The following is a 142,605-nucleotide window of genomic DNA, read 5'->3' on the forward strand; positions in this document are numbered from 1 at the left end:
ATGGGTTTCTGCACGGTCTTCCCTCTTGAGAACTGTTAACTCAAACCCTTTTTTGGGAAAATCTCACCCAGCAGGAAAGCAGGAGAGCTGAAGAGGCTTTGTGTCTGAGGCCCTGCATATTAAACAGGGTTCAGGAAGAAATGAGCCTGGGAGAGGAGTGGAAATTCAAGCAGGTAGGAAAGGTGGCTGCATGCTGATCAGGAAGGAGCAGAGTCACAGACCCAGGCTGTCTTAAAAGAAGCCGGCCTTGGACGAAGGCTCAAAACAATGATTTTGCCGTGCGTGGAAAAAGTGGTTGTGGCTATATTTTCAAAGACGGATGCAACAATGTCTCCTATCCCTCTTTGTCCCCCTTGTGCTTCTAAAACCTTGCCCCACCCATCAAGAGTGGGGCTCTAGGGGCACCTGGGTGGCTCAGTGTTTGAGCGTCTGCCTTTGGCTCAGGTTGTGATCCCGGGGTCCTGGGATCAAGTCCTGCATCGGGCTCCCTGAAGGGAGTCTGCTTCTCCCTCCGCCTGTGTCTCTGCCTCTCTCTATGTAAAATAAATAAATAAATATCTTAAAAAAAAGAGCTGGGGTCTGATTCCCCTCCCCTTGAGCTTTTGTGACTGGTTCAACGAATAATGTTTCCTTGAAATGATGGTGCGTGAGACTTCCCAGGCTGGGCCCTACCTAAAAGGTGACCCATATTCCACCTGTAGCCCTCACTTGTATGTGTAGGGTTCTTTGAAGATTTTATTTATTTATTCATGAGAGAGAGATTGTTAGAGGGAGAGGGAGAGGGAGAAGCAGTCTTCCTCTTCTGTAGGTAGCTGATGCAGGACTTGATCCAAGAACTATGGGATCCTGACCTGAGCCAAAGTAGACACTTAACTGACTGAGCCACGCAGAGGCCCTATAGTCCTCGCTTCTGAAGCCTTCAACCAACTGGAAGCATCTTGACCACCCTGAGGCCACCATGCTGTAAGGAAACCTAAACTAGGCTGTAAGAAGAGGCCACACAGAGGCCCCAATACCACCTGAAAGGAGAGAGGTGCCTGGCCAGACACCTGCTTCTCCAGCCACTGTCTGACAACAACCAGGTAAGAGACTAGGAATCCGATGGGGGCACCCTCCTGGGGCTCCTAACATACTGTGATTTCTACCCCTCCCCTCCTCACTTCCTGCCCCAGCTCCCCCTCCTCCCGGTCAGGGGTCATTGCTAACAAGGCTGTTCAATGGAGCCTCCCCACGGCCACTGCCCAATTTCAGACACCAAGGTGCAAACCATGGGCATGCCATCAGTGGTTCCTGGGCAGAGGCCAGTCCTTCCCATAGCCAGCACCCCAACCTCATTGTACTCTCTGGCCCCGAGGCAGTTGTAATTGGATTCAAGTCCTCAGACTCTCTCCCTTGAGCAGCCTCAGTCTCGAATCCCTTTCTCTCTCCGAAGTCAAAGAACAGGTGCCATAGCATCCTTCCCGCAATCCTTGTGTCCCCTCCAGCCCGTCTCCAAATAAAACCCATTCTTCCCCCCTCCATACAGATCAGAGTTCCCATGTATCCAAGAGACACAAGATGGGAGCAGAATGTTGTTTGAGCATCCAGGCCCTGCACAGCCCACCAACCCTGCTCTCCTAATCAGAAATATCTCAACCAATGGCCTTGTCTCCACGGTGCACAGCAGACCCCGAGGAACCAGAAACCAGAAAAGCACTATCTAAATTGCATTTCAGTGAAACGAGGGTGAAGGAATGGAGATGTGCTGGCTCCCAGTTCCGGGAAGCTTTCCTGGTGGGTATCATGGGAGCCTTGTTGCAAGTTTCATTTGAGACTGTCGCGGACACCAGTGCCATGATGGGGAACCTAGAGGGACAGAGTTATCTGCAAATGACTCGATTTCTAAACGCATGCAAAAGATGGCCTGCAGACAGGGATGACTACAGTGGCGTGGACTGGCAGTCGGTTCTGAGCAGGTTAACCAGTCAAGGACTGGTTGGATCCATGGGTGGGAAGGTATTTCAATTCTTTCAGGGTGCCAGGGGCCCAAGAGGGCTCCTGTGACTGGACCAGACGTCTTTACACCCCTGCAGAATCTGAGCCGAAATCTGCAGCTGCTTCCCACTTGGAGTGTCTAGACCAGACACTAAAGATGATGAAAGTATTTCTTGAGACCTTCAGAAAATTAAAGACACACTAAAGGAATGAAAAGTGGAGAGAGCTTTAAAGAATCCGTGACAAGGAAGGATGCATCCGGTGTTAGAAGAAGTTGCTGGAACAGGAATTGGAATGGAAATGCCGAAGCAGAACCAGCTGTGATCAGACTGCAAACAAAATCTCATCAGTGAGTCTCCCCGGGTGAGAAGCAGCATAGTCACCGCAGCTTATGCTCACGGCCACTCACACTGCATTTCCCCAGCCTCTACCTGCCCTGAGGCTTTTGAAGAAATAACCAGAAGGTCCTAAGAGCAGGGAGAGCTGTCCGCCGCCCCCCCTTCCCTCTCCTTCCTGGGCTGAGCTCTGTGTACCCCGCCCCCACCATCTTCATCACCTGAAGACCAGTAAATTGAGTCTCACCGTGGCACATGTGGCTGCTGACCCAATCCCTCCTCCAAGAAAATCCACTTTTATCCTGGTGCCCACCTCCCTCTGTGGTAGCTACATGATCCATCAGTCTCCGGCCGGTGTCGGTGACGCCATTGGTTGGTTTGGGCAAGAACACATGATATAATTCCATCCAGGGAGAAATGAGCAAAAGTTTATGGGGGGCTTGGGGGTGCTATTTTGTCGCTGGTTAGAAGGGATTCATGGCAAGAGATGCCACTCGCTGTCATCACTGGACGCTGTTGTGTCCGCTCCTGCTGCTGCTGGAATTGAGGTGACCAGCCTGGGACGAAGCAAGGCTGAAGATGGAAAGAAGCTGGGTCTTCAGTAGTGTCATTGAGCTGCTGAATTATCACCCTTGGAGACAACCACACTTTGGTATTTTTATTGCTAAATCCACTTCCAGTTGGTATTTCTGTTGCTGGTATTTGGAAGTAGATTTACTGACAGAACCAATTCACTTGCCTTCCCTTCCATTCTTCCGGCTTATGCTCGGTTGCCTTGGGGGAAGGGGTACAGGTGCTCCATCTCTTCTTCATTTTTTTATTCCTTTTGTGAGCCTAAAGATGGCTCTATTCATTGCTGATAGGTCTAGGTGACACCTCAACCTTGTGCCTCTTTCATAGAAATGGAGGCTTTAAGTTTTAAATTGAAACAGGACATCCAACTTCAAAGCTTGAGCTCTCATTTCAAAGGTCACAGACATCTTTGAAAATCTGGTAAGAGCTAAGAAGGAGTACCTTAGAGAAATGTGTGTGTCCACACAGCATGGCCATAGGCTGAAGCTTTCAGAGAGACTCAGGAACCACTATTATTGAGAATCTCCATGGTTGCAAGATGGTCATGGTGCCGTGTGCCCAGCCTGTCCCAGATATTCTTATTCAGGAGACAGGATGGTGATGGTCACCTGGGTGGCTCAGTGGCTGAGCATCTGCCTTTGGCTCAGGTTGTGATCCTAGGGTCCTGGGATCAAGTCCCACATCAGGCTCCCCACAGGGAGCCTGTTTCTCCCTCTGCCTTTGTCTCTGCCTCTCTTTGTGTCCCTCATGAATAAACAAATAAAATCTAAAAAAAAAAAAAAAAAAAAAAAAAAGAAAGAAAGAAAGAAAGAAAGAAAGAAAAGAAAAGAAAAGACATGGGATGGGATGGCTAAAATTTTCTTCAGCAGAATTCAGGAGAAGGCTTTAAAACAGAGCAAGGGGGATCCCTGGGTGGCGCAGCGGTTTGGCGCCTGCCTTTGGCCCAGGGCACGATCCTGGAGACCTGGGATCGAATCCCACGTCAGGCTCCCGGTGCATGGAGCCTGCTTCTCCCTCTGCCTGTGTCTCTGCCTCTCTCTCTCTCTCTGTGTGACTATCATAAATAAATAAAAATTAAAAAAAAAAAAATAAAAAAAAAAATAAAACAGAGCAAGGGGTCAGAGGCGGGCAGGGGCATACTGTTCTCACGAGAGAAGTCATAGGGAGACGGAAGTGCATTCTCCAAGGGTCTGTGGAGTGGATGGGGTGTGGGAGGAGGAGAGAAGAACTCTGAAAGACAACCTAGTGGTAAGGGGGATACCTGGAGCCCCCCAGACAGCAGACGGCCACGCTGCAATGAACTTCTCTAGATAACCCCCCAAATCTTCAGGGACATCTCTAAACCTCCACACCCATGCAATGTGGGGAAAGGTGGGGTTTCCTACGGAAAGGAGGATGGGCTAAGGTTCACATCTGGGATTGATCCTTGTACCAATACACACACAATGGCGCCTGGGGACAGAGAGCAGCATAAAGGAAAAGCATTAAAAAATAAGGATTCGGAATTGGGATTTGCAGGAACTTTGAGAAAAACTCTGAATTATCTAACCCATCACACAAGGTGTTTAAGTCAAACGTGCCAAACCCCCAGGGGTTGGGCAGGGCAGCCCCCAGTGGCATTTGGATCACACACAGCCCTGAGTTAAACAATATGCCCAGAGCGACAACAGTTCGCAAGTGACGAGCTGGGGTCCCAACTCATTCTCAGATCTATCAAACCAGACAGAGATGTTCCCAGAGTTCCTTGTCTTCACTACTGGCATTGCCACAATATTACCTTCTGGTTTTAGCATCACAGTGCAGTAATTCGGCTACGTGTATCACTCTTGCCCCCTTATTAAGTAAGAGTCTATTCTTTGTGTAACAGATTCAAGGTTGGGTTTCGGTTTTCAGATCCTGACATTCCTCTCTTCTCCCTCTGGGATCTCACACCGAAACATCTGTTCACCAGGAAGGGGAACCAACTGGGAAACCAGATACTGCTGTGTGAGTCTGGGTGACTGGGTGCCCCGGTTTGCAAGGAACATGCCCAGTTTGTATCTTTTCCCCAGGGTCAGTATGAAACCCCTCTTTCTCTCTCAAAATGCCTGATTTGGGTGACGAGTTCTAGAGGGGCTCAGCTGAGACTCCCAGTGCAGAGTTCAGGTACCAGGTGCTCTGAGGGAGGCAGTTCGGATGAGCAAACCTACACGGACACTTGGTCCTCACCTCTCAACCCCCGGATCTCAGGCACCTGGATCTACAGCCTTCCTACTGGGAGAAAAGTGGACCGGAAAGAAAGGCCAGCCTTGTCGGGCGTGACTCCTGCGTGGAACAGAAAGTGAAAGAGGATGGGTGGGGGCCTACCCTGGGAGAAAACAAGTTTGCTCCATCCTACTCACCACATGGAAATGGGACAGGAAGGAGGAAAGTCACTGATGTGCCCTCACCTCTGATGGCAAAATGTCTCCCCAGCAGCAACAGTTATGAGTTGTGCCAATCAGATTTCCTAAGTCTTGAGTACCAACAGAAAAAGCCAGTGAATGGAAGAAGAGAGGGGAACAGGCCCACAGCGGGTGCCCAGAGGCCTAACTCCTCCTGTTGTGGCCTCAGACGTACTTGCGTGGATTCTGGCCTTGGCAGACCAATTTCATGGTTTCCATAGACTTGGATTTGGGCTTCCCTGACTTCCTGAGTGGGTGATTCCTTGCAGTAACTGCACTTTGTCCTACTTGAGAAGATTCGAGGCTGTTTATTTTTCTTGGAATCCAGGGTGCCCCCACCTCTGTCCCCACCCTGCAATGCAGTAGAGCCCAGCAGGATGAGCAGTGCCAGCATGGTTATGAGCTCCTGAGGAGACCCGGGCAAGTGCCTTCCTCTCTTTCTGCCTGGTGTCCTGAAGCTGGACAAAGGCTGACTGCCACACACACTACCTGGGGTGGGATGCAGGTAGAATGGGATGTGGTGGCTCATACAATGTCTCTGACCTATGAAAAATCTAGGGAGAGAGGATGATTAGAAGGCCAGTGGAATGGGGTGACTATGGCTGAATGTCACTCATGCTTTCCTTTTGTTTTTGTTTTGCTTTTTAAAGATTTTATTTATTTATTTATGAGATGCACAGAGGAAGAGGCAGAGACATAGGCAGAGGGAGAAGCAGACTTTCTGTGGAGAGCCTGATGCAGGACTCGATCCCAGGACCTTGGGATCAAGACCTGAGCCAAAGGCAGATGCTCAACCACTGAGCCACCCAGGTGTCCCACCACTCATGTTTGAAGAGAAAAAATAATAGGCTGAGGGCAAGTGATCATCAGTTCAAAACATGAAAGCCAGAGGGTCTCTCCCCACCCCAAACCTGTAAGCAAAGGGTAGATGGAGCTGGGGAGTAGACATAGGATCTTACTGTAGGAGCAACAGAACTTCAGCCTGGAGAAACTCAGGATCGGATTCTGGAGACAGATAGGTGCATTTCAAAGACTTGACCTCTGATTCTCCTGAACCCATTGTGCCTGCAAGAGTGCCTCACTTCCCCTCTTCTCCCCTCATGGCAGGGTACAGAAGTCTCCCAGGAGACAGAGGCCTTAGGAGGCAGTGGCTGCCCTCTTCAGGAATCTGTCCCAACTGCCCAGCCACCAGACCTACCAGGAGGGTCCTGATAGCTTGACAGGTACCAGCTTAGCTTGAATGTTAACATAGCTGCTTTGTTGGCCCCATGAAGTGAGAAGAGGGACTGTGTGCTGGGGAGCTACAGGACTGGGCCAAGACATCCACGCAGATCTGGGAGACGGTGCCTGGAAGGAGATCCTCAAGATGCTAGATCAAAGGGGTCAGAATTAAGTCCAAGAAGGAAGAGTTTGTCAATGTGAACATAGGCTTTAACACCCAGAGAAGGTCCCAGGGGCTTGAACTGATACTCTGTCAAGATGACTCTTGGAAGCCTGGAAAAAGCAATGCCCACATTAAGTGAAAACAATATGTCAAAACTGATATGGAAGATTCTAGAGAAATGGATCAAAGGCCTCAGGAAGTGAGCAGCTAGCATGGATCTAAGATATGAGGCCCTCCCCCAACCCCCTGCCCCCAGCTGATTATGTTCCTTGGGAAGGCCTGGAGGTCACTCCATTTACCAAAGCAGTAAGAAATGTTCTGGTAGGGGCACCTGTATTGAAGCTTAGTGCTGGCTGTCCACAGCAGGTAGGGGATAGATGTAAGAGGTCTTATTACAGACCTAGGTTCCCTAGTCACAGTGGGGGTGATCAGATCTGGGGGTAGTAGAGGTTAGGGGCTAGCGCTCAGCCATCCAAATCAAGTTGAGAGTGATTACCGACATGCATGGCAAAGTTAGAATGGCAACCAAGAGTGCCTGAGTGTGGATATCCATACAAAGATAATGCTCTTAGGCGTAGTGAAGATGGATGGGCAGCCTTATATAACCAATCAGAAGTGCCCAAGGTTGAGCAGAAGGCCAAAAGTCAGCCACTTCATATACAGTCATAATTCCTTGCACAGCTTCCAGACTTGAACCAGTTCTTAGACTCAGAACCCATCCCCCATCAGGCATAAACAGGACCAGAGGACACAAGTGAGCCTCATGTGCAGGTGGCACAGACGTCGAGTCACCCATCTCTGCTCTGCTCATGTCTCTCCCTCAGCTCACCCTTGCGGCCCTGTGACCAGCTGCCAGAAGAGGAAAGGCCCACGCCTGGTTCGTGTGCGGGCTTGCTCACAGTGTGGATCCTGTGGCACTGCAGCCCCTGTAGGGGTGAAAGACACCAGAGAAAGGAATTTTTCCTGATGGGCGGGGCTTGGGCAAAGTAAGCCAATCATCCACCAGTGTGGACAGGAGAATATACACAGACCCGTGAGCAGTGCCAACTGGCTTAGCTGGTTGATCGGTGTCCGGGAAGAGCAGGATTGGAAGACGGGGGACAAGGAGGTCCCAGGAGGAGGCATAAGATGGGCCTACTGGTATAGGCACGGTGGTGAGGATTTCTGTGCCACATGTTCATGCCCATCAGAGAACATCTGCTGCAGAAGAGGCGCTACTAATTTAGTGACCAGAATGGCTCAGCCAGTAGATGTCCTTTGGTGCCTGTCCCCAACCACCCAGGGTTTACACAAACAGCCATGTGGCAGAAATAGGTCTGTGCATGGGCCAATAGTATGGCCTTATTCTTCCCAAAGCTCATTCAGCTCCTCCTGCTGCTGCTGAGGTCTACCTGCCAGCAATAGGCACCAACTGAGACCCCAACGTGGTAGTAGCCCTGCAGGAGGGCAAGTAGCCACTTGAGGGGAAGTTGACTCCCTAGAGGGGTCAGTGACCCACCTTGTCCAGGATGGACACAGATTCCAGGTATGCACTTACCCTGCCTGCCTGAAGGGTCTCAGCAAGCACCACAGCTATTCATGGCCCTTGACAATGTCCATTATAGGAAGCCCAGAAAGGCTCTATCTAACTTAGTTCCAGAGATTCATTTCAGGGGTGAATAGGGGACAGGAGATAAAGAAGTAGAGAGTTGAGATCCCAGGAGATTTTTTTTTTAAGATTTTATTTGTTTATTCATGAGAGGGAGAGAGAGAGAAAGAAAGAGAGGCAGAGACACAGGCAGAGGGAGAAGCAGGCTCCATGCAGGGAGCTCAACGTGGGACTCGATCCCGGGTCTCCAGGATCACACCCTGGATCTAGGATCACACCCAAAGTTGGTGCTAAACCGCTGAGCCCCCCAGGCTGCCCGAGATCCCAGGAGATCTTAAAAGGACTCCACTTTCTCTTGAAAGATATAAACTCCAGGGGCCCTGGGTGGCTCGGCCAGTTAAGCGTCTGCCTTTGGCTCAGGTCATGATTTTGGGGTCTTGGGATCGAGTCCCACATCGGGCTTCCTGCTCAGTGGGGAGTCTGCTTCTCCCTCTCCCTCTGGTCCTCCACTCATGCTTTTTCTCTCAAATAAATAAACATAATCATCAAAAAAAAAAAAAAGGAAAGATATAAATTCTGGTAGAGGGTTTTGATGGTGTGCTCCACCCTTCCTGGGGCTTTCACCAAAACCACATCAACTAAGTTAAGTGCAAGCCCATGCTTATTGTCAGCTCTTGTGAGCCGAGGCAAAGGTTTGCCTGTTTCGTGGAGTATTTCAGGCCAAAACATTCTGTGGACATGAATTATCCCAATACCCATGTCAACGCTTCAGTTCTACTCACTGGAGAAGACTTGGTCTTTGTAAAGCAAGCAGTTAAGAAAGAAGAGAAAGGATCTCTATTTTTTATTTTCTAAAAGGTTTTATTTATTTATTTGAGAGAGAGAGAGAGAGTCCTAGAGAGATAGAGCAAGTACAAGTTGGGGGAGAGGGGGAGAGGGAGAAGCAGACTCCCCACTGAGCAGGGAGGCTGATGCAGGGCTGGATCCCAGGACCCCAAGATCATGACCTGAGTTGAAGGCGGACACTTAACATACTAAGCCACCCAGGTGACCTATAAAAAGGGACTTTTAAATATATTTCAATGAAATGTTAAAAAAAAAAAAGTGCTCAATGCCTACCCATGCATATGTGTATGTTTGGTGTTTGTAGTTACAGTGTGAAAACATGGCTGGAAAGGACTGGCACTAACTTTGGGGTAGGGGTCACCTCTGGGCAAGGAGGGACAGAAATGTATGGTTACTTCTTATTTCTGAAATACAATAACATCTGGAGCCAATGTGGCACTGTCTTAACTTTCGGGAAATCTGAACAGTTGGTATATAATTTTCTGTATATTTGAAGTATTTTGTGACTTAAATGTATTCTTGAAAGTGTATCAAAACTTGCAGATGGATAGTATTAAAATAAGGGAGGCTCTCTGGTGGATGGGTAGCGCAAGGCCCCTACTGACCGTTTCTTTCTCTGTATAACAGAGAAAACGTCACGGCTTGCTCACAGCATCTAGCGCGGTCTTTCTTTAATGCAAATCTGACCACGTTAATTCCCTGCTTAAAAACCTTCCGTGGCTCCCCGCTGTCCTCAGGATAAGCTGATATGCTTTGGGTGCAGCAAATGCACCCCTCGATGACGGCCTCCTGACCTCAGGAATGTCACCTTTCACCACGCTGCCCTGCCGAGCCACCTGCACTGCATGCTCCCCAGAGGCCGAGCTCCTTGAGTGCGCTCTGGCTTGTGGAGACTCTCTCACCTTCTTCTTCTTCTCCTTCTTCTCCTTCTTCTCCTTCTTCTTCTTCTTCTTCTTCTTCTTCTTCTTCTTCTTCTTCTTCTTCTTCTTCTTCTTCTTCTTCTTCTTTTTTAATTTTGGAAAGATTTTTATTTATTCATGAGAGATAGAGGCAGAGACACAGGCAGAGGGAGAAGCAGGCTCCCCATGGGGAACCCGATGTGGGACTCAATCCCTGGACCCCAGGTCACGCCATGAGCCCAGGATCATGCCCAGATGCTCAACCACTGAGCCACCCAGGTGTCCCCTCCCTCGTGCTTCTTCCACCAATCTGTCTCAACATCATTACTCAAATCTTTCTCTTCATTCTTCATCTTAGACATCTCCTCCTCCAGGAAGTCTTCCCAGATAGAGCCTCCTGGTTGCTTGTCTGACCACCCAGCACCCATTCACTCTGCCTCCGCAGCTCTGTTCTGGTGCATCTGGTGGGGCAAGGCTGCCACCAGCCCCGCTGGGACCATGCTTGGCCACCAGGACGGCCTCTGGTACTGAGCACAGTGGGACGCCAGGCAGCTTTGACTGAGTCAGAAACAGCCATCAGACCTGGAGCTGGGAGAGGGGGAGGCTCTCTCATCTGCCCCCTGGAGATCCCAGGAGGGAGCCCGTGGGAGCATCGGGCAAAGGTGAGGGGAGAGTAAAACCACAGAGCGGGTCCGGGACTGGGGGGCGGTGGGGGGGGGGGCATTCAAGCCGTGATGAAAGTGCCCCCGAAGGGGGTCTACCTCTGGATCCTCGTGTTATTTAGCCAGTTACTCCCTGCACATGTGCCCACATCCACCTTTTCTGTAAACCAGTTTACTTGAGATTTCTATCACTTGCCATTAAAAAGCTTGGCCCAGGGATCCCTGGGTGGCGCAGCGGTTTGGCGCCTGCCTTTGGCCCAGGGCGCGATCCTGGAGACCCGGGATCGAATCCCACATCGGGCTCCCGGTGCATGGAGCCTGCTTCTCCCTCTGCCTGTGTCTCTGCCTCTCTCTCTCACTGTGTGCCTATCATAAATAAATAAAAAAATAAAAAAATAAAAAGGCCCAGTATCCTCTCACTGCCTGCCTCCCTACAGACAGTGGTTCCCAGGCTGCTCCATGCCCATCCCCGGACCTGGTACCACATTTCTTTGTTTTCCTACAAACTAATGTGATGCTAAGCTCCTTTACCTGGACTATGTGTCCTATCACTCATCTCCGTGCCTCCTTGGGGCTCTATCAAAATTTCAAGGTGTGTGTAGTCCCAGGAAATGTAGTCCCAGTCTTGGTCCCTGGGAGCACCCACATGACTGTGACTACCGGAGGCTACTCTCAAGTGCTCTCCACCCCCCCCTCCCCCACCCATCCAGCCTGGCGCTGCTGCTCCGGTGACCAGGGATGCCTATCACAGCTGTGTCTCCTGGGAAACCCTGCCTGGGAGGCCTCACTATGCACCAGCCTCACTTAATGCCCAGCCTCCAGTCGCCCCACCAGCTACTCCCCTGGCCCAAGGGGGGAGCTCCCATAGGCCCAGGCCCTCCAGGCCACCGCCACATATGCTCCTTGGTGGGAAGAAAGGCCTTAGAGAGCCTCCTTACCCCTCAGAGGGGCCCTGAACCAGAGAAAGGCTGCTAATGGTGTGTGTGTGTGGATGGAGGCAGATGGTTGTTGGTTTTTTGGTTTTGAGGGTTTTTTTGAGATGAGATTTACATAATATAAAATTAACCATTTTTAAATGAACAGCTCAGTGGCATTTAGTACATTCACAACGTTGTACACCATCACCTCTATCTAGCTCCAGAACTTTTTCAAAACCTCAAAATAAAACCTGTTCCCATTACGTATTCATTCTCCATCCCCCTCTCCCCTAGCCCCCAGCAACCGCCAGCCTGGTTTTTGTCTCTGCAGATTTATTTGCCTGTCCTGGACATTTCATATAAATGGAATCATATAATATGTGGCCTTTTGCAACTGGCATCTCTCACTCAGTGCAATGTTCTTGAGGCTCACCCACTTTGTATTGTAGCACAAGTCAGGGCTACGATATTCCTTTCTGTGGCCAAGTAACATTCTATTGTCGGGATACACCACTTTGCTATCCATTCATCCACTGATGGACACAGATGGGGTGTTGGGGGTCAAAAATCATCTCTACAATTTCTTTAAATGAGCTCCCAGCATTTGCGTGTCCCACGATGCCATCTAGATGTCCAGCTATGTTTGGAAAATCAGACCTTGCAACCTGGGGCCCAACAGACCGCCAGGACGATCCTAGGGGTCGGAGCAGTTCTTCAGCGCCCCCCACCCCGCCCCGCCAGGCTTCCCCATCCTGGATTTCATTCTCAGTCCCTTGCCCAGCCCCACAAGCTCTCTACAACTCTGCCCGACCCTCAGAGCATAGACCCAGGCCTTTTCTTCTCTCTGTGCAAGGGCAAGACATAATTGCTCTCTCTATGGAAGGTGGCCCAGCCTCCAAGCCACCAAAGCAGCTGGGCTCACAGTGCAGGCATCAGCTTCTCTTCCCCAAGATAGGGGCTTTGGGCAGAGGGGTGGGGGGGTGGGGGCAGAGACTGCCCTGGCCAGGCCTAGCCAGGGGGTCAGCCAGGGCCACATCCATTCTGCCAACCGTGTCTTGTCCCCACGGGAGGTAGCACCCAGGTGTGGCCCTGCACAAACTTCCATGAGCCCCCAACCCCCTCCCAGCACATCATGATTTCTCGCTCTTGCTCAATTCAGAGGGACGAAGAAGGAAGATCAACTTCTGGGTTGGGGACTTGCACACCCCACCCCACCCCTTCCTTGAGGCCTGTCTCTTCATGCGCTCCTCCTCCCCCACTGCTTTTCTTATGAGCTTCCCTCCCTGTACCAGGTTTGGCATCACATTTTCCCAGCCAGCGGCTGGAAAAGTAAGAACATGACCATATTATTATTATTGTTTTAAAGATTTTATTTATTTGAGAGAGAGAGAGCAAGATAGGGAGTATAGGAGCTGGGGCACAGGGGGGGCGAGAGAGAGAGAGGGAGAAGAAGACTCCCCACTGAGCAGGGAGCCTAACACGAGGCTCAATCTTGGGACTCCAGGATCATGACCTGCACCAAAGGCTTAATCGACTGAACCACCCAAGCACCCCAAGAACATACCCATGTTATTAAGACAAAGGCTGTTGAGTGCACTCTTCTGAGAGGGAAGAAGCAGTGGAAAGACCTAGAAATCAGAGTCTGCACCTCAGGTCCTGAGTCCAGCAGCAAGCCCTCATTGTGAGGGAGCTCCTGAACTGAGGCCCCAGGAAAACCAGGCCAGGCCCTGGAAGGGCTGGGCTTCCCTGAGACCCTCTGCACCCGCCCCCCCCCCCACGCCTCTGACAAGCCTAGCCACCCTCTGGGCACGAGGCATTAGCTAATGAATGTGTTCACACTCAGCAGTAATTACAGGGCTGTCTCTACAGAGACCTACTCAGAGCAGCTCACTTTTTAAATAAGAGCAGGAAATTGCCCTCCAGGGGAGGAGCAGTGCCTGGAAAAACACCAACCTTGTAGAATTAGGGGGCCTTTCCTTCAACCAGTTGCTGAAAATGGTACCTTTTGAGGAGGACTTGTGTGTCTATGACTTAATTTCCCAAAATGCACCCAACAGGGCCCCACAGAGCTCTTTATCCCCCTTCAGAATGGAGTCCTTAAATCCTGATCTTCACTTTCCTAGAGGCAGAGGGGAGCTAATCCCAGTGAAAGCCCCAGGACCTGGTAGCTGGAATACTCACCCCTGTACCGCCTGAGACCTTGGTCTCCTCCGAAGACAGAATTTCCCCACTTCACTGGGCGGATTTGAGGCTCAAAGATGGTCAGCAACTTGCCCAGGGTCTTCCAGCTGCTACGAGTCAGAGTCGGCCTCGTCCCCCCACCTACAGAGCCGACTGGCCGGGCTTGCCTGCTCAGCAGTAGCCCCCAGCCTCCTTTGGTTTGGGCATAAGAACGCATCTGCAGTTCCATTAACTATGTATCTCGTCTAGAAGCCTATGGTCTGGGCTTGTGTCGTTTTCTTTCAGCAGGTGGATTCCCATATGGAAAGCCTCTCTGGGCAGATGGACCCAATGAACCTGCTCGGGACTGAGCCTCTACTTCCCCAACCCCAGCCTCTTCCTTAGATCTGGAGCTCCATTTAAAAGAAAAAGTGCATGTCATGTCCACAGGGCTAGTGAGAACAGTGGCTTAGGGACTTCGTAATGGAGGGCAGGGGTCCTGATGCGACACAGATGCTCCTGGCTCCTATGCAAGTGGGGTGACTCTGGCCCTAGCCCCACCTGGTCCGTTAACCTGTTCTGGCGGTGGCTCTGAGCCAGCAGCCCGGGGCTGGGTGCATGGAGAGATGGTCGGACAGGGCTTCCATCCCCGCCAGGCTGCCATCAGCTTGTCCCGCCAGCACACTGCTAGGGCAGGGGAAAATGATGCCAGCCCCCAGGAGGGAAGACACGGGGATACAGAGTCCCCTGCTCTTCACCACAACCCTATGCACCCATTCTCCAGATGGAACTCAAGTAACCTGCCCCATGTCACCCAGCTAAGGCCAAAGAGCAGGTGCCTGAAGCCCCAGGGAAAAAGGGAAGCAGGAGGCTAGATTCTCTCAACCTTAGGTAAATGTTCTCTAAGGCAGATCCCAGGGTAAGGACTGATGGCCTAAGTCTTAGGGGGGGCAGATTTCCTGATGGCCCCAAATCCAGTGCCTCGTGCAGGGCTCCACATCCCAGGTCCTCTGTATGTGGTTGGTGGCGGAATATCGGAAGAAAAGAGGCCTTGACCACTTGTGGCTGGAATGCCTGTTCCCACGGGCTCCATATGAAGCTCCATTGTCCATCTCTTTCTTTCCAGATTCCCCAGCTCCCGGGGGGCAGCTCTCCACCCTAAGAGAAACTGAGACATGGGTGAGTCAGGACATTCCTGCCCTGCCGACTCACCCAGCCTGCCTGGGATCAGAATCAGCCAACACCCATCCTGAACATACTGGTTTCACCGCCCAGCTGCCACCCTGATTCCCACTCAGCTCTGCTTTTAAAGGTGCCACCTGCCTTGCTATTCCTCAGGGGCCCACGTTCTCTCCGAGGCTTTACGGGTCCACTCCAACCCTCCCCCAGAAGCACAGATCCAAAGATCCTGGCTCCTGGGAAGCACCTCCAGTTCTCAGAAGTTGGGTAAGTGAGGACTGGTTTCTACTCCACATACTTCCGAAAGGACCAAGTCAGTTGTCTACAATAAGAAACAAAGAGGTGATCTACTGTTGAAGCCAAGAATGAAAAAAACAATAACAATATAAGGAAGTCCATTAGTGTTCACTTGGCAGGAGGCAAGAATCTCTTGTATCAGAAATCCTGATTTAGAGAGAGCACAGCAATTTTCAGAAAATCTTGCTCTGAGCCTCCTAGCAGGCAAGGTGAAAAGTGATTTGTGTTGCTCTCATTACAAAAAAAAAAAAAAAAAAAAAAAAAAAAAAAGCCATATCTTCTCAAGGACCCAAACTTCCAGCAAATTTTCTAACCCAGAAAGAGGCTTCAAAAAAGTAAGTGAGGAGAGGAAGAAAGGGAAGCAAACTTACTCCTAGCCTTGATGCCCGAGTACGAAAATATGACTACTACTAAATTAATTACCACTTAGAGAGAGTGTTAAGTAAACATAGGCAGCGGCATTTATGGGAAGTTTTACAAAATAAGCTGGGTTACTTTCCCTATGCAGTTTCAAAATCGAGTATGGAGCCTGGGAAAATGCAAATCGCTGACCCCAACCCTGGACCTCTAGAATCAGATCTGGAGGGAGGGACATTTTCCCTTGTAATTCCCCTGTGAAATTCTTGGACACCCTAACATTACAGAACTGATTTAGAACTTCCTTTCCCTTAGAAACTTCTTCTAAGTTGGACCTAGGGAGAGGAGCTCCCCTTCCACCTCCTCCCCCACTATTACGGTTTTGAGCCGCAAAAAGAGAGCCCCACTCCCAGGACCATGCCCACTGTGAGGACACTAGATGTTTGTCAAGCCTGCCCACACTGTGCTCTCCACCCCCAGCCCCGCCTGCTGTGTTAGTCCAGGCCCTCTGAGAAGCAGATGCCAAGAAAGGATTAATGTACAAAGATTTCATTAGGGGAATTGCATGTGTGGCAGGAAACAGAGAACAGAGGAGTCTGCAAAGTGAGTCGGATCCCAAGTAGGGTCACAGGATCTAGCAAATAGCACACACAGGGAAATAAGAATTTCAGGTTAACAGCAGATTTTTTTTTTATTTTAATAATCATGTCCCATGCAGTATTTGGGACATACTTATGCCAAGAATTGGCTGTGGTTTATCTGAGATTCACATTTAGCTGGGTGACCCGTGTTGTTTCTGGCTACCCTAACTCTGAGTGAAGGAGAAATGTTGGCAGAGCACCTTAGATTGCTGTGCTTTCAAACGGAGTTTCCAAAAAGCCATCAGGGAGTCGTGAGCCAAAGTTAGGGGACCTCCAAGGCATCCATGGGCCAGCCTTGGTATCCCTTCTGTACTCAGTATTGATGGGTACCTGGGAAGCCTCATGGCCACGGCACAGATGAGGGGGTGGATTCAAGAGCCAGCAGCTGGGGCCCTTGGTTGATTTACTCCCTGTGGTTGGAGGTCTTCCAGGGGCTTGCTCGCAGAAGGATCAGTCGCAGCTGCCTTGGGACATCTGTCTTCTCGCCTCAGCCTGACCTCCTTGAGGGCCCCCCTCACAAGGACTCTAGAAAGAGAAATGGGTGATACGGATGAGTACTTCTTCACCCTCGGGTCAGAGTAGGTGTGTGCTGACTGGATCGGCCTAGTCCAGAACCAAGTCTCTGGTGGGAACTGGGGCTTTGAGCAGGGACGCTGACTCAGCCCTTCGGAGACTTCCCCCTGCATCCTTGACAGATGTGACCACACCGTACCTCTTTCCTACAGACGTGGAACCCCAGGTCTTTGAGCTCTTGCATCTGTCTCTGGGAACTGAGATACCAAGGGAAGCAGAGAAGAGAGGTCCAGAGGTCAGAGCTGTCAGTGTTCCCAGGCCTGAGCAACGCACCCCCTCCCATAAAATAAATAAATACATCTTTTTCTTTTAAGATTTTATTTATTTATTTGAGAGAGACAGACAGCGAGTGAGAGCACGAGCAGGGAGGAGAGAGAGAAGCGGGATCCCCACTGAGCAAGAAGCACCAACTCAGGGCTCAATCCTAGGACCCTGGGATCGTGACCTGAGCTGAAGGCAGATGAGCCACAACTGAGCCCCCCAGGTGCTCCTAAATAAATCTTGAAGAAGAAGAAGAAGAAGAAGAAGAAGAAGAAGAAGAAGAAGAAGAAGAAGAAGAAGAAGAAGAAGAAGAAGAAGAAGAAGAAGAAGAAATACTGTGTGATCCCAAGATTGATAATAAAAGGCATTATGGCTTCCTCCTTGCGTTCTTTCTTGGACCGCTGCCCAGGGGGAAGCCAGCTGCCCTACCAAGGATGTACTCAAGCTGCCCTGTGGAAAGCCCAGTGGAAGGGACCTGAGCCTCCACTTGCCCCTGGCCTGAGTGAGCCTGGTTGGTATTGGCCCCTCCACCCCCAGTCAAGCCTTCAGATGACTGCAGCCCAGCGATCACTGTGAGAACAACATCAAGAGGGGAATCTGAGCCAGAACCACCCAGGGAAGCTGCTCCCAGAGTCTTGGCCCACAGAAACCATGACAGTCAATGTTTGTCGTTCTAAGCCACTGGGTTTTGCGATGATTTGTTATGCAGCATTAGATAACACATATCAGTACTACTGTCCCAAGTTCAAATCCCAGCTCTACTTAGCAGCTCTGTGCCCTGGGATGAGGTAGCTAACCTCCCGTTCCCTCTGGCTGTCCCCAAACAGCAGAGGAAAGCCACCACTTGATCTTCATGTCCCAAAGTATGCACCAAGCTGGAGTCAGAGCTGGCCAGCTGGGGTGCCCTGAGGGCAGGGGCCTCCCCAGACACCTCTCCTGGTTCCTTTAGGGAAAGAAGAGAGATCCCATCTCCTTCCAAGTATCTCCCATCTTACACCTAACAAGGTCTTTCATACTAGAAAGTTAAAACGTCATCAACTTTATTCTCTGACAAGGCAACGGGTCCTGGGCCCAGCAGTCTGGGCTTGGGGACGGCCCTTGGAATACAAGTGGGGAAATTCAAGATCATGCATCCAAATCTTTCATCAGCTCTGTGCATCCTTCCCCTAGGTTCTGCATGCTTTGTTCCGAGGGCCTGACCCTGCAACGCTCAGAAGATTGTCTCCTTGCACCAGAGCCATTCTGCTCTTATGCAGAACTAGAGGAGCCTGGGAGCCCATCATCTTCTTTCCTCCTGGCAGCCTGAGGCCAATAACTGACTTATGTGGAAGATAAAGCACCAGCTCCTTTGCCTCTGGGTGAAACAAGCCCAGAACTCCCCCAAAAGGATCAGGCCAAGGCAAACTCTTCCCTTTGGGGGAGCTTCCCCCCCTTCCCTTGCGTGCTGTTCCCAAGCTCTCCTGAGAACACTCCCTTAATAAACTGATGGCACATAAATCGTTAGCCCAGGTTCTGGAAGAATCTGGCCTGAGACTGTGGGGAATGCACTGCTTCAGCACCTCCCAGGCGTCATGCCAAGAGTTACCACTATTGGACACATCCATCTGAGCTGGGCTGTGCCCTCCACCTTTACAGCTGAATGTCAACAGCAGCACTTGGGGTTCCAAGTCACATCTGGAGAAACTGGGCATTCCAGGGTTTAAGAGAAAAGCCCAGGGCCCCATGGCAAAGCCAAGTGCCAGAACTCTGTCTCAGATCTGTTCCCCCAAAGCCACACTCCTGGCTGCACTTCACCGCCTCCCTCATCTAGGCTGGTTGGGCGGTATTTCTATGTGTTTGCTTTCTTAACCCAGAAGAAACACCAGCCCACTCATCCGGTTGCCACTAAAACCACATACATGCCAAGGAAGAGGCAGCCTTCAAAACCCAGCCCGTTCCCAGCGCTGCTGGGATCTCAGAGGGCTGGTTCCATCCCCGGCAGAGTGCCAGAGGCAATGCTGCCACCTGTTCCCTGCGGGATGGAGCCTGGTGTTAAATGTGGCTGCTGGTGATGGCGGACGCCCCAACACCATGCCCCAAAGGCCCTGGCAGGACAGAGAAGCACGCTTTCAAAGGAGGCAGCCAAGCCCAGCTCCAGACTCCCTAGGGAGAAGTTCTCAGCTGGAGGCAGCCCCCCACAGGCACTGGGAATGTCTCAGGGGAGAGGCTGAGCCTTCTCCTTCCCTGAGTCTCCCCAGGTAATCTTGGCACCCTCATGCTCATCTCCACGATCTCTCTCCCACTGTGTCCTCCAGTGACTCTGAGCACAGAGCACAGCGCTGCCTCCTCCTCTGGGTCCTTGGTTGGGCTGTTCCTCTAGCCTGCAGGACCCTCACCGTGCTTCACTCTGCAAACCCCTCCTGAGCTGTTTATTGTGCTGATGGTATTGTGATGTACCGGTTAAGGGCTTTCCAGAGATGAAAAAGATGCAAAGGCACATACCTTTCTAATGGCGCACTTTGAGGCACATGCGGGCCAGAAGAGAAGTTGCTTTTGGGAGTAGAGACCTCCCCAGTGAGTTGGAAAATCAAGACCTGGATGATTCAACTTGGATGGTCTCACATAAACCGGATTCTGGGCTCAGCCAAAGCTCCACCAGTCCATCAGCAAGGAACTCCATGCAACCTGGGCATTCAGGGTGAAGAATTCTTGATAAAATAAAGCTTCCATTCAGGAAAAGCTGTATGTGGAACTATGCCAGGCCCTTCTATGTTTTACAGTGGCCCAATTACACTCACAACTCTGCAAAGCAGATGCCATTATGCCCATTTTACAGATGAGGGAACTGAAGCACAGAGGCATGGCCACCTGCCCAAGGATATGCACTCCATTCTTGGTGGTGCCAGGACTCCAACCCAGAGTGGACGTTCCCAGGATGAAAAATAACAACTGTGACTTACTGCATGTTACAAATCTTTCTCTCTGTGTCGTCTGATTTGATCTTTTTTTAAAAGATTTTTTTTAAATATTTTATTTATTTATTCACAAGAGACAGAGAGAGAAAGGCAGAGACACAGATTCCATGCAAGGAGCCTGATGTGGGACTCGATCCCAGGACTCCAGGATCACGCCCTGAGCCAAAGGCAGACGCTCAACCACTGAGCCACCCAGGCGTCCCTTTTTTTTTAAGATTTTATTTATTTATTCATGAGAGACATAGAGACATAGGTAGAGGGAGAAGCAACCCAGGACCCCGGGATCATGACCTGAGTTGAAGGCTCAGGAGCTCCAGCCCTGGAGCCAACTGGTGGTCATTTCCCTAGCCCTCAAATGAATGACGTGAATGGATCTACTTGGGGGTAAGAGCCCTTCCTGGTGCCCTGGCCTGGGGGGTGGAAGCTAATGTGAAAGAAAAGACCAAATGGAAACCCCTGAAAGTGCTCCCCCCGAAAGTGCCCCCCACCCTCATCACATCCCTAGGGGCATGGCAGACTGGTGCTGCTCTTAACGTGGTAAAAGCTGTAAGGATGGTGGTGCCCTACAAAAGCCAGATAAACTCTGGAAGATGACAGTGAACTTCCCCAAACTCAACCAAGTAGTAGCGCCAACTGCTGTTGCCAAATGCTCTTGCTTGAGCAGATTAAGAAGAGCTTACATACATGATATGCAGCATTAGTCTGACAAACACATTCTCCCCGCCCCCCAGACTTAGCAGAAATGATTCAGGTGGTTGCCAGTTTCTACCTGCAACAAACTTCTTCCTACCTGGAACTTTTTCCAAAAGCAGAATGACTTCCTCAGGCCAGATTCCTGAAAGAGAAATGACTTGTCCGAGGTTGTGGGGATTCTTATGTCTCTGGATATTCAATCTTTGTCAAATGACCAGAGACTTTATTTTGTTTTTTGTTGTTGTTGTTGTTGTTTGTTTGTTTTTTCTTCTTTTTTAGAGACTTTATTTTGAATTGCAGTTGTTGTAGTTGCTGCCATTATCATTATGAAAATACAGAGCAAATAACAATCACCCATATTTTCCCCCATCTAAAGATAATCACTATCAGTAACATGTTGGTGTATTTTTTTTCCTGTATTTATTTTTCTTTGTGTAAGTTTCAGGGTTTATTTGTTGCAGTGCATGCGTGAATTAACATTTTTTTTAAATATTTTTTTTAATTTTTATTTATTTATGATAGTCACAGAGGGAGAGAGAGGCAGAGACACAGGCAGAGGGAGAAGCAGGCTCCATGCACCGGGAGCCCGACGTGGGAATCGATCCCGGGTCTCCAGGATCGCGCCCTGGGCCAAAGGCAGGCGCCAAACCGCTGCGCCACCCAGGGATCCCTGAATTAACATTTAATTATAGTGGTACTCTCTATAAATCGGAGATCACAATTTTCTTTGAACATTATGGCGAAGCATTTTCCATTTATTGCAAACTCTTCATCAATACCAAGCTTAAGAAATGCATAATTTCCACTTGGGGAGACAAATCCTCATTTACTTGCCAATTATCCTATTTGGGGCACTTAAACTGATACCCAATTTTTGCTTTTAAAAACATTTTCTATGAATAAATTTACAAGTTACGACTTAAAAAGCAATTTGTAAGTTGGGTAAATAGAAAAATTATGGAAACTCATAATAGAAGAGTTCACTAATTGGTCTTGATTGTGGAAAAGATTAATTTAAAAACTCTTTCCTTAGACTCACAAGTAGAATCTGAATAACCAAGGGTGGTTTTTTGTTTTGGGTTTTTGGTCTTATCTCATTTTCTGACAATTTAAGCAAACCACTGATGAGGAGTCAGGACACCTCTTTTCCCAATAGCTATACCTCCTGCAGTATGACCTTGGGCAAGTCACATGTCCCCCCCCCCACCCCCCACCACCACCCCTGACCTGATCAAATGAGCAAATGGATGATGCTGACCCTAAGCACGGCACTCCCCCTGGCTGGTTCCCTTTCCTATGACCACATCTTTGTAGACAGTGCCTTCGCTAAGCTCTCCTGGACTGCCACATTTGAGCTGCCATCTGCCTCTGGCCCCCTGTGACTCACACGGCAGCCTGGGGACACAGGGCCACAGTCTGCAGGCCTGGGGACAGATGGCAGCAGTGCCCCAGAGCAGAAAGCGCACTCGATGCACAAGTCATTAAAAATGATTCACGTTGCTTCCTCTGTACAGACACGGAAAGATAAGCAAGAATCTTGTTATGCTGGAAGAAAGGAAAAACCCGAGGGGCAGAACAGGTGATAACGCGCTATCATCTGTACACAAATAAAATAGAGCCAGAGACACACAACACATAGTCTTAAAAATGAGGAGCTCAGGACTGGGAAAGCAACAAAGGGTGACAGAGTCACCAGCGACAATTGCAGAAAATGTGGGTACTTGTTCCCCAGGTAATCATTTTATTTTACACATGGATGAGAGTGTGCTCACTGAAGGGGTCCCCTGGGAAATGACAGGCGTGGTTGGACAAAACAAAGGCAGTCTCCCCAAATGCTTCCTGGACCCCCAGGCTGACCTGTGGCTGAGACCCCCACCCCTACCCCACCACCCCCAACCCTTGCCCAGCCCTATCAGCAGGTCCAGATGCAGAGCCCTTAGAAACCATAATCAAGGGGTGCCTCGGTGGCTCAGTTGGCTAAGTGTCTGACTTTGGCTCAGGTCATGATCTCAGAGTCCTGGGATCGAGCCCCCTTATCAGGCTCCCTGCTCAGCAGAAAGTCTGCTTCTCCCTCTCCCTCTGCCCCTCCCCTTGCTCATTCTCTCTCTCTCTCTCTCTCTCTCTCTCAAGTAAATAAATAAAATCTTAAAAAAAAAAAAAAGACAACAACTATAAAGAGCTGGAAGGAGAGAGAAAGGGACAGGGCCGGGGAGAGAAAGAGTGGGCATGGGGGAGGAAAGAGAGTGAGAAGGAGAGATGTTGGCCATCTTTTGAACAACCAGAAAGATCTTGGTAAAGCTTTGATGATGTGTCATTTAGGATGAGCTTGTTAAAGCTATATTCTTTTTTTTTTTTTTTAAGACCTGTGTAGGGACACCTGGGTGGCTCAGCGGTTGAGCATCTGCCTTTGGCCCAGGGTGTGATCCTGGGATCCAGGATCGAGTCCCACATCATCAGGCTCTTTGCAGGGAGCCTGCTTCTCCCTTAGCCTATGTCTCTGCCTCTCTCTCTGTGTGTGTCTCTCACGAATAAGTAAATAAAAATCTTTAAAACATAAAAAAAAGACTTGTGTATTATTATTTTAGAGAGAGAGCACGTGCACAAGACAGGAGGGAAAGGAGCAGAGGCAAAGCCTTCTCAAGCAGGCTCTGCACTGAGCGTGGAGCCCGACTCAGAGCTGGATCTTGCAACCCTGAGATCATGACCTGAGCCCAAACCAAGAGCCAGACACTTAGCTGACTGAGGCACTCGGGTGCCCCTTAAAGTTATATTCTTTAAAGGCAGCCTGCCTCTGGGGATGCCTTTCTATCTCTTAGCAGCTCAGAAAGGCAGGGACTGCTCCTGGCTGGGATGGGACCAGAGGCCTCCAGGCCTAGCTCTTGCCTCTCCCGCACAGCAACAGGTGAGCAGGCCCTGCCAGCATCCAGCCTCGGGCAGAGCTCAGCACCAGACCCTTGTTAGCTCACCTGCCGAAACGAGCCACTCCAACAACCTCACAAAGCTCTGGAACAGAGCCGAATGTACTGAAGGCCCCCAGAGGGAGGATAAGAAGTAATAGAGTCAATATTCTCCAGATGTCTTTTTCTTATCTGTTGGGATTAATCTCTGATGACAGAGCAATTAAATTGGACAGAACACATGGGGCAATGAATAGAAAGCAGCCCTCCTGAATAACAAGGAGAGGAGGTGGGAACCCAGGCGACAGCGTGAGTGGACAGAGTCCTGCCCAAGGCAGGGTACACCCCAAAAGGGACCCCCAAAGAAAATTGTTCCCTTGGGGCCTGAAAGCCACTGCTTTTGACTCTTCTGGCGGCCGTTCTGACAGCCTCTTCCATTCAAGGGGCTGGGCCTGCCAGAAGAGAATCACTTTCTTGCTTTCTCCCTTCACTTCCCGGCTGGGGCCAACTCTGCTGGGCGGTCCAGCAGGCCCGAGGAGAACCCAGAGTGAGGAAACATCGCGCATGTCCCAGCTTGCTCAGGAGTTGGCAACTGGCCATCCTATCACTGAGTTTCTGCAGCTTGGAGTCAGAAGCGTCCAGTGCAGCCCCAGGTGACGGACACCCAGCATCTGTTGCTGACTTTTCATATCCTTGGGAGATGGCCCTCTCCACCACTCTTGATTACCTCTCTTGACAAGCAGCTCATCCTTGAACGAAGCTAAAAGCCTCCTTCTACAACATCCCAACTATGCCCAGAACTCTGCTGTGGAGAGGTACAAACATGAAGTCTAGTCTTGCCTCAAGAAAACAGCCCTTCAGACACTAAAACCAATCCTCACGTGTCCCAAATCTGCTGTGATCTGGGCTAATGACTTTCATTTTCTCAAGTGCTGCCTATGTTGCCTGTTCCAGCTTCTCATTACCCTTTCTGGGTTCCTCCATGGACGATCATTACTTCGCCAGGTACCAGAGTGACAGCCATGTGTCCACCAGGCCCTGAGTTCTGTCTCTACCCTATAACACTGAAAAACAGACATTGTGATGAACATATAAAGAAGCTGAAGATCAGAGCTGTACGGTAACTTGTCCAGAGCCACACAGCAGGGAGTCGGTGGAACTGGGATTCAGACCCAGGCCTGCCTGACTCCAGGACTCATCTCCCCAGATCTCCCCTGCTGGTCCTGCCCAGAGGCTTCCCGGACAGCAGACACTCTGATCATCCCAGAAGCAGCGGAACCTCCCTTGGCTTAGAGACTCTCCTAATCTAATCAAACATGAGATTGGCTTAATCATCTCTGTAATGGCCAACCCCCGAAACCCCAGAAGGCCCAACCAGATAAACACTCTCAAAAGAAATTAACTCTGCCACCGATCGCCTCATCTCCCCTACTCCACCTTGGGGGCTGTAAAGATTGTCTGACTTTTCCTGCCCCAAACTTCCCTCTTTTTGCCACTTATTTTTCCTGCACTTTCCTTGGAACTAGCCTCGGATCCTCCGAATATATTTTATTATTTGGAAAATGCAAACAACAGCCCTAGAAAGCAAAACTAAAGCAGCCCATGAAGTAATGAAAATGTTCTGGAATTAGATAGTGGTTTAATGCACAATTTTGTGAAAACTCACAAAAAAAAAAAAAAACACCCCAAAACAAAACAAACTAAAAAAGACACTGAGTTGTACATTTTAAAATATACATTAAAAAGTGGTGTACATTTTAGGACTCAGTACATTGGTGGCTCAGTCAGTTAAGTATCTGCCTTTGGCTCAGGTCTTGATCCAAGGGTCCAGGGTCCTGGGATCAAGTCCCGCATTGGGCTCCTTCCTCAGTGGGGAGTCTGCTTCTCCTTCTACGTCTCCCCCTTACTAGTGCTCTCTCTCTCAAATAAATAAATAAATAAAAATCTTTAAAAAAAAAGAATTGTGCATTTTAAATTACTTTTTTAAAGATTTTATTTATTTATTCATGAGAGGCACAGAGAGAGAGAGGGAGGCAGAGACATAAGCAGAGGGAGAAGCAGGCTTCCTGCAGAGAGCCTGATGTGGGACTCCATCCCTGAGCTCCAGGATCACACCCTGAGCTGAAAGCAGAGCTTAACCACTGAGCCATCCAGGCGTCCCAAATTACATTTATATGAGTTATACTCTATGATATATGAACAATATCTCAAGAGAACTATTAGTTTGGGGTTTTTTTAATAGCCCATATTTTAAGGGATTACAGTGAATTTGGAAAAGTCTGGAAAGAATGAATGAATATAAGCCTTGTGAAATCCTTAAATACTATTACACTGTGGACATGTTCTGTTTGTATAAGTTAATATTGCAAAGCTGGCCATCCCTAACATCCCCTCAATACATAAAGGAATATTCATTCTGGTCATTGTGTAAAGTAGAGAAGGCTGGGGCAGCATGCCCTGTGAATCTAGGTTGAAAAATAAACTGAAGAATACCTAAAACCAGGGAGGCATAATATCTAACCAGGGAGAAGTGGGGTCTGAGGACCAGGCAGGCTGAGTTTCTTTCTTTTTTTTTTTAAGATTTATTTTTTTTAATTTTATTTATTTATGAGAGACAGAGAGAGAGAGAGAGAGAAAGGCAGAGACACAGGCAGAGGGAGAAGCAGGCTCCATGCTGGGAGCCTGATGTGGGACTCAATCCTGGGACTTCAGGATCACGCCCTGGGCCGAATGCAAGTGCTAAACCACCGAGCCACCCAGGGATCCCCTACAGGCTGAGTTTCTTAATAGAGTTTCCACTTTCCACTGGTTCTGAAGAATATCCATAGTTGTGCCATGAATACTGCATTTCCAGGGCCCCTGGGTGACTCAGTCAGTTAAGCGTCCCACTCTTGATCTCAGATCAGGTCTTGACCTCAGGGTTATGAGTTCGAGCCCCACTTTAGGCTCCACGCTGGGTGTGGAGCCTACTTAAAAAAATACTGCATTTCCTCAAACCTCAAATACCATCAGATATATCTGACGCCATGACTGGAGGAACTTCTAAGAAAGAAAAGACATATTATTTTCTTACCTAATCAGCTGTAAGATGCACCCCAATTTTGGAAATGTTAACGTGTGAGGATGAACATGTGTGTCTCTGAATCAATGGAATATGATAAAAGGCCTCAAGGTGAAATACCTTTGGGAAACTTTTGAGTTGAACAGGCCTCCTTATTGCAGGACTTGTCAGAGCATTTAATATGTTTACATGCACTAGAAGTCCCTATGGATGGGTGAGGAATGAGCTAGTTTCCGCATACATTGCCCCATAGAACCCTTTCTAACTGAGTATCCCAGAGAAGGGGAATTCTGTAGGGCCAATTCAGAAAAATTTTTCTTTAAGGAAAAGAGAAGCATATAGGGACTGAGCCAAAAACCTGGGAATCTTTATATCTAAAGAGAAAAAATATCAAGCGTATGTTGAAAGAAAGACTTCGGAAACAAGACTTTTGGAGAGCAAGGGAAGGAAGAAAAGATGGAGAGAAACACCGGAGGCTGACCCTTAAAAAGAAATCCAAGCTCCACCCTAACTGAAAACGAGCATAACTCCCTATTGCCTAAGTGCAGGCTGAGAAAAGTGACTTCCTTCCCAAGAGTACTGCATGGGACGGTGGGGGCTGGGAGGGAAATCTGACACACACACCCTCAGCCAGGCAGTCAGGAGTCATATTAACAGTGCTACGTCAGGTTGATCATTTAGACCCTTGACAAGATGTGCTGCAAATGCCATTTTACCTCTGTGATCTTCCTCCCCCAAACTGGTCTAACATCCTCAGGGGAAAAAAATCAGACAAATCCCACTACAGGGGCATCTTACTGTACACCTGACCAATACTCCTCAAAACTGTCAAGGTCATCAAGAGCAAGGAAAGTAAAAGAAATTGCACAGCCAAGAGGAGTCTGAGGAGACATGAGAACTGTAAGGTGGTATCCCAAATAGGAACAGAACAGGGAAACTAAGGAACTCTGAATATGGATGTTAGTTAACAACGTACTTACTCCTATAACTGTGAGAAACATAGCAGAGTAATGAAACATATTAACAGGGGGATACAGCAGGGGGTGGGGTGTACGTGGGAATTTTCTGTACTATCTGCTCAATTTTTCCATATAAAACTGTTCTAACACATAAGATCTGTTAATAAAAAGAAAGAAGGCAGGAAGGAAGGAATCCAAGGAAATGATTATTTGCCCTGTGGGAAGGAAAAGGAAATGATAGAGCTCCTTAAACATAACTAGAAATCACCTACTCTGGTGTGGATCTTTCGAGGCTCAGGCAAATCTTCTGGTTGAGTCCTCAGAAGTCCATGGAGGAAAAGGGACCATGGCTACAGGGTTGTAATTACCGTGTAACTACTGTAACTACCGTGACTGTCTTCTGATTCAAAAATCCAGTCAGGTCCCCTGAAAATAAGGTTATCTTAGATCAGGACCCTTGTAGAAAATCTAAGGTGGACAGTTGAGCATATTTATTACTCAAGTGGAAAAGAAACCGGCCACGTGGCATAGCAGTGGGAGATTTCAGCTTAGCTACAAACATCTGCAGAGATGTGATGAGAATCAGGACAGCAAATTAACACGTTAAGAAAGGGAACTGATTTGGGTTTTCAAAAATTTATTCCCACTAGACCTTGTTCCCAGAAGATGCTCATTAAATATATATTGATTGACTGTTGGCTTTATTCCTCTGACAAATATTTTTGAAATAGTCATAAGCACTGAGCTAAGTTCTATGGGGAGGTCACCCAGACAAATCAAATGAGATTTGTGCCAGACACATAAGCAGAAATTCTGTGTTTCATCAATTCCAAGACACATGGTTTTAAAATTTCTAGTATCTCTAAAACTGGGCGGCATCCTCTTGCCCACCAATGGCAGCCCTGGCACGGCCTTGACTGTATACACACACACACACACACACACACACACACACACTTGGCCAGAACTGTTCATATCACGTCACCTTCGAACGAATGACAGGCATGGTTGGTTCTATGCTTATGGAGTTCAATCACCATTTTTTAAAAAGTCTTTATTTATTTATTCATGAGAGACACAGAGATAGAGAGGCAGAGACATTGGCAGAGGGAGAAGCAGGCTCCATGAAGAGATCGTGATGCAGGACTCGATCCTGAGACACCAGGATCACGCCCTGGGCCAGAGGCAGGCGCTCAACCACTGAGCCATCCAGGCCTCCCTTAATCACCATTTAAAATAACATCCAAGGGGCACCTGGGTGGCTTAGTTGGTTAAGCATCCGACTCTTGATGTCGGCTCAGGTCTGGATCTCAGGGTCATGAGTTCAAGCCTCACATTGGGCTCCACACTGCACATGGTGCCTACTTAAAAAATAAATAAAATAAAATAACATCCAAAAGATCACAACACGATTCAGTAGGGAAACAAAATGTTGATATAGGCACAGAAAGGCATGGAAACTGGGCAATGGGGCACAAATTAAATAGCAGAATAGCAAATATTTGTCATTATGGCAGTGATCGCAATTCCTTATTTTCTTACAAAGCTATAACCAAGTGCAGTGGGTCTTAAGAAACAGAAGAAACAGAATGAGATCAGGCTGTTTTGTCACCAAGAAGTGTGCAGAGAGCAGAGCACACACCAACAAGGCGAGGGTGGGCGGAGGAACTGCTGACTCCACTGGGATGATGAAGGCCCCCATCCGCTGCACCCCAGGAAGGTGGGAGTGATGGATGCCCCTTCAGCCCAGGCGGCCCCAAGTGCAGATGTCCAGCTGCCAGAGGTGGCCTGCTGACTTTGACTGGACTCCCAGCATGTGCAATTCATCTGAGGAAAGAGTAAACCTCTGAGTTAGTGAAAAAGGAAAATGCTAAACCAACCTTGGTATTCTTCTGCTTGCCTCAAAATCACACTGACGATGGAGAAGGTCCAAGTGGTAAGAAGCATGGTGCCATAGATTAATTCATATAATTTTTGTCTTAGCTGCATAAGATAATAGTGTTTCTGGCCAAAAGTGGTGACTTTGATTTACTGAGATCTACTGTGTGGTGGGGGTGGAAAACTATCTTCATTTAGGAAACACTATGATAAGGTAAGTCCTGAGACTCGAAAGGTGTTGGTACAGAGGTAACACAGTGAGCTCCAAAGGAGCTAACATCACAAAAAGGAGACAACTGGTGGCTCCTGACAGAAGTCCCCATCCCCACCCCGTCCTGTTGAGAAACCAGCTGTGAATCAGGCCAGGCACCTAGATCCAAATATCCGTTTACAGCAGCCATCAAAAGCAAAGACCCTGAGAAATATTACCAAAGACCTGATTTCTTCAAAAATAAATTTTGGAGGGGAAAAAAACAAGAAAGATGGGGGAATTTGTTGACTGAAATGGATTTAAAAGACGTATCACAGACTTAAGTGATTTGCTTTCAAGGAACGGAGCAGGGAAATGGGAAGATAGTAACTTTTGATGGAAGAGCCTAGAGAAGCCGCGTCGCCAAGCAATGAAGAACACTACCAGTGATGTGTGGTGTGTGATCCCCTCCCCCACACAGGAGAGATAAGGGGGCTCCCCCTCTGTGGTGTTCTTACCAAAAACCCACATCCCCAGTGTAATCATGAGGTAGTCGCCAGACAGACTCAGATCCGGGGACATCCTACAGGATGCCTGTCCTGCGCTCGAGACTGCCAAGGCATGAAGAATGAGCAAAGACTCAGAACCACTCACAGATCAGAGAAGACCAAGGAGATATGAGGACTAAATAAATGCAGTGTGGGATCCAAGATGGAATCTTGGGATAGAAAAAAGATTTTAGTGGAAAACCTGGTTGAAGCCCAAATAAAGTCAGAGTTTAGCTAATAGTAAAGTACTGGTGTTAATTTCTCAGTTTTGATGAAAGTGTCATGGTTTGCAAGACGTTCACATGAGAAGAATATGAAAGAAGAATACATGGCATTTCTCTGTGCGATCTTGGCAACTTTCCTGTAAATGTGAAACTATTCCAAAATAGATGGCTTATTAAAAACAACAACAACAACAACAACATACCGGGGAGCCCGGGTGGCTCAGTGGTTTAGTGCCGCCTTCAGCCCAGAGCCTGATCCTGGAGACCCGGGATCGAGTCCCACGTCAGGCTCCATACATGAAGCCTGCTTCTCCCTCTGCCTGTGTCTCTGCCTCTCTCTCTCTGTCTCTCATGAATAAATAAATAAAATCTTATAAATAAATAAATAAATAAATAAATAAATAATAAATAAATAAATAAATAAAATACCAACCAACTACAATACCAAAAAAAATCGATTGTTGGGTGAGGACTGGGCAGGAGTTGGAGACTTGAAGCTGGATGATGAGTGCATACAGGTTCATAGTCTTATTTTCCCTATTTTTTCATAATTTTAAAGTTCTACATAAGACAAAAAAAAAATCACAGTGACAAGGATAATGAAGCCAATCTCAGTTTCCCTGCTGGCAGATCAAAGAGGGACAGAGCCCATGTGTGCATGAGACGGAGCAGAAGAGTCTTCCCAGGGGGGTGTATATGGATTGTTTTCTTAGACCATTAAGTGGCTGTCGGATAGGAGGGCACTGCAGGCAAAAGTGGGGACCAATGGCTTCTGTGTTGTTTGGTTAACCCTGTCTTAGCCTGATCAGCCCAGTCTTAGCCCCTCGCACCTCCTGAACTAATCTTGGATGAGGCAGCAGGAATGTCAGAGCCTCAGCCCACAACCCTTCCTCACCCTTTCCTCCTTCTGAACCCATCTTCCTGTCCCCAGACATGGTGGCACCAAGGGGAGGGGCTTTGGCCATTCTGGGGAGGAAAGTGTCCTCTGCAGAGCAATGGGGGGTGGAAGCCAAGCTGCAAAGGGCTGAGAGGTCAGGGGCAGGTGGCAGCATGGTGAGTGCAAGCAGAGGGCAGAAGGATACTGGCCAGCCCGAAGTGCCAGCAGAATTGGACCAGGATTATTTAGGAATGAGAACTCATGGGCTCCTGGATGGACATCTGGATTCTGCTCCAAAGGTCACTTGCTGGGTGACTTGTGTCCTACACCCCCCTGAGACTCCATCCAGCAGGAGATGACAACTAGATGAGCTCCAAAGCCTCCAGCTCAATGATTACATGACTCAATCCCTTCTCCAAGGGGAAGAAAATCCCTGAAAGCATTTAGAAAGGCCTTTCCCCTCTGAAACTCCAAGTGGAAACGTAGAAAAGAAAGAAGCAAGGCAGGCAGGCGGCAGGCACAGGCTTGACGTGGGTATGGGTCATATCCGAGGGTGGTGCTCCACAAGGAAGGGCAGGATGCCTTTCTTTGCCCTGCAGGCAAGTGACTTACAGGGAACCGCTTGCATAAGCCTGAAGAAGGGAAGAGCGGAGAGCGCTGGCTCCGGGTCCACTTTCCCATCTTTCCACAGCTTGACGTTCACCTTGACCTCCTCAGTGGCATCACTGGGGAGGTGACAGGATTATGCATCCCTGGGCCCCTGGGGTAGGCACAAAAGTGCTCCCCTCACTACCTGCTTGGTGAGTGCCTGAGTCCGCAGCAGCGTGACTAGCTGCTCAAAATCCTCCATCTTACTCAGCCTAGGACTGAAATTGTTCCACGTGGTCACCCTCGGGCAAATGACTTGGCTGCCCAGGTCATCCCTCCCACCCCCACCCTCCCCGAAACACCCATCTCATCCCAAGACCACAGCAAACTCCTCTGTTTCAAGACTCACAAAGGGGCTTCTGCCCAAACTGTGCCTGGACGGTTTTCTCCCTAAAACAGTAGTCGGTGTTGCGATGACAGTAGGGGCTGTTTGTGCCCTGGAAGAATCTCCACTTTGTTAACTTGCTTAATTGCCTGGAAAGCAAAGTCTCAGAGAAACTGCCTGATTCAGACAGATGTTCCTCCCACCCTCTGTTCAAACCAGATGAAGTCCTGGCACACCAGACACTGGCCAATCCCACAAGGCCCGGGTTGCTGCCAGACACCTGGTGTGAGCCACAAAGGCCTCATTCTGGAAGCCAGGGGCCCCAGCCCTTTTCCAAATGAACGGTGCATTCATCCTTTCAGGGTCCCAGTTTCCAGGAGCTCCCCAGGCTCAGCTGGCTGGGTTGGCCGGGCAATCCACGCATTCATTGGCTTGACGAATCCATTCATTCCTCAAGTATTTGCTGAGCGCTGATTAGGTACCAAGCGCTGTTTTGGGCACCAGGGAACATCCAGATGAGTAAAGCAGAGACGGCTTCCTGCCTTAGGGAGCTGGCACTTGCATGCTTGAGTGAAACCGTGAAGGTGTTTGTCTCCAGACCTCTCGTTCCAGAACTCTCTCTTCCACCTCCATAGCTTCCACTCTCACCAAGCAGAAACTCACTTTCCTGCCAACCCCCAGGGCGAAGGCAATCTCAGCCAGCCTCACTGTGCATTTACCACATGCCAAGCACTGTGCTAGATGCATATTACATGCACTGTCTCACAAATCCTTACGACACCCCAGGAAGGACACCCTCTCGCAGTCCCGGTGTATGGATAAGGAAACAGAGGCACACAGGGAGTTGCACGTGCCCGTAAGTAGCAGAGCCTGTATTTGAACCCAGGACATCTGACTGCAGATGTAATCTCAGTGTCATTGAACTTCAGCCACTTAGGTCAGGGTCCTTTTTGTAGTGATTCACTTGGGTCGGCTCTCCCTTAAATGTGCCACGGCACCAGAAAAACCTGCTGTGTTTGCCTTAGGATGAGGTTCAGTTACAAGAGACTAGAAGCCCAAACTCAAAGAAGCTTTAAAGAGAGAAGTTTATTCCTCTTTTGTGTGAAAACCCTGGTCAGTATCCAGAGCTGGCGTGTCACTCCATGGTGCTGGCTCCTTGTCTCTTTTTGCCCAGCTGTATGTGGCTCGGGTGCCTCTGGAAAGCACAAGTATGCTGTGGGGTGAAGCCACACATCCTGGCCAAAGACCATTATTATTTGAGCATTGCATCCATAAAAATAATGCTCCAGTTGACTCCATTCTGTCCATCTGTTCACTTGGGAGGGGACCCCCCCACACTATCCCTGGTCACACATTTTACAACCTGACTCAGTCTGGACTCAACTCTAGGCTCTCTAAGCCCGGAGCACGTCACTCTGAGGATTTCTTGCCTCTCCTTCCCACCGGATCTTGTGCTTCCTGTGTGCAAAGGCAAATATACCATGAAGTTAAGAAAACTCAAAGGTCACTTTGCAGCCCCCTCCAAGGGCATGTGCTCACCTGGTCAGATGTTTCTTGTACAATTTGCAAAGGCACATATCTCAACTGCAAAGAAAGTTCTCCCCCACCTCCCCTTCATCACACTTCCCTTATGCAATGCAGTACTGACTAGTTGTGGGCATTTGGGGTCTGGCTAAGGAGAAGTGGAATTAAAAATACATTTAGGGATGCCTGGGTGGTTCAGGAGTTGAGCATCTGCCCTCAGCTCAGGGCATGATCACGAGGTCCAGGATCGAGTCCCTCATTGGGCTCCTTGTCGGGAGCCTACTTCTCCCTCTGCCTATGTCTCTGCCTCTCTCTGAGTCTCTCATGACTAAATAAATAAAATCTTTTTAGAAAAATAAAAATGCATTCAATTGGGATTTAGTAAGATATAATGTAACTGATTCACAGTCACTTCCCTGTACAGTTAAATCATTACTTATCCTTATGTAGCAGTGGCTTCCAGGAATACACCCACCCACTTGGCTGACTCAACAGGTGAGATGACCAAAAGGAATAAAGTCAGAGGTGGTATCCCATTATGAACCTGTCCTACAGTGCCCAACTGGAAATATGTAGGTAGTGGAGGAGGAGTCAAATTTGACCTGTGTAGAGCCAAAAGCCCATCTGCGGAAAATTCTTCCAACTATCAAAACCAAAATTTTAAGCAGAAAATTCTTCTGATTATCAAACTCCAAATTTTGAGACACCTGGGTGGCTCAGTGGTTGAGTGTCTGCCTTCTCAGTTCAGGGCATGATCCTGGGTCCCGGGATCAAGTCCCACATCAGGCTCCCCACAGGGAGCCTGCTTCTTCCTCTCTCTCTGCATCTCTCATGAATAAATAAATAAAATCTTAAAAAAAAAAAAACCACCAAAATTTTAAGCAGAATATTCAGTTCTCATTATGCCTTACGAAAAAATGGAAAGGTTTTTTTCTCTGTCAGAAATAAATGGATTCTGCAGCATATAAACTTATAAACGTGCCATACTAATTTGTTCTTTATATTTAATTAGAATCACATAAATATAATCTGCCAGAGTTCTGGTATTTGTAGGGCACAACAGTGTAGTGTTTCTATGAACAGTGAGTATTTCTGTATGAATTCAACACAATAAATCAAGATGGCATCTTAGCTTAGCTGATGCATCTTGTCGTGATAAAGTCTGGCAGTTCAAGAAGAAAAGAGCACACACGGAGGCAAAACGACTTGAAGAAATGAATGAATGAGCTGCACCTGTGAGTTCATAGCAGAGACACCAGGTTATTTTGCTGGATCTTGTGACATTGGTGGTATTTTTCCTTTTTTTTTTTCCCCCAAGTTTTTAATTTGTGGTGATTTCTTTCCTTGTTCTATATAGTCATTTTTTCATTTTGTTTGTAACTCTGTATTCTCTTTCTTAAGGTGATAAGTTCAGCCCCACAAACCTATATCCACTCATTTCTCTGTTTTATGCATTTCTTCTTTTAATGGAACACAGCCTGCAGTATTCTTCTGACAAAAGGTGTGTGGGAGGGGCTCCTGGCTAGCTCAGTCAGTAGAGCATGTGACTCTTGATCTTGGGGTTTTGAGTTCAAGCCCCACATTGGCTGTAGAACTTACTTAAAAATAACAGAATCTTTTATTTTTTTAAAAAAAGGTTTGTGGGAGTTTGATGTTTGGGGTTGTTTGTCTTAGATCCTGGATATCTAAAAGTGCCCTTTTTCTACCTTATAATTAATTGGTAGTGTAGCTGGGTATAGAATTCTTGGTTGGAAGTTATTAAACCTTCAGCATCTGGAAGCTATTGCTTCATTATCTTCTAGCTTCCAGGGCTGCTGTTGAGAAATCCAAATCCATTTTGATTTCTGTTCCTTTGCATGAGACCCATTTCTTGTCTCTGGAAGTTATAGAATCTTCTTTTTGATCATAGGTTTCCATGCCTTGATGTGAGCCTATTTTATCCATTATGCTGGACATTCCATGAATCTTTAAATTTGGAAACTCACATCAGGCAGGCTTGGGGGATTTCTTGAATTATATCACTAATGATGTCTTCTCTGTTTCATTTGCTCTCTCTTCTTAGCATTATCATTACTTGAGAGATTATTCAGATGCTGGCTTTCCTGAACTGGATCTCTAATTCCTTAATTTTTCTTTTCTATTTTTTCTTTTTGTCCTTCTACTTTGCTTTCTAGGAAATCTTCTAACCTCCTATTTATTTGTTAATATCAATTATCTTTTTTTTTAATTTCCAAGAACTCTTTTGTAGATATCTGAATCTTCATGTTTCATAACAAGCTGTTCCTTGCTTCATAGATGTAATGCTGCCAGCTATCTCTCTAAGGAAGTTAGTAACTGTTTTTGTTTTGCTTTGTTTTGTTTTCTTCTTCTTATATAGTCACTTTCCTCCAAGTTACTTTTTTGTGTTTGGCTAGTTGGTTGATTTTGACTACATGTTAGAAATTTTCCTCAGATGTCTGTAAATTCTAATTGGTCATATTTTTTTTAAGATTTTAATTAATTAATTTGAGAAAGAGAGAGAGAACGCAAGCAGGGGAACAACAGGCAGAGGAAGAGGGAGAAGCAGTCCCCTCACTGAGCAGGGAACTGATGTGAGATTCGAGCCCTGGACCCTGAGATCATGACCTAAGCCAAAGGCAGACATTTAACTGACTGAGCCACCCAGGCACCCCTGTCTGGTCATATTTAAAAGAGAGATTAAAAAACTGAGTTGGTGGGAGTTACCAACTGGGAGCCTCATAACTGTGCTCTGGTTACCCTGCTGATGGGGACAAATGTCCCTATCTTTAGCTGTCTCCTCTTGGGCTGGTCAGATTCTCCAGGAGAAGATTCCATCTCCAGGATGGATGATAAAGTCCTCTCTGTTGCATTCTGGGAGGCAAGTTGGGGCTAGGCACCTGGAGTGTTCAGCATTCAGAACGCATAGGCATACGCTCCTTTTATCTATCTGTTATTCAGAATGATTCCTAGGCCTTCAACTATGCCTGGCCCTTCTGATCCAGATCCCTTTGTTTTAACCTCTCCAGCAAACAACACTTCAGACTTCTGCTGCTGCAGAGGGCCAGTGGCCCAGCCAGGAAGAATAGAGGAAAGGTTCCAGGGATTGAACTATAGCACTTCTTAGATAGTTTTCTGCCAGTTTTCCTTGTTTTAGCTCTCTTTTATGGTCCTATTCCATACCTTATACTACTACTTCCTAAGTTGTTTTTTATTTTACAGGTTTTTGTGGGGGTTTTCTGGGTTTTTTGTTTGTTTGGGGGTTTGTGGGTTTTGTGGGGTTTTTTGCTTTGTTTTTTAGTTTTGATTTTTCCATGGTATAAATCATACTATTTCTCACTTCCCCACCACCACTACCACCACCAGCTTAGGGTTCTCCTGCCTCCAGGCTCCTATGGCAGTTACTGCTTATCATGCTTTCCAGCTTCTAAGAGGATCTTGCCATTATCTTCCCTCTGTTCTCTTGTCTTTGTAGGCTTAGGTTGTTGTTGTTGTTGTTGTTTTAAGCTCTGTTTTGTAGCATGTGTAGAGTTTCTGGAGGGTCCAAATTACATGGAATAGTTTGTTTTAAAATCCACCCTTCCATCTGTCATTTTTCTCTGGCAATAGACGTGGCTGCCTATATTTCTTTCCAGCTCAGAAATAACCTTTGAAAACTGACTCCTTCCATTCAGCCACGTTCATAAAACAAAACATTTCCATACCTTGACAATGCTTTGCTCACATTCCACTCCAAGAGCCAAGACTTTCCTCAAGATATCTTGACTTCAACTGTGTGGTTGGGTTGTCATGCAAAGGATGCAGGAATACCTCCCTGCTTTGCTCACCTCTTTCTCATTGCTGCCACTGCTGTTTGCGACCATCATCAATCCTTCATATCTGAGAATTATCAACACCATTGACGGAAAGTTGGTGTCACTATCCTGGGGAAGACATTTAAGCAAACTTCAGAGAAGTAAGACAGTAATGAAGTAATTTGTTCCTTAGGCTTAAATTTGTCAAGCAGTCATTATGATATTTTGAATTCAACATACCACCACTCTAATAATAATAATAATAATAATAACAATAATAATTATTATTATTATTATATGTGGGAAACAATGGTGCTATGGATGCTAGGAGATCGTGCTGGGGTATAGAATTAGGAAAACAGACAAAATCTGTTTTCACTCTCTGGGTCGGCATAAACATTTTGAAAGAGTATTGGAACACCTGGGTGGCTCAGTCAGTTGAGCATCTGCCTTTTGGTCAAGGCTCAGGTCATGATCTCACAGTCGTGGGACTGAGCCCCATGTGGGACTCTGTGCTCAATGCAAAGTCCCTTCAGATTATTTCTCTCTCTTCCTCCCCTCTACCCCTCACTGTCACACCCATGTGTGTGTGCTCTCTCTCTCTCTCAAATAAATAAATAAAATCTTAAAAAAAAAAACAAAAAAAAAAACAGGGTAGCCCAGGTAGCTCAGCAGTTTAGTGCTGCCTTCGGCCAGGGCATGATCCTGGAGTCCCAGGATCGAATCCCATGTCAGGCTCCCTGCATGGAGCCTACTTCTCCCTCTGTCTGTGTCTCTGCCTCTCTCTCTCTCTCTCTGTGTCTCTCATGAATAAATAAATAAAATCTTTTTTAAAAATCTAAAGGGTGTTTAGATTTTTCTGAGCTTGCCCTCAGCTCATGGGGAGAACCAAGATCTTCCCTACTCTTCTCATCTTCCTTCTCCTCTCTAGGCCTGTTTCCCGAACTATCTACCTGATGAGGGAAGTGGAGCAGAAGATGAGCTCAGAGGTCCATGCAAGCTCACAGTCCAGGCCTTTCTAGGAAGAGGAAAGGGTGGGGTCCATGCCCTCAGTCTGGACATCTCTGCCTCCCTAGTGGACTGTGGGCTCCAGAGGACAGAATTTGCTTTATTCTCATCAGGGAAGACACAAAGAAGAAAGGGCAAGAAGCTCCTAAGAGATGACTTCTTACCCCATGTACAAGGAGAGCAGGGGCTGCTGGGAGATGTTCAGTGCCCCCAGGTATTAGACAGAAGTTGGGGCTGAACAGTAGGATGATGGTCTTGCCTGGACTGGGATTCCCCTCCCAGCTCTCCTAGACTACTCTGGATGACCCTGGCCCAGCCTCCGGCTGCCCATTGGCACAGGTAGCTCGGGGTGGGGGGCATGGAGTCATTCTTGGAGACCCTTACTCTGCCAGCTGAGTCCCTGAACGTCTACTGCCTTTCCTTGCAGCCACCTGCCGCTAGGCTTGGTGTGTGGCCTACAGGGTGAAAGGAGAACCCACAAGACCACGGAAGCCAAACACAGGAAGCACACAGGCAGCTGGGAGGAGGCAAAGGACCCAGGGCAGTTGATTTTTACAGCCCCACGACTGGCTTGGAGGCTCTGTGCCCATACCGCACATACTACTCCACACGCAATTCAAGGAAGGTGCCCTGTGGACGTGTTTAGATTTCTTCTCTTGGACCTTTCCAGCCTCATGCATTCATTCATTCACTCATTCGTTCGTTCTTCAAACACCTACATTCTTCAAAGCAACTTCGTTTGTGGAAAACCCTTCCTGCTCTGTCAAACCCTGCCTCTGTATATTCCTAACTGGCCTTGGGCAGCGTGTCTCCTCGTAATGTGGCAGGGGTGCTGTGAGCCTTAGAGACGCGCCAGGTAAGGTGCCTGAGGCTGCAGACTCAGTTCCGCAGCCAAATCCGGTAGGAGGCCCACAAGAAATCAGGTCTTGGGTGATCCACAAGTATGATTCCCTTGCAAAATAGGGCTCACAAGGGCTTCCTTGTGGGCCGGACAGCGAAGGGGGAGAGCGGACGGCTTCCCCAAGGGCGACCTCCGCGCCTGTAGACTAAAAGACTTGAAGGCTCGGCCTTGAGAGGGAGGAATTACCCGGGACAGTGGCCACAGGTCCCCGCGCCCTGGAGGGAGGGGCGGGCGCTGCGGCGGGAAGGGGAGGAGGAGGCAGAGGAGGGGACAGGCCGGGCCAGCTCGGGCTCCGGGGCGCAGGGCGGAGCCCAGGCCGGCCCGCCCGCGCGCAGGTGAGCTAGCCGGGGCGGAGCGCAGCGCAGCCCGTGCCAGGCCCGCGCGCCCGCGGCCGCCGCTCCGAGCCGATCTCCCGCCGAGGCCGAGGCGCCGCCGAGCCATGGGCGGCCAGAGGTGCGGGGTCGCGCTCGCGCTGCTGGGGGTCCTGCTGCTGGGCGCCGGGCGCCTGCCGCGCCGAGCCGGTGAGTGCGCTGCGGCCCGGGGTGGCGCGCAGCGGGGACGGGCCCCCGAGGAGGGGAGGAGGGGTCCCGCGGAGCCCAGGGATGCCGGGTCCGGGTGACGGCGACGCGGCCGGGACGCCCTGACTGGACGGCCAGGGTCCCCGGCACCGCCGGCTCCGGGGCGCGCCGCGTCGGGGGGTGGCCGTGCGCTCCTGGTTCCGAGCGCCGCGGCACCTGGGAGTGTCCCCGAGGCGGGGGAGCCCGGCGGGGGGGGGGGGGGGTGAGCGCCGCGCGCGCAGACGGCGCAGGAGGAAATAGGGTGCGTGCGCCCCGCCGAGCCCCGGGGACCTGCCGCGCGCCCGGGGCTTTACCTGGGGGCGCGGGGGCGGGCGCGGGGGCAGGCGCGGGGAGCGAGCCGTCCTGTCGCCCGGGCCGGGGAGGAGGTGCAAGACACCTGTGACTCGGCGCCCCGTAGCCCGGCGGATCCCCGCTTCCCCGGCCCGCGCTCTCCGTCCTCAGCTCCCCCGAAGTTCGGGAACTTTGATTTGAAAATGAAAGCGCGGGGCTGGGGAAGGCCGCCGGGCGTTGGTGCCTCGGGGGCGCCGCAGGCCCGCCGCGCCCCGCCCCGCCTCGGCCTCGGCGTCGGAGTCGGAGTCGCGCCTGCACTTTGCCCGCCGAAGGGGGTCGGCGAGGGGGCGCTCCCGAGGAGAGTGTGCGTTTCCAGTTATCCCGGTTGCGGGGAGGTGCCCTGCGGGTCCTGCGGGCATCGGAGCCACAAAGAACCTGGGGTCTCCGTGTAAGGACTTGAGGCCTCACTAGCGCAGGTGTTGTGGTTTTTAAAGAGCTGTCCAGGAAGCGATTATGGCCTTTGATTATTCTTTGCTGCACCTAAGGGGGGAGGGGGTGTAGTTGGCAGGAGGGTAGGTTAGTGTGAAATAAATTAAGGAACAAAAAGAAGAAGAAGAAAAAAAAAAAAAAAAACAACCAAGCGGGTGCGCTGAGCTTTGGCGTTCTGGCACCTGCCACCATCATACACCCACGGGAAGGCTTCCTGGTTCCTTCCTCCGACAGCATCGGGGTGACATTGCTGCACATTCCATAGAACGTCTTAAGGCCTCATTTAAAACCTGGTGCACGGATGCATGTTTACTGTAATACACGTTCCCCGTCAGCCTTAACTTTCCAGATTTCCTTTGGAGACGAAAATCAGTTTAAGAATAAAGAGGTGATTTCGCTAGTGAAAACATGTGGCCTTGTGTGTGAGAGAAGGAAAAAATACATGTGTCCAATCGCACTTGGGAGCTGTGCTGAAACTCGGGATGGTTTGAGAGGTTTTGCATGGTCTGTGACAACCAGAACTCCTCCGGTAGGAATGTGGTGTAAATTAAGGCATTACTCATGACAAAGAGGACAGGCTGGCCCCGACTGGCCTCTGTGAATGCGCCTCCTCTGCTCCCCTGTGGCCTGGAGAGGCTGCCATCTTGGTCTCCAGAAGCTCCCGCAGAGTCCCTTCCTTCCAGGAAGTTCCTGACGTTCAGGGTGTAAACACCGGGAGGCCTAGGAACCACCCGCTCACTTTCTTAAATCCTTCCTGTGGTCCCCAGACCTGGCTCTGTGTGGCCAGGTCACTGGGCCGAACTGAGGGCTGCGTCTTGGAGGTTAGAGCTGTTGTGGGGTGCAGGGGCCTTGCCTGAGGTCCTGCAGCTGGCCTAAGGGGTTCCGGGCCTTTGAGGAGTCACTGGAGTCTGTCCAGAAAAGGTGGAGAAAGCCAGAGAGCCCCGCACAGTGGATTGGTTTTTTAAATCTCTGAACTTTCCACGCAAAGACTCAGCAGAGTGAAAGTGAACTTGGTGTCCCTGCAGAGCTGAACCGCAGAGGGGTGTCTGTGTCTCAGGGTGCTGTGTTTGGGTGGGTTTGGTGTAACCAGCTGCTCTCCCACTTCCACGAGTGAAGAACTGGTTGAGCTGGAGTCATAACCTTGTTAAAACCTCAACCGGGGTGGCTTTTTGAGCACTGCGGAGGTACCAGAGTCTGGGCCAGCGACCCCATTCTTGCCGCCATTGTTTTTTGTCAGAACTGTGAGTAGACGTCAAGGCATGTGTTCACTCACCCTGGATGAGTGTGTGTTCATCATTCTTCAGATTCAAATGAGGAGCTGGCAGCTGTTGTCTGGAATGTGTAACTGGTAGGACCGAGCAGTCTCCCTCACCCCCACGGATCTCCGTGACTTACGGTCACAGACGCGGCTCTGCTGACTGTGGGGATGTGCTCTGGTGCTGGCCCATCGGCCTCCGGGCTCCCCTCAGATGCTGCCATTTTGTCTCGAAGACCTGCCCTGCCCCCACGCGTGCTCCTCTGGGGGTTCTCCCAGGCTCTCAAGGTAGGGGAAGGAAGTTGAAAACAGCAATTACAATGTTTCAAGTAATATATACTTATTGTAGAAAAATTGGTAAAAAGTATAACCAAAGTAAAAAATAATAATCTGTGAGCAAAGCACCTTGGTCACTTTGGTGCAATCTTATCATCTGTGTGTGTGTGTGTGTGTGTGTGTAAAGCCAAAACTGGGGCCATCCATCGTGTGGCTTTAACTAGTCCCCCATCATTGGACATGTAGGTTGCTTTCCACTTTTCCTGCTAAAAAGACAGAACATGTCCGACGATAGGGGACTACTTGTATCAAGTTTGATAAGACATTAAAAATTACGTAGCACAGTTCATATACTGACATAAAATGGTGTCATCTTTGTGTTGTCGAAGTTATAAAATAGTATAAGCTGGATAATCCCATTTTGATATATCTGAGAACAGGTTCTTGTTTACTATATGATTCTGCACTTTCTCGATGATTCTGTCCCACTGAAACTCTAGAAATGGAATTCCCGGCGTGAAAAGTAGAGAAAATGTTAGGGAGGTTGGACGCCTCCTCCCCTTTGGCCCTGTGGTGAGCTCATCCTGTGGTCCTGGTGTACGTTCCAGCCCGCGTGTGCGAGTGTGTGGTTTCCACACTCGCAGGCTATCCTCACTGTTTCAGTGACATCTATGGAAGAAGCCTTTTCCTCCCTCTAGTTCAGCAAGCAGGGTCTGACAGTGTTGGCAGATGTTCAAGAATCTTAGGGGCACCCCAGCTAGATGGTACTAATAGTCCAGCAGTGGTTTTTGTTGTTGTTGTTGTTGTTGTTTTGCCAAAAACTAACCAAACAAACAAAAACCCAGGGGTGCCTGGGTGGCTCAGTCGGTTAAGTGTCTGCCTTTCATTTCAGGTGATGATCTCAGGGTCCTGGGATCAAGCCCTGTTCAACAGGGAGTCTGCCTCTCTCTCTCTCCCTCTGCCCTTCCCCCCACTTGTCTGCACTCTCTCTCTCTCTCTCTCTCTCTCTCTCAAATAAATAAATAAAATCTTAAAAAAAAAAACCCAGAACTGAATCCCCTGGCTTATAACACAAGTCTTACCTAGGACTCTGACTTGGGTTTAGGTCGGGGAGGGGATGGAGTTTGCTGGTCAGAAGGATTCCTGATTGAGCTCAAGGTAGGTGGGGCGGTAGGGGTGACAGGACCCCTGATGTGTGAGACCCATGGCTAAGGCTCTCCACCTGAGTGATTAAGAAAAGTTCATACCCTCTAATTATCATTCTAAATTATAAAAATTATCCCACAATCAAATTATTTCAAACCACTTCCGACAGCCTTGTAATTAGCCCTTCACCTTCTCCCAGGCAGCTGGCAACGTTCTAGACAAGCAGGCTAGGAGAGCCAAGTTTGCTACCTCATCTCCCTTTAGCCTTGGGTTTGTATTCAGTACATCATTTTTTAAAATCACTAACTACTACTTGTCATAGCTAACACATATTGAGCATCTGCTCTGTGCCAGCCACTCTTCTGAATATTTTATATGTCAGCATGGCTTGCTTACCATCAGTAAGTAATTCATTCTTTAAAACCAGGCATTCTGCATGAAAATACTAACTGATGCCCTATGTTTCATTATTTCATATGGGAAAAACAATAACAACCCAATGCACGACAACCTAACCCCACACACACACAGTGTCCAAAAGCATAATGAAACACAGAAAGACACCCATCTATAATTAACACCCAATTTTATTCAGTGTGAAATACATAAGACATCACTTCCGGATTGCCAAACCGTGTATATGGTTCTTTGCAGACAGCTGCTTTGTGTGTAGGAGCTTGCTGTACCCCCGCCCCACAGGCACTCGGGGCATCTCCACTAGATCCTGACACTCCACCTATTGTATTTGCATTGTAGATTGAGACCTTCTGAGTTCCATTTTGTTTAAAATGTTGTGTTTGAATCTGTAAATATTCATGTTTCCTCTATAGACACCCAGAAAGAACTATGATGGAGGAAACAAGGTTTGAGTAATAACAACTCCTCTGCTTTCTCCTGAGAAAATGTAAATTGAGGAGGTGCTCTTGAGTAAACCTGCTAGTGTTTTACCTCTCCATCCTCAAGCAAGTACCCCCATGAAGACCCCTGTATTGAGCACAGAGAGGTCAAGTAACTTGCCCAGGGTTACCCAGCTGGTAGGTAGTGGTGCTGAGATGGCAGCCCAGGTAGCCGGACTGCAGAGCCCAGCTCCTGTCACTGGTGTGCCGTAACCCCTTTGCACAGTGGGGCTCCTGAAGGCAGCATTCGCTAGTGCTCTCAGAGGACTACACATCTGCGCTCCAGACGTGTCTTTTCATTTAAAACAAAACAAGCAACGCTTATCAAGTGCTGTGTTCATATTTGTTCTGGGGATGTGTATGTGCTTTTAATATTCAAAGAATTTAAGGACTGTGCTTTGAAAACACCTGGACATGGTAACAAAAATTCAAAGAGTAGGAAAGGGCACATGGGAAGAAGTACGTCCCTGTCCACCACCGACCCCAGGCTTTCTCGCAGAGGCAGCCATGGTTTCCTGTGCATTGTTCTTGAGCTATTCTATGCGTGTACACACTTACAAATGTATGTGCCTCCCTTCTTTACACAGCAGGAGCATAACCATAGTATATGGGATAGGATATGTCTCACATGCTGCTTGATTTTGTTCATCTTTTGTGATTTTGTCCATCCCGTGCTCACTCCAGATTAGAACACATTCTTTTTGCCGGTTGCATAATATTCCTTGTCATGGGTGCACCATGATATATTTCACCAGCCCCTGACTGGTAGGTTGTTTCCAGTCTTTTGTTCTTATTTATTTAATTTTTTTTTAAGATTTTACTTATTTATTTGAGAGAGAGAGAGAGAGAGAGAGCGTGTGAGCAGAGGGAGGGAAAAGCAGACTCCCCACTGAGTGTGGAGCCTAACGTGAGGCTTGATCCCAGAACCCTGAGATCATGACCTGAGCCAAAGGCTTAACCCACTGGGCCAGCCAGGCACCCTGGTCTTTTATTTTTATAAACAGAGCTTCAGTGACCGTACTTGCAGTTGACTTCATTAGGCATATAGACAAGTTAACCTGTGAGTGAAATTCCTGGAGGAGGGAATTACTGGGTCAAAGGATTTGTATAGAAAGTATCAAAGAACAAATGGAGCGAAGTGAGTAACAGAAGTGAGATAACCTGCCCAGGGTCACAGCTAATGAGTGGTGGCTCGGATCTGTGAATCTGGGCAGACTTGTTCCAGAGTGCAGACTCGGTACCTCCCCACGCTGGGGTTTACTCCTTCCTTTAGTCTTTCCAGTTCAAACTAACCATAAGTTTTAGGGGAGAGAAACGTTTTTAACTTCCTTCTAAGTATCTACTTTCCCCTAAGCACTCAGCCTGCCAGGAGTCCTGCAGATAGTGGCTCTGATAGCACCTCATGTTGACACTGAAGAGTGATTTGTTTTTTACTGACTTTTTCATAGGTGAGTCTCATGGTTAAGGTATAACACACTCTAAGCTGCTGTAACACAAAAACCCAAACATGGGTAATGCCTTGACCACATCAGGTGTGTATTTATTGCTCATCTAAGATCCCAAACAGGGGATCTTCTCCAAGCAGTGATGAGAACCCAGACTCCTTCACCTTCTGGCTCATCCACATCAAACTGATGGAAGACAGAGGACTGCAAAGTGGCTCACGTGGGAGGGTTTTATGGCCTGAGCGTGGGGGTTGTTTCACATCCTTTGTGCTGCCTTTCTCTTGGCTAGAACTCAGTGGCATGGCCCCATCCCCCTGGAAAGGAGACAGAAATGTAGTCCAGATGTGACCCTGGAAGAAGTTAGCCTTGTCCAATTGGCAAGGCAGTGGGCAGGGTAGGAAGAGTACCAGACTTAAGAGTCAGGGGCGCATGGTGGTGACCTCAAGTCTTGTTAACGGTGAGCTTTCAGACATGAAAAAGTTGCCTCGTCTCTCCAGGTCCCGGTTTTCCAATCTTTAATGTAGGGATTTGGACCATGAAGAGGAAGCACCAGCCCTAATGTTGTATGATCTGATTTAAACCAAAGCTGATCTGTGGACTCCTGGAGATCCCTGAGTTGGAGGAACAGATCAGACCGGTTCATATCCAACCCCCATGAGTTTAGCGGGTGGAACTGACTGGCACATGGCTGGCATTTAATAAATTATGTGTGGAATGAATAGACGGGTACTCCAAGTCAACTCTCAAGCGAGTCTTTTTAGGAGGCAACAAGCTCCAGAAGTTAGATGACTTCTTTGGGTCACATTGTTGGAAGGAGCTGAGGGCCGGAAGTAGTTTTTTTTTTTAAGATTTTGTTTATTTATCCATGAGAGACACACACAGAGAGGCAGAGACATAGGCAGAGGGAGAAGCAGGCTCCATGGAGGGAGCCCGATGTGGGACTCGATCCTGGGACTCTGGGATCAGGCCCTGAGCCAAAGACAGATGCTCAACCCCTGAGACACCCAGGTGTCCCAAGGGCCAGAAGTTCTAAACCTTGGGTCTTCTGGCTCCAGATCCAAGGCAGATCACACAGAAGGGGAGGAAGAGGAGGCTCGGTCCTGGAGAGTAGAAAACAAGAGAATGTGGATTGACAGAGAGAACCATAGCTCTCTGTGTTCCTGCAGAGGGTAGAGGAGACCTCCCTAGTGATCCAGGTCCTCGGTCTCTCACCAGGACCTGGGGCCTTCACTGCATAGAACATGTGCTAAGTCTCTGCTGGTCCCCTGAAACCTGTGCTCAGGAAGCAGTGGGTGGGGTTGGCAGTGGATCCACCGAATGCAAACTCCCTCCTGGAAACTTGCCAGGGAATCACCAGAAAATGATGAGGACTTGCTTGTGATGCAGTGAAGGAAGCAGGAAGTAAAGTTGTGTGCGTGTGTGTTTGTGTGTGCATGTGCACGCAAACATGACTCATGTCATCTTACTATCTTTCTGTCCATCTTATGTGAGCTCAGGAAAAGAGACTGGAAGGAAAGAAGTCCCACCATGAAGTGCCTGGCCTCTCGTGGTGGCTCAGCACAGTCCCCCTCTGTGGACGGTTTGCTGGTGGCAGTAATGATTGTGACAAGGACTTTGTATTGTCCTGTATGTTCTCCCCATTTTAGCCATATTGCCCCCACAGTATCCTAACTGGGTGGTTTGGTTTGCTTTGGTTTTCTCTAAATAGTGATCCTGGAATCTGTGAGAGAACACAATAGAACATCAGAATTTGCCTTACAGAGATGAGCTTCACAAACTTGTATGAAATTAAAAGTTCTTTCTTCAACTGCTAGACTTACAAAAAGTAATCTGCCCTTCTCGAATCTCTCCTGAGCAGAGGAGCCCAGGACCGGGGCACCTCTGACGGCCTTACTGGCCTGACTTTGCCCGGGAGGGGCTGTCCTCTTGCATCAGCCATCCAGTGCAAACACCACTCAGCACTATGACTCCAAAGCCATTACATGCCCCACTTCACAGGAGGAGCATCTTTAAGTAATAAATTTGGAAATATCTTGAAAGAATAAAATAAAACCCTTCCATAAACACAGACGATGTAGCTTTCTTTAAGTTTTAAGTGAAGTGCAGATACTTCTGACCCTCCGTGACAGAAGATCAGAGGATTCTGGGTGAAATATGCCATTTCTACAAAAATATGCGAAGTACCAATCTGCTGCCTGTGTCTGGGATGATAGAACATAGTCTCCAGAAATGAGTTTCATCAAATTTTATGAGTCCCAAAAATCACATGGAGCATAAGTTAAGCTGTTGTTTTGGGTGTCGGGTCTGCCACGTGGCCATGCACGATACCACACAGAGCTTGAAGCCACAAGGAGCCTTCTGTAGCACTCAATAATGTGTGGTCCAGCTGGGAGCTGGCCTGGGATAGTGTCTGTCCAGGCACATGCTGTTCATCCAAACAGATACCTTATCTTCTGCTGCTGATCTGGTGGAAGGAACATCAGGCTATTTCAAACAGAAATGTTTGGCTAAAAACAGCGTTGAACCTGAAAACCATTTGCAAATGTTTGGTGAGAGGTCCAGAGACATCATGAGGGATGCAGAGATAAAGGCCCTGATGGGAAGAGCTCGTGGCATCTCCTGGACCGAGATAGACACCTGGCTCTTGTGTGGAGTGGTACAGCACCATGGAGGTGAGGCCAAGAGCCAGCAGTGCAGTGGGAGGCACTCTTATATGTGCTGCTCCTGCTGGAAGCCTCTGCTTTGCTGGAGGCCTCCGACAGCTGCGAACACGGTCGTCAGGAGGATTCAGCAGTAGTGATGGGCTGTCCTCACTGCTGAGCGCCATGTGACAAGTCTGACTGGAGCTGGCCTTGAAGCATCTCCAAGTCATAAGCCCAGCACTGCTCAGTCACCATTGGCTTCTGGGTTCTTGCTCACCTCTGCATTTCTCACGTCCTCAGACCATGCATCCCCAAGGGCCCAGGAAACTGGCAGAGGGAGAGGGGAGCAGAGAAATGGAAGGATTTGAGCCAGAGGTCTTAATGGGCTCACAGTTACCTGCTGGCTTCTCAGAAGCAATCTCATTCAGACAAGCATTGGGATAGGGCAAAGCTTGGTTCAAATCCTGACTCCCCCACCTCCTAACTAAGTGGCTTGGGCTAGTTACTTAGCCTCCTTAAGACTCAATGTCCTCAGTTCCAGGGATCCCTGGGTGGCGCAGCGGTTTGGCGCCTGCCTTTGGCCCAGGGCGCGATCCTGGAGACCCGGGATCGAATCCCACGTCAGGCTCCCGGTGCATGGAGCCTGCTTCTCCCTCTGCCTGTGTCTCTGCCTCTCACTCTCTCTCTGTGACTATCCTAAATAAATAAATAAAATATTTAAAAAAAAAAAAAAAAAAAAAAGACTCAATGTCCTCAGTTCCAAACAGGGACCCAGCAGCACCTCGTGGGTAGCTGGAGGTTAGAATGAAATCATGTCTGTAAATCACTTAGCACCGGGTCTGGCCTGGAACAGATTCCTCAGCTAATGAGAATTGCTATTTCTTTGATTATTTGATTATTTGACTTGAGCCCAGGAAGAACTTGGAGATTTTTAAGAGCAGACAGTCTGGATGTAGCTACCAAGCCATAGCCTCTGTAACCAGGTCACTCGTGAGAGACATTTAGGTAGTTCTCAGGCCTCTGCTACCACATGCTGTGCTTGGGTTTCTATCCCAGCACAGTTGACTTTGGGCATGTGTGAGGGCATCTCATGGGAAGTGCCTAGCAGTGAAGCTGCTGGATTTAAAATTGAAAGAAGTCATTGTCAGTGACACTAGAACAAGTTTTTAAAAATTGCAAGTGAGCACCTACACACACATACACACATTGTATGTGTATTTCTTGTTAGCCAAGGAACTGACCAGACCAGTTTTATATAACTTTAATGCCATGCTCAATTACTCTGAGGAATGAATGAGAACACCCCAGTAGGCTTCTGAGGATTATAGCTATTCTTGTGAGCAGGTGTCATACCCCGAGACCTGCCAAGCTGTGGAAGCAGAGCTGGACCCCTGCCTTTAATCCCCTCCCAGAGATGAAGAATTACCCAACCAGCCTAGAAGTTGCTGACAATCTTATCAGGCACTTCAGCCTTGGGCTAAATCTATCAGGAGCAAGTTCTCAACTTGTCAGAACATGGAAGACGTTTTCAAATTGTAAACAGTGCTTGGGTCGTCTTACAGACCATCACTGAACACTTGCATCAACATCTTCCAGCCTCCCTGGTCTGTGCCTGTGTGGGGAATACAATCCAAGTTCAAGCCAGGACCCTGGGACCCAGGGAAGGTATGTGTCACTGGCACCTTGAAACTCTAGGTAAGCATCTAGATAAGCTCCTTGTCCTGGTAGCTAGAGACTGGGAAAAACCCAAATGTCCATCGTTAGAAGCCTGGTTAAATAGATCATGGTACATCGCAACAGTAGAATGCTATGTAGCCATTTAAGGCAATTGGGTAGCTTTTAATATACTGATGTGGAGTGACATCAAGATATATTATGGACAAAAAAAACGTAAGATTCAGAACAGTGAGTATAGCATGTTGCCTTTGGCAAAAGAAAATGAAATGAAATATAATCAGGGTGGCATATAGATATATCTTACATATTCACAGATTCCCTGTGTAAGGACACACAAGAAGCTGGTATCAGTGGTTGCGCCTGTAGATTCAAGATAAAAGTAAGGCTTTTTTACTGATCAAAAGACTCGTTTTTTCTTTGTGCTTCATGTATTATTTATATAAATGTAAAAGATATCTTTCAGCCTTATTAAGATATAAAATAAAGCTATAAAATTAAGCTCTAAAATACACGGCAGAAGATTCACCAATCACAATGGCACTATTCCATGAGTCCTGTCAAATGCAGGATAACATCCCTACCACCCTGCAAAGTTCCTCCAGACCCCTCTGCAGTCAATTTCCAGGCAACCATTGATTGGCCTTTAGCCTTCTATCACCAAAGTTTTCTTTAAAAATAATTTTAGGGCACTTGGGTGGTTCAGTCGGCTAAGCATCTGCCTTTGGCTCAGGTCATGGTCTCAGGGTCCTGGGATCCAGCCCCATATTGGGCTCCCTGCTCAGTGGGGAATCTGCTTCTCTCTCTTCCTCTGCCTGCCACTCCCCCTGCTTGTGCGCTCTTTCTCTGTCAAATAAATAAATAAAATCTTTTAAAAATAATAATAATTCTAAATTTAAAAAAATGCAAAGCCAGGTATGCATCAGCGATCAATAGTTTTGTTAAAAAACAGATCTTGTGGGCAGTCCGGGTGGCTCAGCGGTTTAGCGCTGCCTTCAGTCCAGGGCGTGATCCTAGAGACCTGGGATCGAGTCCCACGTCAGGCTCCCTGCATGGAGCCTGCTTCTCCCTCTGCCTGTGTCTCTGCCTCTCTCTCTCTCTCTCTCTTTCTCTCTATCTCTCATGAATAAATAAATAAAAATCTTAAATTAAAAAAAAGATTAAAAAAAAACAGATCTTGTGAATATAGATACTGTCTGCATGAAGCCTACAGTTGCTTCCTGCAAGAATTTGGTTGTGTAGAAAGATTGCAGTAAAGGACAGTAAAAATTCCTGTCACTAGGAATTAGGGAACTAATGACGAAAGCCACCTTCTCCACTTGGAGCAACTTTTCTTGAAGAGCAAATTGCTGCATTTCTCCCCCAATGCACTCTTAGAGTCTAGTACTGAGCAGGCCTAGAGAATTTGATTTTTGCCTAGGAAGTCTTTGAAAAATCTTGTCCAGCCTTAAGCCATTTAGTAATAAGTCCCAACCATTCCACAGACCTTGCAGGGCCCCTGTGCTAGATGGTAGATATACAGAGGTAGGAAACTTGAGTCCCTTGCTCTGCAGGGACTCACCATCTAAAAGGGATTCAAACATGTAAACTGGGGGCTGCAAATAAGAGGTCTCGGCTTGATGTGTTTTGAAATAAAGCTGAATCACTAAGTATTTAGTAGAGCATGCACCCTCTGATTCCGCAAATACTCCATGTTGGCTTTTCCTCATTTACTCTGCCTGCGGCCCAAAAGCTGAGTTTGAGACACTGTCCAATGTGATAAGTACACTTGAAAGATATATGTATAAAAACTGCAGTGAAGTTTGGGGATGGAGACTAGCTCTCATAGGCAGGAAAAGAGAAGGAGGAAGACAAGGTGTTCTGGTGTCTGAGGTCTGTGGGACATCACAACAAACCGTGAGGTTGGCTCTGTCATTCATTAACAATCCCACAGTGTTGTTTTGACATTTCCAGAGCAACCTTCCCACCAGTTAGCAAGACAACTTGCTAACTGATCCATTATCTGGAAAAATGTAATTAAAGGTGATCCTTCAACATCCAGATGGCCAACAGACACATGAAAAGATGCTCAATATCACTCGTCATCAGGGAAAGGCAAATCAAAACTACAGTGAAATACCACCTTACACCTATCAGAATGACTTAAATCAAAACCACGAGAAACGACAGGTGTTGGCGAGGATGCAGAGAAAGGGGAACCCTCTTGCACCGTTGGTGGGAATGCAAACTGGTGCAGCCACCCTGGAAAACAGTATGGAAGTCCCTCAAAAAGCTAAAAATAGAACTACCCTAGGATCCAGCAATCATACTACTAGGTATTCACCCAAACAATACAAAAGCGCTAATTCAAAGAGATACAAGCACCCTGATGTTTACAGCAGTAGTATCTACAACAGCTAAATTATGGAAGCAGCTCAAGTATCCATCGATTGATAAATAGGTAAAGAAGATATGGTAGAGATATAGATATCTATAGATACCACACACACAATGGAATATTACTCAGTCATAAAAAAGAGTGAAATCTTGCCATTTACAAAACATTGATGGAGCTAGAGAATACCATGTTAAGTGAAATAAGTCAGCCAGGGAAAGACAAATACCGTATGATTTCACTCATATGTGGAATTTAAAAAACAAAACAAACAAGCAAAGGGGAAAGAAAAAAAGAGAGAGACACACCAAGAAAGAGACTCTACTATAGAGAATAAACTGATGGTTACCAGAGGGAAGGGGAGGTGGGGGGCGGGGGGGAATGAGTGAAGTAGGTGAAGGGGATTAAGGAGCGCATTTGTCTCGATGAGCACCCAGTATTGTATGGAAGTGTTAAACCACTATATTGTATACCTGCAACTAATATTACACTATGCGTTAACTAACTGGAATTTTAAAACTTTAAAAAAAAATCATGATCCTTCAATGTATGATTTATAACTGGAACCAGCTCTAGGAGCAAAACAAAATGTAGTTGAATGAGGATTAAATGCCCTGTTGCTCTGGGAATTTCTAGCTGGTTTTGTTCCCATCCTCCTCTTACTTCCTGATAATAACACTTAACAGTAGGATCAACTCCTGTTGTACGGAAGGAATGTGGCTCATGAAATGCAAAGTGCTCAGAACCACAGTGTCTTCTCTCCCTTTCAGGAATAACCATCTGCTTTTTTCTTCCACCTGCCAACACAATGTGTTTTGGGGCCAGGCTCCTCAAAACCCTCATCTTGGTATTCTTGATCCCTCAATGCTGTTTTTTTATCTCCCTGAATGTTTAGCATGATTACCTTAAGATCACTGGCTAGTCCCAATACTGGCACTGTCCAGGTGTCAATACACCTAGCCTTGTTGATGTAACTTTTTCCATGATGGTTGAACCCCTATAATATCCATTCTTATTGGTTTAAGACCTGCCATGTCAATATCTTCTGTAACATACCTCCTTGTGGACATAACACTTTTCCGTAACAACCACCGTTCTCTTATAGTGGTCCTCCTCAGTGATGAGACATCTTCCATAATCTTGTTGACACCTCCTATAATCACCACCTTCTGATGTAATGATGTAATGTATCCTATAATGGCCCTCCTCATTGACATAACACTTCTTGGAAGCTGTCCTAGCCCCAAGGTGAGGAAAACATATGCCTGTCTGGCCCCAAAGATTTCCGGGAATGTGCAGCCTTCCTTCACTGAGCTATTTTACCCTGGGCCACCTGGTGTGCCAAAGAAATCACTTTATTGACCTGGCCTGTGGTCATTTGAGATAGCCTCATCCAGAGACTTGTGTTGACACCCCCTTACCCTTTAAGAATGCTGGAAACATCAATAACAGCAAGAGGCACTGATCCCTAATCACTAAAATGAGAGATTCAAACAGAAGGTTGTATTCCCTGTAGGCTGCCCTGGCTTCTGCAATGGTGATACATGCACTCTCTCTAGTTATATCCCCATGAATAACCAAGAGTTTGGGCTTTTGCAGTCAAGAAACTGGTAGACCTAAGGCCCCCCAAAAATCCATTTCACCCCCCCTCTCAGCTGCCACTTGGTGACAGCTGACATCCCCTGGCTGCACATGCTGCTGTCTGTCCTTCTGGTTGCAGCAAGGTTGGAGTGAGGGGTGAGTCAGCTGGTGGTCACCCTCCAGACTGTGATAAACACAGAGTAGATCCCTGCCAGAGTATCAGGAATAAAGGTAGGGAAGGAGGTGGTAAGATGTCAGAGATGGCAGGGTGAGTGGACATCATTCTTTGCCTAGGACTTGTCATTCATGAGGAGAATTGGGATCAGGGCTCTGAGGGGCAAAATGACAGGCCAAGAAAGGGGCTCAAACGGGGCAAACAGGCTTGTTTTGGATGACTAGGCTCCTGCCTACCTATAGAACACAGCCTGTGTCACAGGGGCCTGGACACCAGGGCAAAGGGTAGTGTTGATATTCAGAGTGGGTGTTGGAAAAGCAAACATGACACTTCTCTCTGTGTTGGTGGTGCTGAGTGCTATAACTGAAGCAGACCCCTCCCTGGACGGGGTTGGGGCAAATGCTTGGTTTACCCCAAACCTACCCAGCAGCCTGTGACCTTGAGTGTGATATCTTGGAGTAGCAGGCATGCCTGGGCTTTGGAGTCAGGCAGTCCTGGGTTTGAATCTCAGCAATGCATCTTCCCAGCTGTGAATGTGAACAGTTTACCAAAAGGATATATAGAGAAAGTACCCAGTACGTGGCAAATATTGAACACATGAAGGTGGTAAGTTATTGCCATCATTCCCAGAGGCCACCCTCCACCAGCCCTTAGCTTTGGCCAGCCCCTACACAGCCTAACATTTCTGGACTCTTGGGGTGTTAGGGACAGGCTTCCCGCTGGCTCTCTCCTTGGTTTCTGGGTTTCATCAGAGGATACTCTTCTTACTCTTGCTCTGCCCACTGGGCCAGGTGAGATGACCAGTCATTAGCTCTCTTGACCACATCATCACCTTCCCTCTGACCCACTCACCTGTCTCCCTGTCACCTTCCAGCATCTGGACACTAAAGTTTTACAGTAAATACAATGTGTTTGGACATCCTCATTGATGTACACTTCCAGACAAGCAGTCCACTTGACAAGTACCATAATGGTAACTCAGCTCAGAAGGGAAAGCTCCAGAGCACCTGAGTGCTTCAATTGGTTGAGCATCTGACTCTTGATTTTGGCTCAGGTCATGATCTCAGGATTGTGAGTTTGAGCCTTATATCAGGCTCTGCACTTAGCAGAGTCTTCTTCTCTCCCTCTGCCCTCCCTGCATACTCTCTCTCTTAAATAAATAAATCGAAGAAGAAGAAGAAGAAGAAGAAGAAGAAGAAGAAGAAGAAGAAGAAGAAGAAGAAGAAGGAGAAGAAGAAGAAGAAGAAAGAAAAAGAAAAAGAAGAAGAGGAGGAGGAGGAAAAAAAGAAGAATGTATGTGGGGTTTATTTGTGGGTAGTGGAAGGATGAGTACTCTCTTCCCTTTTTTATTTTTTACCACAATTAAGTGAAGCACCCCTATGGTCCCAAGCCTTGCTTTGTAACATGTACCTACCAGCACATCTGCTTCCAACCCTACCCTCAAAGGAAGTCTTGGCACACCCCACAGCGTCCCTCCCACATGGATGCACAAGCCTAACTCATTGCACACCAGGTTCAGACCACTACTCAGGCTTCAATCAGAGCCCAACAGGTTTTCATCCTCCTTCTTCGGAGTTGAATAAACAACAGTTTGTTGGGGTGCCTGGGTGGCTCGGTGGTTTAGCGTCTGCCTTCAGCCCAGGGCATGATCCTGGAGTCCTGGGATTGAGTCCCACATCAGGCCCCCTGCATGAAGCCTGCTTCTCCCTCTATGTCTCTGTTTCTATTTGTGTCTCTCAGGAATAAATAAATAAAAATCTAAAAAAAAAAAAAAAAAAAACAGTTTGTTGTAGCCAGAAGTGTGAAACTCTGCAAGAGCCTAAGACCTGGAGGGCAGAGATTTTGAATTGTTTGTGGACAAGAGCTGGTACTCAGCACTCTGCAAGCACAAAGAGGGACTCAGAAGAGGTTTGGTGCATGCCCAGGAGGACAGAAGGAGGCCGGGGTAGAGGGTTTGAGTCTCTCATCAGGGCAGGTTTCAAATAGCCTTTTGGGGGTGGGAGATTAAAAACTTTTTTTGAGGCATAAAAAATACATAAAAAGTGTACAGCTTGATACATTTTCCATATGTATATACATGCATACATATTTATGTGTGTGTGTGTGTGTGTGTGTGTGTGTGTGTGTACTTCCAGTACCCCAGAGTTTTTCCTTCCTTGTTAATACCTGTCTCCCAGAGGATCACTGTTCTGACTTATGTAAGTACAGGTTGGTTTTTCTTCCGAACTTGATACAAATGGATTCCTACCACATGTAGTCTTTTGTGTATGGATTCTTGTGCAGTCATCTCTCTGCTAACTTTTTGTTTGTTTGTTTTTGTTTGTTTTAAAGATTTTATTTATTTATTCATGAGAGACCCACACAGAGAGAGAAAGGCAGAGACACAGGCAGAGGGAGAAGCAGGCTCCATGCAGGGAGCCCGACACAGGACTTGATCCCGGGTCTCCAGGATCAGGCCCTGGGCTGAAGGTGGCACTAAACCTCTGAGCCACCCGGGCTGCCCAACTCTCTGCTGACTTTGTATCAGAAGAACCTGGACAACTAATCTCCATTGGCAAGGCAGGGCCATGGGAACAAAGTACTTTAGGGCTGGAACACTAAGGAAATTAGAGATCCAGCAACTGCTAAGCATTTGGCAGTTGGGCAAGGGGAACTCTGGGTCCGCTGTCCTGTGTTTGTCCATGAGCATGCATACAGATGGGTTCTTCAACTTGCTTCTTTGATTCTTCCCCATCCATCCATGGAATCTTTAGTGACTTTCACAGTCATGGTAACTCACACTTCAGGGTCTAACAAAATGAATCTTTTTAACATTTCATAAAATGTAAATGTGATTTAAACTGGCCTTATGGCATGTTAGCATATCATGAATTATTCATAGTGGTCATAAGCTGAGTTATGGTTGTTTAATTCTGCGATTCCCATGTTCGAAGTCTGTTATGATGCAACTTTTTCTCCCTCTGTAGCCCTCTTTGAAATTATTCCTTCACCCAGTGCAATTTGCTTCAATCTGGAATTAAATGTGAAAGCCCGTGTTTGGGGTTGGCCACAGTCCCAGAGAGATTTATATGTAGATGGATTCATTTGCTCCAGACCGTGGTGCGGAGGATAGTCCACAGCCTAGTTGGGGTCTCTAACATGCATCTCTAAAATGGGGTGTGTCTTTGATCATAAAAGGGAAGAATACAGCAGAAGGGTTTGGATATGCACACCCATCACCATTTTGGAAAAATAATTCAAATCACAAGCCCTGCAGACAGTTGATTGCTCGTGTCCTCTTCAGAGGATCATTCGGTTACTTTAGAAAATGAACAACTGGGAAGCCTGGGTGGCTCAGCGGTTTAGCGCTGCCTTCAGCCCAGGGCGTGATCCTGGAGTCCCGGGATCAAGTCCCACGTCAGGCTCCCTGCATGGAGCCTGCTTCTCCCTCTGACTGTGTCTCTGACTCTCTCTCTCTGTGTGTCTCTTATGAATAAATAAATAAAATCTTTTTTAAAAAATGAACAACTTGCATCTGTGTGTATAAATTTTTGTCTTAAAGAGTTTGGGAATTAAGAGTAGGAAGTGAATGGGTAGACATAACCGTCCTCTGTTTTGATCAACTATTTCAGCAAGTTGGATTGACTCGGGTTACACACAAATTGCTTTTCACATTGCTCTTTGAACTTTAGTTTATCTTGTCCTTTGGAATTACTCTAAGAGCCATGGAAATGGTAAACTATTTTAAAGATACCTGTGGGTCTCTTTCACTGAGGGGGTGGGAATGTAACATCCTTGGAACCCTGAAATCCCCAGATGTGACTCAGGAAGGCACCTGGCCTGGACAGCAGCTCATCATTACCTTGGGTCATGTGGCCAGAAATCAGCCTTCATCAAAACTGCAACACCAATTGTCTGTGGCCCTTCTACTGTTGCTGTGCTTGCCGTCTTCCCTGCCCTGACCTCCCCAATGAGGTCCTATGTCACAGTCCTACCCTTTCCCTGGTGGGAGGTGGTGCTTATTCACCCCCAGGCCTTTTATTTATAACTGTGGTCAATGTCCAGCCCTTGCAGGTAGGTTAGCTGTTCACTGCAGTGTTTAGTACATGAGCTTAAAGTGAGACCCTTACCTTTGGAGAACCTGTAAGCTCTAATGGGGCCATGGTCAGTGAGTTCTTGTGGCCACCATGGCCCAGCATCCTCAGTTGGGAGGTACCCATGCTGTTTGGAGCTGGAAAATGGTCACCTGTCCTGTTACCCACCCCCTCCTCTGGACTTCCAATAGTAGCCTGAAGCATTCCCCCAGCCCAACCCCGACCACCACACTTGCCCCAGCATCTTTGTGGGGTGCCTTGTGGGCAGCCATCATTCCATATCCCTTTGTCTTGCTGCCTCAGCAGGCAGCTTTGTCCCAGCCAGTCTGGGGAGTGAGGCTGCTGGAGTGGAAAGGGAGACTAAGTAGTGGTGGGAGGTGTTGGTGTGCCTTATCAGGGCTTGCTTGATTTCCAAACCAATGAAGAATGGGTGAGGGTCTCTATCCAGGAGCATATATTCCCTGCCAAGCCAAACTGGAGGCCTGGGGTGAGATTCATCCACTCCAACTAAACAAGAAGGAAATTCAGTAGATGGGGACTTGGGGAATTCTCCTGAATTTACCTATTGAGTCTGAATTTGCTTGCTGAATCTGACAGTGGCCTCAAGAAGTGCGCCCAATGGGTCCAGACTTCTGCAGGATGCTTTTCCACCGAGACCTGGCATTAGCTCTTTATACCCAGTTCTTTCTACCAGAAATGTGGCTGCTCTTTCTTTGCCACCAGCTTGGCCACATGCCTCCCATCCCACAACCCCTAGGCAGACCCCACAGAGCTGCGAAACCGTTAGCACCTAAACATGCCAATTTCCTTTCCTTGTGTCCTTGCGCTGAGACCTGTCCAAGAAGATGCACAAAAAGAGAACCACATCCCAAACATTTTGAGCTCCAGGGAGCTTTAAATCTTACGTTTAAATTCAGACTAGAGTTGCAAATTACTTTGACATGATGAATGATTTCTGCTAATGCAGGGTGGCTATTTGGCCATTTTAAACTAACATCTTTCCCTTTTGATAATCCCGGAGATCCCCTGGAGACCCAGCAGCCAGAGCATGTTTTATTCCGTCCTGACTGATTGGCGGTGAGAACAAACCATTCTCACAAAGTCCCTGGCTGAGTGTGGAAGTCCTTGGGCAGAGCCAGCTCCGCAGAGTGGTCGTCTCTCACGCTGGGTGTCCTTCTGGGCTCCAGTGTCATACCGCTTGGACACAGAACCCGGCCTCGCCTCTTACTAATCATATACCCCTGAGCAGATTACTTAAGCTCTCAGAGCCTCAACTTCTTTGTTTGTAAAATGGGCATTAATATTAGAACCACTCTGTGGGGGTGGTGGGGATTTATAAATACTTTTACCGAATATGAGCAGAGACTGCACGTACTCATCACTCATTGGGTGTTCATCATAATTATTATGTAGGCATGCCTGGTGCCTAGAGTCCAGAGGCTTCTCATCCAAGAGAGACTGGTTAGTTCCAGAAACAGCAACTTCCATTGTGTTCTGTCTTATGTAACTGTGAACGGTTAATTCTTTACCGCTGGGCAGACAGGCGACTTCCTACCATTGCTAAGACTTTCCCTTCAGCTGACCAGGATGTAAATAGACCTGGCCAAGCAGATGCCAGGAGGACTTGGGGTGTCTAAACCAGATGTCCCTCCTCTGTCTGCTGGCCTTACTGCCCCAGGTCCATGGGATTAGTAAGATTCTGAATTTGGTGGTGTGACAGTCCAATACCCCCTCCCCACAGCAGACCCCCTTAAATGGGTTATGTTGTTGGTGATGCCTAGCCCCTGGTGTCAATCAGCAACTCCATGAACTTCCTAAGGACAGCGGCACTTCGACCAACCTTGGCAGCTTCCCAGAGGGCAGCTCAGGGGGGCCCTCCGGGCGAGCAGCCAGCACAGGGGTGCTGGTCAAGCAGAGTGTCCCAGCTGCCTCCTTTGTTCATCAGACATGGGGAAGCAAGGTCATATCTCTGAGCCACAAAGGGTTACTGGATCCCACAAGTCAACATACATAGAAAAGGTTCGATAAGCAGTGAATAGGGCCGAGCCAGGGCAAGGAAGGCGTGGAAAAGCTAGGGAGGCCTCCACACTTGCACAACCCTGCGAGGGAAGGCTTCCTTCAAGCTTGCCCCAAGGTGCCTCACCTGCCTCACCCTCCTCCCCGCCCAGCCCTGGGCTTTCAACTATCAACAATAATAGCAGCTAACCTTGATCTCTACCTGGCACCGTTCTAAGCAACTTCATAGGTATTAACTCTTTTAGTCCTTACAATAATGCCAGTATTCTCTCCATTTGCAGATGAGGAATGTGAGGTACAGAAAAGTTAAGGTATTTGCCCAAGGAGAAACAGTTAGTGAGTGATAGAGCCAGGAATCCATCCCAAGCAGTCAGATTCTAGAATCTAAGCTCTTAACTATCATGCAAAGCTGCTAAATTATGCTAGTCCACAGAAGGAAGCCCAAACTGCAAGGCCATGACCACGCCCCTTCCCAGCCTGTCCCCTGTCTGTCTCCAGCCTCTTCTTCCCACATATTTCTTGCCCTCCAGCCAGAACAAATACCTTGGATCCATGTTCTTCATACCACTGTGTCTTTGCACCTGCTGTTCCCTCCACCTATCCTTCCTGACACCCATCTCACTATCCCTGGCTGGCAAACTTCTATTGATTTTTCAAGATCCACCTTAAGTTGTGCCTCCAATGGGAAGCCTTCCTTGACCACCACCCCTAGACTGTGAATAGCTGACCCTCAGTGTCTTCAGAGTTCCTCGATTTTCCCTGGTGCCTTCAAGTCACTGGCTATCAGGTGGGGTCTGGCGGGGCAGGCAGGCACATGTATACTCAGCTTACATGAATTCAGCAACTGCTTTCTGCAGGGACTAAAAGCAGAAGGGACTGTATAAAAGGTGTGAATGTCGCCACAGGGTGGATGTGAGGTGGAGAGGTGTGAGGCTCTCTTTATTTGAGAGCACTGTCCCTTCTGCTAATGTCACTTCCTCAGGCTCTCGTGGTCTGAGCATCCCATGCCCCGAGGGATCATCTACAGTTTAACAAAATGTATTTTGCAAACCTGGTGCCTAAAATCAAATCCTTACTTTGTCTGGTGCTCAACCCGAGAAGCAGGGATCCGCTCCACGGATGAGCAAACAACAGCCAGAGCCAATGGACTTGAGAGAGGGGTGTGGATGTGCAATGAGACATCTTCCTAAGAGAGGATGGGGATGGGGCTGTTTTGGCCAGAAAGACTCTTCCCCTTATAGACAGACTTGCTTTGGAATCTGACTCCCACACAGGCTGTGACTGATCAGCCACGCTGATTCATGATTGTACCATTCGGCTTCTGCATTTTGTCTCCCTCGACATCCTGGGCTCTCCTGCAAGACATCATCCATCTAAATAGGTGTCCCCTCCTGCCTGGGCTGGACCCAGGCCCTGCTGGGAGCTGCTTGGTCTGTCTTTGGTGGACAGAGAGTGAATGGAAGTCAAGCTCCTGCCAAGGAACCACACCCAAGAATTGAGGCCGCTGGTTCTGACCCATCTAAAAAATTTTTAAAGCACATTTGTCAGTCTTTTAAACTGTTCTTGACAAATCTGAGAGCAAATAACTTCCCCAATTTATGTCTGTTGGAATCCTTTTCTCGGAGTCTCTTTTCCTTGGATGCATGTCCCTTGCAAAGAAAGAAATAGGACAGCAGGGCGAAGATATAACAGGGGCATTTGTATAATATCCTGTGATATGGTGATTAATGAATGGTGAATAATAAATGGTGATTAAAACTATCAGAAATTCCCGCCAGAGAAGCTGCTGGTGAGGCAGAAACTAACAAAGTTGTCCTAATAAGGAGAGGTCGAAGGCAGGAGACTGAAGAAGAGAGGTGTGATTCATGAGCACCAGCTGGGAGCCTGGGAGCCCACACGCTGCTTCCGCGAGCCTTGGCTTGGATGTCTTTCAACCCGGAAGACCTCAAAATCTGCCAGAATTTAGAGCATTGTCTGAGTTTCTGTGAACCTGGATAATAGATCTTCCCAAATACTACTCCAGAGAAATACCAAGTTCCTGGGGAGGCAAAAGAAAGAGATGCTGAAGGAGAAAACATCCAATCACTTTCTTTAAATTACACTGCATTTGTCAAGCCCTCACATGTGCTGACCTGGTTGGGGGTGGCTGTGGTGGATGGCTGAGATTTATTCCACAGTGTTGGGATTTCCGGTTTCAAGGTAGGATTAATGATGGTGAGTGTAGAAGAGGGAAATATGCAAGCAACTTGTCATTCTCAAACTCAAAGCATCTGTAATGAGTTATGTTATTTTACTCAAGCCATGAGGGTCTCTGCTACGGAATGGTGGAGCTGGGTGTAGGTGAGTAAGGGGAGTCCAGAAATCAAGCATGTCCATAGTTGGATCTTTAGCCTCTCACTCCCCATCTGCCCCCTCTGCTAATATATACATCATTGAGGATGAGGGAGGCAGTCCCGTGGGTGATGTGTCCTTGGCCATGACCCCAGGAAACAGCCTGTCACGTAAATCATCCCCTCCTATTGCAAAAGTGGGTGAGCTTTGGCTTTACTGTGTGTGTGTGTTTCCTCTGGGCAGTGAGCTGGGAAGCTGGGTAGGGATTCTCTGATCTGGGGTACTGAGGAGAGCTGTGAACCATGGCTGTGTGGTGGAATGTACTGGGTTGGCCACTGGGGCGGCAGAAACATGGTGAGATGATAAAAAATAATGCTCACCTGAAGTGACCCATTGATCCCTTTCAATGGTTCATCTTCTTGGTTGGCAAAATGAGTTAGAATGAAAATCTCGGTTATTTTTTTTTAAGATTTTATTTATTTATTTATAAGAGACACAGAGAGAGACAGAGAGAGGCAGAGACATAGGCAGAGGGAGAAGCAGGCTCCATGCAGGGAGCCGGATGCAGGACTCGATCCCTGGACTACAGGATCATGCCCTGGGCAGAAGGCAGGTGCCAAACTGCTTAGCCACCCAGGGATCCCTGAAAATCTCAGTTATTTAGACCCAAAATAAAAAATATAAATAAACAGGTAGCATTTGCAATTCATGAAAGAAGGATTGGTGTGTTCAGTTGGCTTTCCATATGAGAAAAAATAGTAAAAATGAATCCCTACCTCCTAGCACAAAGGGAAAAAAAGTGTTTCCAATACAGATTCCCAGGTCCTGTGGTGAGCATCCTGGACCCTGGGATTTTATCATTCTTGAAGCCTTCCAGAGACCATTTAGAAACCCCTGGGTGGCTCAGTCGATTGAGTGTCTGACTTGGTTTCTGCTCAGGTCATGATCTCTGGGTTGGGGGATGGAACCCCACATTGGGCTCTGAGGTCAGCAGGGAATCTGCTTGAGATTTTCTCTCTCCCCCTCTGCCCCTCCTCCCAATTTCTCTCTCAAGTAAATAAATAAATAAATCTTTAAAAAACAAAAACAGGGATCCCTGGGTGGCGCAGCGGTTTGGCGCCTGCCTTTGGCCCAGGGTGCGATCCTGGAGACCCGGGATCGAGTCCCACATCGGGCTCCCGGTGCATGGAGCCTGCTTCTCCCTCTGCCTGTGTCTCTGCATCTCTCTCTCTCTCTGTGACTATCATGAATAAATAAATAAAATCTTTAAAATAAAATAAAATAAAATAAAATAAATAAAAAACAAAAACAAAAACGGCAGACCGGGTGGCTCAGGGTTTAGCACCGCCTTCTGCCCAGGGCCTGATCCTGGGGACCTGGGATCGAGTCCCACGTCGGGCTCCCTGCATGAGCCTGCTTCTCCCTCTGCCTGTGTCTCTGCCTCTCTCTCTCTCTCTCTGTGTGTCTCTCATGAATAAATAAAATCCTGAAAAAAAACAACAACAACAAAAAGACAAATCAAAAGAAACCCCTCATCTAGACTATTAACTCCCTGGGGGCGGGAACTCCAGAGATTTTTGTCATTAAATCATTTGCATCCGGCATGGGCCCCTAGAACATATTATGAACCCAGACAATTCTAAAGATTCTAAAAGAAAAATAATTTTTCTTTTCTTTTAAGATACTTTATTTATTTATTTGAGAGCAAGAGAGAGAGAGCACAAGCAGAGGGAGAAGCAGAACCTCCCACTGAGCAGGGAGCCTGATGCAGGGCTCGATCCCAGGATCCTCCCAACTGACTGAGCCACCCAGGCACCCTGAAAAATAATTTTCTAAAAGAGATTATCCATTTTTCTTTGGCTGTCATCAAGAATAGAACGATTGTTATACACCCAGAATTAGTTGGGGGTACAGGCCTGTAGGAAGGAAAAGCTGAGCGGAGACATCGTGGTGAGATCAGCCTTGTTCTTGAAATCTAATTTAAAGATATTTGAAAATATCACACATACCGTTTGAGAAACAAGGCCCACTCCAAAATATTATTAAACCATATTTTAATTATGGTCATGACAACCCTTTGTTTCATTTATTAAGTGCCTACTTTGTGTAAAAACACAATCTTCCTAATACATGTTTTTTCCCTTTTTTTTTTGTTTATTAAGGCATAATTTACATCTATAATCACCAATTTTAAGTGTACAGTTTGATGAATTGTGGCATTTGCATACAATGTGTAATCACCTCCATGGTCAAGATACAGAGTGGTTCTTTCATCCTGCAAAGGCTCCTCTCCCCCTGGTGCCTCTATCCTCTGCCCCCACCTCCCCCTACATCCCCATCAGGCAACTGCTGATCTGCTTAGAGTCTAACACTTAATTTGAAATTTTTTAAAATTTATTTTGAGAGAGTGAGCTTGCTCAAACACATGCATTGGTAAAGGGGCAGGGGGAAGGGGAGGGAGAGAGGGAGAGAATTCCAAGCGGAGTCCCCGCTCAGCATGGAGCCCAATGCAGTCTCATTTCAAGACCCTGAAATCATGACCTGAGCTGAAATCAAGAGCCAGATGCATGATTGACTGAGCCACCCAGGTGCCTCGAGTGAGGAATTTTTAAATAATGCTGTGGCCATGGGCAGCCCTGGTGGCTCAGCGGTTTAGCGCCGCCTTCAGTTCAGGGCCTGATCCTAGAGACCCCAGATCCAGTCCCATGTTGGGCTCCCTGCATGGAGCCTGCTTCTCCCTCTGCCTGTGTCTCTGCCTCTTTTTCTCTCTCTGTGCCTCTCATTAATAAATAGATGAAATCTTTAAAAAATAATAATAATAATGCTGTGGCCAACGGGTGTAAACACAAGGGAGAAATAAGAATGGAGAAGAAATTGATAACCTAGCTAGCTGGGCTGCAGTCCTGAGACTAGACACAGCTTCCCTTGATGGTGAATTAGCCCGACTGGAGCCTCGGGGTTGGAGGCCACGAGAGAGCATGCCATGCCTTCCCGAGACTGAGTGTCCCAAGAATTTTTTGCAAATAGCATGGTAAAGACATTTTTACAATTATAGAAAAAGAACAGAAGGTTGACATATACCGGTTGAATATCACTCTGACAACTGGGTTTCTGAACACGGATCTAGATTCATTTTCATCTGATGTTTTAAAGAACCCCTGGGCCTTCAGCTCTCATCTCAGAAGATTCTAAATGGCTACACGGCTTGAAAATGAAGCATTGAAGTAAATAAACCTCTGCCTCAGAGAGTGTTTTCGCGGTTAATTAAGAAGCTCGGAGCCCCTGGTTCCCACCAAGATTTATTAGCCCAGACTGAAATCCTGGACGGGTGGTATGTCTGTGAGGTACATCCAGAGGCAGCCAAGACAAGAATTTGGAGACTTTCGTTTTCCCCGGAGCTGCTGAGAGGCTTGTGACTTCTGCTTCCACACGGGCACCAGGCACTGGCTGGATCCCGAGGCTACCACTGAAAAAGGCAGGCAAATTCTTGCTGCCTTCCGGTAGGAAGGAGCTCACATTCTGATCATGGACAGCAAGAACAGATGAACAAGTAACAACGTGCTCTCAAAGACTAGAGCGGGGAGGGACATAAAGCAGGAAGACTGGAAGTGGGAGGTGAGGGGAGCCCTTGAGGGGGCTGGTCAGGGAAGGCTGCTCTGAGGAGATGACCTTTGAGCTGAGACTGGAATGACAAAAAGGACCCAAGTCTTGCTAGAGAAAGAACATTTTAGAAATCAGGACCCAGAGCGCCAGAGTGGCTCAGTTGGTTAAGCGTCTGCCTTCAGCTCAGGTCATGATCTTGGGGTCCTGGGATCAAGCCCCATGTCAGGCTCCCTGCTCAAATAAATAAATAAATAAGTCTTTAAAAAAGAAAGAAATCAGAACCAGCATGTGCAAAGGCCCTGGGGATGGGAGAGAGATTAGTGGGTTTTTGTTTTTGTTTTTGAGGTTAGTGTTTTCAAGAAAGAAAGCAAAGGTGGCCTGAGCACAGTGATCAAAGAAGAGAGGGAGTACAAGCTAAAGGTGGAGAGATTGGGACATTCTGCTCCAAAAAATGCACCTAAGCCATCTTGAAAGCAAAATCAGGGAGGCACCTGAGCTGGTGCCCTGGCGCTCTGAGACATGTGTCACTGCTGGGCAGTGGTTTGGAATGCTTACAGTTGCAAAGTCACTTCTCACTTAGTCAGATACTAGTCATAGACTGGGAGCTGGCAGGAAATGTAAATAGAGTTATTCTAGCCCAACCCCCTCATTTTACGAATAAGGAACAGAGGCCCAAAGAGGGTAAAGGTCTTAATGGTAAAATGGAGAGAATATTTGCAGTTCGTTATCACAGATCAATTCCCACACTATATAAAGAGCTGCCGGCTGGCCAGGCTACAGCAGAGCGAACAAGGGAGACAGGTTCCCAAGAAGACGTTGACAGTAGTCCCAATGTATGATCACACACAGCAGCTGGCCTGGGGAATACAAGTGTGCTCATACCTTCCCGTGAGAGGGAAAATGTATATGACACTCATGCAGGCTAGTAGTTTGGATAACATTAAAGCACATGGCTGGTCAAAAACTAGAAAACCTGAAATGTCACTCATCAGGTGCATGGATAAATAAACCGTAGTTTATGGTGATGATGGAATACTACTTATCAGTAAAAAGAAACACACTACCAATCCCTGCGGAAACGTGGATTAAACTCACAAGCGTGCTGGGCAAAGAAACCAGGTACAAAAGAGAATACACTGTAGGATTCTGTTTATAGGAGGGTCTAGATCAGGCAATGGATAGTTTTCTGGGACCAAAAGCCAAGGTTGACCATAAAGGGACATGAAAAGGGGTCATGAAAAGTTTTTATATCTTGTCTATTGTGCTGGTCACATGTATATTCATTTGTTACAACTCTTAAAATGAGTGGGCCCTTTTTAACGTATATGAATTATATCTCAAGTTGATTTTAAAGAATAAATTTTTAGGGGCACTTGGGTGGCTCAGTTGGTTAAGCGTGTGCTTTCAGCTCAGGTCATGATCCCAGGGTCCTGGGATCAAGCCTTGCGTGGGTGTCCCTCCTCAGCGAGGAGCCTGCTTCTCGCTCTCCCTCTGCCCCTCCCCCTGCTTGTGCTCTCTCGCTCTCTCAAATAAATAAATAAAATATTTTTAAAAACAAAATAGGGGACAGCCTGGGTGGCTCAGCGGTTTAGCACCACCTTTGGCCTAGGGTGTGATCCTGGAGTCCCGGGATCGAGTCCCACGTCGGGCTCCCTGCGTGGAGCCTGCTTCTCCCTCTGCCTGTGCCTCTGCCTCTTTTTCTCTCTGTGTCTCTCACGAATGAATAAATAAATCTTTAAAAATAAATAAATAAAAATAAAAATAAATAAAATAAGTAACTTTTTAGGGGCATCTGGGTGACTCAGTTGGTTAAGCATCTGACTCTTGGTTTCTGCCCAGATCATGATCTTGAGGTGCTGGGATCAGCCCCAGTCCCTCTCCCTGCTCTGGGAAGAGTCTGCTTCTCCCTCTCCTTCTACCCCTCCCCACTGTTCTCTCAAATAAATAAATAAAATCTTTTTAAAAAATTTTTTCTTAAAAAAACAAAAAAAATATTTTTTTTTCTTCCCAGCCTCCACTATGGTTTACATGTATATACTGGGCATGTAAAGCTCTCAGAGCAGGAGACAGCAGCTCTTTGCCAACAAATATGTCCCTGTATAGATAGACGGTTTCTGTACATGGACTTTCGTCTAGTCATATGAGAAGAGGTGTGACAGTTTCTCTGATTGCTATTTAATGCTACACAGATGGGGTATCTGTGCTCACTGCTCAAAACATTAAGGAAGTGGTCCGGTGTTTTTAAGTTTTAGAAAAAATAATAATGCAAATGAGACACTTGTCAACACCCCATCAGCAATAGCCTGCTTCTTTCCCATTGGTCAGGATAGCACTGTCATGTTACATCACCTCCCTTCTCAGACCAGGAGGGAGGGAACAAAGTTGTCAAAGAGGGTTTATCCTTCCTGGACCAACAGAGGGGACAGCAGTAAGTTTGGAGACCTAAATTGTCCTGCTCACTCCATGTTTCTTCCTTCCTCTAGAAGCTTCTGAGATTGCCCTGCCACAAGGAAGTGGCATTACAGTTTTCATAAAGCCTGGGACCCCAGCTCTGCCAGTGAAGCCCTGTTACATCATCAATTCTAAAAGACATAAAACCACGTTGACCATCAAATCTGGAGAAAAAGAGATCTTTTCCTTCAGCTGCCAGGACCCAGAGAATCACTTTGTCATTGATATCCAGAAGAATATTGGTAAGTACACACTCACCAACTGTTTGGCCTCCCTGCCTCTCTTTCTGGGGCTAAACCAGCCTCAAATGCTGAAATTTAGCTGGTATGTGGCTGTTTGTGGTTCTCAGTGCTTTCCACAGTTTAAGTTGTTGAATCTACAAAACAGCTCTCTGAGAAACACAAAAACTCACCTAAGTTAGCATGGCTAATGAGTCACAGCAGGACAAGAACCCAGGTACGCTGGCCCCAGGCTTTACCTGCCACCCCTGTGCCACACTGTTTCTTGACAGAGCTAAGGATCTTCGAAGCTTCAGGTCTGGGATGCTCCAGCTGAGGTGCTGTAAGTTTTTAAACTAAAGTTTAAAGTTGTTAAACTAAAACTTTAAAGCTAATTTAGTTCAGGGGCACCTGGGTGGCTCAAACCGTTAAGTGTCTGCCTTTAGCTCAGGTCATGATCCCAGAGTCCTGGGATTGAATTCTGCATCAGGCTCCCTGCTCAGTGGGGAGCCTGCTTCTCCCTCTCCCTCTGCTCCTGCCCCTGCTCATGCTCCCTCTCTCACTCACTCCCTCTCAAACAAATAAATAAAATCTTTTTTAAAAAAAGTTTTGGGACAGCCCTGGTGGCGAAGCGGTTTAGCACCGCCTGCAGCCCAGGGTGTGATCCTGGGGACCCAAGATCAAGTCCCACATCAGGCTCCTTGCATGGAGCCTGCTTCTCCCTCTGCCTGTGTCTCAGCCTCTGTGTGTGTGTGTCTCTCATGAATAAATAAATAAAATCTTAAAAAAAAAAAGTCTTGGGGGATCCCTGGGTGGCTCAGTGGTTTAGTGCCTGCCTTTGGCCGGGCGTGATCCTGGAGTCCCGGATCAAGTCCCACATCAGGCTCCCTGCATGGAGCCTGCTTCTCCCTCTGCCTGTGTCTCTGCGTCTCTCTCTCTCTCTCTCTCTCTCTTTCTCTCTGTGTGTCTCTCATGAATAAATAAATAAAATCTTTAAAAAAAATAAGATTGTTTAAAAAAAAGTTTTAAACCTAATTCAATTCAAATTTAAATTAACTAATTTAATTTTAAGCTAAAATGTTGCTGATGAAGAGCAAAAAAGCAAGGGAGGGGCAGCCCAGGTGGCTCAGCGGTTTAGCGCTGCTGCCTTCAGCCCAGGGCGTGATCCTGGAGACCCAGGATCGAGTCCCTCGGGCTCCCTGCATGGGGCCTGCTTCTCCTCCGGCCTGTGTCTCTGCCTCTGTGTGTGTGTGTGTGTGTGTGTGTGTGTGTGTGTGTGTGTGTGTGTCTCATGAATAAATAAATAAAATATTTTTTTTAAAAAAAGCAAAGGAGTTGAAAGACAAAGAAATTGGGAGCAAAAAAAAAAAAAAAAAAGAAAAAAAGAAATTGGGAGTGCCCAGGTGGCTCAATTGGTGGAGCCTATGACTCTTGATCTCAGGGTTGTAGGGTAAAGTTTCACACTGGGTGTAGAGATTACTTAAAAATCTTTAAAAAAAAGAAAGAAATTGGAAGGTTGAGGACATAAGTGTGGTAAGGTGGGTCCGAGAGACACAATGGGGTAAACAGTAGCTTTAAGGCTGAGAGAGCTAGATCTGGCTTCAAGCTTTAGGCTCCTGATCATGTGAGCTCATCACGTGGCTTTGAATGAGTCACTTAACTGCTTTGTGACTTGGTTTTTTTTCAACTGTAAAATAAGTCATTGTACCAACCAACAGGGCTTTCTTGAGGGTGAAATAAACTAATGGACTCAAAATGTTTGACACACAAGGTAACAAACTATGGCTATTTGGGATTATTGTTATTCCTTATAATTTGAATTTAGGATAGGAGATTGACATAAGGTATAATCACCAGGCAGAAAGAATTAAATCTATCATTTCCCAATTGCTTTAGGTGAGCATGTTGGCTAGGAACCTAGAGGTCATAACAACAAGGAGAACACTATTTGAGATCCAATCAAAGCCATACCCAGAAAAATTTATTTTGCCTTTCATTGAAAATAAATGAATCGGGCAATAGATAAGAAAAGGGAGTACAATAAACCTTAGAAAAAAGAAGTTCAGAAAAACAAAAGGAGCAATTAAAGTATTACCAGCAGCTTTAGAACTACATCTGATAACTCAAGCTAAGGCATGGTTTTTATAAAGACTAATTAAATAGACACATCTTGACTAGTCCTCTGGAAAAAAAGAAAGAGAAAAATACAAATATACAGCATTGAAAGGATAAATGTTGATTGAATGACATTTGCAGAGCCAATTTCTAAAAGAGACTATGTACAACATTATTATAATAAGTATGAAAATCTGAATAAAAGGAATAATTTGCAGGGAAAGTGTTGTGAGCCAGATTGACTCATAGAAAATTAGGGAACCTGAAAAAATAAATAATGGAAGAGGATATTGGAAACCACGTCCAAGAGGGGGGAAAGCAGGGTTTGGGTTAGTTAGACATGGTTTCATAGAGGATCCTGTAAAACTTCAGGAAGATAAGTTCTTGTGATATTGAAACCATTCCAGAGGAGGTAAAGGCTGAATAGTAAATATCTCAGATCATCTTTGTCCCAACCACTGGGCTCCACTGTTGCAGCGTGAGTCAGCCACTGGTAGTAGGGAAACGCCTGGGCAGTGGCATCCCACATCTTTATGCTCGGTGGTAGGGATTGTGCTGAACCGGGCTCATGAGCTGTGACTTGCTGACCCCTGTTCGAGAACACGGAAAGAGGTGGATTTTCTTAGTTAATGTAATAAGGCTCTTAAAACCCCAATATCAAAATGTGCCAGAGCATAAAAAAGAAAATCACTGCCTAAAGAGGGTGAAGGGGTACGCCTGGGCGGCTCAGCGGTTGGGTATCTGCCTTCAGCTCAGGGCGTGATCCTGGTGTCCGGGGATCGAGTCCCGCATCGGGCTCCCTGCATGGAGCCTGCTTCTCCCTCTGCCTATGTCTCTGTCTCTATGTATCTCTCGTGAATAAATAGATAAAATCTTTTTTAAAAATTAAAAAAAATAAAAAGGGTGAAGAGATCTCAGGAGACCCCCAGCAGGAGCTAATCCATGTGGCCCTGGGCACTTGGAGGTATGGATGGATGGAAAGCTCTGAAAAAGGTGGCTTTTTTTTTTTTTTTAAAGATTTTATTTGTTCATCTGAGAGAAAGAGAGAGATAGAGCGTGAGAGCACAAGCTGGTGGGAGGGGCCAGGGGAGAAGCAGACATCTCGGTGGACAGGGAGCCTGACGTAGGACTGGAATCCAAGCCCGGAATCATGACCTGAGCCGAAAGCAGATACTTAACCTACTGAGCCACCCAGGCGCCCCAAAGGTGGCTTAATATCATGAAGTCTCCATGAGCTCCTAAAAATAGGTCCTATCTTTGCCCATACACAAAAACTAATTTTAGCCACCTTTGTCACCTTATCATCTCACCCCGTTTCATGGGTTAGGCAACGCAATGTGTTGCAAGAGCTCAGGCAGACCAAACACAGCCTGAGCTTTCGTCCCGGGATTGTGTGTACTGCAAACATGCTGGTCACCCAGATTCCAAGGAGTACTTTGCAAAATTGAGAGTTTGAGTGTGAGTGACCCCAGAGGTCCTAGCCAGCTCTGAAATTCTCCCATAATCCCACTTCAAGTTGGCAGTCCTTTCAGACACCCCACTGGAGCAGCACTAGGAGCAGGAAGATCCCTGCAACAGGGGCCTGAAGCCACTGCACCTTTCAGATTCCCCACACTGGACACAACCAAGTCTCCCTGTTCCATCTGCCTTCATCACTTCTTCCACAGGCCCATTTCTTCCTTGCGAGCAACATTTCTTGCTTTGTTTTAAAAGGCTTAGGAAACAAAATACATCAAAGGATGTCATTTGGCTATTAGCTTTTAAAAAAGGAAAAATTCAACTGCAGTGGTGGTAAAACAGCAGCATTACAGCCACGAGGCAGGACAATCACTGGGCCTCTGGGCTCCAGCCATTAAGGGGGCTCGTAAGTTCAGAGTGTTCTCAGTGTGTTGAGGAGTATGTGGATGGAAAAACCAGTTTTGAAAGGTGGAACTCGGCACTGTGCCTTTGGAACAGTGAAACCGTGACTGTCTCAGACCCAGGGGACCTGGGCTAGCCCATCGCACTGGTTCTGTCACAAAGGGTCTCCGTCCGGCTTCCAGGAAGGCCTCGCCAGGTTGTGTCACTCGAAGGGAGGAGGTCAGGCTTGGCTGGTTCACCCCTGCCTTGCGGGCGGTGACTGGCTGTGGGCTGCTACCCACCATGGGAGGGGAAGCAGGTGCAGGGCGCCCCCTCAGGCTCTCTAGCCCAAAGGGGCTCCCCCAGCCCGAGCACACATACGCCCCCCAAGAAGAGTGAGCTAGCTCTGGGCCACTGACACAGGCACAGCCAGGAGATCGTGCATCTGCCTGCCGGGGGGGCCCCCAGCAATCGCCCCAGGGGTCAGGGGAGGCAGTGAGTGGCCCCGTAGTGTTTGTGACCAAGCGAGCTTTTGTGACTGTGTTTCAGACTGCATGGCAGGCCCCTGTCCGTTTGGTGAGGTTCAGCTTCAGCCCTCAACATCGACGCTGCCCACCCTCAACAGAACTTTCATCTGGGACGTGAGAGCTCACAAGAGCATTGGTCTAGAGCTACAGTTCGCCCCACCGCGCCTGAGGCAGATCGGGCCCGGGGAGAGCTGCCCCGACGGGGTCACTCACTCCATCAGCGGCCGCATCGATGCCACTGCCGTCAAGATAGGGACTTTCTGCAGCAACGGCACTGTGTCCCGCATCAAAATGCAAGAAGGGGTGAAGATGGCCTTACACTTGCCCTGGTTTCACAATAGGAACATCTCCGGCTTCAGCATCGCAAACCGATCTTCTATAAAACGTGAGCACGCCCCTCCATCCCCACTGTTTGCTGAGGCTGAGACACACACACACACACACACACACACACACACACAACACACGGTTCTAGGTCAGAAACGGGCAGATGTCAGCGCTCTCCTGTGACTACCTTGAAGGAAGATCCCACTCTTCCAGAAGTGGTGCGGATCTCCTGGTGTGAACCCACCCTTCTCTGTGAAACAAACTGTGCACCCACTCTCTTTTCTTGGCCCTTTGTGCTGTGAGGCTTCTTTTCAAAACGTGAAGTGGAACTGGCCCTCCACACCTCCCTGGATTACCTCATGTCTCATGTCTTAGTCCCAAGTTGTAGCCCTTTCACCTTTTATGTAATTGTATCCGTGGTGTCCTGGATCCGGTTCGCACCAGTTCACGACAGCTGATGGTTGAAGGTTCAGGAATTCTGCGAGCTGATGCTAAACAGGGCCGTTAACAAAAATGAAATTAGGCAGACTTACAGTTAAAATAAATTCGTTTAGGGGGGATCCCTGGGTGGCTCAGCGGTTTGGCTGAGGATCGAGTCCCACATCATGTTCCCTGCACGGAGCCTGCTTCTCCCTCTGCCTGTGTCTGTGCCTCTTTGTCTCTCTCTCTCTGTCTCTCATGAATAAATAAATAAATAAAATCTTAATTAATTAATTAATTTTAAAAATTTGCTTACAAGCAAAGGTAATAAAGACTCAAAACTCATCACTTCCTTTTTTTTTTTTTTAACTCATCACTTCCTAATGAGTTCACTACATTTTACTGTTACCTGTGCTCTTGAGGTTACTTATGTCAAACACACCTCTACAGTGGAAATGCCGTACAATGGGGAGCTACTGCCCATCTGCTCCAGACTCCGCATTCATGTCACGTTGGCAGCTTGAAATCAGCCATGGTGGGAATATTTACAGCAAGGAAATGGACAGACACTACAAATTAAGGCTCCCCCACCCCATCTCTGGGTTGGTCATTAAGCATTTAGTCACCCGCCTCTGATGTATCCTCATTGGAGATAAGACAATGCCCAGAGCTTAGGACCTGAGAATTGCTCTCAACGCTTCCTAACCCTGCTGCCTCTCAGCCATGAGCAACCAGGGCACGTTCTAACCACCTCTTATTCTTTCTCATTTGGGTCCTCCTCCCAAATAGGACTGTGCATCATCGAATCTGTGTTTGAGGGTGAAGGCTCAGCAACCCTGATGTCTGCCAACTACCCAGATGGCTTCCCGGAGGACGAGCTCATGACGTGGCAGTTTGTCATTCCCGCGCACCTGCGGGCCAGCGTCTCCTTCCTTCGCTTCAATGTCTCCAACTGCGAGAAGAAGGAGGAGCGGGTGGAGTACTACATCCCGGGCTCCACCACCAACCCCGAGGTGTTCAGGCTGCAGGACAAACAGCCCGGGAACATGGCTGGGAACTTCAACCTCTCTCTGCAGGGCTGTGACCAAGATGCCCAAAATCCGGGGATCCTCCGGCTGCAATTTCAAGTTTTGGTCCAACATCCACAGAACGAAAGCAGTAAGTGAGCCCCACCTTCTTTTCCCCTCCTCCTCCAGCTCTTTTCCTTCCTGGGTAGTCTGCTTGGTGTGAGGTTCCCTTCCTATTGCTCATCTATGGCTTCTGGAACACTTGGACTCTGGACCCTGTAAGAGTTTCAGGAAATGCATTGCCAGGCAATAAGACAGGCTCTTGGGTGAACGCCTGGCACGCTGCTCCATTTCAACACAGTAAGAAGCAAACGAGAACTTGCATTCAGGCTGTTGTTTCTAATGAAAGTGTTGGAAGGTCACTTTTTTTCCCCTTAGAGCACAAGCAGTGTGGGGGAGGGGCAGAGGAAGAGGAAGAGAGCATCTTCAGCAGGCCCCATGCACAGCAGAGAGCCTGACGTGGGGCTCCATCTCAGGACCCTGAGATCATGACCTGAGCCAAAATCAAGAGTCAGAGGTTAGCTCAACCTACTTAGCCACCCAGGTTCCCGGAAGATTACTTTCTAAATTACATATCTTAACCCTCAGTGTAAATCAGGATGGTCTCAGCACCATCAGTAGTGATAATGATCATGAACCCTGTTTAATTGGCTGAGTGCCCCATACCACGCACGCATACTCCGTGCCCAGCCCCGACCTAAGCATACCACTTAGCCTCGCTAATCCTTATGACAACCCTATAGGGGAGGCAGGAGTTATCCTCAATTACTGCTGAAAAACCAGGAGGTTCAGAGAGCTTATTGAACTAGCCCAACATCACATAGTTTGTCAGGAGCAGAGCAAGCTCAGAACCCAATGCCTGTGCTCTGGACCATTCTGAATCCCACGTGGGCTGTTGAGAATGAGGTTGCACATCACTCTACACACATTTTACAGAGATACCATGAACCCAGAAAAGGTTGAGTCAGGGCCAGGGTTAGAGCAAAGTGCCCAGCATGCAACATTGAAGGAGGCATCCGCTCTGAGGTGCTTGCTCTTCAGGAGGTGCTCACCGTCAAGATCATGTAAGTGCAAAAAAAAGAAAAAAAAAAGATCATGTAAGTGCAAGGCCAGCTCCTGAGAGTAAGTGCCTCCTTAAACTTTGCTCCATGAGGAGTGGCGCGAGTCTTGAAATAAAAGGTACAAGATGGGGACACCTGAGTGGCTCAGTCGGTTAAGCGTCTGCCTTCAGCTCAGGTCATGATCCTGGGGTCCTAGGCATCGAGCCCCAAGTCAGGCTCTCTGCTCAGCGGGGAACCTACTTCTCCCTCTCCCTCTGCCCCTCCCCCTGCTCGTGCTCTCCCTCTCTCAAATAAATAAATAAAATCTTTAAAAAAAAAAAAAGGTACAAGATGAGTTCAGAGTGACTGTTCCTGGGGCCCATCTGTAACCTGGAGTCTGCAAAGGAGCAAGTGTGTGACAAGTGGTCTTGAACCTGTGACATGTGCTCAGGACAGGTTCTATCCGGAGGACTGATTCTCAGCCTTGTTTTGATTAGTATTTACCTCCAGGAAGCAGGTGCAGACCCAGGCAGAAAAATTAAATGGAAGAGTAATATTCATTTTAGTAGAGCTGATAAAACATCTGGAAAGCGACAGTGTGGGACCCGCCTGTGGGGTTGCCTGGCTGGCCTTGCCTCAGCAATTCCCTCTGGGTTTTTCCAGAAGCTGTAGCCCTGGCGTAACCTGACCAAGATGCCTTTTGATTTACAGTAACCATGTAGAAGTAACTGTGTGTGTGTGCGGATGCGTGTGTGTGCCTGCTGACACATTTTTATGATTCCACTGTCACAATTTCATCATCGGAATGTTGAAAACAGCCACATAAGAATCTGGAGATGGTGTGGGTTTGAGGTTAGGAGACAGAGGGATCCGTTGATCATCTCAGCTATGGTGAGTGCTGCCGATTTATTGCATTTCCTGGAAGAAGAGCTGAGCTGATTTCCGCAACTAATCAAATTCTTAAACAGGCTTTAACCAGCATCCATCCAGAAGGGCATGGCTTTAGTTTCCAGATAAGTAAAGAGAGTTAACTGCAATGTAAAGCCATTTGGTGGTGTCACAGCTTCACATAAAGTGTAGAGTCTGCCCACGTGGATTTGAATCCTGGTTCCTCTACTTACCAAGTGATTGTGGGCAAGGCCCTTAACATTTGTGTGACTCGGTCCCTCGTCTTAAAATAGAGGATAGGCCCACCCTCGTTAGGGGTGTTTTAAGGATGAAATAAGGTACACAGTGCCTGGCAGGTAGTAAGTACTCTTTGTTATCCTGCAGGGTTCTAGATCAGGGAAGGGACACAGGGGTGAAAAAGACACAGTGCTTGCCCTTAGAGATAGACTACAACCCAGTCACTTCCCAGGATTTTCACTGGTATGCCATGGGTTCAAGGCAGGGTACACACAGCAGGCTGGTAGGAGTTTCAGGGAGAGACTCGTGGCAGAGCCTGGCGCTTTCCAACCTACCTGGGAGGCCCCGGAGGGTTGGTGCCCCTCATTGCCACTGGAAGGGGCTCTGTGTATTGTTTCTGCTCTTTCTGCCTTGGACATGAGAAAGAAGCAGCTGCAAGGAGTGCTTCCAGAGACTGAGTCCCTTGTGTAGGAGCCTCTGCCCTTCCTTCCCCCAAGAGTGTGAAGGCAAACCAGGGGCTGGTCTCCTGCTGTCCCTCCCTGAACCCAGGCCAGGGCCTCATGCCCCTCACTTGTCCCCCTTTGCCCCCAGTGGGGGAAACGACTACCCAAACCAAAGCCACTACACCAAGAGTGCTCCTGTGGGGAGTTTGCATTCATCACATACCCTGTTGTATTTATCTGACTGCACATCTGTGTCCCACTAAACTCCTCCCAATCAGGAACCTGTTTTATTCTTCTATCTGCCTACACGCACCACAGTTTCTGGCACATTTCAGGCCCTTTGTAAATTCTTACCAAATCTCAAGAGGCAGCCTCTTGCCCAAAGTAGCTCAAGAACCAGATACCATTCAATGACATAGCCCATCAGAAGGGGCAAGATGGTTATGCTTCACTGGGGGCACCCGGGAGAGTGGCTGTTCCAGGAAGTCAGATGAGGGGAAGAGCTTGAGAAAGAAGAGCAGGAGACCTTCTCAAGCCTGGAGATTGATTATCATAGCAACTGTGCAAAGCCAAAGCCTCAGCAAGGGCAGAGGCAGTCATCAGAGCCCCAGCAGCACCTATAGCCCTCATCATCCACAGCAGGACCTGACCATGCTGGGCCCACACTGCAAAAAAACAAACAAACAAACAAACAAAACAAAATATCAGATAGGCTCAAACTAGAGCCAGAGGAGCTCTAAGGCATGTCTTTCCATGGCTTGACCATAAATATTCTATGTTGGGATGGGTGATGGACAGGCTGCCCTGGGCCTGAGGAGTAACCCATCTGGCTTGCTGTGAGCATGTTTGTGAGCACTGACGGCTTCTGCTGCCCAAAGCACACAGCTCCACCAGAGCTCAAGCCATATTCATCTCTACCAAACAAATCTTGTTTTTCAGTGTTCCATTCTGCACTCTCTTTTTTATTTTTTATTTGTTGATGGTACAATACAGGTCTTGAATAACACAGGTCTAAACTGCACAGGTCTACTTATACAGACTTTTTTTATTTCAATAAATACAAATATAACATCGTAAAAGTATTTTCTCTTCCCTTTTGATTTTCTTTTTTTAATATTTTGTTTATTTATTTATCTATCTGACAGAAAGAGAGCACAAGCAGGGGGACGGGCAGAGGGAGAGGGAGAAGCAGGCCCCCCACAGAGCAGGGAGCCCAATGTGGGGCTCAATCCCAGGACCCTGGGATCATGACCTGAACCGAAGGCAAATGTTTTTTTTTTTGTTTTTTTTTTTGTTTTTTTTTTTTTTTTCCGAAGGCAAATGTTTAACTGACTGAACCACCCAGGATCCCCCCTCCTTATGATTTTCTTAATAACATTTTCTTTTCTCTAAATGACTTTATTGCAAGAATATAGTACATGGTACCTATGACATACAAAATATATGTTAATAGACTGTTTATGGTATTGATAAGGCTTCTGGTCAACAATAGTTAGTAGTTGGGATCCCTGGGTGGCTCAACGGTTTAGCACCTGCTTTCAGCCCGGGACATGATCCTGGAGACCCGGGATTGAGTCCCACATCAGGCTCAGAGCCCACATCAGAGCCTACTTCTCCCTCTGCCTGTATCTCTGCCTTTCTCTCTCTCTCTCTCTCTGCGTCTCTCATGAATAAATAAATAAAATATTTTTAAAAAAACAATAGTAGTTAAATTTTGGGAGAGTCAAAAGTTACAGAGACATTTTCACCAGTGGGGCAGGAGGTCAGCACCCCTAACCCCACATCATTCAAGGGTCAACTGTACTACCGTGTCATACCTGGTGGTATTGCCACATCATTACCTGGAGTTTCATCTGACAGTCACATAGAGAGACAATGTCTCTGTTGTCTCCCGCAAACTGTTCCTCTTTTTATATCATTTCTGCAAGATTCAAGTGGCCCTGCTGATGCCGAATCCTACAAGTTAATAGTAGTCTCCCTAAGTACATGGTTCCCTTTAGCCAGAGCAGACCGCTAGCCTACTGCTTTACACATCCTCCTACCGCTGTTAGGAGGTATGTTCACTTGCTCTGAAAGCACCAAACAGACTAGTATCTTCAAAACCCAAGGGCTTCTGAGTTATCATGACTTATACAAGGTAGACGAACAGGAGTTTCCAGCTTGTTACACCATGTGTTTCAATGAGTCTCAACACCAGTCTGAGTAAATGCTGGTTGGGGAAGCAGTTGTGTTGCTTCTTCTTCAGCAAGACCTCCAACCCACCTGGAGCCTTTACCTCAAGGTTGACTTTGTTTTTGTCTTTTGTTGGATAACTCATGCTCTGTGGGACTTAAATTTATCCTGGCAGAATTGACACATATCGTAGCCCCTTATTCCCATGGAACACATTTTTATTTTAAAGTAAGGAATCTCGGGGCACCTCAGTGACTCAGTTGGTTGAGCCTCCGACTCTTGATTTAGGCTCAGGTCATGATCTCAGAATCGTGGGATTGAGCCCAGCATCAGGCTCTGCACTAGTGTGGAGCCTGCTTAAGATTCTCTCTCTCCCTCTCCCTCTGCCCCTTCCTTACCTTGCTCTCTCTCTCTCTCTCTCTAAAAAAAAAAAAAAGAAAGAAAGAAAGAAATGAAGTAGAGAAATCTCTATCTACAGATTCCACAAAAATAGAGACTTTTTTGAAACTTCAGTCAATAAGCTAATCCCTGTGTCAATAAATATCAAATAGTGAAAGTTTGTCTTTTTTGCAGGGGGAGGCGTCTTCTCAAATCTCCAGCTCAAGGATTTATTATAAGAAGGAAACATCTGTAGTATTGTAGAAAGAATATGGGATTCTCTTGCAGTAGGAAACTATCCATTAGGTTCCTAGATTTGAGCAAATACGTGGAGCCTCTCCGAGGTCTCTTTCAGCCATAAACTGGTGACTGACACACCTACCCCTCCTTCTCCTGGTGTGAATAGGCTAAGGCAACTTATCAAAGCACAGAAGACCCTGAGTAAAATCTGTCTTATTTTTCCATAGATTTACAAATGTAAATAGTGACAATTCTATTTAAAGCACGCCACCTGTGACAGGTGAGGGCCACATAACTTCCCTCCTGCCCAGACTGCTGAAGCCACTTATGAACACATACCTTAGGCAGCATGGGAATTTACTGGGTCTACCCCTGCATCTCCCCTGAGAGCCAACCAAAATAAGTATGGAAAGAAGCCGCATCCAATGACTAATGAATGGGATTTGTCTACAGAACTGGAAAGCCAGACACATGTAGTGTGAACACAGAGGCCAGGGTCCTCCTGATGTTCCCCTCAATACAAGATCCATCTTGCACCAAAATCAGAATCATTTTCCTCGACAAACTCCACTCTCTGTTTTGGCTCAATTGCAGTACGTCTCATCACTGTCCCTTGATTATTCTACAGTGACCTTCAAAGTAAATATGAATCATAAAACCACAGTACCATTCCACACCTACCAGAATGGCTAAAATGAGGAAGGCTGGCAACACCAAATGTTGGCAAGAACATAGGGCACTGGAATCTGGACTTGCTGCTTGCAAGAGGGTAAAAGGACAAAATCACTTGGGAGAACAACCTGCCAGTTTCTCACAAACTTACACCTACCTATGACCCAGAAATTTCCCTCCTAGGTAATTACCCTAGAGAAATGAAACCATAGGTTTACTCAAAGATCTATAAAAGAATATATATACAGCAGTTTTATTCATAATCAGAAACAACCTAACTCTCCATCAATCTAGAAACAAACAAGTGTGGTATCTTTGTTCTATGGAATACCACTCAGTAATGACAAGGAAAAAGGGGCTTATATCCACAATAACATGGATGAGCCTGAAGTACATTTTCCTTTTGTTTTTTAAGATCTTATTTATTTATTCATGAGAGGCACACGCAGAAAGAGAGGCAGAGACACAGGCAGAGGGAGGAGAAGCAGGCTCCATGCACGGATCCCAATGTGGGACTCGATCCTGAAAATCTGGGATTAGGCCCTGAGCCAAAGGCAGATGCTCAACCTCTGAGCCACCCAGGTGTCCCTAAGTACATTTTGAGGGGAAAAAGCCAGATAGAAGAGTACATACTGTATGATTCCATTTATAGGAAGTTCTAGAACAGGTGAAATCTACAAGATAGGAATCAAGAAGCCATGGCCTTTGGCGGGGCATGACTAGAAGTCAAACAGAATTGATTGGAAAGGAGCACAAAGGAACTTTCTGGTATAATAGGAATATTCTAGATCTTGCTTTGGGTGGTAGACACAATAGAAATATAAAGATGCCAAAGCTCATCAAACTGAACACATAAGATCTGTGTGTTTTATTATATAAATTACATGTCAAAGAAGTCAAGGGAAGCTATAGTCAGTGGTTAGTGGGTGTGAGAGTCAGACTACTTTGGGCCTCACTAGCAAACTATGTGACTTTGGACAAGTTGCTTAACCTTTCCAAGCTTTGACTTTGTAGTTTATAAAATTGGGATGATAAAAGCGGTATTACCTTAAACAAATCAAAACTTTGAACTTGCCAAAGGAAAGTCCATTTATGGTTGCATATCATCACTGGAGTACAGTGTTGGTCATAAAAACAAGCCCTCCATCAATATTTGAAGAAGTATCCTTGAATTAATGCAAGTCTAATAAATTTGGTGCATTTCTAATGCATATCAAGGAACTATTTTGCTCTCATCTTGAGATCAGATGGCTGTTGGTAGGTTTTTTCAGAGGGGGCATCAACCATATATGAGCTGCAAGATGCCAGGCCAGAGGTTCCCATGGCTTCTTGTCTCCTCTGCACAGTACCAGCCAGAAAAGAGGAATCTGATGTCCACAGAGGCCACAAGTGTTGTAGAAACAGCACAGGGTTTTTAACCCAGAGGTTATGGGCTTGGGTCCTAGTCCCACCATCTCCCAGCCTTAGATTCCCTGTCAATCAAATGGAGTTGATGAAGCCTACTATGCTAGATTGAATATTTGTTCCAAAATCTTCACCACCCCTCCTGGGAGAGGATTAGCTTTGCTGCCCCCATTGGATACAGGGTTGGCCAAGTGAGTTTGCTTTGGCCAAGGAAGAAGAAGTGAGCATGCCCCTTCCAAGCAGAAGCTTCAGAACCCATCCTGTGATTCACCTTTCAAACTCTGCCTTGAGACTCGCATGTCACAGAGGCTTCTCCTTCAGCCTATATCTCAGAATTAAAAAGACATGCACCTGCAGTCAACCCACAATGGATATGTAAGATGAATGAAGAATAAATCTTTGTTATTCTGACCCTTCAGATCTGGGGACAATGTGTTACTGCAGCATAATTTAGCCTGAGCTGACTGACATGTTCCCTCTCAAGGATATCATGAGCATCAACAACTTATCACATCATGGACTCTCGACCATGTGCCACATATGCAGCTTATGGAGATCCACGAAGCTCCCTTTCTGGTGGGAAAAACAGACAAGTAATTGGAAAACGAAGACTTCCCAGTAAAGAGAGATTCACTTCCTTCTTGAAACACACCGTAATGGAATTTAAAGCATTTCTAAAAGCATAAATTCCAAGGGAAATGATGAATGTAAAGGCAACAATATTCTAGCATTTCTTGGCATGGGGTAGAGAGGGGTAACTGATTCAGCCAGCAGATCTAAAAGTGCAGAATCCAATCCCACAGTGGAAAACACCAAAAAGAAACTTTCAAAGGCCCAGGAATTAGCAGCAAGTCACCTCGAGAACCAGGACTAAAAGTGAAAGAAGCCCTGCCAGCCCCAGACCCACCAAACAGCCCAGGAACACTCCTCCCCCAGGCAACAGAAGATAGGAGTTTCTTCCCTGGAGAAGGGAAGTTTTTGCACCAAAGATCCTGGTTGCATTGAAGGTAGAGGTGCTAGGCTGAACCCAGGGGGCTTGAATAAGGTTGATGTGCTGGCTATCAAGGCCCCATCCTGCTTCCTTCTTGAGAAGCCCTGAGAGTGTTTCCTCTACTTGGTGGATGGTGGGTTCTTCTCTGGAGGAATCCAACCAACCCAAAAGAAGAGACTTAAACATGCAGGTGTTACGGGTTCCACAGGAAGCTATCTGGTCAGACCACCCTCCAGAGAAGCTCGGTCAACAAGCAGAAGTATTCCAAATAGTGTGCGGTGCCCCACTCTTAGGCCCCTCTCCGGTAATGACCACATTACAGATTTGTTGTATTTCTCTCCAGATCTTGTTTCTCTTCATTTACATACATAAGTATATACACGTAGACATACTATTACTTTGGATGCAGAGATTTTTTTTTTTAAGTGGTTCTTTTTCTTAGGATTTTATTTACTTATTTATTTGACAGGGAGAGAGAGAGAGAGAACTAGCACAAGCAGTGGGGACCTGCAGTGGGAGAGGAAGAAGCAGGCTTCCCACCAAGCAGGGAGCCCGAAGTGGGGCTCGATCCCAGGAGCTGGGATCATGACCTGAGCCAAAGGCAGACACCCAACCAACTGAGCTACCCAGGCGCCCGATGCAGAGATTTTATAATTAAATGGTGTCACAGCCTACATATTATTGTACACTTGCTGTTCTAGTCAATCCTGCATCTTGGAAGTTCTTAGAGCAGAGTATATTTAGATCTCCCTCTTTCTTTCTAACTGCTAAATAATACTCCGTTCATGAATGTTCCACGGTGTATTTAACCCTTCCCGTGTTATGTGGTGTCTGGCTTTCCACAGTTCCACACCTGTGGTACAAACAAGGGTGCAGGGGTGGGGGCTTTCATCTTCATCCTCTACGCTGTGTTTTAATTTGCTTTTCTGTGATGACAAGTGATACTAAGAATTCTTTGTACTTTGAGTCTGTGAACATTTCAGTTTTCCTCTGAGAACTGCTCAATCCATCTGTCTTACAAATATTTTCTCCCGATGTGTCCCTTGTCCTTCAACATTTTGGAACTTCCTGTCAGTTATCTATATTTTCTTTCTTTCATAATTTGCACCCCATATTTGTAAGGATATTCTCTTTGCTGTGAAATACCAGTCTAATTTTATTCTTTTACTAAGGGGAGAAATAGTTCTAGGTGAGCCAGGAGTGGTTCATCTTTTTCTCGCTTGTTTGAAATATAGCATTTATTAGAGACTAAGTTATAATATCGGTGGATATTAATAATACCTATGAATCTTCTATCCCTGCGCTGATGCCACACTGCTGCTAATTACTACGGATAGCAGGAGAATATTTAAATAAACAGTGGTGAATCTCACTTATTAACTATCCCGCAGCCACTAAATTACTGAATATTTTCAAAGACTTGTGAATATGAAAACTATATGGAAAAATAAGTAAACCTGTGTGAAGTAATAAAGCAAAAGCTGAGTATAAAACTTTATATATACCATACTTTGAAGCAGCTGAAAATATGCATGCATATGAACAAGGATTAAGATGAACTTGAATTCATTTTGGCCTGAATGAATTCAGGCCATTATTTTTCTTTCTAAATTTCTTCTAGGGGCCCCTGGGTGGCTCAGTCAGTTAAGCGTCTGCCTTCAGCTCAGGTCATGATCCCGGGGTCCTAGGATCAAGTCTCTCATCATGCTCCCTGCTCAGCGAGGAGTCTGCTTCTCCCTCTCCTTCTGCTTCTTCCCCAGCTTGTGCTGTCTCTCTCTCTCTTTCTCTTGCTCTCTCTCAAATAAATAAAATCTTTTGAATAAATAATAAATAAATTTATTTCTTCTAGATTCTTGTACATTCTCTTAATAATAAAACATGTTTCCAACACTCCCCAGCCACGAGACGTTTTGTGCTAATTTTTAGCCTTTCGTAGGGTGGCTTCTCATCCATACTTCAGACCTGTTTTCTCCTCGTGGTTTCAGATAAAATCTACCTGGTCGACTTGAGTAACGAGCAAGCCATGTCGCTTACCATCGAGCCACGGCCCATCAAGCTTAGCCGCAAGTTTGTCCCTGGCTGCTTTGTGTGTCTGGAGTCACGGACCTGTAGCACCAACCTCACCCTGACAGCCGGCTCCAAACACAAGATCTCTTTCCTTTGTGATAACCTGACTCGCCTGTGGATCAACGCCGAGAAAACCATAAGTACGTCCCCTTAGTTAGCACCGTCCTCCGGGGCCCATGGGCAAATCTCCCTGCCCCGCCTTATCTTCTTAATGGGGTCTGCTGAGTAGGTTGTAATAGTGTGATCAGAGATGCCCCCTGCAGTGCAGGGTGAGCAAGGGCAACCAAGCAGCGAATGGTGAGGTGGAGACGTCCCCCACTAGGACCAGAGCCTCAGCTGGAACGGGTGTCCTTCAGAAGTGCATTGCACTTCCAACTTCATGCTTGTGTCCTCTGCTTAGCCTTCCAGCATCTTTCATGAGATCCTGTCCTCTGTGTAACCGCCCCACCAACCCACCCCACCCCCGCCTCCATGTTCAATGAGCCCTTGTCTCCTCTTACATGAGATTGAGTCTTGAGGTCAAGACTGTGGCTTGTTTCATTTTTTTGTCCCTGTGTCCCCTGGTAGTGCTGGACATGTATTGATCATGAAATAAATGTTTGATGAATGGAGGGCAGCAAAACCCCTAGTCACCTCCCCACTGGGCCACCATGACCTCTGACATGGATGTTTAGAGTTTCTATAGATGTGGCAGCAGAGGCCACAAGACACAAGACAGCCAGCCATGCTAAGAAGTGACAGATATCTCCCCAACTCCATCCCTGCTCTGCCTGCTGCACAGAGCCACCTCCCCAGAGTCAGTCGGGGATGCTGGGAAGCAGGGTGGAGGAAAAACCTATGCCCTGCCCATACTTAGCATCTGAGACTCAGATACAGAGAAGAGAGGCTGACACACAGGAAGAGAACGTTTCAACCCTAAATACTCCCCAGAGGTTGGTCTGCCAGTTTAGGGCAGAATAAGAATGTGAGAGGGTGGGCCAGAGGGGCAGCTAGAAAAAGAGCATGGAGAGAAGGAGGCCAGGAGAATGGAGGACAGAGTGGGTGGGGAGAGACCAAAGGGAAAAGCCAGAAAGTCTAGGATGGTCTCTACAGCTGGGGAGGATGCACTCCCGCTCTCCTCCCTGCTGGTAGCACGAGCCCCTCTTTTCCAGGCTGCCTGGACCACCGGAACTGCCGGAGGAGGCCCTACTCCCTCCAAGTGCCTGTGGACATCCTCCAGCTGCCTGTGCAGCTGCACGACTTCTCCTGGAAGCTGCTGGTGCCCAAGGACAAGCTCAGCCTGGCACTGGTGCCTTCCCAGAAGCTGCAGCAGCACACACAAGAGAAGTTCTGCAACACGAGCTTCAGCTACCTGGTGGCCAGCGCCGTCCCCGGCCAGGATCTTTACTTCGGCTCCTTCTGCCCTGGAGGCTCCATCGAGCAGATCCAGGTGAAGCAGAACATCTCGGTGACCCTCCGCACCTTTGCCCCCAACTTCCAACAAGAGGTTTCCAGGCAGGGCCTGACCGTGTCCTTTATACCATACTTCAAAGGTAAGGAGGTCTCCCTCTCTCTCTCTCTCTCTCTCTCCCCATCTTCCTGCCCCTTTCTTGTTTGGGGCATCCATCTTATTTTGCTTTGTGATCGTCTTAATTAAGCTGTCAACTTGAAGAGTAGGGAGAGATGAGTGGGTTGGTCCTCTCACAAGATGGTGCATCCTCATCCCAACTCTTCCATTAACCTACTGTGGAAAAATCCCAGGAGTCAGAAATAAGACTCTGAAAGTGGGAGGTGACAGTTGGCAGCAGCAGAACAAATAATCAGGTTCAAGCCTTTTTTGGAAGCAGGCAGGGGCATACATGAGAGCTAACCAGATATTCCCGAATCTTGGATTTTTTAAGGTGGGAGCATAAAAATCCTTATGCAGGCATTTCTGTGAGTCCACTTTGACCATTCGGAAGGTGGTGTGGAGTGCACAGAGGAAGGCAGGTGGGGGAGAGATGGGTCTCCAGAGTGCCAGGGTCCTGTTCCCAGCAAAGAAACACAGCCCCTCCTGCCAAGCAAGTGTTTGATCTTCAGGGTGCTGGGCAGCCAATGGGATCTAAATCCTTTGCAACGGGAAGCTCTCTATGGTTGGTTTTCAAAGTCACAGTTGCCATTACAAGTTGCTCAAAGTCAGAGGCCACTTAAAAATTGACCAAGACTTTTATCTGAGGTTTACTTCAGATTTTGTTCCCAGAGGCCTTAGTGGGGAGGGAAGAATTCTTTGGCCATAAGAAAACAAGACATACCTTCCTCAGTGTAGACTGTTGGAGTTGATCTCACCGGAAGGTCAGGTGACATGTTGGGGGTCTTTTGCTTTGCAATTCTGTTCTTCCCAGAACCGGAAGTGATTTAATCTCTGAAACAGAAACCAGTCCCTACCAGTCCCACTGTAGAGCAGAGCATCAGGTAGATGTTAGCTATGTCGAGGGCGTTTCTGAAAGGAAGCTTTCAGAAATAACCAGCGGTTTGGCAAACTAGCCTTGGGTTATTTTTTTTGGTTGGTTGGTTGGTTGGTTGGTTGATCGATTTTGTTCAAAAGACCTGAGCACTTAACCTGAGACTCTCACCTTGTGCTGACCAACAGTTACTAGCCACGTGTGGCAATTTATGTTTAAATTAATAACAAAATTAAAAATGTAGCTCCTCTGTCAAGCACATTTTGGGTCTTCTACAGACACACATGGCAGTGGCTACTTGCTTGGACAGCATGAATTGGGGTACCCAGGAGATAACCCGGGTTTGGTTTCAGACCACTGCAATAAAGCAAGTGAAATGAGTTTTTTGGTTTCTTGGTGCATATAAAAGTTATATTTACACCATATGGTAGCTTAGTAAGTGTACAATAGCACTGTGTTAAAAAAAAAAAACAGTATACATACCTTAATTTAAAAATTCTTTATTGCCAAGGTGCATGGCTCACTCAGTTGGCAAGAACATGCAACTCTTGACTGCAGGGTTCTAAGGTCAAGCCCCACATTGGGTGTAGAGATTACTTAAAACTAAAATCTTCATAAGCAAAAAAAAACAAAAAAACAAAAAAAAATTCATTGCTAAAAAATGCTCACCATCATTTGAGCTTTCTGTGAGTTGCAATCACTGATCACAGATCACCATAGCAAATATAATAATAAAAAAGTTTGAAATGTTGCAAGAATCACCAAGATGTGACACAGAGTCAAAGAGTGGCAAATGCTATTGGGAAAAAAATGGCGCCACAGATTTGCCCAACACAGGGTTGCCACAAACCTTCAATTTGTAAAAAACAAAAATAAAAAAAGCGGAATCCACAAAGCATAATAAGAGGAGGTGAACCTGTGAAGAACTTCTGTGTCATTGCAAAAAAACTCTGTTGAACAGTGCTCATCTAGGCAGGTTGACATCCATTTTGATTCAGTGAAATATCTTGTGTGGATTCCCTCCCCTGTTTCTGCAGAGGAAGGTGTTTTCACGGTGACCCCAGATACAAAAAGCAAGGTCTACCTGAGGAGCCCTAACTGGGACCGGGGCCTGCCATCCCTTACCTCGGTGTCTTGGAACATCAGTGTGCCCAGCAACCAGGTGGCTTGCTTGACCTTCCTAAAGGAGAGGACGGGCGTTGTCTGCCAGACAGGGCGTGCCTTCATGATCATCCAGGAGCAGCGGAGCAAAGCTGAGGAGATCTTCAGCCTGGAAGACGAGGTGCTCCCCAAGCCAAGCTTCCACCACCACAGCTTCTGGGTCAACATCTCCAACTGCAGCCCTGTGAGTGGCAAGCAGCTGGACCTGTTTTTCTGGGTGTTGCTTACCCCAAGGACTGTAGGTAAGGGCCTGCAAAGTCTTGTGGGGGTGGGGGTGGACCACAAATTGGCAGCTGGAGGGTAGGGCGCAAGCCTGGGGGGCAAGTCAGAAAACATGGGTTTGAGTCCTGGCTGGCAGGTCAGCTTTTGCAACGATAATGCTGCAAAACAAACCACCCCAGAACTTAGTGGCTTAAAGACAGCTATTTGTTATTGCTTACATGTTGGCTGGGCAATTCTGGTGTAAGTTGGGCTTATCTGGGTTCACTCATTCATGAACCTGTGGACAGCTGCAGGTGGCTAGAGGACTCTGCTGCTCTTGGCCACACACACTCACTAGGTTCCTTGGCTCTCCTTCCCACGGTCCCTTACACTCCAGCCTGGACCTTGTTCTCATGGCAGAAGCAGAGAGATCCAAGAGAGTCTGGAGGAAGCATGTAAGGTCTCTTGATGCTTGGGTTAGGAACTCACACACCAGCCCTTCTACAGGTCTTCTTTGGGCCTGCCCAAAGTCAAGGGATGGACAATAGGCTCCACCTGTTGGTGGGAGAAGCTGCAGAGTCATGTAGTAAAAGACGTGATTCAGGGAGTGGGGAGAACTAGGGAAGTTTTATAGTCCATCTATCACTGTCATTTACTATTAATCTCTCTCTAGTGTAGGGGAAGGCTCTCAAAACTCCTTTAACCTTCCTCATTTTAGAGGGTAGATAGATGATAATAACTACTTCGTAGAAGTATCATTGGGAATTCAAGTGCTGGAGATTCAAATGTGGGGACCTGAAAAGTGTGACAAAGATACTTGGTGCTAGCATTTTTTAAAGATTTTATGTATTTATTTTAGAGAGTGTGTGCGCACGTACAAGCAGGGGAAGGGAGCAGAGGGAAAGAGAGAGAATGCAGAGCCTGATGCAGGGCTCAATCTCATGACCCTGAGATCAAGACCTGAGCTGAAATCAAGAGTCAGACACTTAAGTGCACCCCCTGGCACTGGCATTTTTTATTCAGTCCAGTGAAACATGGGAATCCATGTAATGCCCTTGATGACAGGCCTTATGCTCAAAGTTGCAGGATCTGCTCAAGAGTCTCCAATGAGGAAATGCATGTGTGACAGGGCAGTCGTGGTGGGGCCACATTTGCCTTTATTCCAAGGTAGTCACAGAGCACCACACAGTGTTGGAACCAGAGGGACCATGGAGGACGTTCCTCCTGGCCCTTTCTCTTTGTGGCACTCAGAGAGATGAACAACTGGTTAGCAGCAAGAGAATTGAGAAGTGAGAAGCTCTCCCAAACTCAGGTTAGCTCCTGAGTTTTCTGACTCTCTTACATTCATTTTCTGTCATTTATTTCTATTTCCTTTTTTTTTTTTAAGTTTATTTGTTTATTTAAGCAATCCCTACACCCAGTGTGGGGCTCGAACTCATGACCCTGAGATCAAGAGCTGGACACTCTTCTGACTGAGCCAACTAGATGCCCCACTTCTTTCTATTTCTATTTCTCTCTTAATTTCTCCTTTCATTTTCTTGAACAGGCATCTAAATCTCTGTTTGGTGCAGGGCTCTCTCTCTATCTCCTTTACAACTGTAGGAAAAGGACAGCACAGATGAAACCACCCTGTCCTTAATGCCCTCACTTCTGACTTTTGCTACCCTTCTCACCCAGTTAGACTGTGACACCTGGGTGGACACACCTGGGGGGGTAGGCCTAGAGTAGCCTTTGAAGGGGATCTAATAGGGCACCTGATTTGTTTTAGTTATCTGTACTGCATAACAAACAGTCCCAGGATTCAGTAGCTTATACAATAACCATTTTGTTTGCTCACAATTCCGTGGGTCAGGAATTTAGGCAGGATACAGCAGCATGGCTCTTATCTGCTCTTAGATATCAGGAGCTGCCACCAGATACCTTGAACAGTGAGAGGGTAGCTGGGATGGTTCACCTGGGGACAGACACCTACAGCCTTGGTATTTTCAGCTGGCTTCCTTAGTTTGTTTTCCTCATGGAGTCTCCGCGTGGTTGGCTTGGGCTTCCTCCCAGCATGGCGGCCTCAGCATAGTCAGACTTCTTACGTGGTGACTGACTGGCTGTCCCAAAGACAGAAAGTGCAAGAAGTTCCCAGGCCTCTAAAAGGCCCCAGAACCAGCAAGTCAAGAAGAGTCAAGAAGAAGGGAAATAGACTCCTCTTACTGTGAAGAGCAGTGTGTGTGTACTGGGAGGGTGGGGAGGGATGCTGGCCATATCTGTAGACTGTCTACCCTGGTTCATCATTGGCCTGACCACCCCCATGCCTCCTCATCCCTCTCCCTCGTGTCTTTGCTCACAGACCTGACTGTTGTCATCATCGCAGTTGTGGGAGGTGGCGCCTTACTGCTGTTTGCCCTCGGATTCATCATTTGCTTTGTGAAAAAGAAGTAGGTGGAATTTCTCAAACTGTCTTCAGCTGATCTGACGCCTCCTTAGATCATACAGACCAGAGCTGTCATTAATTACTGACTTCTTTTCTGGCTTCCCATTCCTCTCCCAAGGATCGGTGTTAAATAATATTGCCAGATGTGAGTTATACTTGGAGGGGGGTGGGGACCGAAGACTTGGTGGGTGACATTTTAGCCTGAAGCTTTTACACAGCTGTCTCAGCCCAAGTCCCCTGGGAATCATTTACTGTCTGCTCATCAGACGGTGGTCATGATGGGGATGATCTCAGCAGGAAAATGCTCACATCAGCCCTGCCAGACCAGGCCGCTGAGCCTATGTCCTCTGTCGCTTTGAGAGTGAACGCATGCGGCCCCAGCTTGTTCTCCTCGGTTTCTTAAACATTTTTGTGCTTGTGTATTGGACTCCAGACAAGCACCAAAAAGCTAGCCTTGTGGGCGAGAGGAAGAAAGACCCAGTTACCTGACTCATCTCACCTTCCACCCCCTCAGGATGACAGCTGCTGTTTTATGAAAGCAAAGTGTTGACCTTTTGAGATAGAATATGTGCTGCTACCAGATTTTATCAATTCTGCGCATATTTCTGATTAAAGCCGTGAGGGAGAGGGAAATTGCTTTCCTTTGCACGATTCAACCTTGCAACAAGACAAAGAGAATTTCTTTTTATTAACTGGGGCCATGAGCAAACAACTGAAAGTCCTGATCAACAGTGAGACTGTCTAGAAATGTCTCCACTAATGAGGAAGGGGCTGCCCATGGCAGATCCAGGGAAAAGTCTCTTCTCCATGAAATGGGATTGTATAGATACCACACAGGGTGTGGAGGGGGGAAGGACTCCTTTCAACAAATTATCATTGTATGGTTTCTCTGGGAAACTTTCTTGTCTGGGGTGCAGTCTATACCGTCTGAATCAGAAAGCCCGGTTAACATCGGGCTCGTTTCCTCATCAGGAGGGAACCAGACAAGGGGAGGGTCCAGCTCTTGCCTCCATCTCTAAACTGCCCCGTTCCTGGCAGGAGAATCCTTAGCCCTCCCCAACCTTGCTGTGGGGCCATAGTTGACAGGTTTGCTGCCAAGTTGTAGGAGGGTGGATGGGTTCTGCAGTGAGAATGGAGGACTCGTTCATTAAGCAAGGTGTTTCTGAGCGCCTCCTAGGCCCTAGGAACCATGCACAGTGCCGGGAATATAATGGTGAGCAGGACACAGTCTCTCCTCCCACTGCCCAGGGCAGGCAGAGGGACGAAAGAGGAAGGCAAATGAAGGACCGGCTTCAGAACCCCCAGAGAAGAACATTGATGGAGACAATCACAGCTCTGTGGAGCTCAAAGGAGGGGCATCCATCTCAGGGCTTCAGGCAGGAGCCTTTGGAACCCATCATCCCAGCCAGAGACTCGGAGTTACAAGCTAAATGTACTAGATTATTTTTATTTCAGAAAAGGACAGGGAGCCTGTCTACAATTAGTGAGCCGTCAGCCTGTGCATTATATGGTCCATTATGTTAATTGAGCTAATGTCCTCCATTTGAATCACCAGTCAGCTAAAAAGCCAGTGTCCCCTGTTTTTGGCTCTTGGAGATGGAGGATGGAGCTTTGTTTTCAGTGCCAGAGAGTGCTAATGCCCATCCACACCCAAGTACCAAAGAACATTACAAACCAAAGGTTAATGGTGTTATTGAGGAACTCTGGCATCCCAGCCTGAACGTTATCTTCTTTTGAGCTCTGTCCCCTTATGCAGGCTGTTACCCTCATACAGCCTCCTGCTGAAGGGACTAGATCCCTCTGCTAATACTGAGTTTCACTGTCCCCGACCCCAGCTAAAGACTAAGATACCCTGAGTCTTCTTCTGTTGTGTCATTTAGAATCCAGATGGCCAGCACTTCTACCCATGCAAAAGAGGGATGATGAAGCATTAGCTACGGAAGATCCACGTCATAGAGGGTTAGCAGGGGCACGACACAACCACACCCGATGTGGTCGGGCTGGGGCACCACCCTTTCTCATGGGAAAGAGGGGCTGGTTGTCAGCTCTTTCCACCCCTGCAAATCCAAGTGCAGACAGTGTTAAACATGCCCTCTCTAAACCACTCTCTGCTCCCTGTTTCCACTGTGAAGACTGGAGACAGAAGCTGGTCCCTTCTAAATGCTCCCGAAGGACAGTAGTTTCAGTTTCAAGGGCTAAGGGATTTGAGGGACTTGGGAGAGATGTGCGAGAACCCCTGAAGGACCTGAGTTCCAGTAGGGATATGCCAATGGAGCACAGCGAAGATCATCCTGTCCTTTCTGACTCTGACTTGTTCTCCTTCTCTCAGTAGGAAAAAGAAGAAAACCAAAGGCCCACCAGTAGGCATCTACAATGGCAACGTCAACACCCAGTTGCCAATGCAGTCAAAGAAGTTTCCGAAAGGACGAAAGGACAGTGAGTCCCACGTGTACGCAGTCATTGATGACACCATGGTGTATGGGCATCTGCTACAGGATTCCAACGGCTCCTTCCTACAGCCGGAGGTGGACACCTACCGGCCCTTCCAGGGCCCCACGGGGGACTGCCCTCCCTCTCCACCCGCCATATGCTCCAGGGCCCCAACTGTAAAGTTGGCCACAGATGAGCCACCCCTTGGCATCCCTGCCGAGTCTGAGAGCGAACCCTACACCTTTTCCCACCCCAACAACAGGGACACAGACATTCCATTGCTGGACACCCATGAGCCAGAGGAGCCTACAGAGTAACTTGGACCCATCCCAAAGACTTTGCCTAAAGCTCAGCACTGAGACACCCATTAGGGGTCTCGAGCAGAAATCCTAAAGAGGAATTAAATGGAAGGAACAGCAGGAGGTTTTTCAGGACACCACCAACCTCTCTGATTTCCAAGTGGATTCTGAGTCCAAGTGGATTCATTTCAATGATGAGATGTTGAAAGTGATGAATTCCGATCTGGATACAATCATCACAGTTCATGTCCTTCTAAACTCAGGTTGGGTTGTAAACCAGCCCGTAATGAGAGGGGAGAGCTGTGAGTCACCACGGTTGCAACAAGCCCTGGATTTGGATTTGGATTTGGACCTCTTCGGGGCAACAATTCCAATCCCTTGGAGCTCATGCAAGGTCCCTGCTCCTGCTGGAGCCCCTGGATGAAAATGACAATGTGCCTTATTATTTTATTATTATTATTTATTTGGTGGTCCTATATATATAAGAAGTCAAATTTACAACCATATAGCTCTTTTTACCTGACATAGTAACAACTCACGCTAACTGGTTGGATGGCTGGGTTTTGACTTCTGTCGACCACCAGATAAACATGTGCCTGTCCCCTAGAAGGTGGGAATAATTTGCAATCTGTCTAGCCAAAACAGGGTGTGTATGTTTGAGGGCATTGATAAGAGACTTCCCAGTTCTCTTGCTCTGCGTGCGTGTGGTCATCCCACTGCATACGTTCATCTTCAGTCCTAGAAGTAAGAAAAATTTCCTTGCATTGCCATGTGCGTGGCTGTCCCTGCTCCAGCAATACTTTGGCATTTAAACAGAAAATTAGAGAGTATTTTCAACCTCTAAAACTGTTTAAAAATATAGGCCACTATATTAGTTCCCTCTTCCTACTGTAACCAATTACCTCAAACTTGGTGGCTTAAAACAAGATAGATTGCTTATCTTATGGTTCTGGAGACCAGAAGGGCAAAATGGGTCTCAGTGAGCTAAAATCAGGGTATCAGCAGAGCTACACTCCTTCTAGAGGCTCTAGGGGGAGAATTGGCTTCCTTGCCTTTTCAAGGTTTTAGGGTCTGCTCCTTGCGTCTGATGGCTGGTCATACTGTGGCACTTGCACCCACGATGACACTGTGACACTGATTCTCCTTCCTTCTTTCCTGTACATGGACCTTTCATTTATAAAGCCCACCCACCCAGATAATCCAGGATAATCTCCCCATCTCAAGATCTTTAATTTCATCCCACTGAAAAAGTCCCTTGTGCCAAGGAAGGTAACATATCCTCAGGTTCTGGGGAATTAGGACATGGACGTCTTTGGGGACCCATTACTCCACCTATCACACCTTCCTGCCACTGCAGGAGAGACTAGGAAATAACCCAGGCCACAAGGTGTGTTTTGTTTGGCCTGCAGAATCTTTTTGATGAAGTAGTTACTAACATGTAAAATTATACAGTTTTTGCATAAAAATCCAGACCAGGAGATCTGGCCGTTGCTGGGGCTCACACTGTTCCCTAGCAGCAGCCAGTGGGGCACCTGGTTCCCCAGTTCACCCCAGTCCCCACCACTCCCTCTTGTCTCCCTCACTGATGCTGAGTATCTGACTACTGACGAGTGTCCCCCCACACACACAAAGGTCGCTTTGTTCATAGTGAAATGGAAAGTTTGGGACCCATGTCTTGTGTCAAAGGAGAAGACTGGCCTTGGGGCTGGTGTGTATTGTAGGAGAGTTGTTTTCTCCCACACAGCCCGCATCCCTCATTTACACTAATGACCGGCCCAGCTCCCAGGAGCATTTGCCTCTGTGGCCCCTGCTCTCATCTGGAGGGAGAGGGATTGTGTTCCGGCTTGCTGACACGGTCCAAAGGTCAATGTTTCTGCGGCCAAGCCTCCTTTAAAAAATAAGTGTGCTTCATTGTGTTCAGTGAATTCACCTCGGAAATGCACCGCCTAGACTTGTTCACGTGCTACTTTGCCTCCACAAAAAGGAGTTTTGCAATCTCCTAAATGGTGTGTATTCCAAGGCCTCTAAGACTCTTTCCAGAAGGAAGAGTCTGCTGTTTGGGTGATAGGCTGGGTGCTGCCCTGGGCACCTTTCCCTTTTAAAAGGCAGGCTCCTGGGCAGCCAGAGTGCCTCAGCGGTTTAGCGCCGCCTTCAGCCCAGGGCCTGATCCTGGAGACCCAGGATCGAGTCCTGCCTCTGGCTCCCTGCATGGAGCCTGCTTCTCCCTCTGCCTGTGTCTCTGCCTCTCTCTCCCTCTGTCTCTCATGAATAAATAAATAAAATCTTTAAAAAAATAAATAAAATAAAATAAAATAAAATGCGGGCTCCTGCCCAGTTACCCTTGTTGGCCTCTTGGCCTGAGGTGCTGGCAACAACCCCATGAAAGGCCAGAGGAGGGCTGGGGCGTCCTCTCCTCAACTGAAATTGTATTGTTACTTAAAATCCCCCCTGGAGCCCTGGCCTCCGCTCTGTGCCTTCTCTGACCTCCTGGGCTCTTCCGAAGCTCCCTCAGCCTGTGGTCTGCATCCCGCTGCCCCACGTGGCCGGCCACCTGTGGCCTGGCTGTCGTCACACGCACCACCTTTACGTACAGGGGTGCCATGGGCCCAGGTTCTTTTAACTGTTAGCTCAAAACTCTAGGCCCAGTTACTGTCATCTTAAGATCTCAGGAGAATTTAATATTTTTGGAGGTGCCAACCCGACATACGCCTGGCTCTTTCTCTAAAGCCCAGACCCCACTTAGGTAAAATATTTCAGGGCCCCTGGAAACCACTTGGACACACCTGCTGATGCCTACTGTGTGCCGGCACCAGGTCTGCGGACGCCTGGGTGGCCCCCACGGCCATCCGCAATGCTTGTGTGGAAGCCGGTGGAAGCCCGGCTGCTACAAGCCCGGGTTCTAATGCCGCAGTCATTTTGTGCAGGAGAGCAACGTCTCAGGAAGAGTGGGGAGTGGAAACACAAGTCCTTGGGGATGCAACCTTGGTCAAGGTTAGAGGACTGGTTTGTGTGGATCTGCAGTGCTTCACTGGGAATAATTTATTTCATTGTAGATACTTTTTAGGTACCATTTTATTCATTTCCTACACTTTTTTAAATAAACAAATGTACAAAAAAGAAAAATGGGCATCGCATTGTTTAAATGCTTCCGCTCTTTGTCCCCTAGTTCGGCTGAGGCCCTGATTCCCCAGTTTATTGTGGCAGGTTCAGCAGGGAATCAGCAGACATTGTCTTGACAGTGTGTTTATGGTACAAGATGCCAGGCTTTGGGCTGCCAGTGGGTAACTGAGAGGTCAGAGCCTGTTCTGTTCTCTGTTGAGACACCATTGGCCTCTGTGTGTGATGACTCCCGGTACCCCCCTAAAGATCTTGGGCCATCCTTGCCATTGACTGAAATTGAGCCCTAAGCCACATGTGGGTCACCAACCACCAGAACAGAAGCAAAAGGGAAGCTGGTGAGAGAAGAAAGCTCCAATAGGCCCCCCACCATTCACCTTACCCAAGTGCACCAAGGAGATAGGATGTTGCTGCATAACAAACCACCCAAACTTAAGTAACTTAAGAACAACCTTTATTTTGCTCACATATCTAGCAGAACTCATCAGGAATGGTTTATTTCTGCTTTGGGTGGCCTCTCTGGGCAGCTCAACTGGAATCTACTTTCAAGATGGTGGCATCACACAGCTGTGGAGTCAGTACCAGCTGCCAGCCAGGAGTTTTGATTCCTCTTCCCTTGGACTACAGGACTTTGGGGGCTTTTACACAACACGGTGGCTGTGTTCCAAGAGCGAGTATTCTCAGAGCAGAGAGTCGGAGCTGCCAGTGTCTGGAGACGTGGGCCTGGAAGCCAGCATGGCATCACTTCCATTCTAGTCTCCGGGCACATCCATCACTGAGCCTGCCCACACTTAAGGGGAGGAAGCAAAGACCCCAAGTCTCGGTGGGAGAGGAGTCAAAGAGTTCACAGCCATCTGCTACTCGCGGGGGGATAAGAGCCAAGTGTCCAAGCCCCTAGACAGCACTAACCAACACCTGTTTTTTTTCTTTTTCTTTTTTTAAAAAGATTTTATTTATTTATTTATTCATGAGAGACACAGAGAGAGAGAGAGGCAGAGACACAGGTAGAGGGAGAAGCAGGCTCCATGGAGGGAGTCTGATGTGGGACTCGATCCCGGGTCTCCAGGATCAGGCCCTGGGCTGAAGGCGGCGCTAAACCACTGAGCCACCTGGGCTGTCCCTGTTTTTTTTTCTTGATCACCATGTTCACATCTAGGCCACATCCCACCTCTCTGCCCTTTGTCCTGGATTTTGTTCTTGGACTTCAAGAATCAGTCTTTGGGCTTCTGGTTTTTTCTCTCAGGGTTCTTAGGGTTCTTCTCTTTTTTTAAGATTTTATTTGAGAGAGAGAAAGAGAGCATGAGCAGGTTGTGGGGTTGGGGGGAGCAGGTAGAGAGAGGGAGAAAGAGAAGCAGGCTACCCACCAAGCAGGGAGCTCAATGTAGGGCTCTATCCGAGGACCATAGGATCACAACCTGAGCTAAAGCAGACACTTAACCGACTGAGCCACCCAGACACCTTGCCCCTTGGGGGCTCTAACCGTGTCCTCTATTCTATGATGAGAGTGTCCCAAATGCTAGCTGATACCTCCCTGGGTGCCAGGCCCACATTTTCAGCAGCCTGATAGATTCATATGTCCCCATATGCCCCAAACCTGATTGCTCCAGAGGCAAATGCATTGTTTCCTCATCCCCTTGCCCTAAACCTTTACTAGGAGTTGGCTTCCTGACTCTGCCCCTACCTAGCTGGGTGGTCTTGACTTGCGTTCTGTTTTGCAAATGTCTGCTCAAGAGTAAATCTTCCAAGATCACTTCCATCTCTAAAATGCTTTGACTCGGGCAGCCCGGGTGGCTCAGTGGTTGAGCGCCTGCCTTCCACCCAAGGCGTGATCCTGGAGTCCCGGGACCGAGTCCCACATCAGGCTCCCTGCATGGAGCCTGCTCCTCCCTCTGCCTGTGTCTCTGCCTCTCTCTCCCTCTCTGTCTCTCAAGAATAAATAAATAAAATCTTTAAAAAAATAAAAATAAAAATAAAATGCTTTGACTCTTCCAGTCTCCCAGGCCCGGATATTGGTGGCCCGGACTTTAGTTCATCCCTGTCACTCACCCAGATTGCTTTAGATGCTTCTCTTCCTCTACCTTCCCATTCCCTCCCACCATACTTTTGTCATCATGTGACTGCCCTGCTCTCATACCTGTGCCTGCATATTTGCCCCTCAGAAGAAAATCCTTGATCTGCTGAGGAGATCCCTCCTGGTCCTCTTCACCTCTCCAGATCTCTCCCTCCATTCAACCCATGACCTCAGAGATCTGTCCCAATGGCACTCAAATGGCATCATGGGCACTCCTGCCCAATTATTTACTCATGTCGCTGTTCCCAGAAGACTCTGCCAGAAGCTGTGCTTCCCACCTCCTTTCCTGTGGAGACCGTACTGGCACTTCAGAGTCTACCACAGTACCCACTTCCTCCAAGAAGACCTCCAGGCCTATCAAGTTCTCCTCAATGGCCATAGTCCTTAGGATGCCTAATAATCAGTACTGAGGTACATTAGTATCATTAGTTGGAAGTTTATACTTGCACGTGTTTTGCTTAGCATGGATGTCCTTGTCTCAGAGTAGGAGTTCATGTTTCCTACTTGGCTCATCCTCCCCGCGTTCCCCAGCACAGCAGGTGCCTAGCAGTAACATCTGTTATGTTCATTGTCAGGATAGAGACATATTGTACTTCAGCGGTGTCACCAGGCAGGTATCCTACTTGAGACGGCCAGATGGAGGGAAGGAATTCAATGCCAGGCAAATTCCTTATGCTGGAAGCTCTCAAGCTTCTCTCATGGCAGCCTCTGATGATTCCAGCAGCGATGTTCCATCTCCAGTTTACTGGTGAGCAAAGGAGACCCAGTAAGATGGAGTTACTCGCCCAAGGACACAAACACACAAGAGGCAGGACAGCAGATGTACAGCCTTTGTACCATGCTCTGCTGCTCAGTTCCGCCCAGGAGGACAACTCCTGGGATCCAGGATGAGGTAAGGGGCCGCCAAAGTGGTCCAGGTCTCCCCCACCCCACTCTCATCTTTTTTCCTTCCTCCAGGAGGCCATGAACTTTGATAGAAGAAGCTTCAGGGACACTGAACCCACCCATAGGCCCCCTCTGGACTTTGTGTTGGCAGCTCCTCCCCAGGTCAGGGATGCCTAGGAATCTGGTGTTAGAGCCACAGAGCAAAGCACCTGTAGCCCTCCCGGCCCTGCCAAATCCAGCTCCCCCCACACTCAGCCCTGCTCTCAGCCACACCTCTGATGGATTCCTGCTCTCAACAGGAGAGGGGAGTCACGCTTCACACCTGCGTGATTTCCAAGATCACTGCCAGGATATGCCACGCACCCTCAGCCCAAGTTCTACTCCAGAGGTAAGCAAATAATTCCCTACCCCAGGGCTCACTGTTCTCTGTTTGGGGATTTAGAGGGCTGCTTCTTGGCTTTAAAGGTACTTATGAGAAAACAGAAGAACACGGAACTCAGTCTAACCCCCCAAATCCCACCTTTCCTCTGGCCTTTTGAGATCCTCTTGCCAATCCATGAGCTACAGGGCTGAGCCTATATGGCCTCTTGGCCAGCGTTTGATGCAGGTAATTACCAGGAGCTAGACTATGGTCATTTCAGACCCAGACAACAAACAGGCCTAGAAAAAGATTTGCTGTAAACTGGTCTAAGGACATGGAAAGAGGGAAGACCCAGAACAGATGACAGGAAAGATCTCCCTCCCCAGCCTTCAGTCCAGCAGCAAGCAGCAGCGAACACTCCGGTCTTGGCTCAGTCCTGTCTCTATTACTATTTCCAACACTTGGACCACCCAGCAGCCCTTCACAAACCCTAGAGACAGCTGTGTGTGCCACCTTGCAGTCACACGGGCCACGCGCTCAGGAGGGCCCACACATAGCTCAGTGCTCCTCTGTTGCCAGTTGGAAATTCTTGATTTCAAACAAGGGGCCTCGCATTTTGATTTACCCTGCAAACGATGTAACCACCTCTGGCTGGAGTTCAGGGCTGTTAGCACCCCTCATCTCAGAGGATGAAGCTGGCTTGGAGAGATTCAGGAACTCATTAGGGGCCCGCAGCTAAGTGCGCAGGAGAACCAAGCTATGAGTCCTCGGGAGACTCGAGCTCTACCCCACTTTCTTCAGAGTTCTGGCCTTTGCTTGCTCACACAATTCCCTTTCCCATGCACCTGACTTGTGAAACTCTACCGAAGGGCCTTTCTGTACCACTCATTTATTTTTTTTAAGAATTTATTTATTCATGAAAGATACAGAGAGAGAGAGGCAGACCTAGGCAGAGGGAGAAGCAGGCTGCCTGAAGGGAGCCCAATGCGGGACTCAATCCTAGAACCCCGGGATCATGACCTGAACCAAAGGCAAAGTCTCAACCACTGAGCCACTCAGGTGCCCCTCTACCACTCTTATTAACTGACTGAAACACATAATTATTAGACTGATAATCAGAAAAGAGAACATTTATAATAGGGTCACAGGATAGACTATGAACCGTCCTATCCAATACAGTAGCCACTAGCCATGTACGGCTGTTTAAATTTTAATATTACATTAATTTTAATGTAATCAAATTTTAATCAAGCTGGGTGCTAATTGGTACATCAAAACTTACGGGGGCTTCCTTTTTCAAATCAAGGGTACATGGCTGTGTGTTGAAGGGACACTAAGGTTGGGGGTGGGAGGGCTAGGGAAAGGGTATGGAGTTCACACTTGACTTGAATGTATACCTCAGGGTGTTTGTAGAAGTTACACTTCCTCATCTTATTTTGTTTGCCCCTCCTATAATGTACTTTCTCAATTGTACTGGGCACAAGTTCAAATGTTCAGTAGTCACCTGTGGGTAAGTGCACAGGTTGGCAACATTTTCATCATCACAGAAAATTCTGCTGCACGGCACTAGTGCAGTGTGTGTGCACAAGTGTGTGTGTGTGTGTGTGTGTGTACAGTACCACCCTCCATGAACTGAATGCTTACTATGTACCAAGGACTCTTCCGAAGTGTTTCTATGGCCAGCTTGACGAGCAATGAACACCATCTCTCACTCTCTCCCCACTAAATTTTTTTTTCTCTTGGCCCTGATAGCCTCGGGCTTGCTGGTTTTCCTCCTTCCACTCTGGTTTTCTCCACCTTCTTCACTGGTTCCACCTTGCCTCCTCACCTCTAAACATCAGAGGGGCCTGTGGTTCAGGGTTCAGATCCCTTTCTTTCTCCACACTCACCCCTTTAGTGACCTCCTCTAGTCACATGACATTGAAAACCATCTACATCCTGATGGCTCCCAGGATGGACCTCGCCCCTGAATGTAGTAGATACTCTTCCTCCTAAGAGGAAAAGTGACCATCTCCACTCAACCTCTCCACTTGGCATCTAATGGGCATCTCAAATTCAAAACATCCCAAACTGGGGTGCCTGGCTGGCTCAGTCTATAGAAGGTACAACTCTTAATCTCGGGGTCATGAGTTTGAGCCCCATGGTGGGTGTAGAGATTTTTTTTAATCTTAAAAACAACAACAACAACAAATATCCAAAGCTGACCTCCTGCTGTTCTGTCTCCAAATCCACTCCACCCATTGAGAGGAAGGGTGGAAGAAACAGGTTGCTCCAACTCAGTTGATGGTGGCTCCATCCCTCCAGTTGCCCAGAGTCTTCCTTGACTCTCTTACATGTATGTTTGATCCACCATTAATCCTTTTTCTTTTTTAAGTAAACTCTACTCCTAATGTGGGGCTTGAATTCATGACCCTGAGATCAAGAGTTGCATGTTCTACTGACCAAGCCAGCCAGGTGCCCGGGGAGCCACCAATGATTTTAATGGCTCTTCCTTGTATGCAGGATCCGCCATCCTCCTACCTCCACTGCTTTCACTGGTCCAAGCCACCATTACCTTTCACCTCGATGATGCTGTCACCTCCCCATCAGTCTCTGTGCCTCCACCTTTGCCCTCTGCTGCTTCATCTCAATACAGTAACCACAGTGATTCTGTTCATATATAAGGCAGATCTCATGACTCCCCTGCTCAGAATACTCTGCATCGCCCCATCTCATTCAGAGTAGAAGTCAAAATCCCTCCTATTGCCCATGAGGCCCTGCTGGACCTGACCCTATCACTTCTCGAACATCAGCTCTTAATACCTACCCCCTCAATCATCCTGCTGCACCCACGCTAAGCCCTTGTTAATTCTTGAACATTTGGTCTCATTCTGGTCTCATTTGTGCTTGCAGTTTCCAACTAGAATGCTCTTCCACCAGAAATACCTCTGTTCTCTCCCTAATTTCCTTTAAGTCTTTATATAAACATCACCTCAGTACCTTGATAAAATCCCATGTGGCTTCTGTGGCCACACTTGAAAATGTTAAGGCTTCTCCCAACCTCCACACTTCATATCTGCTCCCTTGCTTTATTTTTACTCCTCAGTAATTATTACTATCCTTAGTAATTATTACTATCCTTAGTAATTATTACTATCTAACAAACTATATGTTTTATTTCTTTGTCTTGCTTATTGTTGCTCTTCCAACAAAATTATAAGCTTCATGGGGCATCTGAGTGGCTCAGTCAGTTAAGCGTGTGATTCTTGGTTGCAGCTCAAGTCATGATCTTAGGAACGTGAGTTCAAGCCCTGCATTGGACTTAAAAAAAAATTACAAGCTTCATGAGGCAGGAACTGTTGGTACGTTTTACTCATCCTCATCCTTAGTACCTGGAACAGTACCTGGCACAAGATAGGTTCAAGTTCATATAATAAAAAACAATACCTTCTACAAGATAAAGGCCTATTTTCTCATATATAGGACATTCAGAGGGGACTGAGGTTCCTATCTTTCCCCTTCACCATCCTGGCAATGGCTTCTAACTATCAAGTTTGCTTCATGGTCTCATTATGGCTGCCGGAGCTCCAGAAGCCAAATATACATTCCAGGCAGGGAGCAGAGAGATGAGGAATAAAGAACTTTCCTGGGAGCTCCACTTAACTTTTTACTATATCATACCTCTCTCTTTAGGGATTACTAGAAAATTAGCTAAACACATTGATGACTCTGGCAATGTAAAGGTCTATTACAGGGGAGAAATGAGAAAATGGATACGGGTTAGGCTTTGCTTCAGTTCTGGTGTTTTATGTATTTGTTTGTTTATATTTGAATATGACTGTAAATCTCTCAAAAACATGCAGTGCTGTTTCCAGCATAATGTAGTGGTCACATCTGATTTCATAGCTGGATTCTCTTCACTCAGACATTTATACATCCAGCTCATTTTTTTTCTGTTTCTTGCCTTATCAGTTTAAGAACCTCTAAGGAGATTTCCCCTTATCCCCTCTCTTTCCTTAGCTGATTAGAGACCACACTAAAAAGTCACTGGGTTTTAAATCCTGTTCTCATGGACTAGAGAAATGTCTCCATTAAAAAGTATTGTGTCATTTGGCATTTATAATTTTTTTCGAAACTGAAAATGAGCATTTTTTTGGCAGGCATCAAATGAGTGCTATCGTGTAATACAAATGCAGCCCATTATAACACCATAGAAAGATCTTGAGTCTAGATGTAACATGATGATGTTTTGTTCTGTTTCATTTTGTTTCCAAATGGGCATTAATTAACCTCAAAGTACAATTAGCCACTGAAAGTCTATGCATGTGACATAGAGCAATGGTCACCAAGGAGGCCCAAGTGAGCTAAGCTGGACAATGAACACACTAATTGGAGTTGTTCATCCATTTAGAAGCTTTCATCATATTATAGTTCATTTTTATTTTCCCCAGTTCTGAGCAGGGTCTGAGTCAGTTGAAACTCAAGGCCTCTCGAAGGCTGACTTGGGCTTCAGTGGAAAAGAAAAGCTTCTGGATCTTTTCTGCCCTGCTCTAGCTAATGTCCCATTCCAGGGCCAAGAGTGTCTCAGTGTAATTTCTTGAACCTGTGTCCAAACTGCCTGGAGTCCTTAAATCAAATGCAAATTCCCAGGCCCCATACATAACTACACAGGATCTTTAGAACTGGAATTCTGACATTCTCAATGAGCTTCCCAGTCTTTGGCCAATTGACCAAGACTTTTCTTCAGAAAAGAGACTCACAGTTGAGGAGACTGGGGCCCACTTTCTAGTCCACCTGTGCCACTGTTTGCTGCTCCTTGAGGGGCCTCAGAGGATCAAATGAGGAGCCAACTGGTCTTTGAGGGAAGTCACCGCTGCTACAGCCCCTCACTGAAGAGTGTTCCAGGAGTAAACCCATGGAAGAAGCCACAGGCCACTGACCACCATGTGTCAAGGAGATGAATCAGGTCTATCAATTTATGCACACAGGTATGTATATTAAACCCAGCCTATCTTGTTTTGGGGAAACATTTGTCCTCCGACTGACAACCACCTCATAACTGCTGAGAGGCAGCTCTGAAGTCCAGCCGTGTAATCCAAGCAAGCAACTTAATTCTTCTGAGCCAAAATATCCTCAATTGTAAAATATAAATTCTGATATCTACTTAACAAGATGATTACTGGGGTACGAGAGGTGTCATAAATGACAGCATCTGAATTTAGTAGCCACTCTTCATTAAATCTGCACTGAAAAGAAAAACCATTGCCAATAGTCAGTTTGTTTTGGCTTGGTCTCATCTTCAGCAAGCTGGTTGCCTTTTCCTGTGAGTTGACGGTTCTCTAGCTGTGTCAAATTTGATGATGCTATTCTCCTCATCCTCTCCAAACTCATTTAGCTGTCAGCTCCAGCAAGCTGGCATGTGATCCTACAGTTTTTGTGCAGCCCTAGAAAGAGACATTCCTGGAAGAAGCATCACAGTGTGAGCTGTGGGGGCTCAACAAGCCAGAGAAGTGGAAAGTGCAGGGTCTCATTTTGTGACATGAGAGCACCGAGATGAAATATTTGTTGCCCATGTCTGAGGCAGCCCTGGGCATCAGAGCCTGCCTGTACAGGGCACCCGGATCAGAAACAGACCCCATTGAAGACATGTGAGTGGGGGTGGGGAAGTACAGCACTCCCAGCTCTGTGGCTTGCAGTAACCATAGCAACCATCCAGCCTTTTCTCCCTGCTCCATCTCACTCCCCAAAGGACACCTATCCTCAATGACAAGGGTATGGACAGACAATACCACTCCTTTAAATTTGGTGCTGAGGAGGAAACATTTTTCTCTGTCCTTCCAGATTCTTCTAGCTAGTCTAAGAATTAAACTGACAGAAGACAGATTCACAGGAGAAAATCTAATTTAGGGAATCCCTGGGTGGCTCAGTGGTTTAGCGCCTGCCTTTGGCCTGGGGCGTGATCCTGGGGTCCCGGAATCGAGTCCCACATTGGGATCCCTGCATGCGACCTGCTTCTCCCTCTGCCTGTGTCTCTGCCTCTCTGTCTCTGTCTCTCTCTCTCTCCCTCTCTCTCTCTGTCTCTCATGAATGGATAAATAAAATTTAAAAAGAAAAGAAAGAAAAAAAGAAAAAATAAAAAAGAGAGAAAAAAGGGAAAAAAAGAAAAAGAAAAGAAAATCTAACTTAAAATGTGTACATATGGGGAATCCATATACACATGAGATTCCAAAGACAGTCAGGCAAAATGAGGTATACATGTCATCCTGAACTAAAGAGAGGAGGTAGAGGTGTGAGACTTCAGAGGGAAGGCAATTCACAGGAAGAGGAGAAAGTAAATGTTTTGGTAAACAAATGTTTGCTGGGGAAACAATGGGACATCAGGAGGAATTTTAACAAACAGACTTGCTAAATCCCTCCCCGTCTACCACCCTGGTTTGTGTTATCATGCAGTGATTTCATGTATCCCTCTTCTAAGAATCCTATCTTCATCTAAATTCTTTTAGGCAGTTAGGCGGAAAGGCCAAAGTTTCTTCCCCAGTCTTTGGGCCTTGATTACTTTGCAACTTGTTCTGAACCCCTACAGTGGTCGGAAACCATATCAATTCTTCTGCAATGTGGAGTTCAGTCTTTGCCTCTAAATAGCCTCTAAGCAGGAGAGAAGTTTTAAAAGCAGGTTAAAAAAAAAAATCTTGTTAAATGGGAGGTGTGAAGTGTTTGCCTTCATGGAAGGAAACTGTGGCTCTGGGAATCTTGTCATTGCAATACCCTTGTGTAAGTTTTAAATTTAACCTTGAGAAGGTACTTCTTATTTCAAAATGCAGTAAAATGAGGGCACCTGATTGGCTCAGTCGGAAGAGCATGTGACTCTTGATCTTGAGGTCATGAGTTCGAGACCCACATTGGGTGTGGAGATTACCTAAATGAGTGAATAAAAATTTGTTTAAAATAATAAAGAGGGCAGCCCTGGTGGCTCAGCGATTTAGCGCCTACCTTCAGCCCAGGGTGTGATCCTGGAGACCCTGGATCGAGTCCCACGTCAGGCTTCCTGCATGGAGCCTGCTTCTGTCTCTGCCTCTATCTCTATCTCTCTCTCATGAAAAAATAAATAAAATCTTTTAAAAAATAATAAAAATAAAGAAACAATAAAATGAAAACTCCCTTTTTTTTTTTTTTTTTTAATTTTATTTATTTATGATAGTCACATAGAGAGAGAGAGAGAGAGGCAGAGACATAGGCAGAGGGAGAAGCAGGCTCCATGCACCCGGAGCCTGACGTGGGATTCGATCCGGGGTCTCCAGGATCGCACCCTGGGCCAAAGGCAGGCGCCAAACCGCTGCGCCACCCAGGGATCCCAGAAAACTCCCTTTTTTAAAAAAGATTTTATTTATTCATGAAAGACACAGAAAGAGAGAGAGAGAGAAGCAGAGACCTAGGCAGAGGGAGAAGCAGGTTTCATGCAGGGAGCCCAATGTGGGACTTAATCCCCAGACCCTGGGATCACACCCCTGAGCTGAAGGCAAATGCTCAACCACTGAACCACCAGGCGTCCCTGAAAACTTCCTTCTTAAAACTTGTTTAAAAAAAAAAAAAAAAATTAAAACTGGGCAGCCCGACTGGCTCAGCGGTTTAGTGCCGCCTTCAGCCCGGGGCGTGATCCTGGGGACTCAGGATCGAGTCCCACGTCAGGCTCCCTGCATAGAACCTGCTTCTCCCTCTGCCTGTGTCTCTGCCTCTCTCTCCTTCTGAGTCTCTCATGAATAAATAAATAAAATCTTTTTTTAAAAAATTAAAACTGGGGATCCCTGGATGGCGCAGCGGTTTGGCGCCTGCCTTTGGCCCAGGGCGCGATCCTGGAGACCCGGGATCGAATCCCACATCGGGCTCCTGGTGCATGGAGCCTGCTTCTCCCTCTGCCTGTGTCTCTGCCTCTCTCTCTCTGTGACTATCATAAATAAATAAATAAATACCTTAAAAAAAAATTTAAAAAAATAAATAAATAAAAAAAAAAAATAATAAAAAATTAAAACTTTTTAAAACTTAGGGCACCTGGCTGGCTCAGTCAGAAGAGCATGTGACTTTTGATATCAGGGTCATGGATTTGGACCCCACATTGAGTGTAGATATTACTTAAATAAATAAACATTTAAAAATATAAATAAATAAATAAATAAATAAATAAATAAATAAATAAACATATATATATATAACTTGTTAAAACTGTTAAAAAGATTCGGTGGTTGTTAAATGTCTCAAAAAGTATTGCAGTCCTGCCGACCTCTACTAAGTCTAGTGTTTCAGATTTGAGCCTCCCTTCCACCCTCCTCACCCCAGGTGTTGTGACTGGTTTGGCCAGATTTCACCCCTCTCTGGTCAGAGATCCCAGGTTACTCCCTGAGAGACTACTGGCTGGAAAAGACTAGAAGGTGTGGCAGCAGAAACGCCTGCTCACACCCTGCTGGAAGCTTCTTCTACACACCTCTAGTGACTCGGAACTTTATTGCTTCCACACACTCCTTAACTGTTGATCCACTCAGCCCTTAACCTTGGGACTAGGGCCAGGAGAGGGTCAGGCTGTTCCCTGGGTTCAGGGAAAGCAGGCTGCCACATGGGAAGGGCTACTCAGAAACTCGTTTTGTGGCTGCTCTGTAATTTTAAGGGAAACTATATTTTTAGCCAAAATTCAAGTCCACGGGCCTGTGGGAGTGAATGAAAGAGCCACTTGGACCCTGGGTGGACTCAGTGGGGCTCAGGAGGCCAGTAGGGACCAATTCCATTCTTGATTCTTTTTCACACAACTAATTACTTGGCTGCCGGCCACTCACCCTGTTGCCTGAGCTTGTCTGCAGGCTGAACACCAGCAGGATCATCGGACATTCCACCAGGTTAAATCTCTTCCCACCATCATCCACATCTTACCCCTGGTCCCTGCAGCCACCCAGGAGGCCCAGCCCTCAGGCTAACTGTCATGGGTCTTTGATCTCAACTAATTACAGCTTCTCTTTCGATTTGCAAAGTATCCTCGCAAACATCACTGCAGTTTTATTTCACAGTGCAGCAGTGAGTGCCTGGCACTTAACTCAATAAACTCTGAATTGGTTCTTAGAACCATCCTGTGAGTCCTGCAGCTAACTGTCTTATTCCCCTTCTTTTTCTTTGAAATTTAAATGAAGAGATACAAAGAATGTGTGACTTTTACTTAAGGTCACCTGGAAGAAAGTGGCAGACCTAGGAGGTGGACTCCAGCCTCCTGTTTGAGGAGTGGGGGATGCAAAGGGAGGGCATTCCAAGACAGCAGGTAGCACTCCAAATGCATTTATATTCACAACAACATGGATGGACCTAGAGGGTAGTATGCTAAGTGAAATAAGTCAGACAGAGAAAGACCAATAACGTAGAATTTCACTTATAAGTGGAATCCCAAAAACAAAACAGATTAGGGCCTCCTGGGTGGCTCAGTTGGTTAAGCACTTGCCCTGGGCTCAAGTCATGATCTCAGGGTCCTGGGATCAAGCCCCACATCAGGCTCCCTGCTCAGCACAAGCAGGGGATCCTGCTTCTCCCTCTCCCCCTGCCACTTCCCCTACTTGTGCCCTCTCACTCTCTGTCCAATAAAGTCTTTTTAAAAATTAAATTAAGTTGCCAAAGAAGAATCAATCCTTTTACTCAGAGTCCCAGGTTTTTTTGTAAGATTTATTTATTTATTTATTCAGAAAGAGAGAGAGAGAGAGAGAGAGGCAGAGGGAGAAGCAGGCTCCATGCAGGGAGCCCAACGTGGGGCTCTATCCCAGGACTCCAGGACCACACCCCGGCTGCAGGTGGCGCTAAACCGCTGCGCCACCCAGGCTGCCCAGAGCCCCAGTTTTGGGGGTTTTGTTTGTTTGTTTTTTCAGGAAAGCCAAACATTCCTGAGCAATGGTCCTTTCCATTATAGGAAGACATCAAACAGGCAGCTGCAAGAAGTAACTCATTCATCAGATTGTACTGAGAAGGTCACCAATTTGCCCAGGTGGTAGAGGAGAGATCTGGGGTGAAAAATACCTGATATGGCAGTGGTAGTAGCATCAGTTGGCAACAGCTCAATAGGCCACGGAAGAGACACTTGTCCCTCTGGTCTAATGAAGGTTGGTTATTATTTTGCAGGAGTATGGTCAATCACATTAAGACAGATTATCCAAAACTTGAAAATGATGCAAAATGATGGACTGAATGTCCTTTCTGAGTCTCCCAGAGCACTGTCTAACAAGTTCACCTAAGGATTATTCAGTGCTATGAGGAAATGAAATTTTTGGTTGACTTACTATTGATTGGGACCTAGATTCTATTAAGAGTGTATGTTCATTTGTATAAACTGATAAATTGCGAATGATTTTTGTAGAGATGCAAATGAACTCTGTCCAGTAGAAAACATAAACCTCAAAGGCTATGGTTTCATGGCACCATGGGACATTAACCAGGCTTGTATCTAACTTGCCATCTTATTCTACGTGGTTTGTCCCACTGAGGATACATTTGCCATACATCATGATTCTTCAGAAAATAAATAATTCTTGGGGACCGAGTGTTTTTCTAAAACAAGCTACCATCTTCTAGAGAAGGAAAACAAAATGCATCTGAAGAACCCAGTAATTCTGCTCCCGGCTGTTATCCATTCAGAGCTCTGGGATTGGCTTCCCACACTGTTAAAAAAAAAAAAAAAAAAAGAAGGGAAGACTTCATTGGCATTCAGCTGTAGGAGACAGAGTAAGAACTTCCTCATCCTGTGGGCGAAAAGTGATTTGTTTCAAGGGTGAGGGGAGCCCCCATGTGGGGCATCCTCCAAAGGTCTGAACAGTCTTATCTCCTTATCCAGTAAGAGAGGTTGAATTAGTTAAACTGGGGCTTGGGCTAGCTGAAGAACTGCTCACCCTACCGAACTAGCATGTAAGCCCCAAGTGCAGGGTTTTGGCCTCTGTTCACCTCTGTGTCCCTAGGAAAGTAAAAAAATGGGATGCAAAGGGAAGATGTATCTATATTAAAGACCAGTCTGATGAGAGCCTTGGCTACAAAAGGATATGAGGGAACTTTGGGGGGTGTTGGGGAGTGGTTTCCCTGGGAGTAAATATTTGTCAAAACTGATCAACAGTTCAAAAACGTGCATTTTAATGTAGGTAAATTACATCTCAATAAAATTGATTTAAGAAGAAAAAACACTAATTAAGATTTTCAGTATTTTTAAGATAGTCTGTGACTCATTCTAAGCAATGCCTGGTTTACAAGAGGCCAGACTTCACTCTCCTGCCATTGTCAGAGTTTCTATTTGAAATGCAAACACTTACTTATAGACACAAATACTTTGGGAGACAGTGAAAGCAGAAGTCATTCCTTATAGAATCACTTTTAAGAGCAAAAACACCCTAAGATTCACCATTTGGTAGTAGCTGACCAAGTGCCCTTCATTTCGGCTGATAAAAAAAAAAAAAAAAAAAAAAAGAATTGTGAAAGTTATAATTAGAAGGAATGTTAAAGATTATCCAGGGACCAGCCCATTCATTTTACAGATGCAGACACTGAGGCCCAGCTGAAGGGAAGGACAATGGGGAAATAGGTTATTCAGAGGCGATCCTTCCAGTCAGGGGTTAGATCTTTCCAGAAAACTTCCTCACTTCCTCTTAAATGGCAACCCAGTGATATTTTGGCAGATGGTCTCTTTGAGAACCACTGCTACAGAGACACTTACAATAACAAAGATAAAAGTGCCTTATACCTTTTTTTAAAAAAAGTCTAGTGTCAAATCAGTCCACTGTACCCAGGATGAAGTTGTATTTTCAATTATGTTTTCCTTAAATAACATGGGTAACAAACCCTTCTGAGATAACGAAGTTTCTGTCTTCAGTGTTAAAAAAAAAAAAAAAAAATCAATCTAATTCATTCTCTCCAGGCCAGAGACATCGATTTTTAAGATAAAAATTTACACTTGCTACAGATGCTGCAAGCACAGACTTCTTGCACAAATAGATCAAGATGTTTCTATTTGTCTTCAGATCCTTGTCAAGGGTTGAGCCATAATTGAACATGGTATCACATCTGCTTTGGTCTGCACAAAGAATTTTAGCACAGGTAGAGCTAAACTGTGTGGTATTTATTCTGCTGCGTACCCAACTCGATTCAGTTATTTCAATTCACTGCTATCAAATACATACGATGTGGAAGACATGGTGCTAGGCTAAGCGTGGGTGGAGAAGCAGCTGCCACATGAAGTGCTATAAGGAAAGGTTCAGACACACAGCAGGTGGGACAAAGCGGGGGGGAAGATTACAAACCTTTGGTGATAGCATTCACTCATTCATTCAAAAAGTGTGGCATGCTCTCTGGAGCTGTTAAGACACCTCTAAACTAGTAAAGGAATGTATGTGGGGCTGAGACTGCAGGGACAGCAAGCAAATGTGATGAGGACTCTTTGCCAATTTTCATTCAGTTTTCCCAATTCAGTGCTTTTGTTTCTAGCTTTGCTCCCAAGGCAACAGACTACATTGCAAGTTATTTACATTAGCAAACAAGCTGTATTAATCTATAAGCCGATTACAGTATATTGCCATGATTTCTTAGCAATATCCTTTCACTAATAACTTACATTTTGGATGCTATAAAAAGAAATCATGCACTCTCTCATGGTCCTCATCAATGCTGAAGGCCAGGGCAGCTAGAAGATGATAGATTCTGCTCCTGTAAGAGACAGGCTCACCTCAAGACTTAATCTTGATTCCAAGCCTTTGCAGAGAGAACTACTGTTTCTTTAACAGCAACCTAATATTTTTCTCACCTGAAGGGGAAAGGAAATCCATATTCAGGTGAACCAGAAAATAAACAAATAAATAAACAAATTAATAAATAAATAACCAAACCGGCTCACGTGGAGAGGGTGGCACTATAGAGTATTCCTAGTCCACCTCAGCATACCCAGGGTTTGGGGTGGACACTTCTATGATATTTAAGTCCTATCTCAAGTTTCTGAAGTGACATATTTCAGGTCCTTTTTCCCCGGTTCTCTAAGGACCCAAACAATCAGGAAGGTTTTGAAGACAATGGCTATTTTAGGGATGAGCTTCTGCAGAATAGACATCACCCTTGACCTTCTCTGAACAGATGCTCCAAGACACTGAAAAGCAATTACAGGAGGAAAGGGGAAGAGGGTCACAAGCTTTGTCTCTTTGGCTGGTCAAATTCTTCCAGCAAATCCCAATGAAAGAGCTCTTGCCACAAGAGGACCATTACATAAAGGACCAGTGGTACTCAAGGGACATCTTCCTCCCAGACATCTCCAAGAGCTGCCCCCCAAAAATGCCAACAACAAAAATCTCCATCCAAAGATCCCGGGTTACCTCGGGCCCCTCATGTTTCCAGATCTTTCTATTTCCTAAGGTAACGCTCTCATGCTGGGGCAGGGAGGCAAGAGTCCAGAGGCCAGACCTGCAGATGCTTCCCAGGGAGAATGAGGCAGGTCTTGAGGCCTGTGTCCGAATCAACTGTCTCTCCATCCTGCCTCCCACTTCGAAGCCACGATTATAAACTATGTTTAAAATGGACCAGGTCTCTGAAGAAAGTCCACGGTATTTTGATAGGGATTGCATTAAACGTGTAAATTGCCCTGGGTAGCATTGACATTTTCACAATGTTAATTCTTCCAATCCATGAGCATGGAATATTTTTCCATCTCTTTGTGTCTCCCTCAATTTCTTTCAGAAGTGTTCTGTAGTTTTTAGGGTATAGATCCTTTACCTCTTTGGTTAGGTTTATTCCTAGGTATCTTATGCTTTTTGGGTGCAATTGTAAATGGGATCGACTCCTTAATTTCTCTTTCTTCAGTCTCATTGTTAGTGTATAGAAATGCCACTGACTTCTGGGCATCGATTTTGTATCCTGCCACACTGCCAAATTGCTGTATGAGTTCTAGCAATCTTGGGGTGGAGTCTTTTGGGTTTTCTATGTAGAGTATCATGCCATCGGTGAAGAGGGAGAGTTTGACTTCTTCTTTGCCAATTTGAATGCCTTTTATTTCTTTTTGTTGCTTGATTGCTGAGGCGAGGACTTCCAGTACTATGTTGAATAGTAGTAGTGAGAGTGGACATCCCTGTCTTGTTCCTGATCTTAGAGGAAAGGCTCCCAGTGCTTCCCCACTGAGAATGATATTTGCTGTGGGCTTTTCATAGATGGCTTTTAAGATGTTGAGGCATGTTCCCTCTATCCCTACACTCTGAAGAGTTTTGATCAGGAATGGATGCTGTATTTTGTCAAATGCTTTCCCTGCATCTATTGAGAGGATCATATGGTTCTTGTTTTTTCTCTTGCTGATATGATGAATCTCATTGATTGTTTTACGAGTGTTGAACCAGCCTTGCATCCCGGGGATAAATCCTACTTGGTCATGGTAAATAATCTTCTTAATGTATTGTTGTATTCTACTGGCTAATATCTTGCTGAGAATTTTTGCATCCATGTTCATCAGGGATATTGGTCTATAATTCTCCTTTTTGGTGGGGTCTTTGTCTGGTTTTGGAATTAAGGTGATGCTGGCCTCATAGAACGAGTTTGGAAGTATTCCATCTCTTTCTATCTTTCCGAACAGTTTTAGTAGAATAGGTATGGTTTCTTCTTTAAACATTTGATAGAATTCCCCAGAAAGCCATCTGGCCCTGGACTTTTGTGTCTTGGGAGGTTTTTGATGGCTGCTTCAATTTCCTCCCTGGTTATTGGCCTGTTCAGGTTTTCTATTTCTTCCAGTTCCAGTTTTGGTAGTTTGTGGTTTTCCAGAAATGCATCCATTTCTTCTAGATTGCCTAATTTATTGGCGTATAGCTGTTCATAATATGTTTTTAAAATCGTTTGTATTTCCTTGGTGTTGGTAGTGATCTCTCCTTTCTCATTCATGATTTTATTAATTTGAGTCTTCTCTCTCTTCTTTTTTTTTTTAATTTTTATTTATTTATGATAGTCACACAGAGAGAGAGAGAGGCAGAGACATAGGCAGAAGGAGAAGCAGGCTCCATGCACCGGGAGCCCGACGTGGGACTCTATCCCGGGACTTCAGGATCGCGCCCTGGGCCAAAGGCAGGCGCTAAACCGCTGCGCCACCCAGGGATCCCCCTTCTCTCTCTTCTTTTTAATAAGGCTGGCTAATGGTTTATCTATCTTATTAATTCTTTCAAAGAACCAACTCCTGGTTTTGTTGATCTGTTCCACAGTTCTTCTGGTGTCTATTTCATTGAGTTCTGCTCGAATCTTTATTAACTCTCTTCTGCTGGGTGTAGGATCTATTTGCTGTTTTTTCTCTAGCTCCTTTAGGTGTAAGGTTAGCTTTTGTATTTGAGTTCTTTCCAGTTTTTGGATGGCTGCTTGTATTGCGATGTATTTCCCCCTCAGGACTGTTTTTGCTGTATCCCAAAGATTTTGAACGGTTGTATCTTCATTCTCATTAGTTTCCATGAATCTTTTTAATTCTTCCTTAATTTCCTGGTTGACCCTTTCATCTTTTAGCAGGATGGTCCTTAACCTCCACGTGTTTGAAATCCTTCCAAACTTCTTCTTGTGATTGAGTTCTAATTTCAAAGCATTATAGTCTGAAAATATACAGGGGACAATCCCAATCTTTTGGTATCAGTTAAGACCTGATTTGTGACCCAGTATGTGGTCTATTCTGGAGAAAGTTCCATGTGCACTTGAGAATAATGTGTATTCAGTTGCTTTTGGATGTAAAGTTCTGTAGATATCTGTGAAACCCATCTGGTCCAGTGTATCACTTAAAGCTCTTGTTTCTTTAGAGATGTTGTGCTTAGAAGACCTATCGGAAAAAAAAAAAAAAAAAAAAAAGACCTATCGAGTGTAGAAAGTGCTACATTGAAGTCACCAAGTATGTGTATTATTATCTAAGTATGTCTTAACTTTGCTTATTAATTGATTGATATATTTGGCAGCTCCCATATTCGGGGCATATATATATTGATGATTGTTAAGTCCTCTTGTTGGATAAATCCTTTAAGTAGGATATAGTGTCCCTCTTCATCTCTCACTACAGTCTTCTTTTTTTTTTTTTTTCCACTACGGTCTTCTTTAGTTTATCTGATATAAGGATGGCTACCCCTGCTTTCTTTTGAGGACCATTTGAATGGTAAATGGTTTCTTCAGAGAGTTGGAACAAATTATTTTAAGATTTGTGTGGAATCAGAAAAGACCCCGAATAGCCAGGGGAATATTAAAAAAAGAAAACCATAGCTGGGGGCATCACAATGCCAGATTTCAGGTTGTACTACAAAGCTGTGGTCATCAAGACAGTGTGGTACTGGCACAAAAACAGACACATAGATCAATGGAACAGAATAGAGAACCCAGAAATGGGCTGTCAACTCTATGGTCAACTAATATTCGACAAAGCAGGAAAGACTATCCACTGGAACAAGGACAGTCTCTTTAATAAATGGTGCTGGGGAAATTGGACATCCACATGCAGAAGAATGAAACTAAATCACTCTCTTGCACCATACACAAAGATAAACTCAAAATGGATGAAAGATCTAAATGTGAGACAAGAGTCCATCAAAATCCTAGAGGAGAAGACAGGCAACACCCTTTTTGAACTTGGCCACAGTAACTTCTTGCAAGATACATCCATGAAGGCAAGAGAAACAAAAGCAAAAATGAACTATTGGGACTTCATCAAGATAAGAAGCTTTTGCACAGCAAAAGATACAGTCAACAAAACTAAAAGACAACCTACAGAATGGGAGAAGATATTTGCAAATGACGTATCAGATAAAGGGCTAGTTTCCAAGATCTATAAAGAACTTATTAAACTCAACAGCAAAGAAACAAACAATCCAATCATGAAATGGGCAAAAGACATGAACAAATCTCAGAGAGGAAGACATATGTAGCCAACAAGCTATATAGATATAGCCAACAAGCACATGAGAAAATGCTCCGCATCACTGGCCATCACAAATCAAAACCACAATGAGATACCACCTCACACCAGTGAGAATGGGGAACATTAACAAGGCAGGAAACCACAAATGTTGGAGAGGATGTGGAGAAAGGGGAACCCTCCTGCACTGTGGGTGGGAATGTGAACTGGTGCAGCCACCCTGGAAAACTGTGTGGAGGTTCCTCAAAGAGTTAAAAATAGACCTGCCCTACACCCAGCAATTGCTCTGCTGGGGATTTACCCCAAAGATACAGATGCAATGAAACGCCGGGACACCTGCACCCCGATGTTTCTAGCAGCAATGGCCACAATAGCCAAACTGTGGAAGAAGCCTCGGTGTCCATCGAAAGATGAATGGATAAAGAAGATGTGGTCTATGTATACAATGGAATATTCCTCAGCCATTAGAAACGACAAATACCCACCATTTGCTTCGATGTGGATGGACCTGGAGGGTATTATGCTGAGTGAAGTAAGTCAATCGGAGAAGGACAAACATTATATGGTCTCATTCATTTGGGGAATATAAAAAATAGTGACAGGGAATAAAGGGGAAAGGAGAAAAAATGAGTGGGAAATATCAGAAAGGGAGACAGAACATGAGAGACTCCTAACTCTGGGAAACAAACTAGGGGTGGGGGAAGGGGAGGCGGCCGGGGGGTGGGGGTGACTGGGTGATGGGCACCGAGGGGGGCACTTGATGGGATGAGCACTGGGTGTTATGGTATATGTTGGCAAATTGAACTCCAATAAAAAATAAATTTACAAAAAACAAAAAATAAAATGAAACGGACCAGGGTGAGGACAACCGGTGCCAAAGATGCCGGAGCCTCACAGAGGGTGAGAAAGACCTTAAGGCTTGGAGGCGGAGCCCCCGTGGGCGCTGCCCTGGGGGAGGGGAGGGAGCTCCAGGCAGAGGCGCAGCGGGGGCGTGGCGGGGGTGGGGAGAGCGGGGGCGGAGGGGGGTGACGGCCCTAGGCTGTGGGGGTGGGGAAACGGAGGCGGTGGGTGGTGGTGTAGGCGGGGACTTGCTGCGGAGGGGAAGGCGGGAGTGGGCGGGGCTGGACGGGGGCGGGGCCGGGGGGCCAGGGCGGGGCCGGGCCGGGGGCGGTTGGCTGGATCTCACCTGGCGGTTGGCTGGATCTCACCTGGCGGTTGGCTGGATCTCACCTGGCGGTTGGCGCCGCCGTTAGTCTCTGGAAGTGAAGCCGGTGCTCCGGTCCTCTCTCCTGCACGCAGCGGAGAACGGCTCTCTGGTCCCGGTGGGACAGCACGGGGGAGGCCGTGAGCCCGCCCGGCCCTGCCCGCGGACGTGGCTTGCAGGTGGGCCTCCAGGTAGAGGGCACGGAAGCGGGCGCAGAAGCCTCTGGAAGGCAGGTTTGAGGCCGCGGCGGCGGGGCACGGCCGATGGACCTGCTGGGACCCCAGTCGGGGACTTTCTTGGCCGGATGGAGAACGAGCCCGTTTATCCATGAAACTGTGCCACGGCGTCGCCGACTGAGCTTCTGGTGAACGTTTTCACCGCTGAGGACAGAAGAGGTTTGCTCCGGGAGACCCCTGGCCTCACGGTTGGGGCCTGCGATCTGGGGGGCGAGGAGGGGGAAAGCATGCATCTCCCTAACTGGGGCCCAACAGCTCTCCCACAGTTTAAGTCCGCAGCTCCGAAGGGTGGCAGTGTGCAAGGACGGCGAGGCTTCGGGGTCAGCCTGCGCACCTGCACCTGCACCTGCACCTGCACCTGCTGCTGCTCCCTTCTAGGCGCCTCTCTGCTCCTTGTCTTTGGACCCACAGCCCCATTCGTCTCGTCCCTCCTTGGAAGCATTTGTTTTCCTAACTGGTACACTCTGCTTCCTCTCACTCGCTGGAAGCTGGGCTGTTAATTTTGACCTCTTGAGTCTCTGGAAGGCCACCCTCGTTATTGATCTGTTGTTTCTCTTGAAAGGCGACTGATTGGTAGCTGCTCGGAGAACCCAAGAAGTCTTGGGGAGAGTATCGTAAAGGCTGCAGTAAGGCTGGGCCTTGGCATCTGCTCCGGAGTCTTATCTTTGATAGTTTCCTTCTGACACATAAAGGTAAGGGGAACACTTGCCCAGTTGAGGCTCCCACTCAAGTCACACTCGGAGGTGAATTTTGAACCCCATTCCCAGGAGTGGATGGCCCTCTCCTCTTCTCCCTCACTTTGGTGTTTATCTGCCCCACCTTTCCAGCCCCTGCCCCCACCATTTCTCCCAGGGCCTCCCCGAAGTTGTTGTCCCTTGGCAGAGATATACTTCAAGGGCAGAGGATTCACGGTCAGGATGAATTTGGCCTCCTCTTTTCCTCGTCTCTGGCCCCTAGGGTCCATTTGCAGCTCTGTTTCCTTCTGATGTTCTTAGCTCTTCTCCTTCCAACTTGCACTATCTCTCAGTTCACTTCCTCATGTTCTCTGTACCTTCCGCTTTCCCTCAGCGTGCTGCTTCCTCCCAGCTGGGGCAAGTGGTTTGTCTGTAAGTCGGCCATTGGGCCCACCTTGCTCTCATCCCTGACTTGTTGAAAACTTACTCTGCAGGCCTGTGAAGGATACATGTAGCTCCACTTTTGTATGAATTGTTCAAAGCCCAGAGCAATTCATTAGAATTGGAACCATAGGGATCCCTGGATGGCTCAGTGGTTTAGCACCTGCCTTCGGCCCAGAGTGTGATCCTGGAGTCCCAGGATCGAGTCCCACATCAGGCTCACTGCAGGAAGCCTGCTTCTCCCTCTGCCTGTATCTCTGCCTCTCTGTGTCTCTCATGAATAGATAAATAAAATCTTAAAAAAAAAAAATGGAACCATAGTCAGGAGATTCACCCTAGCCGTACATATGAGACCTTTTTTCTTGTTATGGTCTTGCCTTCACTTTCTTCTCTTTTTTCTCTCTCATAGGATGCATGCAGCACCTTGGAGACAGGCCCGGGAGCTAAAGTGCTAAGACAAGCCAGGGCCTGGCCACCTGTGGACCACCTGTCTATGCCCATTGCCAAAGACCATCAGGAACAAAGTTGGATTTACTGATTTGCTGCAGTGAGGGAGACTGCATAGGTGTCTAGATGAGTCTAGATGAGGAGTCCTGGGCCATCCCAGTCCGTAGGTGTTACAAACGACTTATAATAGAACTTGTGTTAAGTACTGTGGGGGCAGTTTCAAGGAAGCAGGAGTTCCTTCTGGATTGGGTGCTTTGAGGAAGCAGGATCAATTCTATGATTGGGTATCTTGATTTTTATATAGAAGCTCAGACAAAGGCAGCAAAGCTAAAGCTGTGTTTGGTAAAAAAGAGAACTGTCACTTGTGTTAGCTGGCAGTGGGGGACGTTGGGTGGTTTTTGTGGTTTGCACAGTGGCCTTGATTTTGTCTGCCCTCAGACATGACTGTGGAATGGACCTGTTTTGTCAGACCTCGTCTGATGTTGGTGATCTGTGAGGTTGGCTCTGTTTGGCGGGAGAACTTCATGGTCTACCTGTGAGCACCTGGCTGGTCGGAGCCTGCTACTGGGAACAACTTTTTTTCACTGCAAAGGCAAAGCCTTGACCTTCAAGTCCCAGCCTTCTCTCTATCCTAGTCTCATATCTTCATGGTGGGATAAGGATCATTACATTGGAAGAGGAAGAAGGGATGAATGAGAATAAAGAGAGGGATTTGTGTGGGTGTGGGGGTGAAACAGCACCCTAGTTTAGAGTATCCCTATGTCGGTCACCTGAAGAGATCTATGGTTCCCTTTATCTGGATATGATGTGATTCCAAATCCATGTTGGCAAGGGAGGTGGGGGAAGCAGGGTGAGGGGAATTAGGATAACATCTCTGTGCAGGTGCCTTCTGAATTGGAGGAAGTTCCTGTAAAGGGGTGGGGAAGGCAATAAGAAATGGCCATTCTTAGTACAGATAAATCCTCACTTAGAAATACAATCCGCTCTCAGAAAACATTGGTGGTATGATCACACACCCCAATCTTCTGGTACATCCCTGCTTTTAAGTGTTAGAACTATTCATTGCCTGGGATATGGTTTTGCTACAAACTATCTTGTTTTATACAAATTAATTTATTTTTAGGGAAGGGAATCCATTACTTGTCTGATCCTCTGAGAAGCAGACAGCAAAATGGGATTAGAAGTGCAAGAGATTTATTTGGGGAAACACCTGTGAGGGATCAAGGGTTTGAGGGATCAAGGGTTTGAGTAGGGGGGGGGCTCTGCATAAGCAGAGAAGGAGAGAAGGACGGGGGTGTGGGGGGGTGGGGGGAAGAACCTAAGGCCGCAGTGCAGTCCTGAGAAAATCTGGGCCAGGCCGCTGGGGACTCCCCAGGCTGAAATTCCCCATTAGAGGAGTCCCCTCATTGGGCAGGAGGGGTGTGGCACCTGCGCCCCTGCCGTGCTCAGTCTTTGCCCAGAGGCAGCCAGGGGAAGCCTGGCCCCACTCTACTGCTTTCCTCAGACTCTCATGCAACCATCTGAGCCCCACCCACCAGGGCCACACATGTCTTCAGTGGGCAGCACCACTTTTTTTGAGTCATTGAACCAGTTTAAGTCCTCCTGGAAGCAGGGACCAAGATGGGATTAGACATGCAAGAGATTTAATGGGGGGGATGGCCATGAGGATAAAAAAGAGAAAGGAAGGGGAAAATTTTTTTAAAACTACACAAATGTGGGCAGCTCGGGTGGCTCAGAGGTTTAGGGCCTCCCACAGCCCAGAGCATGGTCCTGGAGACCCAGGATCGAGTCCCACGTAGGGCTCCCTGCATGGAGCCTGCTTCTTCCTCTGCCTGTGTCTCTGCCCCTCTCTCTCTCCTGTGTATTCTCATGAATAAATCTTAAAAAAAAATAAAACTACATAAATGTGATACAAACTATGTACTGCTGGTGAAGAAATAAATTCACAGAAGAATTTTTGTTTTGTTTTTGTTTTGTTTTGTTTTTTAAGCCTCCATTAAGTCACATGTGCTGAATTTGGCTTGGGAAATATGGTTTCTTTCTAAGTCACTGAATTTGGAGCATCAGACAAATAGGGTCAATAGGATCTGCCTCCACTATTTTTTGCAAGGCTCTCTTGAAGGGCTTCGCTGGTATCCTCCCTCTCACTGCTTCTCAACTTCTCAGTGATGGGGAGGGGGAGATTTTGTTCCCCAAGAGACATCTGACAACATCTGCAGACATTTGGGCTGTCAACAGCTGAAGCCCACACTGCTGGCATCTAGCGGGTGGATATCAGGGATGCTGCTGATGTCATACAATGCACAGAACAGCGCCCAGAGCAAAGGATTACCACTCCAAAAGCCAGTAGTGCTGAGGGTGGGGAAACTCTGCCCTGCCAGTCCTCTTCACCCTCTCACAAGGAAGCCAGCAACATGGGCTTAGGAGACCCCCAGGGCCTGGAAATACTCCTCCCTGAATTGATCTCAGCAATAGAGCTGCAAACAGCCAAAGATTTCCTAACAGAAGACCACACCAGAGCATGCAAGCATTCAGCAGAAGGCCAACCAGAGCCTCCTTTCTATTTAAATAGCAAGTTTTTGTTTAATGAAGGTCCCAGACCCCCAAGAGATTGCCAGAAATGTAACTAAAGCACAGGAAATGCCTTATATAAGTTACAGAAACTCCTAGCAGAGAGGAAAATGCTTGAACACTTGATCCCAAGCAATATGCAGTAACATCTGAGAGATGTACCCATGCCTGCCCTGACGCTCTGTCAGTTGTACTTAGAATGTAATTTGAAACTTACCCAGCCCATCTTGCTGAAAATCGAGTCTGGGGTACCCTCAATAGAAATGGTTCCTATAAATGCTGACTGAAGACATGGGAGTTCTTTCTCCTTCCGGTTGACCCTACGTCTGTGTGTTGTGTCCCAGCCAATATGCCAAGCAGCACCAAGGGAAATTCCAGGACACAGCAGGTGTTAGGAGCCCTCCGCTGGAAGAATAGAAACCCAGATTCCCATGTCTGTTCACTTAGTCTTTACTAAGGTAAGATGTTAGCACTGAGCACCTCAGCTGAGATGCAGGTGACTGTCCTCCAGTATAGGGCATGGACGTAAAAATGGCAGCACATGTTAAGTACTTACACCCCTGTCCAGGCACAGAGCTCTCTTCCCATGTGTTCCTGGTCAGCGGCTCCAGCAGTACTGCTTGCCACCCCCCCCACCCCCACCCGGGACCAATCCTACAGGATAGGATGCTCCCTGCTGTGGCTATCCTTTGCCCCCTTGCTGAGAACGCCCATATTTCTGTAAATACACAAGTCCTCATCATGGTTTGGGGGCTGTGAAAATGACCAAGCAAGCTGCAGCTGTGCAAAATAACCTTAATGATCCATGAGGAAAATTACGATTGACCTTTCAAAAGGTTTGTGAAAACATGAAAACCCTCTTACTGTCGGTAAGAGAAAAAGTAGTACAAATATAAATACACTAATTTGAAACATTACAGACATTGAGAATCAAAGTGTTTCTTTGGAAAAGTCTTGCCAGAAGGAGTTTGAACAGTACCTTGCCTATTCCCAATTCCCATCTGTATTCAGATTTCTCTTCCGGCATTATCACATTTCATTGCTTTGCTGCATTTTCCTCTTTATTGGCCAGTTCCCTGTTTGTTACCCATCTTTGTAAAATGTCCCCTGAGTTCATCAGTAGGAGACAAGGAGGCAACACAACTGCATGCTTTGCTGTCTGTGCGTGAACTGAGTAATGGACGTGCAGTGGCCACTCACCCACAGTCTTCGAAAGTGGTGACATAATTGGTCACCGATCATACTATGTATGTGCTGTTCACATAGTGATTTCTGGATGAAGAGCTAGCAGTCCAACTACACCTTAGCAATCGAAGCTTCATGCAGTTTATCACAGTTAACATACCAGCATAACTGAAATTGTAACCGTCTTCTTGAGGGCCTAGTGTCATTTAAAATAATTGAAATTAGTGATAGTTGAAACTCACATATATCAGAACCGTGCAAAATGAGGGCTGCCCTCCTTCCTTATAGTCCTATGAACCCTGCTTCCTGCTGAGACCATAACTGATACAGTGTGCAACTACCTCTCCAGGTGGAGTGAAAAAAGAAAGCTTCACAGAACACAGCCAGGGTCTGCCAAGATATGCCCTGTGCCTTCTGACTCCAGACCAGCAATCATCTACTCTGCCTTCCAGGCAAGGGCAGGCACAGCACCTTGGGTGTTAACAGCCTTCTTGGTCTGGGCTCTTGAGGAAGAGGGCTGCTCTGGGAGACAAATGACCCAAAAGTCAGGCTAAGATGGCTGTACTTAGGAACTAGGGATTTGTTGAAAAGGAACTAGGGCCTGACCCAGCTGCCCATTAAAAGTAAGCTTCTCTTGTTGAAAGACCCACAGCAACAAGTTTTTGGGAACCAGATGAACCATTTCTTCTTCAAAATCACTTAATTCTTCCTCCTAGCTTCTAGTTCCCCTCCACGGTCAAGTTTTGGTCTGCAGTGGCTCCATGCTACACCTGCAAACTGCTAGTTACTGACCATTTGCCCCTTCTTCCTTAAAGAAGTTTGATTTTATTTGGGGAGTGAAGGTAGCTACCTAAAGGGTTGTACTTCTCAGCCTTCCCTGCAGATAGACATTTGACAAAGTTCTGGCCTATGAAATATAAGGAAAAGAGAAGGCTCCTTAAAGGAAGCTGACTGGAACCTCCTTGCCCATGCTCCCATTTTCTTTTACTTGATGCCTGGAATATGAATAATAATGGTCGGTGCTCCAGCAGCCATTGTGGACCATGAGGTGATCTCAAAGATAGAAAGCACACATTATGGTAGAATGGGAAAATAAAAGGAATCTTGAATCCCCTATGACCATAGAGATACCACACCAGCATTGGACTATCTGCCTCCAGATTTCTGTTTTAAGGCTCTGTTATTTGGATTTTTCATTCTATGTAACTAAATCTAATCCTAACTGAATAAACATGCTCAATAAACATGCCTACCTGCTACCGAAATTAACTTACACCAACTCCTTCAAGTTGAATCTCTACTTCCTGTCAAAATCAATAGAGAACAGTAATCAGGGGCACCTGGGTGGCATAGTCGGTTAAGCATCTGCTTTCAGCTCCGGTCATGATTCCGGGGTTTTGGGGCAGCCCAGGTGGCTCAGCAGTTTAGTGCCGCCTTCAGCCCAGGGCCTGATCCTGGAGACTCAGGATCGCGAGTCTCGTGATCCCACGATCCACGATCCCATATCAGGCTTCCTGCATGGAGCCTGCTTCTTCCTCTGCCTGTGTCTCTGCCTCTGTGTGTGTCTCTCATGAATAAATAAAATCTTTAAAAAAAAATGATTCTGGGGTTCTGGGATCGAGCCCCACATTGGGCTCCTTCTTCCCCTGCCCTGCCCCCAGCTCTTGCTCTGTCTCTCTCTCTCTCTCAAATAATAAAATATTAAAAAAAAAAAAAAAAAAAAAAAACAGTAACCAAACTTACTTTGGCCAAACTGATTAGTGTGCATGGTACCACTACTCAAGGATTAGAATGGTAGGAAGTTCAGACTGAGGCAGACCAAGGAGGATATTCTGGAGCTGATGGGGTTCTTCCAAAATCCTAACCTAGTAACCAGTGGTTCTCAACCTCTCTGGCTTGGAATCACCTAGAGAGCTTCAAATACTCCCCGTGCCTGGTCCCACTCCCCAGAGATTCGGATTTAATTGGTCTATGGTGCAGCCTGGGCATTGGGGGTTCTTTAAGCACCTCAGGTGATTCTAATGTCTGGCCAGGACTAAGAACCACTGACCTAACCTCAACACCTACGCGAATAAGTGAAAAACTGTGTGAACCACTGGGGTACAAAATTTAAGGAAGCACCAAAAAAAATTACAAAAGTATAATTAAAAAAAAAAATCTCAGTAATCATGCTAAATAATATTTGAACGGGAGATTTTTAAAAATCAAAATGAATGCAGGAAAATCCATGAGGAACAAAGTATCAAGAGTTAAAATAAAAACAAGATCCTAGGACAGGTGTACCCCGTGTTTACAGTCCGCAGGTCTGGACGTTCCTAACCAAGAGCTGTGTGGCCTGCGATTCTCTGGCCCATACCGCCCCCTGCTGCTGGAAACGGGAAGTGCTCGCCGCCCGCTCCGGAGGCATCGCCACCGGGATCCCTGTCCTCGCGCAGAGACACGGTGCCCTCTTGCGGGCAGCCGCCCACTTCAGGAACTTTGAAAAGGCCCGGGTCACCTGCATCCTGCTAGATTATACCTGAGTAGGATTTTTAAAAGCCCAAAACTGAGGATTGCAAGATCCAGATTTGAGTCTCAGCTTTGCCTCTGGGCCGTCTTGAACAAATCCCATCAGCCTTCTGGGCCTGTTTCTGTTCCTAACGTGGATCTTATTACCTCTTCCCATAATTATTGGATTACGGGAGAGGTGTTCGGTGACAATGCCCAGTGGACACGCAGTTCACAGGAAGCTACCTCCCTCAGCTCACCCCACGGCCATGGAGCAAATGAAACTGTCATCAATTTATTACTGAAAGCAAGACACTAAAAACAAAAAACAGGGAGGAAAAGGGCTGTGGATGTCTAGATAGTGGGCTGATGCCATGACTGATGGGACAAGGAAGACTTCCCCTGGGAAAGGGTCATGCCAGGAGCTGGCCAGCAGCTGCTGGGGGTCACTAGGCCACTTTTCCGATGTTTTATTTCAGGAAAGTTCCAGTACAGGAGGCAAGCATCACAGTGGTGGTAGAAAGCCCAAGGCCCTTGGAATCAGCCCTGGGTTAAATCCTGGCTCTGCCACTTAAGTAGCTGTGTGACCCTGAGGGAAGTCATTTAACCTCCCTGAGTCTCAAACTTATTTTTCTACAAAATGGGGATAATAACACATCCTGTCCTGGTGGATAAGACTTAAGTCATACAACATAACTTCGAGCGCCTGCACTCTGGTCGGCTCAGCACATGAGAGCTGCTATTGCAAGCATGGAGCTCTTGCAAGCAGTGGGAAGGAGGGGACACATGGGTTGGGCGGTGTTGGCAACTGTCCTATTGGACTCCTAGGCCAGCCCCCAGGGTGTGCTGGGGAAGGAAGGGGGTGCAAAGTCTCCAGCAGGCAGCCTCTGCTCTTTTCTCCCTCCACCTCTCAGCCCCCAGCAGGACTCAGATGTCAGAGCATCCTATCAGTAGATCCACAGCAGGAGGGGTTGGGGGTGAGGGTGTCACCCACTTCCGTGGAGCTGAGGAGGGCATGCTGGATTCCAGCACGGGGAAGCCGGGAGATGGACATCAGGGAAATAGACATCAGGGCGCTAACTTAGGCAACAGCGTGTCGGTGGCAATTTCCCAACTTTGATAATGGTGCTGTGCGGATGTAAGGAAACATCCTTGCTCTCTGTCAGTAAATACACCGAAGCATTTAGGGGTAAAGGGGAACCATGTCTGCAATTCACCCTCTAAGGGTTAAGGAAAAAAATAAAAGGATATAGCAATATGGGGAAATGTTACCGTTGGGAACATCTGTATGAAGGGTATCCAGGAATTCTTGCAACTTTTCTACAAGCAGGAAATTATACGATAATAAAAAGTTATGCAAAGAAAAAAGTGCAGCAGCAGTGGGGGGTTCTCTATCTCCATTCTTTTCTGTCCTGCTGCTGAGAATCCGTTGGTGGTGAGAACTGTGTCTGGCTTGCCTTGGGTCTCCTCCCTCTACCCCCTCCCCTCCCCCGTCCCCTCCCTTCCTCTCCTCCCCTTCCCTCTTCCCCTCCTTCCCCTCCACTCCTTCCCCTCCCATCTCCTCCCTCCTCCTCCCCTCCTCCCTCTCTCTTCTTCCCTCTTCCCTTCCCTCCTCCCCCTCCCCTCCCCTCCCTCCCCTCCCATCCTCCCCCTCCTCCCTCTCTCTTCTTCCCTCTCCCCTCCCCTCCCCTCCCCTCCCCTCCTCCCCCTCCTCCCCTCCCTCTCCTCCTCCCTCTCTCTTCTTCCCTCTCCCCTCCCCTCCCCTCCCATCTCATCCCCCTCCCCTCCCATCTCCTGCCCCTCCCTCCCCTCCCTCCCCTCCCATCTCCTCCCTCTCCTCCCCTCCCCTCCTCCCCCTCCTCCCTCTCTCTTCTTCCCTCTCCCCTCCCCTCCCCTCCCATCTCATCCCCCTCCCCTCCCATCTCCTGCCCCTCCCTCCCCTCCCTCCCCTCCCATCTCCTCCCTCTCCTCCCCTCCCCTCCTCCCCCTCCTCCCTCTCTCTTCTTCCCTCTCCCCTCCCATCCTCCCCCTCCCTCCCCTCCCCTCCTCCCCCTCCTCCCTCTCTCTTCTTCCCTCTCCCCTCCCCTCCCCTCTCCACCCTCTCCCCTCCCCTCCCCTCCCATCTCATCCTCCTCCCCCCTCCCATCTCCTGCCCCTCCCTCCCCTCCCATCTCCTCCCTCTCCTCCCCTCCCCTCCTCCCCCTCCTCCCTCTCTCTTCTTCCCTCCCCACCTTCCCCCCCCCTCCTCCCCCTCCCCCTCCCCGTCCCCGTCCCCAGAGCTCCCCGCCCGAGGGCCCAGCACCAGCGCAGCCACTCGGGGCCCAGCGGCACCAGCTTTATTTGCACGAGGAGCGGGTTGGGGCGGGGCGGGGCGGGGCGGGGCGGGGCGGGGCGACGCTACACGATGGCGAACTGGCAGATGTAGGGCAGCCTGTCGCGGCAGCGCTTGTCGAACCACTTGCCGTTGGCGGCGCCGGCCAGGGCGGCGCAGTTCTCGGCCTTGCCGCCGTCGGGCTGCGCCGTGATCTCCGTCTCCCAGTTCTTGTAGGCGATGTGGCCGCCGGTCATGTCCACCCAGGCGCCCTCGGCCGCCATGTCGTTGAGGCCCAGCCACGTCTCGGCCTCGGCGCCCGCGCTCTGGCGCAGGTAGTCGTGGAGCGCGTCGTTCTCGGAGCCCGACTGCGGGGTGCCCAGGGTGCCCCCGCGCGAGATGCAGTCCTCGCTCGCCTCGTGGAAGGTCTTGGGCTGCGTGAAGGCCAGGAAGCATTTCCTGTGCACCTTGGTGCCCTTCAGGCAGACTGCGGGGGGGGGGGGGACGGCCGTCACGCGGGGTCCGGGGGGACCCCCACCCCAGGCCCCCGACGGCCCCTGCCCGCACCCAGCCTTGGGCTGCGATGGACGCCGAGGCACAGCCCAGATCCCCCGGCCCCTCGGCCCATCGGCTGCGCAGGCCGTACAGGTGCAGCTGCAAGCTCGAGGCCACGCCCCTCCCGGTGCAGCAGGCCAGGCCGTGCAGGTGCAGGTGCAGCCGCAAGCTCGAGGCCACGCCCCTCCCGGTGCAGCAGGCCAGGCCGTGCAGGTGCAGGTGCAGCCGCAAGCTCGAGGCCACGCCCCTCCCGGTGCAGCAGGCCAGGCCGTGCAGGTGCAGGTGCAGCTGCAAGCTCGAGGCCACGCCCCTCCCGGTGCAGCGGGCCAGGCCGTGCAGGTGCAGGTGCAGCCGCAAACTCAAGGCCACGCCCCTCCCCGCGCGGCATCCAGGGCCTGGGGGATGTGGCAGCGTAGAGACAGGTCATCCCTGCCTGAGGCAGGGCAATGCTGAAGGGCCCTGCCAGCTCGGGAGGCCCTGAGCGTGTCCAGAGAATCAGCAGCCCTGTGGGGTGGGGGTGGGGAAACTGCCAGACGCCATGGACTCTGTGAGGGGAAATCCCCACCACATCACCTCACTTCAAGGGGCTCTGCCCAAGCACAAAGCTTAGACGGGAGAGACACCTTCCAGCGTGCCCTGCAATCTCCCCCCAACCTTCCTCTCTGCAGAGGAGACTGACACCCAGAATGGCACTGTGCTTCTGAAAAACATTCCCTTTGTGGCAGGTACTGCTGGTTGACTCAGTCAACATCCGTTCTCAACCCCCTTCTCTCAAGCCCCTTGTCTGCCTCCACTACAGAGGCTGGGTAAGCTTCATTTTTGCATCCAAGCTACAGGTGGTCATATGATAGAGCCGTGATCAATAAGGTGGAAATGGAAGACTTTCACTCGCCTGATGATTGGCCGGGCCACCTTTTCTCCTACCTCTTGCTCTGCATGCACTCATGATGTCTGGAGCCAGGGCAGCCACCTTGGGACCATGAGGCAAGGCTTCTGAACAAAAACTTAACAGCTACCCTCTTTCAGACTCACTTTTTGTTTAAGCTCCTGTTAGGTGTTCTATTTACTTGAAGCAAAAACATGGTGGACGCTTCCCCTCTAGAGCCCCTTCACCCTACCTGCTGTATTAAGCAGGTTGTACAAAATCATGTGTTTGTCCTCCCTTCAACAAAAATTTCCCGAGTGTTGATATGCGGTAGGCGAGGTGGTGGGAGAGAAGGCAATCAAATGTGGCCCCCGTGTTCCTGGGCTTATCACCTAGCAGGGGAGGCAGACATACATCACCAAAGGAATCTATCGTTACAAACTGCAATAAATATGATGAAGGAAAGAACATCATTTTGCGAGAGTTATAACTGAGGAGCCTGATTGAGACAAGGAAGTCCTGAGACAGGAGCATCTGGGTGGCTCAGCGGTTGAGCCTTTGGCTCAGGGCATGACCCTGGGGTCCCAGGATCGAGTCCCGCATCGGGCTCCCTGCAGGGAGCCTTCCTCTTCCTCTGCCTGTGTCTGTCTCTCATGAATAATAAACAAAATATTTTTTTTAATTCTAAAAAAAGTCTTGAGACAGTGATGATGCTAGAGGTGTGCATATTAGATGGATCTTGGGGGAGCCATTCAGGCTGCCAGAACAGCAGGTACAAAGGCCCTGTGGTAGAGGGGACAGAGTATGGCATGTTAGAGGGAGAGAAGGATGGCCAGTGTGCCTGGTGAAAGAAAGACCTGGGTGGGAAGAAGCGGGTGCAGACTGCCCAGTGAGAAGGATCTGGAGGTCGAGGGAGGGCCCAAAGGTCAGGATATGCTGTCAGAGAAGCAACAGCTGAGAGGATGGCTGTGAGCACAGGGAGATTTATAGATTGCCCAGGAAGGGGCCCAGGCGGGTCCCAGGAAGATAACTGGAGAGGAAGCATCGACAGAGCTAAGAGCAAGACTCTGCCCTTCGGGCTGTTAGCAAGAGACTCAGCTTCCTGGTGGAAAATGGAGGTGGGGTTATAGCAATAAGCCCACTGCATGGGTTTTCTGGGAAGAAAATTAAAAGTTAATATACATAAAGCCCTTGGAGCAGTGCCAGGCTCACGTGTGTTATCTTTTTTTTTTTTTTTTTTTTGAGTGTTATCTATTATTGTCAGTCTGTATTCTCTGTGTTCCCCGGGGCAGAGGAGTGGGCGAGTCTGAGACCCTATGGTGGAGAGAGAGAGGTTAGGTGGCCCTGGAGGAGACCCGACCTTGCCCCCAGGCTCTGCAGCTGTGTGACCATGTCCATCTTTGCTTATCCGATTAGTGCAGGGCCGGGAAGACCGAAACCAACCTCTCCTCACACCCAGCATGCACCCGCTGCTCCCGCTCAGATCCTAATCTGCACTAACCAGCCGGGTGAGCGTGGGCAAGGAACAGGACCGCTCTGTGCCTCAGTTTCCCCATTTAAAGTAAGTATGAGAAGCCCTGCCTCGGCATAATTAGGATGATTAAGAGTAACAGCATCCACAAATTTGCTGACACACAGGGGAGCGAAGCTAACGTGCCCCTTAGGGCTGCGGGGGCTGGCGGAGTGGAGGGTCCTGTGGGAGCTCATTAGGAAGGCTGCTGCCCCTGTTCCAGGCTGCTCCTGGGGCCATGCTTCCGGTAGGCGCTAATGCAGCCTTGTGGGAGAGTCTCTGTCCTTTGAGAACATTCCCAGTTGCACACACATCAGGGGATCTGGCGGAGAGGAAGCAGGCTGAGGAGGGGGCTCCCTGAACCCAGAATCTGGGCCTACAGGGCTGGCCCGACAGCCAGGGCCCTGGTACTGACTGGAAGCTGCAAACACACTCACTGCGGCTGCCCTGGCCCAAGCCCTACTCTGGTGCACTGCCGTCCGCACTCACCTGTCTGCAGGGCCTGCTGCTCCTTCAGCAGAGCCACCTCCTGGGCCAGGCTGTCCACCTGGCTCTTGAGCTCCTCAAACATCTTGGGGATCACAGCATCTAGGACAGAGACAATCTCAAACACGTGAAGAAGGCAGTAGGGATGGGGCAGGGCAAGGACGGGGTAGGATAAACCCGCCCTCCATCAACCACCCAAGGGGACAAGGGAAAGGATACCCCTAGACCTTGCTATCTTGGTCTACTTTCTCTCTGTCCCTGCTGGTGACAGTCTAAGTAACTGCTTGTGATTTTCCATCTGCTGAGAAACGTATCCTTCACTTGGTCTTACTCAAGTGAAACCCATCCACGTGTTTAGAAGAACTGCTGGGGGTCGGATGGGGTTGGGGTTGGAAGGGGCCGGGAGTGCCCCGCCCCCCCAACCACCCTCCCAGCTCCAGGGGAGAGCAAAGCATAGGAAGCAGAGCCAGATGCCCTTGAGACCTGCCAAGTTCACCTCCCTAGGCTAGAGCAACAGAGCATGGACAGGATGGGCAGGCGCTCCAGCCCAGGGCTGAGTGTGACACCACAGGTGCCCGCATGCTTGGGCTCTGAGGTCACAAGGATGTGAGTGACCCGGGGCAAGTTGCTCCGCCTCCCTGAAGTCAGTTTCCTCATCTGTGAAATGGGTTGATAAGAGCCCCACCTCAGGGGCACCTGGGTGACTCAGTAGTTGAACGGCCGCCTTCAGCTCAGGTCGTGATCCTGGAGCCCCGAGATGGAGTCCCACATCGGGCTCCCTGTGGGGAGCCTGCTTCTCCCTCTGCCTGTGTCTCTTGTCTCTCTCTGTGTCTCTCATTAATAAATAAATTAATAAATTAATTTAATTAAATACAAAGAGCCCCACCTGAGAGGACTCTGAAGAAGAGAGAGGTCAAGCGTGTGAACAGTGCTTGGCTCACAGTCAACCCATGTGACCCGTGTAATGCACCCCTCCTGTAGCACCACTTCACAAGCAGGAAACCGAAGCCAGGATGAAGCGAGTGGCCGAGGATGGCAGAGCCGGCCGCCCAGCAGGCCTGTTCCGAAGCCAGGGGCACGTGGCGCCAGGTCTGATCCTCCCCAGGCTTGGGACGGCTCGGGAGCACGTTCCTAACGTGAGCCATCCTGAGCATTGAGGCCTGTTGGGAGCTGGTTATGCGGGAGCCAGCAGGGGCAGGGGGGGGGTGTCTCTCTGTGTGTGCAGGCTGAGGGCTCTGTGGGTGGACCCCAATCTTACTGAAACCCCAAGGGCTTCAGGAAAGGCTGCGTGGGGTAGAGGGCAGGGAAGCGCTTCCATGGACCATTTAGCTGTGCCTGTGTAAAGTCCAAGGTCATGAGCAATGAGGGCAGAGCCTTTGTCCACTCATAAGATGCTTTTGCAAGGAAATCTCAAGAAACAAATGCGAGCAAGAAACGTGTATATGCAGAAATTAGTGATGTAACTTATCAAATATGAGGGAAATAACACCTGGATAAGCAAAAAAAAAAAAAAAAAAAAAGTGGTAGGGGGAGGAGGGTTTAGGACTGGCAAACTAGCCTGGCAAGGTTACGTGTGCCTCATGTGCTGGGCCTCTGCCTTTGCAAGCTCGTGGCAGCTCTGTGCCCAGTCATGTGATGCTCCGGCACAGGGTGCCAGGTGAGGTTGTGCAAGTTGCCTACGGCACAAAGGTACTCAGCAGAGGGGACGAGTGTGGGCTCATGTCTAGTCCCTAAGCTTTGCCCTGGCTATGCTGAGACAGATCAGAGAAAGGGGTGCCCTTCTACAATTTGGCAACTCAGAGGGGTGCCTTCGTAATTTGCACCGAGGTACCCACGTGTGCAAGGGGCCCTCTGGGGACTGGTCAAGGAGGAAGGCACCAACAGTGCTCCACCCGAGTGTAGGAGTAGGGAATGTCTCTGCAGCTCTGGGCAAGGAGTCAGGAGGCTCTGTGCTACCCCTCTCTGTTTCGGAGCCTCAGATTCCTGATGCATGTTATTGAAAGACTTCCAGGTCTCCCTGTTCTGAGGGCCTGTGACCTCCTGTGAGGCCATCCTGCCCACCTGCGCTGCCCTGGCAGGTGAGGCCACATGGCCACTAGAGCTCCAGCCACCTGCGCCTCCCCCACATGCCTCGCCTCCTGCTGACCCCTATGTAGCCGGCCAGAGTTACACCTCCCACCATGAGCAGATGAGCTCCCAGAAGCACCCAGGGCTGTCCCCTGACCCGGAGGCCAAGGTGGGGGCTTTGCACACAGCCTCACCCTCAGGCACCAAGCAGCCCCAATGGATAGCCTCTCTTCTGGACTCCCTCCCCTTGTGTGCTCTGGGTCTACACTCTGATTAGTCCTAAGAATCTCAATCCTGGCGGGTCCTTGGAGTCACTGGAGATGTGTGGAAGAGGCAGATGCTGCCCGGGCCCCTAACCCCAGATCCAGCCTTTCCAGAAGGACCAGCCTTCTGGATTGTGATGTACTCCTGAGAGTGCCCGAGTGAGAACCATCGAGGTTCTCCGGCCGATTTGCACCTTAAGGGCACGGTGGTGTCCCTTTGCTAGGCTGCTCAGCGCATATATCGGCCCTTTTGCAGGGAAGCAGTCTAGAAGCATCTGTTGTGTATGTGGACAGTGGGTGGAAGGAAGAAAACCCAGGGCAAGTCAGAGAACACTGAAGTGGGCTCCAGCGAAAGGTCAGGGCTGGACAGAAGGCTCCACCGGCATTGTCAGCTGTTCTGCAGGCCTCAGGGCCCAGGGTCTCCAGGGGCCACCTCCACGGAGAGCGCCTGGGGCCAAGTTCCAGCGTGACAGCTGCAGAGGGCCAAGCCACCATCTGGTCTGACCTCTTTTTTTCACATGCTTTAATAAATGATTTGAATGATTAAATAAATCTCTGGTACTTGAGAAATTAGCAACTATTTTCCACATTTAAAAATTCTAGGGGCGCCTGGGTGGCTCAGTCAGGCGTCTGCCTTTGGCTCAGGTCATGATCCTGGGGTCCTGGGATTGAGCCTTGCGTTGGGCTCCCTGCTCAGGGGGGAGTCTGCTTCTCCCTCTCCCTCTGCCTGCCACTCCCCTTGCTTGTTCTTTCTCTCTGACAAATAAATAAAATCTTTTTTTAAAAAAATCCTATAATTTGCCTTTGGAATTGTGCCTCCCCTACAAAGAACCTCCCTAGGTGGCAATTTTAGCGAATACTTGTGGACACAATTGTGCGTGATATTGACTCTTTTTAATGAAAATTTTATAGAAGGTAACATCTGCATACAACTTTTTAGAAACCCAAACAGGGGATCCCTGGGTGGTGCAGCGGTTTGGCGCCTGCCTTTGGCCCAGGGCGTGATCCTGGAGACCCAGGATCGAATCCCACGTCAGGCTCCCAGTGCATGGGGCCTGCTTCTCCCTCTGCCTGTGTCTCTGCCCCTCTCTCTCTCTTTGTGTGACTATCATAAATAAATAAAAAAAAAAAAGAAAGAAACCCAAACAGTTCAAAACATTAGTCTTCTTTCCGACGGAGATTGCCTTCAGCTCCCCAGTTTTTCTTCCCAGAGGTTGTCACTGTCACTCTTATGGATCCTTCCAGAAAAAATATCTATGAATATACAAGCAAATGCGTATTTGTATATAAGCCCACTTTTCAAAGTAAGTGTGGCATCGGCATGGTGTCCATTCTGTTTTGGATTTTCTGTCGTTAACTTTATAAACTGAATCTTGGAGGTCATCATCTGTCAACGCCGCAGCTGCTCTGTTCTTTGTCACAGCCCTGGGGGTCTCTGCTGTCCTGAGGCACCTTCCCACACTCCACTAGTCCATGGCCTACAGGCAGCTGTCTGTTTACAGAGGAGGCTCAGAGAGGGGCCTGAGGGCGGCCCACGCCCCCTTGCCCTGCCTTTTCCAGGCTCTTGGCTCTGGCCACCCTTTTCTCTGCCTAAATCCACATTCTCATCCCCTGGAACTCTCTCTCGGAGCCTCGGAGCCCTTTGGGGGTGACAGCCCGGTTCATCGCCATGGCATTTCGCTCATGTTGTCTCAACACACCCTGGGGTGACCTCACCCCAGGCAGGGCTCCAAGGGCAGGCTCTGCAGCAGCCAAGGCAACCCAAGGACACCCCAAACCCAGAGGCAACAGAGAGAGTGCAAACCCACTTCTGGCATCCTGGTTTCGGGTTCCCCCATTTCTGTTTTCTCAAGGTGGTGTGATACGCTGTCACACAGAGAATTAACTGGGTCCCTTCTTCCCCTGTGCACTGGGGATATCGCAAGTGCCAGGCACCACGTTGGGCACTTGCATGTTTTGTAGCATTAAATCCTAACCAGAAGCTTTTCAGCAAATGCCACTATCCCCATTTTATAATGGAGTAACCCCAAGCTTGGAGGTTACAAAGCAGAGCCCCTTGGCACTGCCAAACCCAAGGTTTCATTTCTTTAACATATTTGGGGGGTGAAGATGGGGGGAGTGGGTGTGGGCTTAGATGATCTGGAAAGTTCTTTCCCACTCCGAGAATCAGTGATCCTTACAATTCTCACAACCGCGCCTGGTACCGGAGAACTCTCCCAGGCTTTGGGGGAACTTCCCTGAAGTTCCCTGGACTTATCAAGAAGGAAAATGAAGGGAAGGAGCATCAGGAGCAGTGAAGGACAGGCTGACCAGCTCCCTGGAAGATGGGGAGGAGCCCTGTCCCCCTCCTTACCTTTCTTGGCATTTACAGCCTTCTTGACCTTGGGGGTGGACTCCTGGGCCGTGACCTGGGTCAGGAGGGAGAAGAGGCAGAGGAGCAGGTAGGTGCCCCAAAGCTCCATGCTGGTGCACTGGCTGGGGCTGCTGCCTGCTTCGGCCTGGATCGGAGAGCAGTGGCAGCTGAGGCCCGGCCTGCTCGTCTTAAGGCAACAGCCACAGGGTCCTCTGTCCAGGAAACCCTCCCAGACTCGTCTGCGGGCCTGCCAACAAAAGCCTGCAAAGGAGGAAGGCCTGGGAGCGCCTCACTGCCCGGGGAACACCCACCCAGCGTCCTGGCCCTGCCTTCTAATACAGAATCATTGTTTTTTATAGAATTCTGAAAAACACGATGGTTGTCAGAGCTCACATCTGTTGAGCAGTTAGGGTGGGCAGGTGCAGGGGCATGCCCTTCCCTGGCATTAGCTCCCGGAGGCCTCACGCCAGCAACAGGAGGGAAGCTGCTGTCATCTCCTCATTTTACATTTGAGGAAACTGAGGCTCATAGAGGCTAAGGAACTGGCCCCAGCTCCCCAGGGGCAGCACTGGTATCCGAACTCAAGTGGGGTGACTCCAAAACAGGTACACTCCGAGGCCTCTTGACAGTGTGACCTGGGGCTCACTGCCTGATTTTGTAGAATGTTTATTATGATTATTCTGTGGTTCTGTCTCGATACACTTGGTGCATCTTTGGTTAAAAATACCAGGGAATCCTCTCCTTGCTTCATGTTCTGCTTCTCGAGCAACCTATCCTGAAGCAAAGGTGACTACAGTGGGAGAGGTGGGAGCCACGGTGCCCCAGAATGCTATCGAAGGTGGAGCAGGGAGCAAATACTGTCCTGGCCCAGCAGGGTGGAGGGAGGCAGAGGCTCTGCACGGAGCGTGGGAGTCCAAGCGAGGAGAGAGAGATCCTGCATGGGAGGTGGGGGGTGGCAGGGATGAGGGGTAGGTTGCATACAGGGCACCACCCATCAAGCAGATCTGCTCCAGACAATGGGAGCCAGGCTACTCCTCATCAGAGAAGGGAGGTACAAACATGGAGAGAGAGAAAACTAGAATGAATCACGTGGTGTAGGATTAAAATTAGAGCCATCGGTGTGCAACTGTGGGCTTGAACATATAAAGATGAACCTCTAAATTTAGATGGAAACGTGCACGCCTGTTCCCTAGCTGTCACTGGAACGACCATGGAGCAACCCCTCCAGGGCCCCCAGCTGCCCTAGGGTCCAAGGACTGACTGGCTTCTCAATCCAGCTTCCCACTAAAAGGAACCAGAGCACCTGGGAGGGAGACGTGCCTGATTCGAGGGCTGGGGCAGGAAAGTCGAAAAGGAGCCCAGAACAAGTTGTTTTGCCAGAAAGCAGGAGAGTGCTTAAGGGATGATGGGAACACGCGGTAACTGCACACAGGGGCGAGCTGGGGGAGCGTCCAGGGCCCAAAGGTCAGCAAGGTCGTGAAAGCGACAATGACAACAATGACGTGGGCACCCTGGAGCACACCCACAGGTAAGCACGTGGATGCTCCGATAATCAGAGGAGGAACGGGATCTTTTCCGAGCCTCGTGTTACCTGCCCACGAGACATGTGTCCCTTACAAAGGGAAGAGTGACCTGCAGGGAAGAAGCTGGGCAGACGCTGCTTAATCAGTCAAGTGGCCCAAGTAAGCATCACGGATCGAGGCGCAGGTGGAAGGCGCGCGGGCCCCCTGGACTCCTGGAGGGAACGCAGCACCACGTCTGTCTGTCGGTCCAGAGATTCCTGCCAAAGAAACGCGGCGGGGGCCCGACTGAGGGCCTTCTACAAAACGACGGCCCCGGGTTCCTCAAAACTGGCCGGACTGGGACGGAGGGGACTGCGTCAGACTGAAGGAGACAAAGGCACAGAGCGGCAAACACGGCCTGCGATTCTGGACAGCCCCGAACAGAGAAACCCATGGGTCCAAGGAGCTCTTGGCCGTGAGGCGACCCTGCCGCTGTCTCGGTGGGGACGGCGTGGTGCTGTGACCTCGGGGGGAGCCGCCTGGCCTGGAGGAGCCGCACGCTGAGGCCTGGCGCAGACACCCTAACTCCCCGGGGCTTCAGGGGACAAGCGCTCCGTACACCGGAATTGCCAATTTCCTGTGAGCTGAAGATTGTTCGCGAAGAGAATACAGCATTGTGTGACTGGGCTTTTCTTCCAAGGGAGCCTGCCATCAGATTGGTAGGGAGGGATCCTCTGCGGCCAGGGATCCGGCTGGCGGCCTGGGGCACTGCGGGGTGGCGAGTGCCCTTAGTGCCAGGGGGCTCCGCCTCTCCATCCTCCGAGCACCGGGCTTTAGGGGGCAGCTGGGCCCCTGTCTCCGTGACGCAGCTGGGGGCCGAAGGGCACATTCTTAACGGGGAGCCTTGCTTCCTGGAGCTCGGGGTGGGTAGCACATGGCAAGAAAGGACTTGCGGTTCTCTCTCTCTCTCTTTTTAAAGATTGTATTTGTTTATTCATGAGAGACGCAGAGAGAGGCGGAGACACAGGCAGAGGGAGAAGCAGGCTCCCCAGAGGAACCGGATAACGGCGCTGACGCCCTGCTCTGGGTGGTCAGTGGTCGTGCAGGAGCCACGCACGAGCCATGCTGCGCCGGGATGTGCCTGGACCTGTTAGCGTCCCATCAGCCCCTCACCCGCTCCACAGTGTGCCTGGATCCCGGGGGGTTCAACAGGAGGGGACCACTGTGCCATCAGGTCTGCAGTGGGGTCTCACAGGACACCTAATGCAGTGGGCAGGGGCAGGAAGGAAGGCGGCCCCCAGCTGAGGAAGGGCCTCAGAGGGGAGGGGAGGGGGGTAGGGGAGGGAAGGGGAGGGGAGGAGAGGAATGTGGACCGGGCTTCTGGCGCTTCTGGTGGAGGAAACACTGCACATTCTCAATCCTGAACACTAGCGGGAGGGGTGTGGGCGGGGTGGAGGTGGGAAAGCAAGCAAGCTGGAGATGTCGACAGGGCAGGTCTAGAAGCCTAAAAACACTCTGGACCCAGATTGAGGGAATTGATGCCAAAAAAATAAACCAAGCTAGGAGGGCTGTGATCAGACCCTACTATGGGGAGAGTGTTGGGGCTGGACCAGGGGGCCCCAGGAGGTAGCAGGGACACATGAGGCCTCTGTCCCCCATTGGCTCCCAAGCAAGGCGGGATCACACTTTCATTGGGAGAGTGCGCCTCTTTCCTACTTAACCTGACAAGTAAACTCTCTGTTCTCCAGGAAGGCGGCTTTTGTAGAGAGCTTTCTAGTAACTAGTGAGCAAATATCTTGCAGCTTTTCACAGGTGTGTATGTGCATGTGTGCATGCGTGTCTACATGTGTGCATGTGTGTGTGCACTACACAGAGCTCCTCTACAAGTGATTAAGAGTCACCTCACTGTTACAATGACTTCTAAAACCAGGGCAGGGGGGATGTCTTTTTGGCTTGAGGCTTCCTCAGGTTTAGGCTTGGCACCCAAGGAGGGTCTATACGGCCTGGGTGATATACCGACAGCCCCGAGAGAAAAGTTCATCACACACTTTTTTTTAAAGATTTTATTTATTTATTTATTCATGAGAGACACAGAGAGAGGCAGAGACAAAGGCAGAGGGAGAAGCAGGCTCCATGCAAGGAGCCCAATGTGGGTCTCCATCCCGGGACCCCAGAATAATGCCCTGGGCCGAAGGCAGATGCGAAACCGCCAAGCCACCCGGGTGTCCCAACACACACCATCACACACTTTAAACCTGTACCTATCAGTGGGCCTGTAGCACACTCAGGATGATGTTTTAAAGGGGAGTCCTGTCTTATGAATAGCATTTGCCCTGAATCCTATTGTCTGTGTTAAAAGTGCAATTTCATTAAACTTTTTTTTTTTTTTTTTTTTTTTAAGATTCTATTTACTTATTCATGAGAGACACACAGAGAGGCAGAGACATAGGCAGAGGGAGAAGCAAGCTCCCTGCGGGAAGCCCAATATGGGACTCGATCCCCAGACCCAGGATCACCTGAGCCAAAGGCAGATGTTCAACTGCTGAGCCATCTAGGCATCCCTAAAGGTAAATATTTAAAATATATCACTATTTTGGGGGCCCCTGGGTGGCTCAGTTGGATGGACATCCAACTCTTGGTTTCAGCTCAGGTCATGATCTCAGGGTTGTGAGACAGAGCTCCCTGTTGAGTTGGGCTGTATGTTCAGCAGGGAATCAGCTTGAGATTCTCTCTTCCTCTGCCCCTCCACCACACCCCCTCACATTCTCCCTCCCTCCCCCACCCCTCTCTCTCTCTCTCAAATAAATAAATAAATAAATAAATAAATAAATAAATAAATAAATCTTTAAGTCTCTAAAACATATCACTATTTTTATAACCCTATTTTGGCATTTCCTCATTTTTAATTGCTGAAAAAATGCAAGTGGCTCACTGTCTCTCGACCTCTGTGTCAAAAAGCAGGTTGGAAGCTGCAGTCTGGTATAACCGTCCCTCAACGTGGGATGCCCCTTTCTTTCCATTCACCCTCTCAGGTGTCCCCCTCCCAGAACCAGCAGCTCCCCACTCTGCAAAGGAGCGGACTTATCGCAAAGATCCCCCGCAGGGAGGCAGGGGGCAGTCCTGGAAGAGGCCAGCAAACATCTGACATTGGCCACTGTGACCTCTCTGTGTGCCTTTCTCCTTTTTCTCCCACATTCCTCTACAATATGGTTCCCGGACCTTTTTTAACCTTCTGGAAAATCACCTTTAGACAGAATTCTGCTTGTTAAAGTCCTCATTGTGGCAAAGCTCTGGAACAAAACATGTCCTCAAGGGGCTTGCCTGTAGTCGGAATGCTCACT

At 48.0% G+C, this 142,605-nt stretch overlaps 2 protein-coding genes and 2 long non-coding RNA genes across 4 annotated transcripts; 2 read left to right on the forward strand and 2 right to left on the reverse strand.

Annotated features, from left to right (window-relative positions):
* The first annotated feature begins 39,845 nt into the window (after positions 1-39,845).
* Positions 39,846-97,923, forward strand: CDCP1 (CUB domain containing protein 1). The gene is made up of 9 exons (XM_025458238.3): positions 39,846-40,068; positions 68,855-69,064; positions 73,544-73,906; positions 75,058-75,426; positions 85,786-86,007; positions 87,019-87,399; positions 89,325-89,690; positions 91,988-92,075; positions 94,404-97,923. The coding sequence occupies exons 1-9, from the start codon at positions 39,987-39,989 to the stop codon at positions 94,816-94,818; spliced, it is 2,496 nt and encodes an 831-aa protein (XP_025314023.1). The 5' UTR covers positions 39,846-39,986; the 3' UTR covers positions 94,819-97,923.
* On the reverse strand, positions 70,995-74,476 carry LOC118351671 (uncharacterized). The gene is made up of 2 exons (XR_004807466.2): positions 74,246-74,476; positions 70,995-71,745 (listed from the first exon to the last, which is right to left on the reverse strand). It is a non-coding gene; the product is annotated as an uncharacterized LOC118351671 (long non-coding RNA).
* Positions 97,924-119,268: 21,345 nt separating the features above from the next.
* LOC112666811 (uncharacterized) lies at positions 119,269-122,362 on the forward strand. Its single transcript, XR_003140973.3, has 3 exons — positions 119,269-119,706; positions 120,110-120,239; positions 121,072-122,362. It is a non-coding gene; the product is annotated as an uncharacterized LOC112666811 (long non-coding RNA).
* A 7,304-nt stretch (positions 122,363-129,666) lies between these two features.
* Positions 129,667-138,102, reverse strand: CLEC3B (C-type lectin domain family 3 member B). Its single transcript, XM_025458236.3, has 3 exons — positions 137,763-138,102; positions 133,083-133,181; positions 129,667-130,150 (listed from the first exon to the last, which is right to left on the reverse strand). Exons 1-3 carry the CDS (start codon positions 137,869-137,871, stop codon positions 129,750-129,752), a joined length of 609 nt encoding a protein of 202 aa, XP_025314021.1. The 5' UTR covers positions 137,872-138,102; the 3' UTR covers positions 129,667-129,749.
* Between the last annotated feature and the right edge of the window lie 4,503 nt (positions 138,103-142,605).

Source organism: Canis lupus, chromosome 20 (genome assembly GCF_003254725.2).
Source record: "Canis lupus dingo isolate Sandy chromosome 20, ASM325472v2, whole genome shotgun sequence".
NCBI classification, from domain to species: Eukaryota; Metazoa; Chordata; class Mammalia; order Carnivora; family Canidae; genus Canis; species Canis lupus.

What these genes read in the sequence shown, in the direction of transcription:
- CDCP1 (XM_025458238.3), top strand. Translation starts at nt 39,987, where the DNA reads ATGGGCGGCCAGAGGTGCGGGGTCGCGCTCGCGCTGCTGGGGGTCCTG. An exon ending in CAACGCCGAGAAAACCATAA is followed by an intron (nt 86,008 to 87,018) that starts GTACGTCCCCTT and finishes CCTCTTTTCCAG; the next exon opens with GCTGCCTGGACCACCGGAAC. An exon ending in GCTTACCCCAAGGACTGTAG is followed by an intron (nt 89,691 to 91,987) that starts GTAAGGGCCTGC and finishes CTTTGCTCACAG; the next exon opens with ACCTGACTGTTGTCATCATC.
- CLEC3B (XM_025458236.3), bottom strand. Translation starts at nt 137,871, where the DNA reads ATGGAGCTTTGGGGCACCTACCTGCTCCTCTGCCTCTTCTCCCTCCTG. An exon ending in GGCTGTAAATGCCAAGAAAG is followed by an intron (nt 133,182 to 137,762) that starts GTAAGGAGGGGG and finishes TCTCTGTCCTAG; the next exon opens with ATGCTGTGATCCCCAAGATG. An exon ending in GCAGCAGGCCCTGCAGACAG is followed by an intron (nt 130,151 to 133,082) that starts GTGAGTGCGGAC and finishes CCCCCCCCGCAG; the next exon opens with TCTGCCTGAAGGGCACCAAG.